This window comes from Diadema antillarum, unplaced genomic scaffold (assembly GCF_040938485.1).
Source record: "Diadema antillarum isolate AM-2024a unplaced genomic scaffold, OU_Dant_1.0 seq00001435_RagTag, whole genome shotgun sequence".
NCBI classification, from domain to species: domain Eukaryota; kingdom Metazoa; phylum Echinodermata; class Echinoidea; order Diadematoida; family Diadematidae; genus Diadema; species Diadema antillarum.
In genome coordinates, this window is record NW_027272185.1 from 443,192 (window position 1) to 587,370 (window position 144,179).

The 144,179-nt window shown below is 39.0% G+C and overlaps 9 protein-coding genes across 9 annotated transcripts in view; 3 read left to right on the top strand and 6 right to left on the bottom strand.

The window, feature by feature from the left end:
* Nucleotides 1-2,403: 2,403 nt before the first annotated feature.
* On the bottom strand, nucleotides 2,404-5,427 carry LOC139709434 (growth hormone secretagogue receptor type 1-like). The gene is made up of 2 exons (XM_071621401.1): nucleotides 4,385-5,427; nucleotides 2,404-2,617 (listed from the first exon to the last, which is right to left on the bottom strand). Exons 1-2 carry the CDS (start codon nucleotides 5,425-5,427, stop codon nucleotides 2,404-2,406), a joined length of 1,257 nt encoding a protein of 418 aa, XP_071477502.1.
* Nucleotides 5,428-16,811: 11,384 nt separating this feature from the next.
* Nucleotides 16,812-17,933, bottom strand: LOC139709435 (neuromedin-U receptor 2-like). Its single transcript, XM_071621402.1, has one exon. It carries the CDS (start codon nucleotides 17,931-17,933, stop codon nucleotides 16,812-16,814), a length of 1,122 nt encoding a protein of 373 aa, XP_071477503.1.
* A 7,813-nt stretch (nucleotides 17,934-25,746) lies between these two features.
* On the bottom strand, nucleotides 25,747-31,135 carry LOC139709437 (uncharacterized). The gene is made up of 3 exons (XM_071621403.1): nucleotides 31,037-31,135; nucleotides 27,508-27,695; nucleotides 25,747-26,383 (listed from the first exon to the last, which is right to left on the bottom strand). The coding sequence occupies exons 1-3, from the start codon at nucleotides 31,133-31,135 to the stop codon at nucleotides 25,747-25,749; spliced, it is 924 nt and encodes a 307-aa protein (XP_071477504.1).
* An 8,067-nt stretch (nucleotides 31,136-39,202) lies between these two features.
* LOC139709443 (small ribosomal subunit protein mS40-like) lies at nucleotides 39,203-52,742 on the bottom strand. The gene is made up of 8 exons (XM_071621409.1): nucleotides 52,663-52,742; nucleotides 50,132-50,288; nucleotides 49,643-49,719; nucleotides 48,586-48,606; nucleotides 48,006-48,086; nucleotides 45,194-45,260; nucleotides 43,453-43,512; nucleotides 39,203-39,601 (listed from the first exon to the last, which is right to left on the bottom strand). The coding sequence occupies exons 1-8, from the start codon at nucleotides 52,684-52,686 to the stop codon at nucleotides 39,492-39,494; spliced, it is 597 nt and encodes a 198-aa protein (XP_071477510.1). The 5' UTR covers nucleotides 52,687-52,742; the 3' UTR covers nucleotides 39,203-39,491.
* Nucleotides 52,743-53,083: 341 nt separating this feature from the next.
* LOC139709445 (serine/threonine-protein phosphatase 1 regulatory subunit 10-like) lies at nucleotides 53,084-88,683 on the top strand. Its single transcript, XM_071621410.1, has 20 exons — nucleotides 53,084-53,486; nucleotides 62,186-62,310; nucleotides 71,468-71,574; nucleotides 73,126-73,212; nucleotides 73,852-73,987; nucleotides 74,935-74,986; nucleotides 75,625-75,690; nucleotides 76,292-76,678; nucleotides 77,374-77,482; nucleotides 78,589-78,710; nucleotides 80,299-80,429; nucleotides 81,223-81,247; nucleotides 81,578-81,826; nucleotides 82,423-82,568; nucleotides 83,741-83,944; nucleotides 84,728-85,075; nucleotides 86,014-86,110; nucleotides 86,995-87,234; nucleotides 87,605-87,760; nucleotides 88,414-88,683. The coding sequence occupies exons 2-20, from the start codon at nucleotides 62,308-62,310 to the stop codon at nucleotides 88,527-88,529; spliced, it is 2,781 nt and encodes a 926-aa protein (XP_071477511.1). The 5' UTR covers nucleotides 53,084-53,486; nucleotides 62,186-62,307; the 3' UTR covers nucleotides 88,530-88,683.
* A 7,561-nt stretch (nucleotides 88,684-96,244) lies between these two features.
* On the bottom strand, nucleotides 96,245-96,620 carry LOC139709446 (late histone H2B.2.1-like). Its single transcript, XM_071621411.1, has one exon. The coding sequence runs from the start codon at nucleotides 96,611-96,613 to the stop codon at nucleotides 96,245-96,247; it is 369 nt and encodes a 122-aa protein (XP_071477512.1). The 5' UTR covers nucleotides 96,614-96,620.
* A 2,537-nt stretch (nucleotides 96,621-99,157) lies between these two features.
* On the top strand, nucleotides 99,158-99,520 carry LOC139709447 (late histone H2A.2.2-like). The gene has a single exon (XM_071621412.1). It carries the CDS (start codon nucleotides 99,158-99,160, stop codon nucleotides 99,518-99,520), a length of 363 nt encoding a protein of 120 aa, XP_071477513.1.
* A 7,731-nt stretch (nucleotides 99,521-107,251) lies between these two features.
* LOC139709438 (box C/D snoRNA protein 1-like) lies at nucleotides 107,252-124,544 on the bottom strand. The gene is made up of 9 exons (XM_071621404.1): nucleotides 124,441-124,544; nucleotides 120,026-120,094; nucleotides 119,071-119,177; nucleotides 118,369-118,454; nucleotides 117,571-117,674; nucleotides 117,021-117,089; nucleotides 114,620-114,700; nucleotides 108,153-108,233; nucleotides 107,252-107,477 (listed from the first exon to the last, which is right to left on the bottom strand). Exons 1-9 carry the CDS (start codon nucleotides 124,542-124,544, stop codon nucleotides 107,252-107,254), a joined length of 927 nt encoding a protein of 308 aa, XP_071477505.1.
* A 7,595-nt stretch (nucleotides 124,545-132,139) lies between these two features.
* The window catches only part of LOC139709422 (gamma-aminobutyric acid type B receptor subunit 1-like), a 318,845-nt gene continuing 306,805 nt past the window's right edge, over nucleotides 132,140-144,179 (top strand). Inside the window, exon 1 of the mRNA XM_071621390.1 lies at nucleotides 132,140-133,018. Coding sequence (XP_071477491.1) covers nucleotides 132,707-133,018 — 312 coding nt within the window. The 5' untranslated portion in view covers nucleotides 132,140-132,706. The remainder of the gene's footprint in view (nucleotides 133,019-144,179) is intronic.

A 144,179-nucleotide genomic window follows, 5' to 3' on the forward strand; every position in this document is an offset into this window, starting at 1 on the left:
CATCCGTCAAACTCGAGAGACCTACAAACAACCCCAACCATACTCAGACGCAGACAAGTATGAGTATAACACTTCTCATAGGCAAAACACAAATGCAGACAAACTAAAACACCAGGACAACACAGACACCAACACTCAGTACATTACACGGTATGGACGCCAAGTTCACAAACCAGAAAGATACCGTGACTCTGCGTGAAATGTACATAAGTACATACCTTAACACCGAAGTAGATTAAACAGTGTTAAGAAGTAGTTAGTGAACAGCAAGAAGTGTTCAGCGTATGATGAATATAGGTTGTTGTTTTCTTTTAAAGGATAAGATGGTATCAGATGAGTATACATGTGTGCACTGTATGGGTATGCTCAGTGTTCATTAATTTCGGATAAGAATACAAAAGAAGTCAAACATAAGATGACAGGAAACGTATTTTAAACGTATTTTGAATCAAGGTTTATGTCACAATATGTCTGTTTGGAAAGCATAGTCACACTTAAGCAAGTGTTGTCAGAATGAACATTCCTTTTTTTTTAGAAAGAAAGGGGGTTGTAGCATGATACCATTAGGTTCACTGGTGTTATATTTCATGCGCTCATGAGCATCATGAGTTATGTTGCAGTTCATCAACACAATAAAATAGCAGTAACCATGCTGCCTATTGTTCTCAAGATTCGCCTCCTAAAATGACTGATTTGTAATCTGGACTATCCGTAGAACATAACAGGTTAAAGGGCTAGAAAGACCTCTAACGTTAACATAGTAACGGTTATACGGTATAGCCTAACGTTAGGTTCTATAATATATTGTTCCACTTTTAGCGTTAGTTTTACTTAAACCAGCAAGACCGATGCACTTACGTAACGTTAGTATATTTACTATAATTTCAATTAGATCTAGATCTAGATCAAGCATGTTAGAGTCTAGAGAATAGATCTAACATTACCACTGGTTAGCAGTCCTTTAACGTTAGGCTTTATCTTTTTGATGTGAGCGCTCTTCATATTTTTCGATTGATGTGAAAAGAGAGACTCAGAAACAGAGAGTAACACTGCTAGATAATCTAAATCTATTTTGTTTGGGTCACTAAAAATTATGATATCAATACATAGGACCCTATGTATCGACATTGCAATTGCGATCGACTGTGCGACAACATGATGTGGTTACAGCCAGGTTTTAACGTTGATATAGAATCTAGCGTTACATTAGTTTAGAATTAGAGTCTAACGTTAACGATAGGTTTATTCTAAATCTAACGCTAAACGGCTAGCACTTAGCACATTTTGAGATAAATTTCAGATAATTTATAGATCTACGTAAAATACTTCCACAAAGGAGGCTGACAATCCAATATGACAATCCGAAACTAGGACCCCATAATAAAGACTAACAGAACGCACTCTAACGATTAGATGATAGATCTAAAGTTAGGCCTAACGTATTAGTCTAACTTAAATAATAGATTCTAGGCTACAGTCTATAGGCCTACATGATCGTGTTTATTGTAATGTTACTGCGATCAGCGCGCTCACTTCGTGAGCGGGAGGGTCGCGGGGCTACTAACATGTGTAATGTAACTTAGTTACAGTGGTTGTGCTGGTACAGCATTCATGCCATGGCACACGTTGAATTGAAAGTTTGACTTACGCATTCATGGTTCAAATGTGTTTGTTTTTTCTTGTAACCTTTAGATCGAGATCTACTTACCTTTCTTTTGGTTTTGAAGGGACAGGTTTAAAATGAACTGCCCTCTACTTGAACAGACAGGTGCAGAAACTGCAACTCTACATCTGTTAGTATAGGAATAACGCATTCCGCGGAGTTGTTAAGCGAGTATGCAGAGTGCATGTACGAGAGGTTTCTTCTGAGCATGCGCACTCCACACGAGCCGGAGGCGAGTGTGGAGTGTGCATGCGAAGAGGAAACCTCAGGTGCACTGCATACTCGCTTAACAATGACGGGAAAATGCGTTATTCCTTTTATAAGATGACTAAGTAATTTCAAACGCGAGGTGAATATACCTTGTATGAGAAAGAAATAATGAAATAAATCAAATATCAAAGATTTTGACATTGTACTTACCGTTGGAAAATGGTCCAGACTCCAGAGTAGGCTTTCTCCGAGATTATCCCAGCTTGTGCTGAATCTGTGATATGAGGTCTATTTCAAAGTTTCCAATCCAACACATGAAATTGAAAATGTTCCAACTCTCAAGAATTCAACATATTTACAGCTATTTACAGCAGATCTGACATCTTATACTGCCTAGATCTAGTTGTTGATAGTCACGTTACATCCGTGGAAGTGGAAAACGTTTCCACCGCTCTCCGAACGAACGTGACCGGTGTTCCTCCTGACCGTGATTGACGATCTCGACTGTGTACTAATAGTTTGGTTTTGGGTTAGAACGCTGTTATCCTGCCGGATATCGCACTCATACTCGTCGCCCAGCTCCTGGTTCTTATTGTCCTTGTTGACATCCGAGTATACGCAAGTGGCCAACGATTCAGACATTTTTTCAGTTTCGTTTGGCTTGTTTTGGAATAGTGCTTCAGCGAATCTGCCGATTTGTGCCCGCTGACACTCTGGATATCGCGAGCCTCGTATCCACAGGCATCGAGAGTTGTGATGCTGGTTGCCCTTAGACAGTGATTGGTGTACGTTTGCTTGCATCCGGCCTTTTGTGACAGATTTTTCAGTTTGTTGCCAGTCGTGTTAATGCCTAATGGGGCATTGTCGAACCATGGGGTATCTTGTGCCAGCTCCTTCTTCGAAACATCTTTTGGCCTTTGCCACATCCAAGGGTTTTTGGGGTTCAACTTCGCTACATATTTCTCAAACGTGGCTACCGGACACCTGAAGTTTCACCCAGTTCAGGCATTTCAAACATCAAGCCAGCATCGGCTTCTCGGATGACATTTTCGCGGTTTTTTGTTAGAAAGTCTCTCATTTGCACGTATTTCCGTCCGGAATCATCTGCTTTGATGGTAAAGTCTTCAGCTTTCATCCCACGAATGTTCTCCCGTCCTCGATTACAGTAAAAGGTGAGAACGTCCAAGAAAACCTTATCCTGCAGGCCTCTGGGGGTGGAGAGGTCTAGTGACTCTTGTATCTTGCTCATGTCGTCTGACGAAATCACGGGTTTGTGTACAACGGATCCTTTACCTTCTTTCTTTGCCTTCACTTTCATCGCTTTGAAAACGCGGTTTGCTCGAGGAAACTTGCTGCTATCACCAATATCTATTCCATAGTTCTCAACAAAGTATCTCTGAACACCGAACCTAATGTTTTGTAGCGACCTTGTTTTGTATGATTCTCCATTGTCCTTCCTTATTCCAGAGTAGAATTTGGTCAAAAACTTGTCCAAATCTGTGGTATCCTTGGCGATTTCTTCCAAATCAGTTCCAGTGAATTTGACAAAGTCCATGAGTTTACTTTTAGCAAATTTCAATACCTTCTTTGTCCCTTTGCTGTCCATGTCATTTAACAGTCGGTCAATCTCTTCATCTGTCATAACTTGGAAGGAGATGGAAAAGTCCTCCTCCTTTGTTTGATTCACAGACGCCATATCTAAAGGTTTCCGAATGAGTTGTGATTTCAAAACAGAGTGGACGCACAAAACAAGGCTGGCTACAGCGACGAAACTTAAGCCAATCAGTAATCTAGATCGTCGATCGTGAGATAGACTAGATCAAAGTCAGTAAAAACGAGGAGCCATAAAAAAATCTTATTCCAGCAGGAGTTAATTTTTGATAGCACAAGTTTTAAATCCTATAAAATAACATGAGTGGTGGCCTTGAAACTATCTGGGTAAATGAAGAAATGTTATTCTTACTGAGTTTCCGCTGAAAAATCGTCGGTACGTCCCTGGCGATCGATGAATTTGTGTCATAAATTCAATTTCTTTTTCAACATGATCTGGTGGATCAGGACGATTTGAGTGTTGTGCCTGTGTACGGCAGACTGTCGTGGACCGGACACGAGTCAATTTTCGGTTAAACACAACATTGAGTCTCTTTTTATATTACTAGTGCATGACTGAAATTAGTGTATGAAAAGTTCATTTTTCATTTTACGTGACCTCATTGAGCATAAGCTGGTACAAATCGAAATCTTGACTTTTGAGACACTGCGCATGCGCCAAAACCTTGAATTAGACAATTTGGGTGCGCGAAAATCCCACGGGCGTGCAGGGATAGAAACTTTTTCGCGAATGATCATGTGGTACGCTTTGACCAATCAGCAAGCTGGAAATTACTTAGCCATCTTATGATAGATCCTTTCATCATGGATGAACGCTACCTTGCCGTCTGCTCAAAGCTTGCTAGCTGCATGCATACTACACGTACGACTGTGTCCTCCCGTCTTGCGCGTTTGCGATAGAATGCTTTCTTCAGCGCCCGACGGTAACGGGCATTGGTGGCGCCGTAAATGTAGGGGTTGTTTGCAGAATTTATGTACATGAGAGTCTGAACGATGGGGAAAAAAGGATTGGCTTTGCGGCTGAAAGCGAAGTAAGTATCGTCACCGATCATCCCAGCAACCACGAGGGCGAGAATTACCACGTGGTATGGGAAGTACAGGAGGAAAAATAAAACACCTGTGATGACGAGCATTCGTGTCACGGCGTTTCGCTCCTTGGTATAGCGATAGCGATCTGTGTGGAGGGCCGCTTCGGTCTTGATGCGAGCCGTCAGGCTCCGGATGATGAGTGCGTAGAGGATCGAGTTGACGATCAGGGCAAGGAAAAACGGAATCAACTGGAGTGCATTAGCAATATCCACCCACGTGAGCGAAACGGCTTGACATATGCCAAACAAAGTCGGAAAATCTTCGTAGGCAGGCTCGTCGGGGTATACTAGGCAGAAAAACATCACTTCGAAGTTTCCTGGAATGAGCAAAGCCGCGAACACACAGCTTAGGAGCCAGGTAGCGAAAACAACTCTCCTTGTTCTACCCCAGGTTGCGATCCGTCGATGCCAGAACGGTTTGCAAATCGCATAATACCGCTCGATCGTCACCGCAGTAATAAGCAGGACTGAGGCGTTGCATGCGAAGTCGACGACGAAGGAGATCGTTGAACACCCAGAACCTGTAGGCGTAGGATCGTTTCTCAGCGGCGATGAGTGAAAACGCCAGAGCTTCTCGCCTACACCGACTGTCAGGTAGATCAAGTCCGCCACAGCGAGGTTGACAAGGTAAAAGTTTGTGATTGTCCGTATGGACGGGACACGCGCCACGACGATAAGAAAGAGAATGTTACCGAAAAGGCCGACGGCCAGCACGCAAGGGAGCACGTAGCCTTTGATGACCACTTCCACCTCATCCGGAAGGAGACTTTCGGCTTCCTCTTTCGATAGATTCACCATCATGTGTCCGTCTGCCAAACAGAGTTCATCGAGCTCTTGTGCCGTAGAGTACTCCATGATGGCAACTGATGAGAAACGCCGTTTTTACGTCAGCTATCAAAACAATGCAGGAAACCTTAGTGGTACCCCTTCAAAAATACAAAGAGCAGCATATTACTGTAATCTGTGGAATCTCCTGACGTAACACACACGTGCATGAAAACTATCGGTTTCTTGTGTCTTTCAAGAAGCTAGAGTAAAAATGCAGATTGACGGAAAGTATGAAACAGAGCTTAGTCATGGACGCACAATTCATTTTCTCAAAAACTCATTCTTAATCTAGCTCAGCTGGGTGGTACACTATCTACATAAACATTCAGCAAGCAAGGCAGATAATTACGCGATGCTGGCGTCATCGTTCTAATGTCCAATTACTGCACATCTCAGTCTGATTCGTTGTGTAGTTGATTTCGACCGCCAAAAGTTTTGACCGCCAAAAGTGATTCGATCCTATGCCGGAGCAGCGAGACCAATGGGGGTAGCAACGTTCTGCTCACGAATACGCAGCCAAGTGGGGGTATTTTGAGCTGGACTTGAGATTAAAGAAGTCGCTATGACAGCAGTTGACATCGATCTACGATGACGTCACGGTGAGGGAAGCTATTGATGCAGCGAAGACCCGTCACCGCATTTCAGCAAGTTTGACAATGTCACTTCGTGGCGCGATGAATAGCAAACAGAGAAATAGGTTAATTGAGAAACGGAAACTATTGAAACATTCAACTCGGAGAGATATAACAATAATTTCCTGTTATGCTGTTTGATCATGTAGGTCGATGTACCGGCCTCTCTCGAACTGGCCTATTTATACATTCGCCGAACACACACGCGCAAGTAAATTGTACCAATTTACACAACTGCTCGCACACGCGCACGCGCGAACACGCAGAAGGTCCTCTTTAATATTCTCTCGGTGTTTTTTTTTTAAGGAAAAACAAGAAACTTATATTGGCGGGAACGCGACTACACTCGACAAATTTAACACCCATGCTTCTAGTAAAGTGAATTGATCGAATACTGGACAGTAGCGGAAACGACACTATATATGAGGTCAATTAGAGAGAAGAAATATAATCTGACAAGGAGGAACTCTGCTTAGGTACATTGTTGAGTGCTAAATGGCGACTGCATGTCAAACTTCTTCTGCCCCCATACTCGCAAAACGATCGCCACACAAGTTTGAAGTTCTCAGTAAAAGCAGCATAGTCTGTTTAAAAGTAAGTTGTCTCTACTCGTTATTACACATACGGTGAAACTAAAAATAGGGGAGAAAACCTGATTGATGATATGCCACTAAGTTTATTGAAATACATTGAAATGCATCGATTTAGTGGCAGTGCTGATACTGAGAAAATTCTGCTAAGCGAAGATCATTTTGTCTATAATAATACAGCAACATATTATGAATATACCTGTACCTATGTATGTGTGTATAATGTATATGAAATAGTATTAGTTTTCTTCTATTCAAGTTCATCAGTCTTTTTGATGAAACATATTATGATATGGTTTAATCTCTACAACGTTTCAAAAGATCAAAGTAGAGCAAGATCTGAGTGATGGAAGTTTCTTCTCTCTCTCTCTCTCTCTCTTTCTCCTTCTCCCACTGTATACGGAAAACGGAGGTGTGTTGTTACTATGCACATATCTTGCCCGATGTGGGCAAAGCTATCAGTTACATCCATTAAAGGATGTTTACCTACGGTTTTCACTCAGCATTTTAGTAATATGACATTTTAGAAGAGGTTGAACGAACCTTAGCGCTTGAAATGAAAAGCAGGGTTTGGACACAATGGCGGTGACTTGTGTAAATCAATCCACAGGATGTATGGTTAGATATTTTCTTCATGATAAATAAAAACTGATACTTATGATAAAAGGTCTATCCTGAGGTGGTAATATAAGATTACACCACCTTTTCAAATTAATGTAAAAAGCCTGGATGAAAATATTAACCGCTGATTAAAGTAGAGTGTATCATTACATTTACCCCGCTATTAGCCTGTGATCTGCCATTCATTTTGATTTCATTTAATTATACTTCGTCCAATTTTATTTACTTGTCAAAATAGTCTGTTTTCTCATTTCTTCCTGTGCCTATAAGATCGCTGTACCTTTTGAACTCCCTCTGCTTCCTCTCTCAAATCCATTATCATGGTCGTTTTATGTGCATGTCCTGCTGCAAAGAACACAGTGTTTCACAGTGTGATGAACACAGCGTTTCACAGTGTGATAACCACAGTGTGAACAAAGTGTTAACACAGTATGAACACATTGTGAACACGTACACTGTGACATCTCCTCACATTGTTAAATTAGAGGGTCTTGACAGTGTGAACACAATGTGAGTCGTTAATTCACAGTGTGAAACAAAGCATTAGTATGTGAACACTCTGTGAAAACCACACCACAGTGTGAAATCATCTTCACACTGTTGAATTCGAGCATTTTCACAAAGTCGACTACATGAACACACTGTGAACACACTGTGAACTCAATGTGGGACACTGTGTTCTTTCCGCATGTTTCTGTCATATTAATAAGTATTATGACGGAGGGAGCGAAGACCTATTCTACATTATATATATAGTCGTTTTTCTCTCTCTCAAGCAATTTCGCATTTGTTCATGAATGATTTGTTCAGCTTAAATCGGAATAGTTGTGCAGTCCTGATTTAAACAATATTATGTTTCTCATCATCACCTGTAGAGTTTTGTCCTATTGACACAGTAATGAACAATTTTCGAAGTGATTCGTTTTTCCTTTTTTTACAATGGTAACTCTAGTGGCTATTCATGGACATGATTGTTTTTTTAACATTATGGCCTTTATAAGGACAAAATAAGTAATTTCGTAGCAACATATGTACATGCACGTTTTGACAATGCATATAAAGGAGAAACGATCCTTTGGCGAATATTTCGGTGTCTGTGTGGATAATGACGATTCCCTCATAGGCCCTTTTAATGGTGCATCTCTGCGTTCAATTAGTTGATTGATTTTGCAATGGATTGACGCTCAAGTTGGAAATCTCCTTCGTAATATAAATGGGACGAGCAAACCTCTTGTCTGTTCGTGGAATTATCTATGTTAGAGCAAAGGATGCGTGAAAAGATGTGGTCTATAGCAACGGCGTAAATCCGTACTGAGGAGTGGGGGGGGGGGGGGGGGAGATGATCGGATAGTCAACATCACCACGATTACAAGCCCATAAGCGGACCGGCGCAGCCTTGGGGGGGGGGGGGGGGGGCTTGGTAAAGCTTGGTGCCCCCCCCCCCCACACACACACTTTTTTTTAGTAAGAAGACTTATTTTTTTGAAATACCCGTGCGAGGAGCGGTGCATGTTTTTGCGCGTTTTGTCGACTTGAAACAGTCCCACTTGTTTAAGGTAGCAATATATTTTGATGTCGATTATTATTAAACAATTTGGCTATAAAAGGGTATCATAAACTTCTTGCATTAATTCTTACACTGATTATCATGAACGCGATTTAACCCAAGCGAGGGAGGGGGGGGGATGAGGGTGAGGGTGAGGATGCTGGACGGGGATGTTCCCCTCCTATATACCGGTGAGAACTGTTTGCATTGTGATGTTGTAAATGGTTGGGGGGGGGGGGGGGGGCGAGGGTGTGGGAGGGGTTGTTCCCGCTCCCACGGTGAGAACTTTTTGCATTTTAATGTTGTAAATGGTGCAATTTGATGCATGTTTTTGCGCGTTTTGTCGACTTGAAACGGTCCAAATTGTTTAAGGTAGCAATATATTCAAATGTCGATTATTATTAAACAATCTAGCTATAAAATTGCATCATAAATAAACTTCTTGTATTGATTCTTACACTGAATATCATGAACGCGACCTAACCCGAGCGAGGGAGGAGGGTGAGGGTGAGGGTGCCGGACGGGGATGTTCCCCCTGCAACTGCTGGCAATTACTGGCGGCAACATCAGGAGAATGGCATAACGATTAGATGCGAGCGAGCTTTAAAATTTTGACAGTTTGCAGTCCCAAAACTGCCATTTGTAGCTATATTTCTTCGCTTTGGAAATAAAGGGGGAGGGCGCACCGGGCGCAACTGCTGACAATTACTGGCAGCAACATCAGAAGAATGGCATAACGAATAGATGCGAGCGAGCGGAGCGAGCGAGCTTGAAAATTGTGACATTTTACAGTCCCAAAATTGCCGTTTGTAGCTATATTTTTTCGCTTTGGAAAGTAAGAGGGGTCGCACCTGGCGCAACTGCTGGCAATTACTGGCAGCAACATCAGGAGAATGGCATAACGATTAGATGCGAGCGAGCGGAGCGAGCTTGAAAACTTTGACATTTTACAGTCCCCAAACTGCCGTTTGTAGCTATATTTTTCGCTTTATAAATAAAGGGGGCGCACCGGGCGCAACTGCTGACAATTACTGGCAGCAACATCAGGAAAATGGCATAGCGATTAGATGCGATCGAGCGAGCTTGAAAATTTTGACATTTTACAGTCCAAAAACTGCCGTTTGTAGCTATACTTTTTCGCTTTGGAAATTAAGAGGGGGGGGGGTAGTCAAGGGTGTCGGTTTATGATTGTCATGTTTATGATTATGTCATGTTTATGTTCATGATTAGGGGAGGTATGACCTGAAACTGCAACTGGAAGTAGTAAATAAAATTAAGGCAGCCAATGTATTTATCGACATACATAAATACACATAAAAACAGGTGCTGTTGATAATTCAAAAGTACAATTGTATACCCAATTAACTTAACAATACTTTAACACCCGTTGTTCAGAAAACATTCATTCTTGAATTCATTCTTCATTTTAATTCATTTAAATAGAGTTCCTTTTTTGGTACTTTTCAAGCCACAAGCATCAATATGGCATTATCTACAAGGAGAGGATGCAACCAAATGACGGGTAAAATTATGTCACCATTCTTCATGAAATGCTTTTGGTAAGATTTGGCGCAAATTCAAGCAAAATCTCTGGGGTCGGGTTAACAATTGTCTGAAAATAGGTTGATTTGATGTGGATTAACCCTAATTGATTGATTTTAATCAATACCTTGATATGTTTGAAGAAAAATCCCTACTTCTTAAATTCCCGCAGCAGTGCTTGAATACTGCCATATATTTTGCTGGGGTTTTTTATTACAAATTTCGCAAGTCGCGATGCATGAATGCCACTTCTGCAAAAAATCATGTACGCAAAAAAATAGTGTTTACAGTATGGTTTCTTTCATAAGAGAGAAATCATACAAGTTTGCATGTTATTGTAGGCGTCATAAGGGTACATCCTTCAGAGCACATATTTAGCAGATATTTTTGAAATCTTGATTCTGTATGGATACGGAGGCCACACATAAATTTTCTTTACAAAATTCACAGCTTCAGATTGTGCATATTTCTTTCGGTTCTGAATTAATTTTTCTCAAATACTGTAAGCGCTGAAAGCAATCAGAATTCAATAAAAAGCATACATGCTGATAGTTCTCTTTGCTTGAAATTGCCAAATTTATTTAATTGTTATTCTAGAGTGCCCTCTATTCAACTATTGATCTTCCCCTTTAAAACAAAGCATGTTTTCCATCTGCATTAGGGAAGTTCAGACTATAGCTACATTAAGAACAATTGACGGTTGACCCAGCATTCAAGAATGATGTGATAAAGTCACCGCCATCTTCGCAACAAAGAGTGATGATGTGAGCTGTCAATTAACAGAGTAGGTCATGGATCATGATAATGGCTTCAGAGTTGTGCATTCATGTATGCATATGATCTTGTTGACATTTTAATTACCGGTATGTTTTTTTAATTTTTTCAGCCTAAATTGTGTTTAGGCGCAGCCAACCAGGAACAGCATGACAGATAAGAGCCTAACTGTGCAGAAACTCCAACTCTCCCGCTTTCGACGGGAGATCTCTCGCTGACAGCCCATTTTTTCAAAATCTCCTGTTCTTCCGCTTGAAATGATTTCCTACTTAGTGGCAGCGTATGTTGAAATATAAGCCTTAGATAGCATGACATAACATCTGGAACCCTCGAACTGGACCCCAGCCACAAGGAACTCCGCGCTTCGCGCACATCAAGTTGGAGTCTCCCGTTTGCCAGGGTTTCAGGCGGGAGAATCTCCAGATCAGAAGGTGCATGCTTGGGGTTGGAGTCTCTGACTGTGATACATTGTATGTTCATTAGCGTGTAGCTACAAGTAATGGTTATTCATGACTAAGTCATAAGTTGGCTGTCTCTCAATGTAATTCAGGTTGTTGACATTTTGCTCGCATATGCTCCAATGGCAATATAGTTGGAGGAGCCAGCCAGGATCTTGTGCACAGCCAAGCCGAAGCGAGACTGAATGTAACCTCAGCACATTTACGGTTTGCCCGAGATCGGCGCTATTCGGGCGCTGGAAACATAGCATTTGCATCTAAGCATTGATATGATCGGATAGCATGGGCGTCAATGGGTAACAACATGCAATATTTGCCAGTACACAACTTTCAAACAACACCCTCTTGAATGCCGTGTCTGAGTCCCTTTAATGACAGGTTTTTCATAATACAGTAGTAGATTCTACATGAGACTTGACTTGTGGATGCAGTGTCTGTCACACGGTGTAGATCTTGGGTAGATCTGAACTAACTTAATAGGTGGCCGCTCACTGAAGTGCCTTAAATAGCCTTTTACCCTTGTATACAGTACTACTAAAGTATAGTCATAAGCCCAAATATATCAATATCACTAGACTAACGTGCCCAAAACATCCACTGCATGCTAGTTTTGAAATATATGGAAACTTACCACATGAAATAAACTTACACCAGATTGTGAAGTGAATGTTGCTGATTAAGATGATTAAACTGCCTATACAAGTTTTTTTTTTCTCTTTTTCAGAAATAATGCCATGCATATATCATGTCATTTCAGTCACCTTTCAACATATTTAAGTATTGTTTGCATTAAATCTTGACCGTCACTATTTCAACTCCAGTATTTTTAGTAAAGCGCCAATAGTTGTGGTGCAATGAGTTTTGCCCAAACCAACCCCTCTTGCACTCTAGCAAAACTGAAGTTTTTTTTTTAATGCAAATTATAGAAAATAACATCAACTAATAACAGATTGTGGAATGATTGGCACAGATTCAAAACAATCTAGTATACAATCTATTTTCAGAAATATTGCTATGCATATCGCATCACCTAACTTCTGTACTTTCAAAAGTGCTCGGCATAGAATTCCCAATCCTCGATCACTATTCAATATTTTCACTGGAAAACTAAAAGCATTGTAAACAAAGTTACAAACCTAATAAAAAGGCTCTAAGTAGTAAAAGGGGTAATTGAAATTGCACTAAAGGTTCTATGGAAAAACTATGGCATTCAAAAGGGCGTTGTTTGATAGTTGTGTACTGGCAGAGAGTGCATGTTACCTACAAAATTGTATCAGTGACACAAATGTCATGCGAACACATCACCACTTTTATACGCAAATACCATGTTCCGGGCACCGGAATACAATTGTAAATGGTTCTCAGGGTACATTGTAAATGTGCCGAGGTTACATCAATCTCGCGTCAGCACAGCAGCCGATCTTGGCTGGCTCTGCCCACTTCACCCAAGTGTAATGTCAACAAATCTTATTACGTTGAAACACAGTTAGCTCGTGAATTATCATTAGCTAATGAACACAGACAACATATAATAATTCAATTCAATAGTTTATTTATTTCCATCATCACAAAGAAAAGAAAAGAAAAAGTTGACATAATCCAAAGTGATACAATTCTTTTTTTCAATTTCTCTTACACTCGTCCGATAGAGGATTTTTCAATACAATATAAAGTATATTATACACGAATGATGTCGTAAAAAAGAAACAATGCACTTTGTCATGGCAACAAAAAGAGTAAATAATCACAATGATGGAAAACAGTGTTCCACTAAAAAAGCCACGCTTGTAAAACGTGGAACACTGGAACAAAACAACAACAGCACCAATTTGATTATACCAATAAGACATATTCATTTTAAATTCTTCTATACACTATTGTACATTTTACTCATTAATATAATGATGTTGATACTATGAACAATACTTACTGGGATTTTAGGATGCAAACGTATAAACTATATAACATATCACATTTGTGGCACAGACACTATGGGGCCAGGTGTGCCAGGAAAATTGAATGGAAAGGAAGATATGCAATCGGCCACAAAATACATAATGGAGTGACATGGCTGGCCCCGCCTACTGTATTCAAAGAAAACATGATTGAAATGTAAAGAAGAACATGTTGCACATGGGCAACCGCAAACCCCTGATCATGATCGGGGGGGGGGGGGGCGTTCTCAAGTAGTAAGGTGAACGCGCAGGGATGTGCGGTGCAAATGGGTAAATCTTTCGCGACAATCCCTAAACATGGTTCGGGTTTGGACTTCAAAATCCTTAAACCTGCGCCTCTTTTTACTCAAATCTTTAAAAATGCCCCCACTTTTACTAAAAATGGGTCACATTTCACACACAAAAAAAAAATCCTTAATAATGGGTATGGTTTCTGGCTAAATAACACTTAAACATGGGTGGGTTTGGAGGCTTCGGCCGCACCCCCCCCCCCCTCCCGTCATAACGCAATCTAAGCACCCCCCTCCCGATCATGATCCTTGACCTCCAGTCTACACACTGTTGATTGACAGCTCACGTCGTCAATCTTCAAAACAAAGATGGCAGTGACTGTATCACATCATTCTTGAATGACATGAGTAGAAGACTGTGTAGGTTTTGCAGGAATTGCAGCAGCAGCACACTACATGCAGTACAGACTACAGTAATAGCACTGCGTACACATGGCACTGGGATTTATTAGAGTCTAGGGACTAGACTAGCCTAGGCCAGGCTAGGGTCTGGCCTAGCTAGCTCTCAGTCTCATTGAGTTTGATTCAAACTTACAGCTTAGACCTCTAGGCCCTATATTAATCTTAAATAATTTTCTTCTAATAACAGTCACCACTTCAATAGGGCCTACCATAGCCAATGGAGTTTGCTCTTGTAAGTCTTCGAATCATGATAAATTTTGGTACAAAAATGGTTGGTACTAAACTAAACAGTTCAGATGTGGTTCTACTGAGTACCGTACTTCATATTTCTAAGAGTAAGACCTAATAGTGGTGAAAAAGGCTTTTATAAAATCCAAAGTTTAGTGATGACATCCACACACTCATTGCACTGACGATTCTACAGGACATCAGTGTTACTTTAAATCATGAAAAATGTGGTAGGGCCTATGCAAGATGTACCTGTATGCCTAATGCAAATAGGTTCTAACGTTACCTCTAACTGTTATTGTTAACGTTAGTATTCTGAGAAATATTTTGGAAGCCTTTTTAGCCCTTTATAGGTGCCTACTTTGAAATTAGCTGAGACTCAGATCACAGACCACAGTCCTTTCTTGTTGTGTTAATGCAAGATATTTATTGACAACTGTGTTGACTTGAGCTGCCACCTATTCCTGTAACAGTTGGGCTGTAGCAGTTAGGGCTAACCCAGATCAGATGAGGCTGTTAATGAGTGTTATGTTAGGGCCTATACTTAGAACCTCTAAATAGGCCTACGGTAACATTTAGTGTTTTTTTTTTTAATTTCTTTATAACGGTTAGGGCTAGACCTCTAACGTTAACATAGTAACGGTTATGCGGTACAGCCTAACGTTAGGTTCTATAATTTATTGTTCCACTTTTAGCGTTAGTTTTACTTAAACCAGGAAGATCGATGCACCTAACGTTAGTATATTTACTATAATTTCAATTAGATCTAGCAAGTTAGATCTAGATCTTGCTAGTATTCTAGAGTCTAGAGAATAGATCTAACATTACCACTGGTTACCAGTCCTTTAACGTTAGGCTTTAGTTTATCTTTTTGATGTGAGCGCTCTTCATATTTTTGAATTGATGTGAAAAGAGAGACTCAGAAACAGAGAGTAACACTGCTAACACTGTTAGATCTATTTTGTTTGGGTCACTAAAAATAAGCCTTATCATTGATATCTAGGTTACATAGGGACCCTATGTATCGACATTGCAATTGCGATCGACTGTGCGACAACATGATGTGGTTACAGCCAGGTTTTTAAACGTTAATATAGAATCTAGCGTTACGTTAGTTTAGAATTAGAGTCTAACGTTAACGATAGGTTTATTCTAAATCTAATCGCTAACGCTAAACGGCGGTAGCACATTTTGTGATAAATTTCAGATAATTAATAGATCTACGTAAAATACCTCCACAAAGGAGGCTGACGATCACGATTTCCCCGAAACTAGGACCCCATAATAAAGACTAACACTAACAGAACACACTCTAACGGTTAGATGATAGATCTAAAGTTAGGCCTAACGTATTAGTCTAACTTAAATAATAGATTCTGATCTAGGCTACAGTGTAGGTCCACATGATCATGATACAAATTGTAGTGTTACTGCGATCAGCGCGCTCACTTCGTGAGCGGGAGGGTCGCGGGGCTACAACTTGTGTAATGTTATACAAATGATGCACAGGATAGAGTGTGTTAGTGAAGGTGCGGCGCGCTCGAGAGTATTGACTACAATGGTGCGACATGCACGAGGCGCAGCCGAGTGCATGTTTGCAACCGTTGTCAATACTCGAGAGTGAGCCGCACCTTCACTACCGCCACGAAATAATCCTGTGCATCATTTGTTTTATAAAATGGGTCGAAAACTAACAGCATTATTCACGTACCTTTGTGGGTCAATACCAGTCAGCTACATGTAGCACTCGCTCAAAAGTCAAGATGTCTGAAGATGTTCGTCCCAAACATTTACGCACGTCGCACTCGGAAATCCCGCACATAAGTACTTAACTGTACGTACGTATAAGAGTACATACGTACGCCACGTGTTATGCACAAGAAAGGCCGCCGGCTGTTGTGGCAGCCCGAACTAGAAGTTGTTTACAGGATTGACAGCGCGTATAGTAGCGCGTGACGCACTTGTAACAACTGATTGAGTGCGCACTGCTAGTGTAAACATTGTGACGTACGTCAGGCCCCGGCCGTGCATTTACTAAGAAATTAATGCACGCACACGTGACTCATTTCAGCGCTTCCAATTGGCTACATTCTTGAACCCATTTTATAAAACTTAGTTACACTGTACAGTGCCAGTGGTCGTGCTGGTACAGCATTCATGCCATGGCACACGTTGAATTGAAAGTTTGACTTACACATTCATGGTTCAAACGTGTTTGTTTTTTCTTGTAAGCTTTAGATCGAGATCTACTTACCTTTCTTTTGGTTTTGAAGTGACAGGCGAACTGCCCTCTACTTGAACAGACAGGTGCAGAAACTGCAACTCTACTTTATAGATCCTTTCATCATGGATGAACGCTACCGTGCCGTCTGCTCAAAGCTTGCTAGCTAGCTGCATGCACACTACACGTACGACTGTGTCCTCCCGTCTTGCGCGTTTGCGATAGAATGTTTTCTTCAGCGCCCGACGGTAACGGGCATTGGTGGCGCCGTAAATGTAGGGGTTGTTTGCAGAATTTATGTACATGAGAGTCTGAAAGATGGGGACAAAAGGAATGACTTTGTTGCTGAAAGCGTAGTAAGTATCGTCACCGATCATCCCAGTAACCACGAGGGCGAGCGTTACCGCGTGGTATGGGGAGTACAGGAGGAAAAATAAAACACCTGTGATGACGAGCATTCGTGTCACGGCGTTTCGCTCCTTGGTGTAGCGATAGCGATCTGTGTGGAGGGCCGCTTCGGTCTTGATGCGAGCCGTCAGGCTCCGGATGATGAGTGCGTAGAGGATCGAGTTGACGATCAGGGCAAGGAAAAACGGAATCAACTGGAGCGCATTAGCAATATCCACCCACGTGGGCGAAACGGCTCGACATCGGCCATACAAAGTAGGAAAATCTTCGTAGGCAGGCTCGTCGGGGTATACTAGGCAGTAAAACGTCATATCGGAGTGTCCTGGAATGAGCAAAGCCGCGAACACACAGCTTAGGAGCCAGGTAGCGAAAACAATTCTCCTTGTTCTACCCCAGGTTGCGATCCGTCGATGCCAGAACGGTTTGCAAATCGCATAATACCGCTCGATCGTCACCGCAGTAATAAGCAGGACTGAGGCGTTGTATGCGAAGTCGACGACGGAGGAGATCGTTGAACACCCAATAGAACCTTTATTAGGCGTATGATCGTTTCCCAGCGGCGATGAGTGAAAACGCCAGAGCTTCTCGCCTACACCGACTGTCAGGTAGATCAAGTCCGCCACAGCGAGGTTGACAAGGTAAAAGTTTGTGATTGTCCGTATGGACGGGACACGCGCCACGACGATAAGAAAGAGAATGTTACCGAAAAGACCGACGGCCAGCACGCAAGGGAGCACGTAGGCTTTGATGACCACTTCCACTTCATCCGGAAGGAGACCTTCGGCTTGCTCTTTCGATAGATTCACCATCGTGTGTCCGTCTGCCAAACAGAGTTCATCGAGCTCTTGTGCCGTAGAGTACTCCATGATGGCAACTGATGAGGAGAAACGCTGTTTTTACGTCAACTATCAAAACAATACAGGAAACCTTGGTCAAAGAGCTTTTTGATTAGGACTCTCTTTACCCTTTCAAAAATACAAAGAGCAGCATTTTACTGTAATCTGTGGAATCTCCTGACGTAACACACACGCGCATGAAAACTATCGGTTTCTTGTCGTGTCTTTCAAGAAGCTAGAGTAAAAATGCAGATTGACGGAAATATGAAACAGAGCTCAGTCATGGACGCACGATTCATTTTCTAAAAAACTCATTCTTATGTGGGTGGTACACTATCTACATAAACATTCAGCAAGCAAGGCAGTACGTGATGCTATGCTGGCGTCATCGTTCTAACGTCCAATTACTGCACATCTCAGTCTGATTCGTTGTGTAGTTGATTTTGACCGCCGAAAGTTTTGACCGCCAAAAGTGATTCGATCCTATGCCGGAGCAACGAGACCAATCGGGGTAGCAACGTTCTGCTCACGAATACGCAGCCAAGTGGGGGTATTTTGAGCTGGACTTGAGATTAAAGAAGTCGCTCTGACAGCGGTTGACATCGATTTAGGATGACGTCACGGTGAGGGAAGCTATTGATGCAGCAAAGACTCGTCACCGCATTTCAGCAAGTTTGACAATGTCACTTCGTGGTGCGATGAATAGCAAACAGAGAAATCGGTTAATTGAGAAACGGAAACTACTGAAATATTCCACTCGGAGAGATTTAACAATAATTTCCTGTTATGCTGTTTCATCATGTAGGTCGATGTACCAGCCTCTCTCGAACTGGCCTATATACCTTCGCCGAACACACGCGCGCAGGTATTTATTGTACCAATTTACACAACTGCTCGCACACGCGCACGCGCGAACACGCAGAAGGTCCTCTACATACAATATTATCTCGGTGTTTGTTTTTTTTTTAAGGAAAAACAAGAAACTTATATTGGCGGGAACGCGATTACACGCGACAAATTTAACACCCATGCTTCTAGCAAAGTGAATTGATCGAATACTGGACAATAGCGGAAACGACACTATATATGAAGTCAATTAGAGAGAAGAAATATGATCTGACAAGGAGGAACTCTGCTTAGGTACATTGTTGATTGCTAAATGGCAATTGCTTGTCAAACTTCTTCTGTCCCCATACTCGCAAAACGATAACCACACAAGTTTGATGTTCTCAGTAAAAGCGGCATATAGTCTGTTTAAAAGTGAGTTGTCTCTACTCGTTATTACACATATATTAACACGGTGAAACTAAAAATAGGGGAGAAAACCTGATTGATGATATGCCACTAAGTTTATTGAAATGCATTGAAATGCATCGATTTAGTGGCAGTGCTGATACTGAAAAAATGCTGCTAAACGAAGATCATTTTTGTCTATACCAACATAGCAACATTATGAATATACCTATGTATGTATATATATATATATATAATTTATATGAAATAGTATTAGTTTTCTTCTATTCAAGTTTATCAGTCTTGTAATTGATGAAACATAATAATATGGTTTAATACGGTAACGTTTCAAAAGATCAAAGTAGAGTAAGATATGGGTGATGGAAGTTTCTTCTCTTTCTCTCCCTCTCTCTTTCTCCCACTATATCCGGAAAACGGAGGTGTGTTTTTACTATGCACATATCTTGCCCGATGTGGGCAAAGCTATTAGTTACATACATTAAAGGATATGTTTACCTACGGTTTTCACTCAGCATTTTACTAATATGACCTTTTAGAAGAGGTTGAACGAACCTTAGCGCTTGAAATGAAAAGCAGGGTTTGGACACAATGGCGATGACTTGTGTAAATCAATCCACAGGATGTATGGTTAGATATTTTCTTCATGATAGATAGAAACTGATACTTATGATAAAAGGTCTATCCTGAGGTGGTAATATAGGATTACACCACCTTTTCAAATTAGTGTAAAAGGCGTGGATGAAAATATTAACCGCTGATTACAGTAATAGTGTATCATTACATTTACCCCGCTATTAGCCTGTGATCTGCCATTCATTTTGATTTCATTTAATTATACTTCGTCCAATTCTATTTACTTGTCAAAATAGTCTGTTTTCTCATTTCTTCCTGTGCCTATAAGATCGCTGTACCTTTTGAACTCCCTCTCCTTCCTCTCTCAAATCCATTATGGTCGTTTTATGTGCATGCCCTGCTGCAAAGAACACAGTGTTTCACAGTGTGATAACCACAGTGTGAACAAAGTGTTAACACAGTATGAACACATTGTGAACACGTACACTGTGACATCTCGTCACCTTGTTAAATTCGAGGGTCTTGACAGTGTGAACACAATGTGAGTCGTTAATTCACAGTGTGAAACAAAGCATTAGTATGTGAACACTCTGTGAAAACCACACCACAATGTGAAATCATATTCACACTGTTGATTTCGAGCATTTTCACATAGTCGACTATTATGAACACACTGTGAACTCAATGTGGGACACTGTGTTCTTTCCGCATGTTTCTATCATAGTTACTAATAAGTATCATGACGGAGGGAGCGAAGACCTATTCTACATTATGTACTGATGATAGTCATTTTTCTCTCTCAGGCAATTTCGCATTTGTTCATGAAATTACTATCTGCTTGTTAAGAAAGTGTGCGATTGCAATTACTGATAATGACTATTTCAAGAAGCATAATAATGATAAAGACTGTGATAATAACTCCCAGATATCTACAAAGACAACGTTATCAGGGTGGCAGTGGTTAAAAATGATAAAGGCGCACTCTTCCTTTACGTACTATGTACCCCACTCCTTTCTCTTGATGTTTGTATACATGGTGTATGAAGTAAAAATGGGGCACACTTCATATCTGAGAGAAAAGGCGAGAGTTAAGGCTGTTAAGTTATTCCTCCACTAGCGCTTAGGGTGCTATGACTATTTTCCATTTGCTAATTCATGAAGCTCCAATGTCTATAGATACGGCTCCGTTCCTACACGGCCGCAGCGATTGCATAACAGGTTATGCACAGTATTACTTTTCTACTTACCAAGCTTTCAGACTGGACTCTTTCCAGATTTAGTAATTTCTAAGCGTTTGAATCGAAGCCGGTTAAGTAAACAAAATGCAGCTGATATTTGTGATTCTTTTTATTTAACCCTCTTTCTCTCTCTTTATTTGTCTGAATGTTTTTGTGTCTGCATGTTTTCGTGTGTCTGTGTTATTGAGACGGGCCTTAGTATTGTTCGCAACCATAAATTCTCTTCGTTTCCCCAGTCCCCCTGAACAAACCGTCATAGCTTTTGATTACTCGTCACTATGATTTATAACAAGCAGAGCAAATATTATCAGAATCCAACATGGCCGAGGATTTGTGACGCATGTTTGTTTTGCCCGAGATTATACAGTAATATTCTATTGCTCCATGAATATACTTGCCTTTGTTCAGCTTAAATCGGAATAGTTGTGCAGTCCTGATTTAAATAATATCATCTTTCTCATCATCACCGGTATAGTTTTGTCCTATTGACACATTAACGAACAATTTTCGAAGTGATTCGTTTTTCCTTTTTTTCCAATGGTAACTCTAGTGGCTATTCATGCACATGTTTTTCTTTTGTAAAACATTATAGCCTTTATAAGGACAAAATAAGCAATTTCGTAGCAACATACATGCACGTTTTGACAATGCATATAAAGGAAAATGATCCTTTGGCGAATATTTTGGTGTCTGTGTGGATATAACGATTCCCTCGTAGGCCCTTTTAATGGTGCATCTCTGCGTTCAATTAGTTGATTGATTTTGCAATGGATTGACGCTCAGGTGGGAAATCTCCTTCGTAATATAAAGGGGACGAGCAAACCTCGTGTCTGTTTGTGGAATTATTCATGTTAGAGCAAAGGATGCGTGAAAAGATGTGGTCTATTAGGACACCACTGACTTATTTGATAGTCCTTCACACATCTGGATATTCCGGGCACGTTCCACAAACTTGGAGTATTTGTGCTCACACTGACCTTTCCTATCCTTGCACACGGCACGTAGCAATCATGTCAATGTCAAATTGTCGATCACGCTCTCCATCGGTCGCCGATGAATGTTGGCGCCATTTCTTGTGACGTCACGTACAATGATTTCGACGTGACAGAACAAAGATGCCTCTACACAATAGCAGGACGATGGAAACAGACACTGCATCAAACACTAATACATGTACCGTATACATCAGATACATTGTATGTGAATAGTCATGATAGTTTATATGATATTCTTATATAACAGACATTCCGGATTGAAAGGAACGTTCACATTGTTCGCTCTCTCGCTTAAGGCTGTTGAGTTCCTCACGCACACACCATGGTTAAGACAGCCAAGTTATCTTACAAGCCGACTAATTGTCGTCTTGAGGGAGGAGGGGTCTCGGGGCTCAGATTTATGAGTGCTTTCGGGTATGCCATCAAACGGAGCACAGAGTGTTAGAAGCCATAGGGAATCAGATTATTGTTAAAAGCCACAAGACTTGGCAGAAGTAGAAAGTCTTCAGGTGAGATCGGTACCCCATACGGGTTAAAATTATTCCGAAGGTTCACGATTCCGAAGGTTCACGATTCCAAAGATTCATAATTTAGGAAATGACATAAGGTTCGAATGATATCCCGAAGGTCCGTTAAAAACGGAAATGAAGTAGGGTTCTTTACTATACGGAGGTTCGCTAAACCGAAAATGAAAAGAGGTTCTCTATTCCGGAAGTTCCTTAACTCAAAGAGAGCTGAATTTCAACTTTAAAAAACGCAAAAGCTCCCTCGTCATGGTCGCTACATGAGGGTATCCCCCTCCCAAACCCTTGCACCGCTCGGTCGCTGCGCTTGCATATTACATTTTCAAATACATTGATCGGTAAATCAAAAAAAAAAAGATCATAAAACAATAACTCTATTTTGTTTGACGCCTTTTCTTGCAACATGAATACATGTACATTATAACCGAAGTATACCCCATCCCAGACATCCTCCCTTGTGCGTTTCCTCGAATATTGAACATATTGTTCTTGCACCACATGAACACATTACTGCGTATACGGCCATGAACTCGAGTAGCGTCTCTCGCACTCCATAACATTCATTACCAGGAAGTGATCAACTTGAAAGGGGGTAAATGACATCTTCAGTAGCACAAATCCAAGGATAATGCTGAACGTGGTATAGATAATAGGTTATATCAATTCAGTAGACACGAAGATGGTCAGAGGCTTTTCTTCATAGCTGATATTACGTCAAAACAAACGACATGTATTAAAGGGGCATATTTGTCTATTATAAGGATCTACTTCTTTGAACCCCACTCCCCGATTAGGAAAACAATCTTAATTACATACGGGACTGTAGTGGAATATATGGCTGCCTAATCTCTTGCTGGTCCCTTGCTGGTTCCTGAGAACAAAAGAAAGTTGATAGTCTTTCCTTTCAGACTCACTGATTTAGTTCTTATTTTCTATATCAAAATATACTTTTTCTTCATTCATATGTAACAATTTTTTCGGATTGTTGGTGCAACAGATTACTACAATACATCTCTTTCACATATCAAAATATATCTTTTGACCAAAGATACACTTTAATCATTCATACTCCATGTAGAGGATAAAGAACAATAGGCCTACGTGCTACAGAAAGTAAAACTCATAAGGCTATATACGTGATTTGCATCAAGCAAGGAGTATTACAATAATGAATGTCTGGTACAGCTTAAACGCAATCGAAGTGAACAATACTTGTAGGCCTACATCGAGAACTTGAAGTGAATCAAATCATCACAATATGTGAAACTGTACGCATGATTTGCACATTCATGTACGTTTATACAAAACTTATACCAGTCATGTATAGCATTTCCAATTGATACCATTGCTTTAAAAATGTGACAAGAAGATGACAGCGCAGAGTCACAAGGGCGAAATATGAAAGTGGAGCCGCGATATGCTACAAAGTACTTAGCACGAAATGTTATGTATTTTTTTGTGTGTTTGAGAGTATCGCGTGGCTCAACGTAAATAAGTTTAAACTAAGCTGCTTATGGTACCATTTGCTAGATTTTTTTCAACCAAAAGCAGTCATGCGAGGTACATGATGCAAGCTATAAATGGTCAAAAAGCCTACATTCTATTTCACTTTTCAATTATCTTTGAAACCTATCAATTCTTATAGTAACAGGGCCCACTGAATTCTCAGTCTTGAATTGACATTATGCTGTAGACTTCATCGTATCACTTCCAAATTTCGTGATGGGGTGTCCAACAGATTACATTCGACAAATATCACACCACTTCCCTGTACAACAACACGCACACGTGACATAGAGGCTGCAGTTACCATTCTGTAAAACACATTCATTTTAACAAGGCAGATAGTGATTACAATATGGTAATAACAGAATAAGCGGTAATAACATCGTGCAATAATATTGGTCACATGCAGTTCTTACGCTGACATGCTATCATCTATGATTGCGTTTATTTCTCTTGGTAAGCGCATGTCATGGAAATAATATTGTGTTTCACTGAAGTTTTGTACCAAAATCAAATAAAAAAAAATGAACAACATCAAATTACAGAGGTATGGTTTCTGAGGCTTGAAAAGGATGCAAACTTCATGTAGGCCTAGCTGTATTCTTGAAGCCTCTGTCCTTGCGAGTACAATCAGCGGACCAGGACGATTGGCTGGTGTCGTCAACACTGCGATCTGTTTGATGCTTTTCTTAAAAAAACGAATAAAGCATGATTATTTACCACACAATATATCAGACATTCCTACTTTGCATGTTATTGAATATAATAGCTATCGGTCTCCTTATTCTCTGACAGTGCTTCCTCCGAATACAAGTGCTCACTTGTTGCAACTGATTGACAAATTGCCCAACATCGACGTAAGTAAGCACTAAATTGATCAGTGTTTCAGTAGTAGCCATGATAAAAATCATGGGCGTACGTCGATGTTGGGCGATCTGTCAATCAGTTGCAATGAAAACATCTCGACGGAAGAATTTCCTAATTTGAATAAGTGCTAACTTGTGTTTCAGATAATGTTATGAATAGTATAACGTATAATATAGGCTCCTAAATCAGTATAATTTGTGCAGTTTGACATACAGTAAGCCCTACGCTTATACGCAGAGACAGACCCACAGTTTAATCGGACGCCATTAATAAGGCACTAAGATTCTCTGAGACAAGTTGAGCAAACACAATTTAATATTGTTCTATGATAAAAAAATGAACGTTGATACACCTTCAAAGGGATGTTTCCAAGGTACGAGATTAAAGCCGCCATGTCTCTGCCTGTAACTCGGAATTGTCCGCTCATCTGTAATGAAAAGACGATAAACGGGGACGTTACCCCCCCCCCTTCCCCACTGCAAGAATTCTCCCCTCCCCCACCTGGTTAGAAAATGTCAAATTTGATTAAAATGTTAATAACTTGCTCTATTAGTGGTTCACACGAATGACGTGCCGATATATGCCGATGCTGGCTAATACAACCACCGATATACTTGTTCATCATTGCCTTTTCATACAGAGTTGGGTTTTTTTACCATCAAATGAATGAGATAAGTACACAGCTTAGTCCTATCATAGGGTTCTAAAGCCTCTATTTCCTCTCCTTAGTAGTTTTCAAACACTAACTTGTGACTCATTATTAACCGTAACATCGCCAAAGATTGTCATACCCGTCCTGACACTGTCTTTAAAGGGTATAGTTACCGAGGAATACAAACTAGCAATTAAAGCAAGGATAGGTTGGGAATAGAAGAACCAAACGAGCTTAAAGCTTAAAGGCTGCCATCTCGTCATAATATTGTTGAGTGGCGTCGATGCATTTAATGGTATCCGGTTTCATCTCGCTCCGGGGTGGCGCCGGCTTCGGGGTCTGGAACCCGGTGCTTTTTAAGGTCATCTCGTGCATTTTCTCCTGTAAAGGAATCAAGCACCGCCACGTCTTGACAATATCCGCGCTCCCGTCCCACTCCAGAAGAGCATCGGTGTACGGCATACCGACAGCCTCGCACAACTTCGGCAGATACAGCGCCGGATTCGTGGCCAAATCGTCAGAATCGATCACAGTCGGGTTCGGATCGATGCTCTCTCGGACGTGCTTCCACAAATCGTACTGACACTTGTACGTATATCCAGGCATCATGAATGGAACGTCCGTTGTCATATCAAAGGTTTCCTCCTCCAGCGGTTTGCCTGCCGACATTCCCTCCGTCATTTGCTTGAAGAGCAGCCGACGCCAGGAGGGAAACATACGATCTGGGCGTCGGATAAGGAAAACGTGCTTGAAGTTAGCCTCCTTGCTGGGCAGCATGTCGTAGAAGTCTGTGACCGCATACGCCATGTCCTTGATGACGTATGACTTGTCTGCTGGTAACGAGTCTAGCTGCATTCTTGCACTGTCGCGTCTGATTGGCCAGAAAATAATGCACAAGAATGACCATGGTCATTAAACAAATAAAAACAATAGCATTTTTTTTAATCAATAAATTGTTATAGAGTCATTTTCGTTGTTGACAATAATTCAGACGAAACAATGACCTTGACAGTCTAAATTAGCGTAATTTTATCGGGACAAAATACTACCGCATGTACCTGAATGTCTAAGGTAACCCGGCTATCCCAGATATGACACTGACAGAATTTAATGAAGCCGAAACTATGAATAGTAACTCACAACAATATTGGGCATTTGCGGTTTGCCATTCGGTTAGATTCGCGTTCCTTTGAAATGGCATGGCCTTGAAATACAAAGAAATGTAAAGTACTTGGTGTCCATGTGTGTGTTATCAGTCTTGATCACATACAAATCTTTTCAGATCAGCAAATCTGTACGAAAATGTAGAGGTTGGATAACAGGTAGCGTATCAGATCAGTAACTCATTAAGGATAATAATATGGTGTATGAGAGCTCCTCATCACGACAATGATATCTGGTAAATGAAATGGATGAAGCGGATCACCAAATGCACCCAAAACGCCCAAGCAACCGCGACGCACATGCGTGTTGACGAATTAATGAATCAACAGGGAAAAGCTACTTGAAAATGCTCCTGTGAGCGAGCGGAGCGACCGATCACGGGCGGGGGCTGGGGGGACTTGGGGATGTGAGGAGGGGAGGTTGGTCGGGAACTTACGTTTAGGGGGCTGAAGTAGTGCGATTTTGTACATGCATGCCATGTACACTAGTCACTAACATTTTACGGTCAATGAGTGAAGATGGCCACAGACATCATTTTGGAGCCTGTTTGATCAACATTTTGACAGATCATAAGTGAGTCAGGAGTGAATGAGGTATACTATCTTAATTATTTCAGGGCATATTTTAATCATTCATTTACGTTGAAATTGAAATTAAAGCAATGCTTCAAGACGTAAACTAAACTACTAAACATGGGTTGTGGTGCAGGCGGCATAGAAAGTTCTCAGTGGTCTTTCGGGGACAATATTATGAATTTTCCAGAAAGTTGTGAAACAAAAAACAATTATGCTTCCTGTTTTTGTTTTTCTGGTCTTTTCCCTTTTCACTCACAGTATGAGCGATGCGTCCATTTCTCTTGGATGAAATTTATTTTCCAAGGGCGTTCCCTTAACTTTGGCCGCCATGTCGGCTTCGAAGGCTGTGAGGTTAAAGTCTTTCATCAGCCTCGGCATCTTAAAGCCCATCCTGGTGTACAGGAAGTCGACGAAGAAGGCGTGACAGTACGGCTCGCACCATGCCTGGCAGAAATAATCAAAATATAAGAACGGGAGGAAGAAATAAAAATTAAAAATCAAGAGAATAAGCAAAACTCAGAATGGGGAGGCTCTTCAAAGACCACGGAAATTTGTCAATTGCAAAAAGATACTTTGTTAAAGCAATATTCAATGCTCATTAAGAAAGATTGTCTCACTGAAACAAACACAGAGGAAATATTGCTAGGTAGGGCAAACTTCCGACAAGCTTTATGGTTTTTACGGGCAACTTTTGTGAATAATACATGCATAAAATTCTAATCATTAAAGAACCGGCCAACTGACCATAGTTATCTTAGCGAGGAAACTACATACGCCCCATGTCTTGCGAAATTTAACTTTCATTTTCGATAGAATACACACCATCAGAGCCGTGAAAGCAATGTTTTGACGAAACGATTATCCTAGATTCGAACATAATATTATAAGCAACTCAAATCCGGAAAGAAGCATCATCGATCAGAAAATCAATCCCTTGTTCTAACCAAGCTGAGAAAATCACGGTAGTCATGGTAGCTATACTTGTGTGTGTGAAATTACATATGAATAGGAAGCCTCTTCACTTGTTTACTATACACACAACCAATGTCACTCCTTGGTTAAAACATGAACCTACTAGATAAGTGAACTATCATCACCGCCGCCATCTAATTATGTGCTTCTTAAGGAGTACGTTGAGATATTTGGACAATTACGATTGTATGATCGTGTATCGTCACTGACAAAAGAACTGTTTCCCTCATTTCGATCTTATTTGGCTGAGGTCCCTTTTCAGGCCCAACTGCCTTTGAATAAACACTGAAAATGGGGATCAACACATTTTTTGTCCATCCATAGAACACTGGCAGCTGTCTGCAACGTTGCGCATGCGTGTCGAGTATATCAAAGGAATGTTACCACGGTTGCGTTCTAATAGAAGGGTTGTCGGGGTAATGTCGGTGTAAATACTCTAGCTACGGCTAGGGTAGAATTAGGCAAGAATCACCGCGACAACGTCCAAGCAACATTTTGCGAGGACCGGTTTAACAGGCAGGGCTGGGGGAAAAAGATTACCTGGACGCTACCCGGGGAATCGGGGAATCGATTCGGGGAAGCTTTCCAGTCTCCAGTTGGTAGCGACGACGTCTCCTTCTAGTAGCGGCCAAGTTGTGGAGATTATTTTATTCGCTATACACGTATGTAGGTCTCCGAGACGTCTCCGCGACTTATGCGGAGACCCATTAACTGGGACCTACGGGAGACGTCGCGGAGAAGTGTCCGCGACTCAGAAGACGTCCCGCAGATGTGGCGGCGACGTCTCCGCGACTCCCGGACGAATAAATTATCATCTTATTTGAAGACGTCTCTGAAATCGCCGTGGAGTTATAGTCGCCTTCTTGGTGAGAGCGCAAGCCATTTTTGGTCTGTCGAGTCGCACGAGTGGCGGCTGCAGTCGCGACGAAGTCTCCAGTGATCACCGAGATACGCCTTTTAATACACATGCATGTCAATACCTGGAAATCACCTATAATTTGCACGGCTAACTTGGTGCTACGTCGGGAAAAACTTGGAAGCACTTTGAGCAAAGATTCTGGCTGACAGGAGCAACCTTCGGTATTGCATGATATGCTGGTATACCATAGGGCCTATATCGTTCGTTACGTCATGGACCTACTACACATGGGCACTCATCATTTCCTAAAAATGCATGTCTTTGTCTACGTCAAAAGTGTCACAAAAACATTTTAAACATTCTTCCCTGCTTTGATCTCATGATCTCCGCCGCCGGCAAACCGGGGCAAAACACAACGCAGCTTTGAAAAATCTATAAACTGGAAATGCGCAGAAGATAACAACTTCCTTAAATCAAGGAAAATGTATGTGCAGTTGTGGTATGTATTGGTATGTCACCGCACAGACATTTTCATCAGCGAAATGCAGGTACTTTTGAAGAGAAAGCCAAGTTTTTTGCTAATTGATCATGTCATTTGTCATCTCATTTTCCACCTTTTCCGCACATTTTTCCAGAGTAAAAACAGATAGTAAGGGAAGAGGATATATGTCTGTCTTACTATTAGGCAAGGTCATAATGTGTGAGCGCTAGAGAGCAAATTGGTAATTTCCAATCCAATGAAAGGAGATAAGTCATGTTCTGAGGTTTGCTGCTTCTCATCATTAGCGTTTATTCTTCTTCTTCTTCTTCCTATACTGTGCAGAACCTCCTAAGAGTATAGACGTTTCAGACCGAAAAAGGCGCATCAGCCAAATAAGACCGGAATAAGGGAAACAATTCTATTGTCAGTGACGATGCATGGTTATGCAGTCACCATTTTTGAGACACCTGTATGTATACTCATTGAAATGCGCATAGTCAGGTGGCGGCGGATCTCGCACTTCGAAGTGTTAGGTTTCGTTGAAAGTACATGTACATTCGTTAATAGGTCTATGGTTACGTGCACAGAATTCATCAATTTTATGTTTAAACGAACGAGTCTTGATTATTGTATTCATGGTGTATATCCAATAGAGATTTCCCTGTCTTATCATACTCCTGGCCAAATATTTGAAGGAGACCTCCGGATGATTTTCAGATTTTTGCATTTGAACAACTATAAATTAGTTATACTGAAGACAGAGTTTCAGAATTTGTGATAATTGGGATGAAGAATAAGAATATTTTCAAAACTTAGAACAAATTGCAATGAACAAGGATGATGACATGGCAGAGTCACCATAAGAATGCATGAGTTGGGGCTAAAGGAACCAGCACAAAAGAAGAAGGCATGCATAGATTATACACAGGTGAACTCGCAAGCAAGCAGTATTGTAATGGAATTACACTGCTACATTTCTGAAATATGTGAACCTCCTATATGTCATCATCCTTGTTCAGTGTAATTTGTTTAAGGTTTTTCAAACTATTGTTTCTCTGCTCAAGAACCACAATAAATTCCACAAATCTATACATGGAGTTGTCGATTTATGTACTACATGATGTGAAATTATGAAAATCGTCTGGAATGTCCCTTTAATGATATTTCCCGCGATAATAGGTCAAACCTGCTATCTTTACAATTACTGTCTTCGTAAATAACGTGTCAAACATATTCCAATACTTGATAATTATTGTGTAGTTTGGATACCTTGGTTCCCACAATCATGTGGAGTGCAAGCACTTTGGTTGCCAGTATCGATTTTTGTTATACACGAAAATCTGGCATAAAGTTTAATTGTATATTGTTAACCGCATTGCCTGTCACTAATGATAGTTCGCAGGGTATTCGATGCGACAGACTATGTACTTAATACTATTGTCTGTGGAATATCTCCAGACCAATACTTCTTACCTGAGTGTTCGGTTGGAAACTTAAGCACTTGAGGATGCAAGTAGAGATTGATCGTGGTACGCCCCAGATGATCACACGAAAAGTCTTCTCGTCCGCCATGTTGGAGTCTAGTGTGTTCTTCGAGTCTACGCGTCTATAATTATAAGATAAGGAGGAAGACCGAAATTTAATTGTCAGCTAACCCTACGCAGGACTTCATCACTGGTAACAGACTAGCTGCCACAATGTCATTTTATTTCCAGACACGGACTTTTAGTTTTAGGCACGACACTGGTTTGCTTTGTACACGCCACTAGCTGCGTCCCATAAATACATGAAGTTATGTTCTCGGGAAGTATCTTATAGGCCTATAATAGATAGATTTTCGCGATCGACGCGGACGTTCAGAGGAAAAAAACCTGTTCTGCGCATGCGCAAATTTGCTTATCAAAATCGATCTCTCGTTGTCTGAGTTTTCACGGTCGGTGCTGGGCCATTTTTGCGTCCGCTCGAATTCACGACGCAGAGAGCTACTTGATGCACTGATCAATATGGTGGCGCCATTTTTACTTATTTGTATAGGTTACGTCTTTGCACAATCTAATGCCAGTACTTTGCAACACGACGCAGGGAGAGAGGACGGCCAGCGCAATCGTCGCCTAAACGTCCGCGTCGCAAATCTAAAGCTCGTAGGTTTACCGGATATTCTTTTCGGTGCAAATGTATTGTTTCCCCGCCTCCTTCATCTTATATCCAAAGGTAGTGTTGATTATCGGCGACGGGTTCAGGAGACAAGGAACTTTCGTGGTATATGCTACAGGCATCACACAGCATCCAGGTTTAAAATGCCATTTAGCAAATCTCAAAAAGACATACCAGATGTGTGTGACAACCCTTTAGTATTGCAGTGTCTAGAATCGAGACTACAAACATGCACATTATATCATCTACAATTTGCATGTCATCGACACTTGCATGTTATCTACACTTTGCATGTTGACAAGCACGTCATTGTGGGCCTTTTATCAGGGTCCTCTCGCTGTAACGGGCGAGCGAAGCGACAACATATAGCGCTCGATCGCGCAACCCCACTCGGGTATAGGCTCTCTTCACCATACAGCGAGAGGGCCTTGACAAAAGGCTACGTTAATATATTCATTACTACTCAGAAATTCAGAATGAGACCGTATGAGACTTGTAAGCAAAGTCTTCTGAACTGTAGGCCTGCAATCACTGACTCGACCCGAATCACTCAGTCGCGTGAAGTATGTGTGACTGTATGACTGATGAGATTGTTCTGTACGTGGTTTGAGAAAGCAGTAGAATCCAGGCGAGAAAGCGAAGCGATCGACCAATCAGGAGAATGGGGGGGGGGGGGGTGGTAGTTGCCTACTTCCCTGAGGGAAAATGTGAAATTTGATAAGTAAAATGACTCGGGCTACTTAGAGGTCCCATTTCATTTTCAATGATCATCAATTGATGAGACTGCTGGATGAATTCCGGACATCAGTCAGTTTTACTTAATTGTAACAATCATGCATAAGACCAGAAATAAATTAACATGTCCTCATTCAAGATGAAGGACAACAATAATGTTACAATTTGCATTAAGTTGCTTCAAGGGAAAATCATAACTGTTTGAAAAAGTAAACATAATTGTGTTTTTAGCGAAAACTGTTCAAGTACGTGAGAGGTGATAAAACCACTCCGCCGAGTGAGTACATTGTACATAGGCCTATGAGCCAAGATATGGTTTCTTTTGAACACGTATTGTGTTGAAATGTTTTTGGTAATTCATTCGCCGGCCGGTAAAAGGGGTACATGAAAATTCTACGTTAAAAGCTTCGTGAGGGGAGATGTTAACTGTGCGTTGGAATGCTTCAATGTTTCCCACTGAACTTTTCATTAGTTGGAAAAAAAGACAAGTCCCGCTTCCATGGGAAACGTTAAGGGTGACAATGGGGAGGGAAGATCTTGCTCTGTATCACAATGGATGTCTAAGGTGGAGGTGGGTGGGAGGTACAAAGACTCGCTCTCTAAGGAGTAGACAATCACATAATTATTTTCTATTATTTTCTTCATGCCATCGATATGTCTGAAAATAAGCACTTAATTCGTTTTTCATAAGACAACCATGCATTCGGTATTTACTTGCCAGTCTGGTGTACCTATATAGCTGCAGCTCGTTCAACCTACGTTGTCACTCCCACAGACTTTTCGATGTGGATATCATAACACGCAACCGGGGTAGAAAGTAGGCCTACCCGACCATCATCACAATCATTACATATCACGTCATTCCTTGGTGCTATTTTGGCTTTGCTCAGTGAGAAGATGGCAGAGGTAATTTTTCAAAACTGGAAGGCCTATATGGACACACTTCATTGTCTTTCTTTCTAAGTTTTGTGGTTTTTTTTTTTTTTTTTTTGTTCTTGCGTCCATGTTAACCAAACGAAACAAAATCCACCTCCAAACCCTAAGGGGTGCTGTTCGTTATTCCGAAGGTTCGCTATTCCGATGGTTCGTTATTCCGAAGGGTCGTTAATCCGAAACACACAAATTCCCTATACCTTGAGGTTCGTTAATCCGAAAATGAAACAGGGTTCGTTAATCCGAACATTATTGTGGCGTTATACCGAAGGTTCGTTATTCCGAAGATTCGTTAATCAGAAAATGAAATTCGGAACAATGAACCTTCGGAATAACGAGTCTTCGGACTAAAGAGCCTTCGGAATAACGAACCTTCGGAATAACGAGCTGTAACCAACCTAAGTACGTTGCAAGTTTTGCAACCCATATGATACACAAACGCGCATAATGTAACACACACACACACACACACACACACACACACCCTATGATATTTTACGATGACGCACTCAAACACCTGTTGTTTATTATTTCCACCGTTTGGGTTTCGATTCTCATTGTAGATGTATACTCGCGAATGGTGATTATGAACACATTGTCTGAGAATTTTCAATAGTGTAGGCTGCAGTCTGCAGTACTTTTGCCCTTTGCGTGCCGACAAATAAAAAAAATGAAATATAAGATGAGACATCGCCGAAAGTGTGACGTGTGGAATGTTAGGAGAAAGTCGGCATTCGTCTGTAATTATTCGTCCGTGTTGACGTCCTTCTGTGCCCATGGATTGTGCTGACCATTTGCTTGGGATTTGAAGAATTTGGCAGACTCGTTTCAACTCAAAATGTTTCCACACGTACAGTCAATAAAAAAACTACATATATATATATATATATAAATATATATATATATATATATATATATATATATATATATATATATATATATATATATATGTCGTACCCTTATGCGCCCAAAAGGTGTTTCCAATGTCCTTTTTTTTATAGCGATGGTTATGGCACAAATAGGCCTACTGACAATGACAGGATTGTTCAGGGACACATTATAATAACTTCCAACTTTTCAGCGGCTCTGAACCTTAACAAACAATCGCACGATAGGTCTCATCGGCATTCACATCTACATTAATTAGAAGTTTGAACATCTAAAGTTTGTTTGTTTGTGGTGCAACAGAGTTGTGAGGGACAGACCACTTAACAAAATACACGTACATTAAAGAATAAAAAAACAAACAAACATGTTGATTAAGCATCAGCATCCGTTATTCATAATCATGCAACTCATTAATCAGCTCTAGTCAAACATGTCACCACTTTAAAGTCTCCGTTTAGACTTTTCACAGAGTATTTCCTTCAAGAGATTACTTCAGGCACAAACACATGTTGATTTAAAGAGGTGCAGGTAAATCTGGCGTCTATAAGTTTTCTTTATTACCTCCTCAGTATTTCAAACACAAACACACAGTCATTCTTTAATACGCATACATTCATCTATAGACACATGCGGAGTCTTTCACACAAACAGAATGTTTATCAAATTGAATGAAATTGAGGAAGAACCGGTCGAGTTGATGGTGTAAGGACGAGGTCTGTTCATCGATCGGGATTGGGTTGTTAGGGAGGTGACCGCTATATAATGGGTCTATAATACAGCAATTTCATAGGGTGGCCGCTATAGACAGGTGGCTGTTATAAGCAGGTGGCCGCTATAGAAAGGTGGCCGCTAGCTTCTCATTTTGTATCCCGTAGTGAAAATCTACCTGCGTATTAGCGCGGCCACAAAAATTAAGCTGACCGTGAAATCAGACAAGAATACGTTGGCTTTTACGTTGATTGCGTGAATTGTACCCAGTTGTAGCTCAGCCACAATTGCACACAGATGATATTTTTATGATTTCCCTCGCCGTGAAAAGCCGTCTTACCACTAACTTGACTAGATCTAGGCTCCAGTAATGCCGCCCTGAATAGATATGCTACAAAGGCAAAGACAGCTCCTAATAACATCTTATAGAATTTTACCAAAATGCCGACTGATTAGTGATTAAAATCCCTTTGAATAAGGACAATAGGGTACTTGTTTGGGTATTGTTTCACATCAACTTCGCACAGCATCAATCCCCTCTAACTCACTCATTAACCCCATTCATGCAAACAGGTACCAACACGGTGCAGTTCTTTAAAAATTAACAAAGTAGAAGTAGGCATATATATATATACATGTATATATACATGTATATATAAATATATGCATATATATATGTATCATGTGTATATATATATATATATATATATATATATATATATATAGTGTACTTTATATAAATACAGATGTAAACAAAATGATGTAAATTGTACTAAAAAAATTGTTACAGCTTCACGTGCAAACTTATTAGCTGTTTTGTTGCTGTTGTTTTCTAAGAATAACATTGTGAAAATCATGTCCGGAATTATAATGTGATTTTATACACTATGCTAAAGGATATCTTTTTGCAGAGGGGTTAACTTGAAGTCAGTTTTCAAAAAAATGGAGTGAATAAATACGTACATAATTTTGCAAAATTCGTAATTTTCAGGACTTTGTGAATAGCTAGTGCTATTTCTGGCCGAAATTTAACCCTATTCTAACTGGGCTATTTGAGACCAAGTTTTTACTGACGGGGGTCAATTTGACCCCCCCTTCAGATCTTGGCCACCGATCGCGCGATCGCCGCGAAATTTTGCCTGAAGATAGAGCTGGATGTCAACTACAAGAATACATGGTCATACAATAGAAAAATATTGCCTTTCTACTTTTAATAAATTAATTATGCAAATTTGTGCATGAAATCATATTTTCACCTAAAACTCCATTAAAAAGACGAGAGGATTGCTAAATTTTTGTGTCAGAAATCCTCATGACACATCAAACAATTTTCGTGTAATAAAATAGCAAAATTGAAATCAATTTCTTTTGTTTTTTATTGTTTTGTTAATTTTTTATGTATTTTATTGTTTTTTCGACCTTTTGTTTTCTTTTCTTTTTTTCGCCAAAATATGTTGCAGGCACTTCTTCAGGCTTATCTACACCAGAATTGATTAATTTCAATGGTTAAAAGTTGAAATAATCTAAATTATATCAATTTAACCAAAAACACAATTTGCATTGGATTTGCATACGATATCATGAATTTGAGCTGTTTTTTGGTTGACATGCATATCCCAAACATTACGTAACTTCAAAACGGTGTACCCAGACATCGCAAATTTGGTCTCAAAATATGCGGGAGACTTCAATGAAAAAAGTCGTGAAACGACGCGGCAAAATCTTTGCCCGTTGCGAAATCCTGGCGCAAAACGTCGAGGGGGGGGGGGGTCAATTTGACCCCCTCCCAGTTAGAATAGGGTTAATCCTCCCAGTACGGCATTCAAAGCCACCAGAATAAAAAAGCCTCCGGTGATACCATCTACTCTCCTACGTGCACTACACTAAGTACATATTATATGTGTACATGCACTCATTTGAGAAAAGAAAATTATCACACAGACAGCCTATACAGTGTCAGCTATATCCTATTCGTGTGCTGCTATCATACCCAGATAATGACTGCATAGGATTATATGAATAATGCATATGACTTCTCCGTCTCTTTCTCTGTACACCTCTGCACGATGGTCACACTTGCATACCTGTACATAAACTAGATACGAGAACTCAATTCACCCATCTGTATATAGCTGTATATAAGTGTATGTGTACTTGATTTAGGAAACAAAACACATGGAAAATACATACAGTACAATATATAAATGCTATTCTGTAGCCATATGTGGTTTATTTCTGTAAGAGGTGCATGACGGGTCCATACAAGTTTTTATCCACGAATGACCTCTGTCATCAATCTGACGTACAGGCACACACACCAAAGAATGTGACAAATACAGCACATTGTACAGTATCAAAATTTCCTACCCAAGTTAAAAAACAAACAAACAACAACTTTAATAAATCCATCTACAGTTGAACCTGCCTTAGCGGCCACCTGTCTATAACGGCCACTGAAGAATCCCCCCGACAGAAAAGCCCTGTTTAAGACCCTGTGTATAGCGGCCACCTGTCTAACGCGGCCAGCGGCCACAACTTTTGTTTCCCGTGGTATACTTTAAATTGTCTAAAGCGGCCAAAGAAACGACGGAGCCGTAGCCGAGCAGATAATTCAGCGTGTTTTGCCGCTTTGTAGCCGTGCCACTTATTCCTGGGCAACGTTCAGTGATCACCCTCGCTTCAGTCATCACTCATTCAGTCATAACAATGCACTGCTTTCTTCAGAATTGTACACATGCTACTGTGCAACAATTTCATAATCACCATGCATTGTTCAATGCATGAAACACACGTGTGCATATGTACACACATGCATGTTCAATGTGCATGTACATGAAGGCTATGCACTTGGATAACCCGTCTATAGCGGCCACCTGTCTATAACAGCCACTTTTTTCGTCTCCCTTGGGTGGCCGCTATAGACAGGTTTGACTGTATTTAACACTGGGAGCAGTGATTTAAAAAAAATATTTTAATTACCTGTATCACAATTGATGCGTATGTATAATTCAGATGTATTACAAAACACCCTACTGTACAAAGATTTTGCAGTAAAGCCGTAAATACATTGTACTGTATAAGGAGACATCACTAATTTTCTCAATATCGGTGATGGTTTACTAGTACAAATGTATTCTAGAAACATTTTTTTTTTTATTAAACTACTGTTCATATTTTGAATATTTAACAATACTTAACATTGAATACAGTGATTTACATTTTCATGTTGATTATTTTTACCCCTAACTCACAATTTAGAACTACAGTGTATTTTGAAGCACTAAACCTGATGTTTTGTTTTGTTTTTGTTTTCATCTGCAAATATTAGCAAGGCAAACACTGATCATAGATGCTAATTGCAATCCTTGAGAAACTTTGGGGAACACTGGCAGGGCCACCAGAGGAGGCCACAGTGTGATAAAAGTTGTATGTGTACTAAACAATGACGGTGAGTCTTCAATGATACACAAGCATAAAATAGCCAGTTCTCCAAGGTGTGTGTGGGTGTGTGTGGGTGTGTTGGGGGGGGGGGGGACTGGATAGATACTGGTGAAATGTCTCATACATGAACGCCCTTTTTTCATTTTGCAGAAAAGTTTTCAAACTACATGTACATGTATATTAATCTGTGTAAGAAGATTTAATGATAAACTTGATTATCATAAACTGTTTTTGTGTAGACATGAATGGAAGCTCTGCGTGTGTGTGTGTATGTGCATTTGGGTATTTGCTTCTCTTTAGTGAAACACACCAGTGTTACACGCCACGGAATTGCACGCAATAGTATGTGTTTTGATAATACACTTTGAGGGCACTTTGCACGTTTTGTTTCTATTTTTTATTCATCAGGATTCAAGTTTCATTTCCTGGAAACCAGAAACATGTCGTGTGTGTATTGGACTGACATCTCAGGAATACACAAGATGTCTACAGCCCATATATCTGGACCAGGCAACAACTGGAATCCCTACAGACGCAGGAAAAAACAAACAAACACAACAGCACTTGCGACAATGGACCAGAGGGTCTTTGCGAGAAATTCATCATGTTCTCATTTGTCTCGTCATTGTCAATGCTCTGCCTGTGATGCCTCATACTTCTGGGGAACTTGTCTTAGCCCGTTGAGGATGGTTTGATTTTGCTTCAACACACATTTCTCATAGACACCTGCCCGAGTATACTCGGGACTCGTCCTCAACGGGTTAACATAGTCCTCACTAGCTCTGTGTCATCTGCTGCCAACCACCATCAAATGTGCAAGGTCTGGTAAACAGAAGAGAAGCTTTTGGTCCCTGTCTCAATGCGCAGTCTTGTATACAGTCCATGCAGGTCCACATTATGATGAAACTTAACTCTTCACCCACCCTTCACAACTTTGACACTGCTTCTCCCCATGCCCTGACCTCAGTCACCGCTGATTTGCATGTGAAACAAAGTGCTGCAAATCCGAGAGATGCCAGTTCATACAGGCTGTCAGTAGTTTTTCTTGGGAAATCCCAATCAGGGAGCATCATGCTTTAGCGGACCCTTCAATCCTCTCGTCCGGGGCATTCCCGTCACTGTTCTGGTAGTAGTTTTCATACTTGTACTCGGTGAATGGCACAGTATACGGGATCAGGCCTGAAAATAAAGAAATGTAAGACAACATGAAAGACAGCAAGGATTTTCCAGAGAAAGAAAGTCACTTTCTCATAGTGCAATAACACTTTACAAAAATCAAATGTTATGTACACGATGTACTTTTTCATCATTTTTATGAATTACATAGCATTTGCAACAATAAAACACAACCGCAATGGTTTACTGCACCTCACTTTTTGTAAAGTTCATAATTGTATAAGACGTTGGCAATCAGGGAACAAACAGTTTGCTTTAATATGTAAAGGAACTCGGCTGAGACCAAGTACAATGTACAACTAGAAATAGCGACTGGTATGCCTCCGCCATAATGCATGGTTCTCCTATTTTATAGTACAATGTTTTGACAATGTGTGATGACAGTTTCACATAATTGGCAAAATATTAAAATGACAGATTTGTCACAAATGTGTTGAATGTTCACTTTCCTGAACTACTGTAGGTTTAATTGGATGAACAGCTAAAGAGTGCAGATATTTGGGAATTTAAGGATTTTTACTTGACTTTTAACCCTTTTATAAGTTTATGCATTGAGTGATTTTCAAGATATGGAGAAAAAGTGTCATTTCAGTATTAAATGGTAAAATAATAGCATTTAGACCTGGCCTCTGACCCTTGACCTTTAACCTTATGACCCTAAAGTTCCCGAGAGAATCACTGTCAGGTAGAACATGCATAAATATGTACTAAGTGTCATGATGATACCCTACGTCACATTCGAGATATGGAGGAAGAAGGGAAATTTAGCATTTTCACTTGACCTTTGACCTTTTGGCAAGAAACTTCCGAGAGAATCTCTATTGATTAATACATGTATACATCTAGTTAAAAGAAAAATCCTGCAGGCATTGCATAAATATGAGGGAGGTAGTGACATTCTGAGGAATTGAACTTGACCTTTGACCCCTGACCTGTGACCCATGACCCCCAAATTGTCCCTAGATAATCACTGCCAGTCAGTACATGCATATACACTAATTTCCATGAAGATACCTTGAACCATTTTTTTGAGATATAATGGAGAAAAACGTGAAATTTCCCACATTTTTACGTGACCTTTGACCTCATGACCCGAAACTTATGTGGTAGTACATGTATACACCAGGTTTCAAGAAAATATCTTTGGGCATTGCATGGATATGGGGGAAATAGTGAAATTTTGAGCATTTGACCTTGGCCTTTTGACCTTTGACCTTGAGCATGTGGCCCCCCCCCCCCAAAAAAAAAAAAGTTGCTAGGCACAACTTTGCCCACTCGTACATATACATGCCAAGTTCCATTAGGATACCTCAAACGGTTCTTTAGTTACGCTCTCCACAAATTGATTACGGACGGAAGGATGGACGGACAGATGGACAAACCAAAAACATAATGCCTCCGTCACTACTTCGTGCGCGGAGGCATAGAAAAAAACAAGAGACCCGGGGGTCACACGCTCACCTGAGTATCACAAGTTCACCTTCCATGCATTCTTGCAGACTCTTACCTGAGAACATTGGAAACTTATGGTGGGGGTAGCTTGAAGAGTGGGGGCATGGTGTCCATTTACATATTCCATCACACTGGTAAAAAATACCTACCAAGTACACTGTACTTTATAGAATGTTGGATTATGCATCTTGGGGGGGGGGGGGGGGGGGAAGACTTAAAGCCCTATCACTTTTGATTAGAACTAGAGAAAAACATTATTGAATATTCATTAATTTAGGAGGTTTGGACCCCCTGGGGCCCCAAGGGAAAGCATGGAGCCAACTTAGTGAAATCTTATCCCAATGGGAATGCCACTTGCCAAGTTTGGTGAAAACTCATTATGTTGTTTTCAGTAAGATGAAAATTTAGGCACGCATTTGGACCCCCCCCCCAAATCCCATCAAGCTTCCTTGAGTCCCAAGGGGGGTGGAAAGGGGGGGGGGGGGGGTAGAAAGGGCACCCCTGATTTTCCCATGAACAAACTTGAAACAACAGTCATCAATATACTGACTCATTGTATCAACTTAGCTCAATCACTTCTGGTTCCGGAGAAAATCTGCAAAGATTCCTTACAGGAGGGGGGGGGGGGGGAACCCTTGGGGCCCCCAGGTGGAACATGGTGCCCATTTGATGGAATTGAGATTCTATCCCACTAGGGATGCTACCTGCCAATTTTGGTGAAAATTTGTGCTGGGTTTTTAAGAAAAAGATGAAAATTTACAATTTCGGTCCAAATTTAGGCCCCCTGGGGCCCCCCAGGTGGGGCATGGTGCCCATTTGATGGAATTGAGATTCTATCCCCCTAGGGATGTTACCTGACAAGTTTGGTGAAAATTTGTGATAGGGTTTTTAAGAAAAATATGAAAATTTACAATTTCGGTCCAAATTTAGGCCCCCTGGGGCCCCCCAGGTGGGGCATGGTGCCCATTTGATGAGAATGAGATTCTTTCCCCCTAGGGATGCTACCTGCCAACTTTGGTGAAAATTCATACTGGCATTTTCAAGAAAAAGATGAAAATGTACAATTTGGGCCCCATTAGGACCCCTCCCCACCCCCCCTCCCCTGGGTCCCAAGGGGGGCACCCCTGATTCCGCCATGAACAAACTTGAAACTGCAGTCATCAATGTACTAATTCATAGTATTAACTTGGCTCTATCACTTCTGGTTCTAGAGAAGAAGATTTTTTAAGATTCCTTCATTTTGGGGGGTTTGGGCCCCTCTAGGGGCCCCCAGGTGGGGTATGGTGCCCACTTGAACAAATTGAGATCCTATCCCCCTAGGGATGCTACCTGCCAAGTTTGGTGAAAATCGGTCAAGGGGTTCTCAAGAAGAAGATGAAAATGTAAAAAGTTTACGCACGACGCACGCCGGACACCGCACGCCGGACGCCGGACGAAGAGCGATCGCAATAGCTCACTTGAGCCTTCGGCTCAGGTGAGCTAATAAAAGACAAAAAATTAAAGTTCTGGCACACATGATGTGCAATATCATCATACTATAATGTGATTAACATTTGTCTGTCTGTCTGTCTGTCTGTTTGTTCCTCTACTCCTCCCAGGTCCTTGGTCTGATCTCCATCAAACTTAGTGGGTGGATGCAGGTTCACCGCAAAATTTCTCTTGAGGGGTTCATTTTTGGAAAGGTCAAGGTCACTGGGGTCAAAGGTCAAATAACTGCTTTTCGCTACTCCTTGGGATTCCCCAAGAAATATCCTCAATGGGGATTTCCAAGGTGTAGGCCTACTTATATGGGGACTCCCCCAGAAATATCCTCAATGGGGATTTCCCAGGTGTAGGCCTACTTATGCTTCCAGCAAGTTTGGCCAAGATCGGACCAAGGAGTAGCGCAAAACAGTTATTTGACCTCCGTTGACCCGTGACCTTGACCATTTCTGGGGGAGTTCTCACTTAAATTGTAAGTACATACCAAACTACTGCGATAACTTCATCATAGCCCCCCCTCCCCCCATGCCCCACTTCGGCTGATTCAGCACTCCACGAGTACATTGACTAGTTTAGATGAAGTCAAGTATTACCATCCAACATCTTCACTACATCAGGGGCGGATCCAGGAATTACGTAAAGGGGAGGCGCCTTTACAATATTAAAAGAGGGCGCAGGCGCCTCCCCCCCCCCCCCATTTTTTTTTTCTTTTTATTTCTTTTGTTGAACAAAAAAAAAGGGGGCACGCCAATGCGCCCCCCTCTGGATCCACCACTGCAACATTTTATGAAATGTTGACTCAGTCAAGCAAAAACATATGGAATGTATTTTATACAGGTTGGGCGTATATATGAATGCTAAGGCAACCAAAAACATGACCATTTAGGACTGATTTTAGCAATGTCCACTCGTACACTCACCATGCTGCTTTGCCTTCTCTATGGTTGCACACAGCTTTTTGTACTGTTGTTGACATACCCCTGGTGGGAAAGAAAAATCAAATGGCAACAATCATTAGGAAGCTACCATATTTGATTTGGAATACATATGCCTCATTGCAAATCACTGCAGGGGTGGAGGGGGGGGGCATGATGCATAAGCTTATAGGAGTTGAGGACCTGCTAGCGTGAGGATTCATGGGTAGCTCGATTCATTCGCTGCCAACTTGGGTAAATTTGAAACCACAAAAAGCACCAGTCAGTGAATAGTTGCATCGAGGCATTTGCTCGTCGGTTAATGGTCAACTCCAGTAGAGATTCTTAGGCTGTGTATGCACTTTGATACACATAGATCAGTAATAAAGCTGTATTGACCGATTCTGTGACGCGCTATGTGTATTTTTGGCATGGGCAGCGCCATTACTCGGTGTCTTAGCCGACCCCCCCTTCCCACTCCCCACCCCTCTCCCTACATTAGCACGCACGCAGAATGAAAAACTGCTTTAGCCAATGGGCGTCTCGTACTGAGTGCATGAATGCTTGCTTAGTGCGCGAACCTTTGTTACAAGTGCGTGATAAACATGTTGCCCGGGGTGGGGTCTTTTGAAATGTATGTGATTAGCTGAACACAAGATATGTTGTATTAGCTTTGCACATTACATAATCTTGTACAAGGCAAAGATATGTTCACTGCAATACAGTGGACTCCCATTATAACAAAGTCCTCGGGACCGGCAATTTTCTTTTGAAATTCCATAATAACCAAACAAATAAACAATAAAAAACATAAGAGTGGATCATTTTGCGGCCCAAATTCTTATTTTGTTGTAACTGGAATTTTGTTATAACCGTGTTCGTTATAACGGGAGTGCACTGTACATGTACACTGTGTTTTCGTCAATATCACTTTTTACAGCAAATGCACCATGCCCTAAGAATTCAAGACACAATACATAATTATCAATCATTACTTTCTTAACTCACTGATAAACTAACAAAATAAGGTGCATATGCACAATTTCATGCTTGCTATTCTGCTTTGATAAATATCTAACTGAACATAATACAAGCAAATTTGGGTGGAGAGCAGAAGGATTATCGGAAATGCTTTACATGTTAGGAAATTGGATCTAATCTTTCCAGATCTCACAGACATGTAAAGTTGATGAACTGCTGGTACTATGGTGTTCTAACACCATTTCATGGACACAGTTTTCATGTTTTAATTGAAATTGTGTGACAAAACAAACAAATACATCAAAAGTTTAAATATCTTAACATATTAATGGCAGTTATATCAAACTCCCCACAATTTCTATTCCTATAATTATTCAATTACCTGAATGGCTACTCTAAGAAATTCTCAGTGATATTTAATGGTAGTGGTTGCCTTGTTTTTTCCTTACTACATGTATTTCCTTTCACAGTGAACATTAATAGGATACATTTTGTTTCCAACTTTCAGAGAGTAACATATCCTGTTCAAAGCTGTAGGACTGCTCAACTTGACAAAGGCAAGTGGAATTACATTTCTCAGACTGTCATTTTTTTCTAAAAAGATATGCCTAAACAGGCACTGATGTGTACAAGTATCATATTTTCTCATGCTCAAGTAAAAAACAAATACAAAAGACAAAAACCAACAGACAAAATTTTATTGTTTCTTTCAGTGATGATTACTTGCAATCTCAACTACACATGAGTTATATGAGCATTAAAATACCTGTCCGGAAGGTGGAGTATATGTCCCATGAATGTGGACAGATGAACTGCTCCAACAGCTTCACATTCTGTGAGGAAACAGTTAAAACAAAAACAAAAAATTTGAGGCATAAATGATAATAAAATCAGTAACATACTGTTTTATAATACCTCAATTAACTCTGCCTGAGTGCTCAAAGGGCTTAACCCTAGGGCTATTTAGGTAGTTGATAGAGCCGGGGGGGGGGGGGGGGGGGGGGGGGGGGGGGGGGGGGGGGGGGGGGGCTCCGACGAAAATTGGCACACACATTGCCTATGATGTAATCTAAAATACCATGAAGTTAATTTTCAAAAGAATTGTCGTTTATGCTAAATTATGCTAATTTATGCATAATGATCCATGAAATCAGACTATTTTGTGTAAATCACTAAATAAAGCTCAAAACAGGCACATTTTTTGTGTAGACATTCTTTTTAGTGTCCTTAGCAAATGTAGTAAAAGAAATTGTGATATCAGAAAAAATTCGTAAGTATTTTATTGTTTTTTTGAATTTCTGGTAAATGTATTTCATTGTTTTTTCGACTTTATGTTTTTCATTGTTTTTTCGATGAAATTTGTCCGCGACATCACTCCGAACAAGAAAATATGTTATTCATTGATTTTAATCAATAAAACACCAAAATAATGCTTTTATGAAATTTGCCTGTAAGCACAGTTTGCATTGAAATTGTACACGAATTCACGTTTTTGAGCAATTTTTGGTCTGACATGCATGTACATATTTATGTGTAAATTCGGAACCGCGCGCCCAGGCGTCGCAAATTTGGTGTCAAAAGATGCAGGAGACTCGAAAGGAAAAAGTCACGAAACGTCGCGGCGATAGCTTTTTGCGATTGCGATACATCACGCGGAACGTCGAGGGGGGGGGGGCCTCAGAGGCCCCCCCCCGGCCTAGTTAGGGTTAAGTGCATGGATGACAAATATTGGCCACAACAAACTTGTAACTACATGTACCATATTATACATCAGCCTAGCGAGTAGATCTCTTTCTCTCTAAACAGCAATTCATTTGGAGTTTATAACTCTTTGGGTATAGCTGTAGTTGTGAACTGCAGGGATGTTGGCGCAACACCAAGTCAGGAAATGTAGGGTCTCTTGCAAAACATTGAAGTCAAATTTCTAATTACCTAATACTAGTATACAATCTCTCCTCGGGAATGCTTTCATTAGTGTCATAAGGAAACATGAGGTGACTCAGAGACATGATGTAGTCTGTAGAAGTGATGGATTTCAGGGGCAGATCCAGGAATTCTGTAAAGGGGGGGCGTGACTAATATTTCTGGTGCCACTTCCGGGTTTCATTTCATTTTTTCTTTTTATTTCTTCTGTTTTTCACGAAAGTTAAAGAGGGGGGGGGGGTGCGCCGGTTGCGCCCCCCTCCGGATCCGCCACTGGGTTCAATAATAGTGTACATGTATTCAAAGGCAGACTAGAAGCATGCTTCATAATGGAGGTACATTGTAAGGTCGTCTTAACGTTAACTCGATGACATACTAGACATCTGTCTCAGTAGATTGACTAAAAGTGATACACACCGAGTTGAATAACAATTCTTTGTACATAGCCAGAAGGAAAGTAATAAAATGCCCACATGCAACAGCACATCACAGGAATGGGAGCTACCACTTCCCAATGAAAGATTCAGAAATGAGAACAGAGTGCTTTGACTACAGTGCTGCTACCAAGGGACATGGAGTTTGAACCTGGAACCCTACAAATGAGAGCTTGCGGTCTTATCCACACAGCCGTACCAGCTCCCTGTTTTGCCACATCATGCTAATCACCTGACCAAGCAAGCTTTTAAAGGTGGCACACCCCATTCAAAAAGAAGAAACATTCCAGAGATTTCCTCTTGCAACAGAGTAATTTAAGTTTCATAAGGAAATATTTGTCTTAATCTGCAGCTGAGATACTTATTCATGCTTTGATTTCTTCTCGGTTGGATTTTTTGCATTCATTGTTGTGTAATCTTCCAAAAAAAGATGTCACAAAACTTAAACGGTTGCAAAATTCTGCCGCCCGATTGTTAACTTTTACTAATAAGTTTGATTCCATATCACCAGTTCTCCGTTCCTTACATTGGTTACCTGTAGAAAAAAGGATTATTTTCAAGATTCTGTTATTAGTACATCATTCAGTTCATTCTTTTTCCCCCATATACATAAGTAATTCTGTTCAAAAATATAATCTGACACGAAGGCTACGTTCATCATCACATACATTCTTACTCCAAACACCCAGAGTAAACCATGGGTATGGTGATCGTGCTTTTTCCGTTATGGGACCAAAATTGTGGAATCAGTTACCTCCTCAGTTAAGGGAACTATCATCGACAGAGTCATTCAAATCCAAACTTAAAACTTATCTGTTCCTTTCATACTGAGGACTGTAATTGCTGTATGTCATCAATGTTGGATCAATATTGGATTTTTAATTGGTATATGTTGTATTCTTTATTTGGTAGTATATATTTGTTTTTGTTTACCATTTTCTTCTTTGTTGAAATGCTTGAATATGTATATGAATGTAAATATATGATATCTTTTCATTTTTGAAGCCATGAGCACTGAAAAGTGGATCTGTGCGCTATACAAGTAGCCACTTTTATTACTATTATTATTATTAATAAAACAGACACACAAAAGCTACAACAATGCACATTTTCAGATTTAACTGAGCTAATCTTCTTAGCAAAAAGCCTGTCAAAGGCTAGGTACCCACAAAAGCCACAACAACTGGGAGGAAAAATAGAGGAGATAGTAAAAGGACTGACCTTGTAGTGCACAAGGAGATTTGAATCTCTGCAGATTGGGCAAGGGTTGCCACATACACTTTGCTTCTCACCGTGTCCTCTCTGGAGAAAAGATGGACAGAACACAGCATCATTAAATTGTACATGAAAACGAGGAGCTTCATTACACATATTCAGCATGCTTACTTGGATTTCATTAAAAAAACAAACAAACAAAAAACAAACAAAACTCATCTAAAGGGTGGTCCTTTAGGGGGTTAAACTGCTTTGAAAATATGGGCATAAAACATGACACAGAACATCGCACGTTAGCAGCACCATGGTAATGTTGAAGAAACTGGTGGCGCAAAGTGTATACACATTGCTCATGCCACTACTCAGAGATGCAGGCAACTCCTGTTGTAACAAAGTCATCTAGACCAACAGTTTTCCTTGGTTATAACAAAATTTCATCGTAACCGAAGAGAATTTTGAGCCTCAGATGTACGTGATAATACGTTTGGGACCTGAATCCTTACTTTGTTGTAAAGAAAATTTTGTTACAACTGTGTTCGTTCAAACAGAGCACCCTTATTAGAAATACCCAACACTTGTTACTTACTATGCACTTCTTCCTGGTTTTCTGCAAAGAAAAAGAGACAAGACAAATGTCAAGACTAGTAAACTGGTAATACAGAAAGATTACCGTATCACCTTTTTTCGGTAGCACAAATCAAGGACAGTATGTAATTAGACATGAACAGTTGCATCAAATCAAATTAGAAATGAAAAGTGGCATCATCTGCATAAAAGTTTTGTTGCAAAATACTCAACAAGGAGAAAGGGTGGCAGTTACTGAATTATCAACCAAATACATGAATTTCAAGACAATCTTGCACACTCATCGATGGCAGAGTTGTGAGATGATGACCTCACTTGGCCCAATTTTCTGCGTGTGGTTGCAACCAAAATCACTATATTTGGTGCAAAACATGAAATACAGTGCACTCCCGTTATAACGAAACGCTCGGGACCGGCAGTTTTCTTTCGTTATAACGAAATTTCGTTATAACCGAACAAATACAATATAACGAAAACAAGGAACCACGTATATACACTGTAGATCATATTATGTTTGCTGAATACTCATCATACACTGAAAAGCTATGTGAAATGTGATGGGATAACTGTATTACAATAATAAACGCAAGTTCCCCTCAGAAACTGTGCGTGACACAAGGAGCGAACACACAGTGGTGTGAAGCGTGCACCCATGCAGAGACGCTATAAATGCTTGTTCTGCTACGCATTTTCGAAAGCAATTCGCATTTCGTTATAACGGAGCACATTTCTTTTGTTTTTCTTTGTCTGTGGCGCTCGGAAAAGACTTCGTTATAACGGAAATTTTGCTATAACCGTGTTCATTATAAGCGAATTTTGTACCATAGACTTTAATGGTGATAATTTTGGGACCAGAAGATTTACTTCGTTATAACGAAATTTCGTTATAACCGTGTTCATTGTAACGGGAGTGCACTGTATTGAAATTCTGTACCTTTCTTATTTCATGTTCAAGTTTGATAACACTTCTGTTCTCCTCTACGGCCAATTTTTCTCCATTTATTAAGGTCACCTTTATTAAGGTCACCTTGATGACGGAGAATTGTAATTTTACCTACCGTTGGGGCAAGCCTTCCTTTATGGTTCCTCTTGTAGTTTGCCCAAACTGGTTTGTTGCCATACTTTTCAAAGTATTCTGCAAAAGAGATGATATGAAATACAAAATTCTACTTTAGAAATGTTTGAATATACATGCATATACAGGAAGAAATGGCTCTATTCTCTTTCCAAACTCATATTTATGCATCAAGATTTCCTGGGCTGACAGTTCCCCATTCTCCATGCCAGTCATTATTAACCAATCAAAACATTGAAGTTTAATTGTCACATGCTCACAAGTAATTTGTGTGATTATCTTCACAAGTGTCATCTACAACTCCTGAACACATTTCCAAGATAAAGCTAATATAATCCACTTAACATACACTGTATGTGTTCTTCATGATACACTGCAGCTGAAGTTCCTGAAGTGAAATGAATGAATGATATTCCAGAGTAGGATAGAAATCACAAAATATCAACCTAATTCTTGCATGGTCATTTCTTACCATCACTTTCAAGGTAATCTAGCGCTTGCATTAGCTCTGCTTCCGTAGCCTCCCCCGTAGAATCAGTTGCCTTCTTCTCTGGTTGGTCTGACACATCATCCCACCTCACTACTGACGTTGTAAACCTTTGCAAGCTCCCGATATCATGGGTCACATTCTGGAAAAAGAAAATAAAAGTGTGCATCTTATATACAGATATAGGTCGTACACACATGATACGTACACACACATATATGTGAGTTGCATGTGTGAGGTGTCAATTTCTACATGAAGTGAACATATAAATGCAGATATATGAATGAGAAATGATTGTATAAACATACAATATGTACTACAGTACATCACATTGAGCTTGAAATGTCTCATTGATCACTGGATTGCACCTGCGCACAGGTTCCAAACCCACAATTACACTTGAAGGATTTGGAACCTGTGCACAGCTTTGTGCACAGGTCAAAAATATTATGGATCAGTTGTCATACTAGTCTCCGGAAGGGTTTCAACTGTTTATGCTTGACCAAATCAAGAAAAATCATTGATTTGGGCAGTGAAAGGGACTACTATATTGGAGGAACCAAATTTGGCACAACACACTTGCGTACAGCGACAGGGCTATGTAAATACCGATCCCCTAACTGCAACTAACCTGAACGCAAAGCGTTTAATATGCTCCCACAGCCCAGCTAAAGGGATGGTATAGTACTGGTTGAGGTGAGGATTCAGCTTTTAATATTTAGCAAGATATTTAGAAACTACCATATGAAATGTTACCGAGCATACAATTCTAAGGGAAAATGAAAGTATATTTGATGAAAATCGGCTTTGAAATGACTGAGATATCCAAAAAAAAAAAACGGTAAATCAAAGAGATCCTGGATATTATTAGTGGTGGTCTGTCACAGTTTATTAGAATCGTTTGTTTGGATATCTCAGCCATTTCAAGACCAAATAAACTGTGAATTCCTCTAAGAATTACATTTGAGTTTGATTTATTTAAGTTTCAGTTTATAACAACATATATGTAAAAGAAAATTTGAATACATAATGGTCATTTAAACACTACACTTTTGTGTTAACAATCACCCAATAACATCAACATTAATAGATACACACAGTTTAAACAATCTATAAAAAACACATCAAATACATAATGAATAAATGTTAATACAATCTAAAATTATCAAAAAAAGAGCTTCATTGAACATACAATTGATGGTAATAATGTACATAATGAGGTTGCTAAAAGAACCAAGAGATGGCACAAGTGCTAGTAGTACTCGTAGTGGATGTTGGTCCCTTAATATGTGTTATAATTATAATGAACAAATAAATATGCATCAGAATGCTTTAATAATGCTATTGATTTGTTGTACCTTGTCTGGAACATTATCTAGGCCTACACAGATTTAATGTGTTTTGCTATTACAGTTACAGTAAGATCTAGTTTATTTCCGAAAGATTTCCTGCCAATCCTGGTATAAAATTACCTTACGATTTTTGGCAGAGTGTTCCACAATTCAGCTTAAGATGTTGGGGGACACATGTGTCGCAATAAAATATAAAAAGAATACTAACCTTCCTTCTTTATTTACAGCCTGTATGTGACTCTTCCAAGTCAGATGACAATACCATTTACCATGCATAAATATTTAAAAGAAAATATTATTATTTAAAAAAAACACACACACACACACACACACAAAAACCAAGATGCCTCAGCTCATTCACTTCACAAATGACATCATCTCATTCTGATACCAGTGATAATTTCATTAGGCGTTTTCACATCAGCCCGATGTTTCGAAATAGCGCGCTATTTTCTGACTTGGGAAATTGGAAAATATCTCGAGCTTGGATTTTTATCGGGCTGATGTGAAAACGCCTATTGTTCCTTTGACAGTAAATTTTCGTTTTTACTTTTAATTTTATAAACCTATTTGTCTATGCTACTCTTTTTCAAATTAACGGTGTTAGGGCCTCACAATACTAGGTAGACTAGTAGCATGGTGAAGTAACAGCATACATATAATTATTGATATTATTGTTACACCTTGCACCTCCTATTTTAATTAACGACAGGCTACTGTAATTCGTAATTGCCACTTTTATTCTATAAAATTTATTAAGATGCGATAAATCACTCACGAATTTTCCCTATCATGTTTGTTAATAGGTTGTTAATTCATAATATTTCATAAGACTAAGAGGTTTCTAATTTAAATCATGTCACAACAAACACACACACACACACACACAAAAGTTGGAAACCTGCAGCCCCAGGCCTATTCAAACCAAATCTGTATATGTATCACCCCTTCTTCGTTCTTCAGTAACAACTGTGATGTACAATAACCATATGCTGGAGGTCATGGCATGGAGCGCCCAGCCAATGCCATAAAACACCGGGCGCGCCCCGAGCGCGAGCGCGAGCGAACTGCAGTGCAACTGATGAGTGATGTCTGATGGTTTGGCCTATGATCCTAATAAATAATTTACATCATATCTGTCTAGCAAACATGGAGAAAAAGTACCTGGTAGGCCGAAAGCACTTGCATACATTTGGGTGTCACTGGAGCACAAAGCTTAACATTTGATAACACCCTGGAGGAAGCACAAATTCGGGCATTCCTTGCGAGGAGCACGAGACACTTTGACGAGTACATGGGAGCTGCCATTTTAACTTCAGTAAGAGGCAAGTTACTAGTTCTCATCTGACTATGGTATTTTGTAAATTATATAATAAGTTGGTCAAAAATATTAATCATTAGATATTTTGAAAATTGTTATATATTATTTCATGTCAATTTTGTTCCCGTTCTATTTTTGGTAAATTTTTATCCCTATTTATTTTAGATATAGCTCGTACAAATCTGCTAGTCACGTGTGACGACTGCGCATGCTCATACTATAGGGCGTTGCGTTCTGATGACGTCATTTAGAAGGACCTCGAAAGCGTGGAACTACAACGTATAAACCTCTCAAATTTGCTCTGAAATATTCCTTTCATAGACAAAGTAATAAAGTTTACTTAGAATCTGTGTTTGGATCTAGTTTTCAGCATTGTTTTGGCATCATATAAGAAGCCTTGGTCGCTTCAGAATTTCTATATAAACGGCCATTTAGTAAGCGGCCAGTTGCAGAATTGGATTGCTGTCGAGCGTATACCGACACTGAAGGCTGATAAGGCATCCCTTCTGAAATTTGGTTCAAAGAAACTGGGGTAAATTGGGTTGTTTTATCACGAAAATGATGCCGTGAGAGGTTTAAACTCCTCATTCAAGATTCATAGGACTGTAGAATGAACGATGGCTGGACAGGCGATCGAGATTTGTCAGTTCAGGGAGAAAAAGAAAGTGTAAGTTGATGGCGTAGTACAGTAGCCTGTCGACATGGTCGAACATGTTCTCTTCCTTTCCCATATGTTCAATACAGGATTACTTCTAACAGATAGCAACTTTTCTGCTCGATGTTTCTCGTCTTCGAAGTCAACTGGAGAAAATATGTCTACCTATCGGTCAGTAACAAATTCAACATGCTTTCAGCGGAAACATCTAGATGAGGAGCCCATGAACTGCGATATGACGTGACCATTTGTTCTTTGATAATGGTGAACGAAGCGGGTTAACCATGGCTCGGATTTCGTGCTTTTCGTGATTTGGTACTGGCTTGTCGCCATTTTGGAGGAGTGGCCGTCATATGCTAATGAGCTGTGTGGAAATGCAAATTGGGCTACTTCTTTCGCGCGCGCGGCCAGGGCAGTCGTCATCAGCATGAATCTCCACGGCCGGCCACCTGAGTGCTTTCAACTTGTACGAGCTGCAGTAGATGGATTGGCGGGTGGCCGTGGCTACTCGACTCTCTGATGCTGGGCGGCCGCCGCCCCGCTGTCTTTCCCTCGTGTTACTGTATTATTTATGTGCGAGCACTGTTGACATAGACCTTAAGACACCGTCCACGTGTAACCTAAATGACTAATGTTGTTTTTTTTTTTCCAGGTATATATTTTGACTTCTTGCTCCTTTTGTGCTTTGTTGAATTTGACATCCTGTGATTTCATTTTTTTTTTTTTTTTTAAATATTGATATGTTACTGGTTGGTAGATTAAGTATTGCTAAATCCATGGAGTTCCTAATCCTAGCTAGAGGGTCTACTCTGGGCAAAATTGCCCTGCTACACTGCATGATATTCTTCTCCACAGCACTAGCCACTGGGGCACTGGTATAGAAAAACTATAGATCTAGACCCTATAACTGTTATGCAGTATCTACTAGAAATTTTAGATTCTATGTGATGCTGCTGTCCCCTGTGAACTACAACTGTAAAATGATCAAACCTAGGCTAAGGACTATAATCTAGAAGATTTAGGAGATGCTATCCTCTCATATTGTTTTTCTACCAGTGTTTTAGACCCGTCTAGTTCTAATATATTGTCTAACGTTAGAGTATTTTTTCCTTGAAAAAAAGGGGGAGACCGAAGTGAAGAGGGCACCCTTTTTTTTTCTTTCTTTTTTCCTGATGGATAAGCTACTGCACAGTGATAGTTCCACTGCCAGTCATTTTTAAGTACCGGTACGGTAGCCGGTACAAATCTACAATATATAGGCTACCCATTTGTAGGTTTCAAGGGCTGGAAATGGTAAGAATCAATTGAAACTATCTTTCTTTAGAAGGAAAAAAAAAGATTTGTTGATGCAGCAACATAGTGTGGGGACAAGCTTTTTGGTTTAAAAAGTTTTTAGTAGGGCCTATAATGTCTATTCTCCCCCCAATTTTGTGCTGGGGGTGGGGGAGATGAGGATAGGGACTAAATTGATGTTAATTCCATTAATGCTTTGTCTTTAATTGTTTTTTACTGGCCTCGTTTGCTGTTTTAGATTACTGTATCAGAAATTTTATTGTGCGTGAAACTGGGTGACTTTGCGTAGAGCGAAGATTTGCGAAAAGGCTTTAGAAATACACAAAGCATTGAATGTCAGTGGCAATTCATGAAAGTTTCATGCAGTGAGAAAGGCTATTAGCTCCAATTCACAAAAAGATTCATGCTGTGAATGTGGTTCTACAGTACCATGTTTTCTTCCAGTCACCTTAAACATGACACCTACCGTGTTAAATTGTACTAAGTCTCAGTCTACACTTCAAATTTAATTATTTTTTGTCTGCATATCTAAGAATTTTTTATGCCTCCGCCACGGAGGGGTGCCGGAGGCATTATTTTATGTTTGTTTTATGCTCGGAAGAAATTCTTATGCATCTTAGTGCATGTGCTGCAAACAAACTTCCTTTTTTTTCTGGATATCGCAATAAATTGGCACCTACAATGTAGGCCTATAGCTGCCTGCCAAAAGTATGGGGAACCCTAGGCTTCCAATGTGCCCAGTTGAGCAAATGAGAGAAATTTCGTAAGTCATGCTAAATGCTGATTTTTTTTTTTTTCATTTAATCCCTTTTAGGTACGGTATTTCAGTCGTTCAAAAATAATGGAATGCTGACAATTTCCTCAAATGTTATGTTTGTGTGTGTGTTTGTTTCTTTTTCAAGGGTGGCAGCAAGCAATTTAGCAATCTTGTATATTATATAAATTCAATGAGGATTAAGATGTAGAAATGTTAAAGACAAACACAATTCATGTAATATTCAAAGATTACAACTGAATTTAATCAAGTCAGGCCAGTGTGCGAGTCTCAGAAATCACAGAAATTAACTGATTTGATGCCTTCCCCTATCCTTTGTAACGCAGTTATACACTGTAGTTAAAGCACTGAATTCATATTTCTTTATGTATAGCTACTGCACTAATTTCTACTAGTAATGGTATTTCTTGCATGCACATTACTGAAAATGATCTACACTGCATTGCTTGTAGGCCCTACTGTTTTGTATGCATGGTCCTAAAAAAAAAAAATTTGTCCCCCCCCCCCCCCCCCCCCCCCCATCCTCTAGTTTTGAAGACTGGGTCTATGGACATTCATGTGGTAAATAGCCGTTCCACACCTTGGACATGTTCTTTTTTTTCTCTCTCAATATTGCACTTCGAAGTGTAAATCTAAAAAATAATTGAGTTTCAGCAGAAACTGATAGGCCAAGTTGGTCACAACCATGCAAATAGCAGAGGTGCTGATGTCATTAATTCCCAACTTTCCCCCATTGAATTGTGCACAAAAAATTAAAAATGAATAAATGAATAAATAAATGTTTAAGGGATTGTGATTGAGCAACAAAAAAATCCCTTTCACATTGCCCTTTCAAGGTTGTATTTGGGAAAAAGTGGGTATAAATATGCAATTATGCATAATTTTAAAAGATTTCATTTAGAAAATAAACATACAGTGCACTCCAGTTAAAACGAACACGGTTATAACGAAGTAAAAATTTAGGCCACATCATTACCCACTCTTTGTTTTTTATTGTTTACCGGTATTTGTTTGGTTAAAACAAAATTTCGACATAACGAAAGAAAACTGCTGGTCCCAAGGACTTCGTTATAACGGGAGTCCACTGTAAAGGGAAGATTTCTGTGCAGATGAATTTCATTTGTAAAGTCTGGTGAGGTGATGGCACAAACGGTTACAGCTCGTTATTCCGAAGGCTCTTCAGTCCGAAGATTCATTATTCCGAATGTTCGTTATTCCGAATTTCATTTTTGTATCAACAAATCTTCGGAATAATGCCACAAATGTTTGGATTAACGAACCCTTTTTCATTTTCGGATTAGTGAACCACTAGGTATAGGGAATTTGTGTGTTTCGGATCAACAAACCTTCGGAATAGCGAACCTTCGGAATAACGAACAGCACCCGGCACAAACACCTCATCACTGCTTTTTATGCCTCCGCCCGAAGGGTGCCGGAGGCATTATGTTTTTGGGTCGTCCATCCGTACGTCTGTCCGCATTTGTTTAAACGCGATAACTTAACGCTATTTTAACCGGGGGGGGGGGGGGGGGGGTCAAATTGACCCCCCCCCCCCCCCTCGATGTTTCGCGCCACGATTTCGCAACGCGCAAAGATTTTGCCGTGTCGTTTCAGGACTTTTTTCATTGAAGTCTCCCGCATATTTTGAGACCAAATTTGTGACGTCCGGGTACACCATTTTGAAGTTACGTAATGTTTTGCATATGCATGTCAACCAAAAAACGGCTCAAATTCATGATATCATGTGCAAATCCAATGCAAATTGTTTTTTTTTGGTTAAATTGATATAAATTAGATTATTTCAACTTTCAACCATTGAAATTAATCAATTCTAGTGTAGATAAGCCTGAAAAAGTGCCTGCAACAAATTTTGGCTAAAAAACAATGGAAAACAAAAGGTCAAAAAAACACTAAAATACATAAGAAATTAACAAAACAATAAAAAAACAAAAGAAATTGAGTTCGATTGTGCTTTTTTTTACACGAAAATTGTTTGATGTGTCCTGAGGAATTCTGACACAAAAATTTAGCAATCCTTCAGTCTTTTTAATGGAGTTATAGGTGAAAATATGATTTCATGCACAAATTTGCATAATTAATTTATTAAAAATAGAAAGGCAATATTTTTCTATTGTATGACCATGTAATCTTGTAGTTGACATCCAGCTCTATCTTCAGGCAAAATTTTCGTGGCGATCGCGCGATCCGTGGCCAAGATCTGAAGGGGGGGGGGGGTCAAATTGACCCCCCCTCAGTAAAAACTTGGTCTCAAATGGCCCAGTTAGAATAGGGTTAAGTAATATTGAGTGGAATTGTACCAAACTTGACATAACAATGACTGAAAAAAAAATGAAAATATCTTTTTACTCTAAAAAGGAAGTCCACCTTAAAAATAGGTTTGTGTAAATAGAAGCACCAACTTGCTCTGTGCTGCTAGGTGCATCATATTCTGTCAAAATAATTTACAGTGTGTTAAGTAAATTGTATGGATTAATTTAGTAATTTCTTGTGAGAGCTCTGTGTGTTTCAAGTCCGTGCTATGTTTGTTCTTTCTGTTGTGCCGATATTTTTGTATGGAAAATGTGGCCAAAAAGTCAAGAGCAACAAAACCAGTCAACAATTTTAATTTTAATTGATGTGAGACATAAGCAATCCTCACTTACATTTGTACAAGTGATAGCTCTCATTTGCGATGAGAATGGACTGATGTGGTGGGCAAAAGATTTTATAAGATGGTGTCCCCTGTGGTTATTGTGCTGTGCAATATTATACTCATGGTTCAAATCATTTGTCTTGGAGCCTACCCAACACACCTGTTTTACTTGACAGAAATGAAACTGAAATGAAAATTCTAAAATCCCAATTGGTTTCTGTCTCTCAATCAACCTTGTGTTTGCTCATACATGTACCTGCTTGTAACATGGGTTGTTAACGCTTCAAACAAGTCGAGATATAATTGCATTGCCGTTTTGATACAAGCAGTAAACAAATTTGACAATACAAGTCAACCGCCTTGTGGGTAGACAGTCATTGCAGATTGTGCCCATTGCAGATGCACAATCTGTCCCTGGGCACTTACTTTCAGTCTACTTTACATCTTTATGGTCTTTCTATAATCAGAATTAAATGCAGGGATCATTTCTGATTTTTAAGTTGCTCATTCGTAGATTTTAAGTGTGCTGGTGCGTAGACATGTTTTAAACATGTCACCACTGGGATTACAAGGCCTCATATCTAAAAAGAAATAAATTTACAGGAGAGTGACAAACCTGTTCATTTTTGCAATGTTTTCCCAAAGTACCATCAACGTTGATGTCAAATAATGTCGAAACATTATTTTGGATTACATCAATGATTGTAATGCGTTAAAACTCCAGTCAGTACTTTTATTGTACAAAATTTAGTTGTTCGGTGGGTTTTTTAATACATGCCAATTGAGATACAGTGTACAAGGTTGTGTCACGCCAGGATGATGTGCTGTTCACTCATTTATGAAGTTATGACTGGTAGTTGGATTCATTTTCAGAAGTTGTTGAAACTTTTGCTGACCGAGTCATATTTAATATGATTAAATGCGTGGTGAAAACTGTTGAGCGCATAACAAATACTGAGAATTATGCCATCACAACCAAGATTTAATAACAAGTATCACCATGGCAATAAAGCCACTTACTGAATGATTTATTGTAGTACTTGTCCAAGGCAGGAGTATGGTAATCTGTCTACTTGTAGATCATAAAGTTCTCTTTTAAAGCATGTAACAGTAATTTCACCCTGATTTCTCTCCATATAGCTACAAGTTTACACTATGTCAGAGACTTTGGTTAGTTTGCAGGCACAAACCCTTGTTGGTTGTAACGGAGTCTGCACCAAGACTACATGCACCACCACTGACACTGTCCCATAGGCCCTTGCTGGGAGCATCACAGTGGACGGAATATGAAAGAGAAGCTTTGCATAGACTCCTTTATGACTGACAAGGGTCTGTGCCTGCAAACTAGACTTGGGTAGCATATAGGATGATGCAGCTCAGATTTTTGAAACTAGAAAACCTTGCTGAACAGTTCTTTTTATACAAGTTTGAATATACTTTCAGTTTGAAAGCTGAAAGTAACTGTATGGTCACCTTGCTTCAGTTGATCAACACGGATCAACAAAAACATACCAGGGTACTTTCTGCATTGATGCATTACATTGAAATTGTTCTACCAGGGTACATATTTTCAGTTTTTGACTAAAGATAACAGAAAATTTTCATGTTTGTTTCCATGATGATGATGAACAATGTATAGGGTGCTAGAATTGAAGCAAGATAGAGTAAAAGACAAAGACCCCCCCCCCCCCCCCCCCCCTCACTAAAATACAACTACAATGTATACAGGGTGGTACGAAAGATATTTCTCCCGCCTGCCATTCAACATGGCTTTTTATGCTTACAGCAGGTGGCTGCCCATGCGTTTTAATTGCCCAGCAAGTCGTTTCAGTTCACTTGCAGATGTGTAGCAGGTATACATGTAGGTGTTACTCGCACCTGAAAACTGAGAACTTGGCTCAACACAGTTTGAGACAAGTCTTTGCCATTGTATTCCTAACAAGATAACTGTTTTGTTCTTCCAGTATGAACACTGTGGTCATGTGTGTCTTATGTTTACTTTTCTCTTTGTGTCACATGATATCATTCACAACAGGATTAGAATGCAGTGCACTCCCATCATTATGAACATGTAAAATAACAAAATTCCTGTTACAGCAAAGTAATAATTCAGGTCCCAAAATTATCTACATGTCTTTATATACTTTTATCTGTTTGGTTGTAACAAAATTTCAAAATAACAGGAAAAATTCTCTGGTTCTGAGGACTTCATTATAATGGGAGCCACCTGTATATTATGATAAGAAAGGGAGAAAAAAGTATGTGCCTTCTAATGTAAAACAAGTATTGTTCATAAATTGCTGGAGATGGGCTCTGTACCACTTCAGTGGGATCGAACAGTATGCCCTTCAGATATTTACATGATGGTAGTAAATGGAGCTCACTTTTGCCAGATTTAGACTTGACAGATGTTTTGGCAGGTACATTAATTTCAGTTTGTAGGCAAAAGAACTACAATGTACATTGTATACCATGACAGTGGGAAACACTGCAAGCAAGCCCAAACATATTGATTCGCCAATGAGGACAAATAGGAAGAAAATAAAACAAAAATTGTACTCATTATTTGCTGAGCAAAATTGTTGCGCAGATTAAGGTAGTTATCTCTGTCCAAATTCTTATTTGCTGAGCAGAATTGTTACTCTGATTGAGGTAGTTATCTCCGTCCAAATTCTCACATTTGCTGAGCAGAATTGTTACGCTGGTTGAGTCAGTGATCCATCCAAATTTGTATTCGCAGAGCAGAATTGTTCTGCTGATTGAGCTTGTCATCTCTGTCCATATTCTTAAAAGTGTTAATTACCTCTGCCAAGGGAGGAGGTTACGTTTTCATTACCGTTTGTTTGTCTGCCCTGTGTGCAAAATAACTCAAAAAGTTGTGAAAGGATTTGGATGAAACTAGCAGGAAAGTTTGAGAATATCACAAGGAACAGATGATTAAATTTTGATAGTGATCCGGAAATTTTTATGGATTTTATGAAGGATTTTTGATATTTAGGCAGGTAGGGTCAATGAACTTGGGAGTTCAAGCTGCGCATTTTTGAGGTTTTTATACACACACTAAAGTGCATGCTCTACATGTAGTTGCTGCTAGGGCAAGGCGCGTCATGCAACTGAGGGTTGATGACGTAACAAAAGGCTTCTATGCTGGGAATTTGGGCCATTTTGAGCATGCATAGTATGCAAATGACTGGTCTCTATGGAAGAACAAGACCATTGGTGGAAATTAGCTTCTTGGCGGAGGTCTGAGCCCTCAGAGTGTTTCTCAAGTTCGAAAATGCTTCAGAAGGAAACTTGGAGATGTCTGCACATTCTCTGGGAAAATGTCCTTGCTTTGCATTGTCACATATCTTTATAACATGATTATTTTATCATGTCTTTTGTATTTTGTGTGTAACATTGTGTGATGTTCAGTTTTCAAACATATTCCTTTATCTCTGAACTGAAAAATGTATGAATGCACTGTGTCACTGTGATCAAATATAGGTAAAACAAGCCTTGTTTCATTTATCTATGAGAAAGTGAAGGTCTGATGAGAATATTCAGCTAAAGAAAAAACAACCATTGCTTCGCCAATATAGTTTCATTGTCCAACATTCTATAAGGCCAAGTAAAAAAGATTATTAGTTTCTTGTCCCACCCGCATTGGTTTTTTTTTCTCACTGCATCAACAACAACAAAAAGTTGACAAAAATAAAAAGGCAAAATTTTGATAGATAAAATGTATTTGCTGTTTCCAACCACAACCCTGCAAATGCCCAGCCTACATCAATATCATACTGTGCATTAAAAAAGGCTGGAGATTGGACTACCTGAATAGCACTAAGGCAAAGGAAAACAAAAAGAACATTGTCCTCATCCTCCTTTAAAAAGGTTAGGATGAGAAACTAACGTTTCTTTTTCTACTTGGCCTTTAATGTGTATCCAGTGTTTCAATTAGATGTAATTATTAACACATCTTTTTCTTTCTCTGTTTGTTCTTTTGTGCAGGTAACACAGTCACAGTTTACCAAACTCCTGTCCAAGGCGTGTCGGCCTCTCCAGAAAATCTGCTCGCACACAAAAATATATTCCTCATAAGAATATATTTTTTACTCTTCCATACAAACAAAATGGTAAATCAATGAAATCAAAATGCAAGGCAGGTTAGAAATGGACAAGGGGCAGGGCTAAAGGAGAAAGAAGCACCTACATTGGGGTGGGGCTAAATTAGGAGAAAGAGGTGAGAGGGTGAATGAGAGTGAAGAATCAGATAATCCGGAGGTGTCAGAAACAGAAATTTCAGGAAAGTGAAGTACACTTGTAATAATATTAATTCCACCTTCAAGCCAGCTTGTTTCTATTTGATAACATTCACGTATGTTAGTACATGTAGGTTCAAGACTGAAGAAGTAGAAAAAAGAAAGTAAGGCTAATTCAATAGCAACAATGCAGCAGGGGAATTTGATTTAGGAGTATCGAGCAGTTATTACTTTTCAGTGGAGGCTTTGAGAGAATGTGTGTAGAGCAGTCATAGAGACTGATTATTTTTACTCGGAAATCCTCCTTTCAAAACAGTGCTGGCAAATTGAAAAATACTTCCTGAAATTTCTATTCTGGTCATGTATGTGCGATGTGTGTGTACAGTACTAGTTGATGGCAAATACTTCTTGATACATCTATATGACCGAGAGATCCTGATAATGTAGACAAATGAAACAAAATTACAAGTTTCATTTTCATTCAAGAGTTTAGCAGCATATCAAATGGAAAAGGCACATTTAATTTTTTGAGACACTATATCTCTTTTTTTTTCTTATTACTACATTGCAATCATGCCATGTTATCAATATTGGTAGTAAAGGCTTTTAGTGTAGAGAGAAGTTTTGTGCTAGCAGTATCTGAAGATACAGGATGATTATTTTTCATTGTACTTTTTCTGTTATAATAGATTTGTGTAGATAACGGTGCTATTTAATTATTTAATAATTAGATGAATTTAGCATCTTATAAATCCCATATATCATTATCATTATACACATAAACTTTCTACTGAAAGGCATTACTGAAAAGCTTAATCAAGACTGAAAGGGGGAGTCATTCAAACTATACATACTATCAACCTAAATCCTTACTATGTAGTGACCTTGTATCATCGTCTTTTGAATGTGTTTGGGAATTCAATAGGTCCAGTCTTTTCGTTTTTGTGTTTTCCTGTGTGCTGCTTTCTTCTGTCATCCTATGCTTTTGCATTCAATCTTATTACAGTCAGCTCACACATGCACACACACACACACACACACACCCACACACACCAACCAAACAAACACTTTAAATGTGAAAAGAGAAGGCAATATGCTTAAAGGCATAATATACCATTTGCAGATGAAACAAAAACCCAGCATTAATGCTTTAAAATAGTTCTAAAATGTGAGTTAAGGATAGAAACAACCACTGTAAAAATTTGAATCGGTAAAATTGATGTCGAGTATTGGTAAATATACAAAATGTGAACAATAGTTATGATAAAAATGTTTCCAGTCTAAATAGTCTGCAGTTACAGTTTATTGAGAAAAAGACAGATACATCTCCTTACATTTTAGGCTTTATCGTGAAAATTTTATATGATAGGATGTTTTGTGGTACAAGAGACCTACACATAAGCATTAAATGTCATATCTTGAAAAATGTTTAAATCACTGTTCCCAAAGGTAAACAGGACCTTTAACATTGGTATGGGATTGGTATTGTCATGGAAAGGGTTGTAACAAGGGGCAAAGATTTAAGGACCTCTTCTCCTTTTGTAGAGGAGCTAAGTCTTATCGAAGGCTTATGAATCGCCTAAAATTTTACATCAAAGCAACTTGCAAATTTGTATGGTTTTTCACAGTCAAAAAATTTCATGTGCTTAGAAATTATTATTATTACTACTATTTCTCGGGTCTGTTCAAGCACATACTTTGAATGAAAAATGAGAGAAAACAAAATTTATGTCCTTCAAAAATGTGTATCAATCATCGATGGGAATTGTTCAACACACAATCACTGTCTGCACATCTCTCCTATCTTCACTTGAATGCAGTAGAAGGGGAATTTTGTGATACAAGCAGATCTAATGTCGGGTGAAGAGTGGGGGGGTTAAATGTCAAAACAAAGTATACTGCAGAGCCCAGACTATGAAGAGTCTCATGTTTCAAAACGGGCTTTGCGAGCAAATCTCATGTCTGGCAAGCTGAAAAGGAATTTCCAGTAAAAGAAGGGGAACTGAATACATTCTTTATTATATGTTGTGGAATATAAAGGTTTTTTTCATAAAGTAGCAAAGTAGAGCTCAGACAAGATATAAACATGCCCTTTCATTTCAAGTATTTAAACTCTGTATCAAAATGGGCTTTTCAAACAAACCTTTTGTCTGGCAAGCAGCTAAGGATTTTGCAGTGAAAAAAGAAAGGGGGGGGGGGGGAAGGGACTTGATACATCCTGACTATATATTATGTAGTATAACTGTTGTGAAATAATAAAATTAGAGCATGATTGATGAAGAAACGTATGCCCTTTCCTACTAGATATTAAAGGTACTATTTACCATGTGCAGATGAAACAGAAACCCAGCTTTAGTGCTTCAAAATAGTTCTAAAATGTGAGATATGGATAGACACAACCAATGTAGAAATGTTAATCAGTATATTCAGTGCTCAGTATTGTTAAACGTACAAAATTTGAACAATGGTTATAATGAGATTGTTACTGGAATAAACCGTCTACAGTTATGGTTTATGGAGAAAAATAGTGATATCTCCTACAGTTACAGCTTGTTGAAAAAAATAGTGGTATTTCCTTATATTTACACACAATTTTTATATGGTCGTTTCGTGGTACAACTGACCTACACATACGCATCAAATGTGATAATTCAAATATTTTTTAAATCACTGCTCCCAGTGGTAAAGAGTACCTGTAAAAAGAAAAATAAAAAAACAGCTTTTATGAAAGAAAAAAAAAAGTATGCGGGTGGTCAATTTGTTTCAAGGGTTTTAAAGCTGCACTTAATCAAATTCGGCCTGACATTCCACGCAAGCTCAAAATCAATGTATATGAAATTTAACAATTCATAAGGGCTGAAAAGAAGCCAGCAAAAAAAAAAGATTTAAAAAAAATAAAAAAACAGAACGAAGGTGTGAAAGCAAGCAACCCCTGGATGTGTGAAAGGGGGGGGGGGGGGGGGGCTTTCATTTTCTGTGTAAGTGTTAATGAGTTTGCCTTTTCCCCTTTTAAATGGCTTTGAACAGCAACTGAAGCATGACATGGTAGCCACACAGACTTTGTAATGATGCACACATACACACACACAAAAGAAAATAATGATAAAAAAAGAAAAATGAGAAAGATACTCCAAGAATTTGGAAAAAAAAAATGGCTGCTAAAACCAAATTAAATATGCAAGCATTAAAACAACAGACAGTACAGTGGCTTTTGAAATCTAATTGCCTGTTTAAATTTTGATCGCCATATGAATTTACTTTTAATACATCTAGCAGAAAGAAACAGAAGACAAGTTAATTTGGATTTAAAAAAAAAAAAAATTATCCTTGTGCATGTACAAGCATTATACCAGCATGCCACACAGAATTTGGTCATACGCCCTTCGCTATTTTTTCCAAATCAGAGCATTTCAAATAAAGGGACTATTGACATTACAAATCACACAGCATGAAAGTGTAATAGAATCTGTCCTTATTTTATTTTATTTTATTTTATTTATTATTTTTTTTTGGGGGGGGGCATGTCAGTTTGCTTGTTTGTTTGCCACTACATAAACGATGACATTAAAAAAGAAGAACAGTCTATTGAAGCAACAGGGTTAAGGAGGTCAACTTGATTTCTTGCCAGAAAGAAAGATTTTTTTTCATTTTTTTAAATCTAGAGTACAATGACCCTGATCTGTGAGATCGTATTGGAGCATACAACATTTAATCACATTAGTCACAGATGCAAAAACATGTGCAATACTGTTGTACCAAACTACCATGCAGAGTAATGGGGGTTTTTCCTGTGAATGCTGCCTCCAAAACCAGTCAAAGCAACAACAAAAAAGTTAAAGAATGGAAATATGATGATGATAATGATTAGATTCATTTTGGCCAGGGTAGCCTCTTCTGTGTGTTGATACTGTTCTACCAGAGGGCCCTGCCATTATTTATTTCCCTAGCTAGATGATATGATTCATTGATTAGTTTTGACATTCATAGTGCATGAGTTTAAAAATCCAATAATCAAGCCCTTTGACTATCATACAAGTTTTATTTTGAGTGGGTTTCAGGCAGAGAAGAAGTGACAGTAAAACCACTAGAGAAATAAATGCTTGTCTATCACATGCATGTAATTCGATGAACACAGGACACTGCAATATGCAATCTACCCTTTTCACCAATTCTTGCCATCTATATAAACACTATTACATTGTAATGCTAATCGCGACTCAAAATCTGCATCATTTAAAATTCTGATGTATATCCAAATTTTAGCTGTAGTACTTACATTATTATACAAAATGAATATATAAACCATAGTAAATCAAGCATGTAGTATTGTGAAATATATTGGAAATCAATGTCCATATCTTCACAGGAAGACTGTCTGCCACTGATAAAAGGCTGGACTTTCTGAACCACCAAGAAGCCAACAATATTTCAGACCTACATGCAGCATTATTATTATGCAAACTGTTCTGAAGGCTTAGACCTGTTTTGTTTTTTGTTTTCTTCTCACTTGCAAAGTGTTTGCTAGTCCATTAGGTTCCAAATTGAATATTAAATTTTAATCAGTGGTGTACAAGGTAGACAAAAATTTATGTAGACAAGAAGAAAAGCATAAAATGTGCATGATGTGATCAAAATCCATTTCGAACAAATTCCATGCATTATGTTTCATGTGCAAACAATGCTTTCCCCTACTTTGCTTTATTGTTTTGCTAATTAAACAGGGAAATGAAATGAAAATGAAATGAATGTTTGGATTAGTCTTGTACACCAGCCTGCAAGTCTAGTGCATGATTGGTTTTGGTGTGCTGTTAGTAATTACATGTGCTTATTCCAAGGTGAAAGAACTCTGTATGTTTCATGGAGAGATGGACGTAAATAAGATGATAAATGTAATAATAATAGCAGTGGTAGTTTTAGTACCAGTTACACTGATAACAATACTACTGATAATAAAGATAATGAGTAGTAATTTAGCGAAGTGATTTGCACTTAATTGTGATGTAATGGATAAGTACTCGACTTTGATGAAGTTTTGTTCTACTCAATAAATGCTGTTTATTTTATTTGTTTAACCTTTCAAATTGCATCACGAAATGCCGTGGCCCAAATACCATGCCACCGTGGAGAAATTCCCCACAGAGTTATCCTGTTTGATCCCGTAGGTTGTCCAAAGCAGATATGATTCATTTCCTGTTCAGGCAAAATGCCTACAAAATGTCTAAACTGATACCTTGTAATGGCACACCATACTGCAGAGGCTTCCACAACTGCTGCCCTCATGTTTGAAATTCTCTGAAGGGAGTTTCTGCAGTGTTCATCAGAAATTATTGCCCAAGTGGTTTTGTAATTTATGCCTTTTTCTTTTCTTTTTCTCTTTTCCACCCGTCCTTGAATTCATGTGTGCCATTACCTTCAAGAACTGAAGGAAAACTTTGAACCGAACATGATATCCATAGTATCACATACACGCATTGTCGTAAAGTGTAATGTTGGATTCTTCTCTCTTTTTTTTTCTCTCTTTTTTTAAAAGATGTGCCGTGACCTTCAAATTTGTCAGGTCAGAAAACCTTTTCCCCTATGCCCCACCTTTGCCTTTCTTTTTATGTTGTGGTTAAAGGACAAGTTCACCTTCATAAACATAAGGATTGAGAGAATGTAGCAATATTAGTAGAACACATCATTGAAAGTTTGAGGAAAATCAGACAATCCGTTCAAAAGTTATGAATTTTTGAAGTTTTTGTGCAGTAACCGCTGGATGAGAAGACTACTACAGCGTATGAATAACTTAGATGTCACATGCGTACAACAATATAAGGAAAATATAAAGAGAATTTCACAAAATGCCATCTTTTGAAAAAAGTACACATACCCCTGACTCGTTACCGACAAATGTTATGGGTAATATTATTCCCCCTGCCTTAGAAAAGAGGCAAGTCAAGAGCTCTTTTATTATGCGAAAAAAGTGAAAATATGTTGAATTTTCTTTTACATTTTCTTTACACTGTTGTACGCATATGACTCACAAGCTGTAGTAGTCTCCTCATCCAGCGGTTCCAACACAAAAATTTTAAAAATTCATAACTTTTGCATCGATTGTCCAATTTTCCTCAAACTTTCACTGATATGTTCTACTAATATTGTTGCATTCTCTCAATCCTTATGTTTATGAAGGTGAACTTGTCGCTTTAAGAAACATATTTGCAACTCAAAAACATTTTGGATATTCTTTACAAAATCTCCATATAAGATGGAAAGTGAGGAAGTGAGAAAAATGTAAAATTTTAATACTCTTAATGAAAACATTTATTTGCTGACAACATTTCATACAGGTGCATTTGATAAGAAATGTATAAGTACAGTGCACTCCCATCAAACGAACATAGATATAATTATAGAAAATCTCATTACAAAAAAGTAAGACGGTGGGTCCCAAAGTTGTTATCTGTAGATATGTTTGTATACTCAATTGTTTGACTATAACAAAATTTTGACGTAACGGGGGAAAAAATGCTGTTATTGAAGACTTTGGTATTATGGGAGTCGCCTTTTGTAACTTGACACAAATTACTATAAGTGATACATTTGTAGGCTTTTCTCATTTGACAATCAAAGTGCCTATTGACATAATGGTAGGATATTATCACTGCTTCTTGTTTACCTTATGTAATATATTTAATAGCATAGCAGTTTTGATAAATTGCACAACATGCTCTCATGAAAAAGTTTTTACGAGATCTTTTTGTTGATATAAGGAATTTTTTCTTAATCCAAATAAATGAAAGTGCCTTTTTGTTATTTAAAATCCTGTCCAAACTTTGTGTATCAAAGAAGCTTTTCTGATTCAGTAGTTCCAACCACGTGGTTGTCTCGTAATTGTAGGCTTTGTAGCGGTGGTATAAATTATCTCTTGAAATAAATTGATGACCTCTGGATGAGAAAAAATGTTACAAGTATTTCTTATTTTTAATGGCTGAAGCATTTAGCACAATGAAACACTCACCCCTATGCTTTTTGCTAATGTTGAGACTACTGAATTTGAAGAAAATGATGATAAGGGAGATTGGAGGTTGAGAGACGTACTGTAAAAGTGGATTTCTTTTGCACGAGTGATATTTCACGCTCAGTTGGTTTAGATGTATTTGTCATGTTTTTAATTTCATGGAATCGAAGACGTAATAGTTGTGTATATAAGAAGCAGACGTATTATGCGTCCTTTTAGTTTAGCACTAGTTGTGCACACCGTGAAAATTTCCACTTTTATGGTAACTGACAACAAATATATGATTGATGAAGATACAGTTGAACCTCTCGTATCCGGACAAGTCGGGATCGGGGCTCATCCGGATAAGGGATTTGGCCAGATACGGGAGACTCAATGCTTTATACATGTTCATATACATACACATGTACAGATGTAGCCCATTGTAGTACCACATGTAGTAATGTATATACTGCAAACTTTTCATTGTTACATTTGGGGATGTTTGGGGATGTTAAAATGTCTGAAGGTAAGCAATTTGGAAGGAAATTTGATGTAATGTTTGTTAATCATGTTGGAAGTAATATGTAATTCATATGTGTTTGTGTAGGAGTTCTCAAGGAGTTGGGAATCCCCCTTTCCTCCCGTAATTTGAAAAAAAATCATGGTGAGATTGCGTCCGTATAATAGAGACATCCGGATAAAGGGAGGCCGGATAAGAGAGGTTCAACTGTATGTTTTGGATATATTTTTGCCTGCTGGATAGCATGATTTTAAAGGAGAATATAGCCTCATATACCTGCTACATGTAGAAATAATTGGGCATAGCAAACCCATAGCTGTGTGACTGGTATAGCTGTAAACTATTTTCAGAATGAGTGTAAAAGTGTACGTGTCTGTGTGTTTTCTTCTATTTTTTTTTTTTTTGGGGGGGGGAGGGGGTGCCTTGGAAAGGAAAAGCTGTAGTTTTGTTATTCAGTCATCTTGAAACTTGCAGTTGTGTTTGCTGAATGTAGGTCTGTGGGAGAAAATGGAAGCTCGTACAGTTGTCATGTAATGAATTATGGTGCACATAAAATTCTAGCATCTGAGACTTTCAATGTACCCGTCTACTTTGTAATATGTTTACTATCTTTTTCTCCAATTTTAAATTTTATATCCTTACTGTTACCATAATTATCATTATGTAGGTAGGATTTATTTTTCTTCTTGTATGAAAGAAATCAGTATGGCCAAGTCAAAAATGTCAAAAAATGAGAATATAACTGAAAGTATGTATAACAAGTATATGATTATGTACATAGATAATGAGGGCAGTTCCAGAAAGTCCATAAAGGGGAGGTGCGTTACAAAATTGAAGGGGGTGCACATGCCCCCCTATTTTTCCTTTTTATTTCTTTTGTTTTAACAAAGAATAACGAGGGGACGCGCACCCGGTGCACCCCCCTTTGGAACCGCCACTGATAATACATGTACATATATTTAATGGTATAAAGTATACAGGTAGAGGAGACTGTAATCGATAAAGCAATTGGCTTGATTTGGAAAATGGCCTCGTATGATTACTTTTCCATCATTTCAACATCACTTTCAGCTCTCACTTCAAGGTCATATTTTTAATGGTGTATTTTCTCTCCCCTACCCTCATATTGCATAGTGGCATCAGCATGTAATTTGCTATCATTGTGGGTACAGGAAAAGTGACTCCATGCCTCTTTCAAACTTGCCAACCAATATCATGTTTTTACGACATTTTATACTTTTTTCCTTCATCAGGAAGGATAAATATGTTTGTAAAGGAGAAATATGTTCCAAAATGTATTCATTTAGCGTGCTTTATGTGGATAATTGTCCCATTTTTATCTGAAAGATGAGTTTTGCCTTTAATATTTTTTACTATGCATCAGCAATTTTTATTTTTTGTTGTGTTTTCCTCTTGTTTTTTTTATCTAATCTGCAGAAGTTGGCTGCCCATCTGTTGCAGAAAGACTTTAATGTGTTATGAATGTATGTGATATGATATACTCCACTTTTTTTGTCTTATTTTTTCAGTCTGGAAATAATCCTGTGGATCCAAACCAGCTCCTCAAAGCTCTCTCCACACTCCTGTCCAGAGAAGGCGGGATCAAGGGGGTGCCGGAGGTCTCCAAGATCATCGTGTGAGTACCAGCATGGTTATACTCATTAAAGTAAACTGCTTGAGGTTGGGGTGTGGTGGTGGGGGGGGGGGGGGGGGGGGGGGGGGTTGATGGTGCAGGTGCAGACTGAAAATGTTCTTTGTGTCTGTGACTAATGCTACCAGCTCTATTTACGACATGCATGCACAGATGGCAACTGTTCTTACTTTTTTCTTCTTTATTTATTTCTTTTCTCTCTCTTTTTTTATTTATTTTTTTTTTTTTTGCAGTATTTAGTACTAATTTTGTCCAAAATACAGCTGGCTTAAGGGAATATACTGTTTTTTCTTCTAAATGTCATTACTTAACATGTCTATTGTAGAAAAGGTAAGAATACTGTTTTTCCTCACAAAAAAAAAGAGATATACATGTATATATGATTATGCCCTATGCTTTTTCAGCCATCATGATACTGCAATGCCGATTGCAAGGTTGGCATCCCTGTGTATGTGAAGACAGTAAAAGGCATGTGGAATCGGTGTTTCTACTGAAGTTAAAGTTTTTGAAATCCATTCTCTAGCTTCATGTCCTAGCCTAAAACCATAGTTAAATGTAATGCTTGCCAGAAATATGTTCTACCGGAATTGGAAGAGACAGGAATTTTAATTTTGGTGGTATATGCATCGAGTGGAAGTAATGAACATAATGGAGTTTGATGTTCATGGATTTGAAACATATACAGTGTACCAGCATGTGGATATTGATGCACAAGCAATTATGTATTTTCCAAGTGCAGAATTTTTTTTTTTCTTCTTATTTTTCTGAGTGCAAAGTTGTGGGTATAATTACATTGCCATGCAGACTATCCATGGATGGTTTTGCTTCAGCAGCTTAATGTTCTGGGTGCTGCTGTAGAAAGTGCAATTTTGCATCTTAACAGTAACTGCAATCGTCTTTTTCAAAGTGCCGAGGGGCTGGTGCACTTTTAGAGCCAGGTTTGTGAAACAGATGGATAGGAAACCTACAGCCATGAGTTATGGATTGTTTACAGTTTGTATAGTGGAGCCCCCCCCCCCCCCCCCCTTTTTTTTTCATCTCCCTTCAATGGCCACTATAGACAGGTTTGGCTGTAGTGTTGTAGTCCTGATAGCTACTATAGAAATGTGCGAATTAAGTACAATGTATCTTTAGCTGTTAAGGTCCTGCACAGCTCACTTTCGTTGGCACGAAATTACTATTGCAACTGATTGAAAAATTACCCTTTATTGACATGAAATGAACTTTGTCACTATAATGCTTATTTTGTAGTTTCACTTCCTAGAAATATTTATAAACAGTGCATGATAATTTTACTACAATTTCAATTTCAATTCCAATTTCCCTCACAATCACTTTCTGTGCTAGTGAGTGTCTTATTTATGCACGATAGCTGGGTCTTTTCTCTTTTGCTTCCTAAATTTGTATTAAAAAATGTGTACATTCATGTATGAGTGGATTATTGTAAGTTCAAGTGCTGCACCAGTATGTCATCAAATTATGTATGTGCATCTCTCTGAATAATTCCTTCATTTTTCCCCTCGATTTGATCAACAGATTGATGAAAAATGCCCGGAAGATGGTGAGCCGCTGCATGTACATCAACATCCTCATCGCCACCAGGGAGAAAGAAGTACAGGAAAAGTAAGAAATGTTCACTAAATCTTGATTCAGATACTCTTGAGAACATTTTCGTGCAAGTAATTTTTTTTTTCCACCGGGCCTAGTATAATGACTTTTGTATGTTTTTTATTCTGCAAAATTTAAACATAATAGTGTTACTTAATAACAAGCAGAACAATTTTCATGCTTTTAGTTTTGTGCAAGTTTCTTGTTATGCAAAATGAGTGGTTGAGTGAAATGCTTCGTTGCCAGGCTATAGGAAAAGAAACATCTTAAAATTGCAATTCTGTACTGAAGCGGTCTATTATCTATTCAAGTGTCAAATCTCTTTCTGAAATCAATAGAAAGCATTGTTTTCAGAGTGACCGGCACAAATGCTTCTCCTATGATAGGACAAAACACAGTATCATTGGTCACAAAATTGTACCCATTACAAAACTTGTTATTAACATTGCTCTTGTTTTTAGAAGCCATACATAGCAGGAACTTTGTACTATAGTTACAAGCTTTCAAATGCAAAAAATTATTATGATATCAGAAGATAACATGACTCCCCACCAAAAAAAAAAAAAAAATTTCAACGTTTCCATGGTCAATGATACACTTGTCCCAACCATCGCCTCCCATGACATGCCCTTCTCTCTCTGCGTGCTGTTTCAGGTTTCTGGAAGAAGGTGGCTGGGAGTTGCTCAACAACTGGCTACAGGATGCCAAGAGTGGCGACCACAACCCGGTCATCGTAGAGCTGATCAAGGTCTTTAAGGAGCTTCCAGTCACCATCGACATCTTGAAGAAGGTGAGCTACAAATACCGGGAGGGAAATCCCCCCATTAGTACTGCCACTCATTGGCATACACTCCTCTCTGTATATTATGGCCTCTCTGTGCACACGTATGTAATCGTCTCACTGATAGCAATGTTCCCCTTTGTGAAACAAAACTGAGCAAAACATGTAAATGCATGTGAACCCCACTCTGCTAGTAGGACTTGTCTTAAAAAACAAACAAACAAAGACACAAATGAAAATACCAAAATCAAAACAAAGCACTGTCAAAATGCACTTTGTAAGCGTAACCCTCACAGTGGTATATAGGGCCTCACAGTAAGAACAAAGATATTTTTACGAAGTTATTGTGAAGTGAATGTAATGGCCACAGTGTCCTCTGTTGAAAACACCATAAAGATATGATTTTACAGAATGTCATGACTAAAAGATGTATCAGTTCGTACTTTTACACTTTTGGGTATTTTTACATTGGCAGTTAGGAATTAAAATTGTACTTACTGACAAGGGTTATAAGGTGTACAGAAACATTTTACATAATTTGTATGATCAAAGATCTTCCACACAGTGTTCTACATACACTGCTTAATCCTGTTTCTACTATCACTACTTTATAAATAGCACTGTCTAGGCAGCACTGAAGTGCATTGATTACATCGCTTGTATATGGTGATGTGACTCTAGAGACTGTTAGATTAAGATTAGACAAAGGCTTAATTTGTTCAAAGGTTTCATGCAGCAATTATAAAATGTTGCATGAGGTACACATTAATCCCCAAAGTATCATGCGCTATCTGAACTTAATCTATTCCCAGTAAAACTGTGAAGCATGTGTCGTAGCAAAGCGGGTAGACTTGTGATGATTTTACCGGACCGCATTGTCACTTCTATCTACATCATGGTACATGTACAAAACATTATTTCCATGTCTTTGTTCCTTTTCCCAATTCTCTATTCAGAATAACACTGCTAAGATCATCAAGTCATTTAGCAAAGCAGAGGGTGAAGACGGTATGTATAACTGTTCCCACTTTTTTGCTTATTGGAGGAGGGGCGGGGGAGGTACCATGGTATTCCAATTTCTTAAGATTTCTGCAAAGATAAGGCATTTCCATGAGAGCAATCAGTTTCTTTGTTGTTGTGTGTTTGTGTGTGTGTGTGTGTGTGTGTGTGTGTGTGTGTGTGTGTGTGTGTGTGTGTGCAGGATCCCATACCTGGAAGCATCATTTGAACTCGCAGATCATCATTTGACAAGTTTGAGCCCATTTATCGGAGGGAATACTTTGAAATGGATTCTTGAGATATGGTGTATCTACCAGCAATTTCTTGGTGTGGATTTTCTCAATGTTGTAGATGCTGCATCATGTGGCCAGCTGTATTATAGATCAAATAGAACACCCTTTGTCTGTGTCTGTGAGTAACCCTACTACTACTACTACTATTTCGAGGACATGTATTTGCCTCAGCAGATGCCAACTCGGGTTCCATAAACAAGGTTGCGCCTCCAAACCTCTCTATCGAACATGACTGAGTAACCCAGTGGATAATAAGGCATTCAAAATGGTGCCATAATTTGTTTGTGTGCAACAAGAATTTGGCACTAGATTCCAGTTACCATTGATATATCTTGGGTGTTTTTCCTTCCACAGCATTAGATTTGAAAGCCATGGCAGATGAGCTTGTCACAACGTGGATGGCTGTGATCAGAGGAATAGGTATGTACTGGCTTCTGTCTTCTTTGTTACTTTGTGATGATATAGCTGTAGGAAAGAGGCAGGTCTACAGAATGTCTGTATTATCTCATGTACTCTTTTTCTCAGTCGTACAGAATGGTCTGGAATTTGTTCTTTGTGAGTTTCCATTCTGAGACAAATATAACCGCTAGATCTGATCAAACTGATTTGAACTCTTCCTGAATGCAATACCAGTATTCAGGATTACTTTTGCTTTCCTTTCCCTTTTTAGTATCTCATTTTTCTTCCTCACTCCACACAAGCATGCAAATATTTCCTTGTCTGTCTTCTGCATATCAGCATTGTTTCTTGGTTATAAGTCCCATTTATGCAAAACCATGTCAGTCTGTTGCAAATAGCATAACAGGGACAAGGAGTTGCGTATGTCTGTCAATTGAATTGCTCCTAATGTATCTGGTTGTGTAGTATCTAAAAATTTCCACAGTCAAACTAAAATTATTTTTTTCCCTTTATCTAAAATTATTTCCTTTGTCTGAAATTATTTCCTTTATCTAAAATTATTTCCTTTATCTAAAATTATTTCCTTTATCTAAAATTATTTCCTCTTCACCTTTGTGAGCAGACAAGGAGAAGGAGAAGTCGCCAAGTTTAAAGAAGAAGTTGAAGAAAGTGAAAAAAGTGAGCAAGCCAGTTACGGGCAACAATGATCGGGATGCCGACGACGAAAGTGAGGAGCCGCTCTCCAAGCGCCTGAGGATGGGCTCTAACGATGACAGTGAGCCCATGGACACTAGCGAATCGGGCTCGACGGGAAAGATGGGCCGCCCGACCCGACTTGTTGCCGTGAAAGCGGCTGCCGCGGCGAGGAAATCCTCCACCGAGGATGCGACGAAAAAGGAAGGAGATGCAAAGAAGTGGAAGGTTGCAGAGAAGAAAGAAGAAACAGCCGCAAAGACAAAGAAGACGGCCAAAGTGGTCAGGCCTGCACACACCAAATTCAGATCAACAGGTAAATGGATGCTATCTATGTCTTGACTATCATACATTTATCTTGACATGAAAGGGCCTTTATTGTGCTTCCTTCATTAACTGTTGTGCGAAAACCCAACAACGATGATGATTGAAAATTTGTGTTCACAGCACAGCACTGTAGTTCTCAACATCTGTATTGGAATATGAGCCTAAACTTTGTATTGTATTTTATTTTAGTTAGTTTGTATGTTGTATGTTGATGGTATCCGTGAAAGAAATGTTATACAAGTTGTATGTGTTACTCCTACTATCTAGAGATTTCTTTTTCAGTCTGACCCCACGATTGGATTGCTGTATTGATGGATTTCATTTCAGTTTGTTGCTTTTTACTTTAATGAGCATTGCCAACAGGAGAATTGGAGAGTGTATGTCCAGCAGTGCCTCATTATAAGTAGATTGCTGGCTAAAGAAGCCTGTTTTATGTACATGTATATGTCTGCAGGAGAAACTTTAAAAAAATGTGATGTCTCTTTACAATGCATCAACCTTGCAAAAGATTGCACAAACCTTATGCTTTTTATGAAATCAATATGAAATTTTGAGATGGAAATATTTGTGAGGTATGTTTATGAGCAGTGTATGTGTCGTGCTGCAAAAAAACAACAACAACAACAACAAAAAGTCCTTGCCCCAAGGTGACCTCTGAAGTGAATCCACTTCTTTGCCTCACAGGACTGGAAAAAGAAGCAGACCTTCCTCCACCGAAGATGAAGAAGAAGGTTCCCGTCCAGCCCTTGAAGACGGAGAAACCCATCCCAACGATAACCATCAGGAGAGATGGGTAAGAGACGTCTTTTCTTTGCCTGCCCAATTATTAAGAATTTTGCAGTGTGATGGTTTTACAGATGCCCTCTATTTGTTGTTGTTTTTGTGTTTTTTGTGACCTCTATATCATATTCTTGACTGTGTTTAAGCTCACATTGATTTATAATATGTACTGAACAACTATGTTGTCATTTTTGGCAGGTTACAAGGATTTACTAGTATTATGTTGTTAGGGAAATTGAGAAATTAATGCTCAGGTAGCCTCTGACTGGTCACTGTTATGGATGTTACAATTAGTGGGAGGAAGTTAAAAGGAGTTGGAAGTTAAAAGTGGTTGACATCTCTGCACTTTGTTTTCCATTCCTTTCCTGCAAGAAGGAGAAATTATCTCTATATACATGAGGTTCACTTTCTTGAGACTTACTCTTTTAGTTGTTATCATTCATCCTGAATGAACAATTATGAGAAGTATGGGATAGATTACTTACACCTTGAATTCAAACTGAATGTGACGTCATTAGAACAGGTTATGTTGGTATTGGTACAATGTGTAGACAAATATATCTAATTTTTACTCTGCTTTTAGCAATACTCTTTTTCTTTTTTAAATAGTGTTAACAGTACAGGTGGATAAGTCGCTGAAATGCATGTGTCTGTATTTTCTACTAAACAAGTAAACGAGATTAAGATTGTATGTGTTAAAGGGATAGTACAGTATTGGTGGAGATGAGAATTGGGCTTTAAACTTTTTGCGAGATACCAAGAAAACACTTATGATATAGTACAGAGCATACCATTTTAAGAGGAATTCAAAGTTTATTTGATGAAAATCGGGTTTGGAATGACTGAAACATCCAAAAACAAAGTAAAACAAAGCGATCGTAATAAAGTGTGGGTCCCACACTTTATCAGAATCGCTCTTTTTTGGATATCTCAGCCATTTCAAAACCAATTTTCATCAAATAAACATTGAATTCCTCATAGAATTACATGCTCTGTCATATTTCATAAGAGGTTTCTCATTTCACCAGAAAATGTTAGAAACCTGAAATTAGGTCTCAACCAAAACTATACGATCCCTTTAATATTACTTCCCCCCTGTACTGTGTTTCTGGCCATCAGGCCCCTGTTTAGTAAATCCCTGTCTCCTACTGAGAAGAAGCCTCGAACCACCGATGACCAGGCCAAGCCTGGAGTGACGGCAGCACACCCCAAGATCAAGATCATTCCTCCGAGACCGAAACGTGAGTGTGCACCTCATTATGTCACCTTGCATCACAAAACCAACAAAAAAAGTTGCCAGACATGGATTTGTAGTTGAGGGTAGATTCTGAAAGAGCAGACTTCTAAGCTTCAAAATGATGTGTAACTCAATTTAAATGGACTCTCCTAACCTATCTAAATACTAGAGAGAAAGCACACACTTAAATGGAAAAGTCTAAAATGAGAAAAGAGGCCCCCGAAGTATGGGGTCTATTCTAGTGTTTAATCTTGCCAAGCCGTGCTAGCTGTGCAGTGAATGGGACAAAAGGCAGGATGTACACCGCCAAAGCAACAACAATGAAGAGATTATCAGATTTTGTTGAAATTGAGCATGCTCCATTAGCACATTTGGTCCATGACTAGTACATGTACAAAGTTTCAAAGCAGTAGCATCATCCTTTCAAATGTTATTAGAGTTGAAAGTGAAGTGTATGAAGGATTTTTAAGAATTGAAAAGGGGCCTTCGTAAGACATACTGAATCACACTATCTGAAAAAAGTGTTCCAGAAAAACTGCTAGATACACAATTATCCATTTGTTTTATGGTCCCAAACTTTAGAATAATGTAGAAGAAGAATTGCTCTTCCAGAAAATATGAATAACTCAAGATTGACCAGATTGACCCGTTTCATCTTTTTGAGTCCTCACATAAAATCAAGTCGCGCGACTTTTTGTTGGTTTTGTGATGCACGGTCACATCCGTGTTCCACAGTGGTCTTCCATACTTGAGTGTGCTTGGCTGCAGGAGCAGCAGGCATAGTAATTGTGATTTTTCTGGTGGGAAGTAAAGTGCTCATAACGTGAAAAACAGCAATGAAAAGAAAAATGTTGAAAATATTTGAAAGATAGCACCCAAAATTTTATTTCAAGACCGTCTTGTCTGTGTTTGGAGAATCAATGCGAACTCTTGCACAAGACTTTGGTTTTAGGAAGGTGGCAGAGGAACCTATATTGTATCATCCCAGCCGGTCTTTCTCTGGAGGGTCATGCTTTCCTTCTTGTAGATAAACTGTTGTAGTCACTATATATATTTCAAGGTTGTTGATTTTTTATTTTTACAAATCTTGCAGGTCAGGTGATTTTTATGAATCATAGATCATCATAAAATGCTGTCTCTGATCTTGATGTGATGCGATGCGCATGCATAACATGTACTGGTAGGCAACATACAGTACATGAACAAGGTGTGTGATAATACTGTACTCTCTGGTAGGGAATCTGAACACTTGCAGAGTTGTCAGAAGTCCCAATTTGCTAAAAATTTGACTTGCTAAATATGTGGCATGTGCAGTAGTAGCGTAAGGTTTTATGTTTTTTGTGCTGGTATCTGAGAGGATAGTGAAGTTGAAGAGAATTGCCATGTGTTGATTATCATAACATGATGTAAACGATATGTACATTGGAATGTGATCGGAGCTTTTGTGTATTACTTTTGTGTATTACTACAATTGTATCCCCCCCCCCCCCATATTTTATGTACTGCTTGTTTTTGGATGACATTTTTAAATTCATTCAACTCATTACAGACAGATCTTTCAAATGTAGGCATCTTAAATTTTCTTCCGGCAGTGCAAGAGAGTTCAGGTTTCTTGGATGCCCTCAATGCACCGAGCTTAGCCTTGAAGAAGAAGATTCCGAAGAAGGTAGTCCGAACCAACTCAACAGGCAGCAACAAAGCCAAGAGCCCCACCCCGCCAGAGGTAGGGCCTATGCCAGTAAATCAGAGAACACGTATAACTTTGCTCCATGCCTTGGGCTTACGAAAGTAAGATTCGGGCAAGAATGTTGAAAGCCAAGCATCAGATACTAGGCTTATAAGGTCTCCCATGTGTATTTTAAAATTAATGTCATGTTTCACTTTCATATTTTTTTTCTGTGTGTGCATTGCTCAAATTTTGGCATGAGGAGATATCTTTTCCAAGTATGGATGAAATTTCTTTGATTAACAGCATTAATAGTGGAAACAAATTTTAATGCATGACACTCTTTTTGGTGTTTCATTCTGATTATCATGGCTTTAAGCAGGGTTTCTGTTGTGTGTTTTTCTTGACATTCTTATGATTTCTTTGCTCTTTCTTATTTCTTTTTTTTACTAGTGTCATATTTCATTAGACGTTCCTACATTATCTTCACAAAAAAGTTGAAAACCTGATACCCCATCACAACCAAAACTATACCATCCCTTCAATGTAGTTGTAACAATGTTCTGTCGTATGTGCAAAATGTGCTTGATATGTAGAATTATTCTGCTTTTTATAAAGTCTGTACTTTAGAAAAAGAAAAGAAAAGAAGAAGAAAAAAAGAAAGAAGTAACAGCCACTTCAAAATGTCATGAATGTGCTTCATGAAATGCTGTTCATTCACAAACGAAGCGGACTCTAAAAAAATCATAGCATCCATGCGATATAATTATCTTGCACCCATACCCATCATGGTAATGTAGAATGTGTTGGCATGTAATAATGGTCTGCGTCTTTTGTCGATTGCTTTCAGGAAGTAAAGGTGGAGCCTCCAAAATGTGAGTATTTGTATTGTCTTTTTGATACCAACAAAAAGAAAAGCATACAATTTCATGACAGCTGAATGATTTAAGTTCTGTGCACCAGCTGATTCTGACTAACATCCATTTAGCACAGAACTACAATATCATATATTTCTTTCTGGAAGTTCCTTGTGTGTTAAATACAGCAGAGTCATAAACCCTATCTGATTGGAATGAATCAAAGCTCATGTAAACGATGTCATCTCATTTCATGACACAGACAAGTTCCTATAAATTTGAATAATCGAGTAGATATCCATAATTCAAATCTCTTTTTGTTAATTCTCCATCACCTCGGCATGGCAGTCTCCTTCTACTCGTCGAATCAGCCAGAGGAGGAGAAGAAGGAGGAGGAGGCGGAGAAGCAGGATGCGGGGAAGGAGGAGGGGAGGGAGGAAGGTGACATGGGGGAAGACTGGAACGAGGAGAGAGTCGTCTCGGTGGGAAAGAGCAACCTCAAGTTTGGTCCGTCCAAGAGCAAGAAGAAAGTCTGCTGGAAGGAGGAGACAGACCTTGTGGACGTCTACTACTTTGTGCTGGACGAGACCGAGAGGGGTGAGTGTTCCCCCCTCCCCCCACCCCCTTGGGTGTCTGAATGTGCCCCAAAGAAGGCAGAAAATTCATAAGATCTCATTTTATCAGTCAATCATTGCAAAACTTGTATAATTGTGTCATTACATTTCTCCATGAAAGTTTGATATAGGTGCATCTTTTCAATTGTATGTGACACTTCATTTCATTTCAACCGGGGGGATGGGGGTTCTTGGAGGCCCTCAAAGCGTAAGGTGTATGGCCCTCCTTGGTTATGATTAGAGAGGAGTTTATTATTAGAAATACTAGCATTACATTCCCCTTGGTCTCTGTGTCTGGTTGTCTGTGTAGTTGGCTGTCTGTCTAATGTGTTTGTGTTCTTATATTCAAAAGGCGAACTTTCATTTCAGCCTAGAGATATACGTCATTGCTGCATCTATACGTGTAAGGCTTTCACAAGATAAATTTAGGCACAGTTTGACGGCGACCATTTTGAAAAACAAATATAACAACAAGGTGTGTAGTTCCATGTGTGCAAGATGATGATTATGCTCCTTCCAACTTCCTGCATGACTTCTGATTGGCCTCTCTTGTATTGCGTTCCCTCCCTTTGGCTGCAGTGAACGTGAACCGTGTGAAGGACTTCCAGGACGCCATGCAGAACGAGAAGCTGATGGAGAAACAGGCGGTGCTCAACGCCATGAAGCAGGGCAAGGACGCAGAGGACGAGAAAACCAATGGAAACAGCACGCTAGAGTTCTTCCAGGTAGGCACCAGTGAGGGCAGCGTGGTGTCCTGTCTGTCAGGGCACAAAAGCCATCATTCCACAGAGAGCTGGGCCCCGTTTCATAAAGAGCGACTGGTGATCAGTTCTTGTGGTGAATTATTGAAATTCTAGTAAGTATAGCACATTGCAACTGATCACAAGTCGCTCGTAAGTTGTTCGTAACTTTACGAACAGCTTTATGAAACACCCTCCTGGTCCTCTTCTACAGAACTGCTCATGCTGTAACTGATTACTGTGAAACCAGAAATTTTCGCGTGCATGAAACTTCCCAAATTTTGTGAGGAGCCAGGATTCACGCAAGTGAAGTGCTAGTGAAAGTTTTCATGTACACAATTAAGTGAATGCTAGTGGCAACAGTTCGCGAAAATTTCATGCCGCAAATGTTTTTGATTTTACATTGTGTTCAATGCACTATGTATGACATGATATTTGTTGGTATTCAGTTGATTCCTCCTCCCCCCCCCAAAAAAAAAGAAAACATGAACACAAGATAAAATAACAAATCCACTCCATTGCAACCACCTCATATGAAGGCTGTTTTGTTTTAATAGGGTGTAGAGGAGATTACTTAATCCACATTCATTAGTTATTAAAGAATATTGGTGTCCAGCCAGCAAACAAACTACCTTAACCCGTTGAGGACGAGTCCCGAGTATACTCGGGCACGTGTCTATTGGAAATGCGTGTTGTAGCAAAATCAGTCCGTCCTCAACGGGTTAAGGGTCAAAGGTGATAATGGACTTGAATCCCTGGGTACATCTCATGATCAAGATAGTGTACTACATCAGAAAAGTAAAGCTCCCAAGAATAGGGATGGCCAATATACTTGTGATCACATCCTACCAAATTATTATTTGAAGGGTATTTTTTCTTTTTTTTTTCAATTCAGCCCATTCTTTATAAAATTTTGAAATCTTCAAAAACTTACTTCAGGACCTCCATCTTCTTGTAGGCAGTGGAATCATTGTTATTATGAAATTGAAAAATGTAATATTTATCAGAAATGTTCTCTTTTATTGGTGGTCTGTGACGCATTAAAGCCAGATTGATAACACCTTCTTTAAGGATTGATGTTTGTCAAGAAAATGCGGCCTGTGGTGATCAAGGTCATGTCGGCACATGTCTGCTCTACTCCTTTCTCCCTACCACAGTGGCGTAGACCCTACCCCATCGACCTTTCGGGAGTTGTAGTGAAGTTTGGCACCAACAGCACGGAGCGGGAGGTGCAGGCCAAACGGGAGCAGACTGTCCTTCAAGAGATCTTCTTCGACATGGCCAACCTGCCGCTGACCCCCAAGGAGCCCGACCCGGAACCCAAGCGGGCGGAGCAGTTCAAGATCATCCCCCTGGAGGATGTGAGTGGAAGAGCAATTCAAACAATCAAACAATTCAAACAATCCAAACAATTCAGATAGTGGTGGATCGTGTCTCGTTCTTATTTCTTAATAAATATATGTATGCCGTATATTGTGCCATATCCACTCTGTAGAATTCTCAAGAAGGGAGTGGCATATTTTGTTGGTACGGATACTAGTGAACGCTTTCTTGAGCATGAATTATTGGAGCACTGTGGCAATGATACAGTATGATGGAGAAGATTTTGGACTGGCCATAAGTCCCGAGTCTGCAAGATGTATCCATTGTGGGGCAAGACGTTTGTACTACGCAATGCTGGGGTAATGATGATATTGGCAGTGTTTTCTGGGAGAACATTGCCTACAAGGAAGGGGTTACCATGGTTACATGAGTCATCTTTGTCATCATCCTCATTCTCCTCATCATCATCGGAGTTCTTACTATGATTGTATGGATAAGTATTATGCTGTGTTGAAAACAACCTGACCCTTTTGAGCGTGACTCATATCAAAAAGGTGTGATTCTGTCGGGATATTATAAGTCAAATTTACATAATCGTTTTATCATTCTAAAGTTCAATGTATTGGTGAGTCAAAAAGTGACGCAAGTATAGCATATTGTTTAAGTGCATCAGTATTTGGCTCAAAATTTTGCTTATGTTGTGCATGTCATCAGCTCTCAGTGATTTTAGCTTTGAGAGGCCAAAGGTGTTCCACTGAGCGACTGAAAATTTGAGACCCTTCTGAAATTTGAAATAATATTGTGTCATATCACACTTGCAGGAAGCTAGTATGGAAGCCAATATGGAAGCCAATATGGAGACTGGTGGACCTGAGCACATGTACCCTCCCGATCAGACCCAATTCCAGGGCTACAGCGGTTTCAACCTGCCCGGGCCGGGAGGCCCAGGTCCTGGACCTGGACCTGGACCGGGGCCTGGACCAGGACCGGGGCCCAGAGGAATGAGGCCCCCGGGGCCGCCACCTGTTCCCCACATGGGTGGTCCCCCAGGTGTGGGGTCCATGCACCGGCCTCCTCACCCTCAGCAGCACGGCCCCCCGCAGGGCAACACCCCTCCCTCACCCAACACTACCATCAAGAATGTGCAGAATCTGCTGGCATCGTTGTCGGTTAGTTTGCTGTACCTTCCATTTCGTATGGCAGTGCTTTAATACCATTCAAGTTAAATGCTTTGTTGATGATTTCATGATCTTGGTAAAATTGTCATACCCAGGGTGGTCCACAACTTGAAATTTTAGCATGTTGCAAGTTCAGAATCTGAGAATATTGCAGAAATTGAATATGCGCGGAGTGCACACAATGAGTATGTAGTACGCAATGTTTTGCTGCTTATCTCTCTTTGTGCTGCTTACATTCAATGTTCTCTCTCATGTTTTGCACACAAATATCTAAAGTACCTGGTAGTTTGATGTTTCTTATGTTATGCACATGTTTTGCACATTATTGAATACTTTTACTTTGAGCTTGTTGCAAATTCTTGAGGATGTTGCATAGCATGTTGCTGGCTTTTTAGGATGTTGCACAAGAATTTTAGCATGTTGCAGCGACATGCTAAAACCCCTTGTGGACCACCCTGCATACCCTTCTTGCAATGAAAATTTGGTCTGGTGTCCAGTCGTAGTAGGGAAATGAAACTCAGTTCCTCACACTTCCTTCTCCCTTCTGTGGGTAAACAAGGAGCTAAATCAAAAGAAAGTGAATTGTCAAGTGCAAGATTGCACTCTCCTGCTGAAAATTGGTCTGTGTGAGAGCAATTCCTCCAGACTGATGTTAAATGAGATCAGTCAGTCTTCAAAGAATTACAGTAATCAGGGCACTCTTTGCAATGAGAACAGACATTTTCCTTTCATTTATATATGACAATGTAAATTATGCAATGTCCCCCGTCCCCCCCCCCCCCCCAAGAAAATAGAGTCAGAAAATGTCATGTTGCCCTTCTGCATTGCTGAAAATATTACAAATGCGAAACATTGATATCCATTTATTTCCCTGTGAAAGTTCCACTTAAGTCATTGCATATTTTGTTTTATTCTCAATATTTTTGAAGGAGGGTGAAGCGAACAAGCCTGGCAGCGATTTGCTTAACAAGGAGAATCTTGACAAACTGAAAGAGATGTTGGAGCCATTCAAAAATCAAATGCCTGGTGAGTTTTACGGATAGTGGCTTCAGTTTAGAGGCAAATCCAAACCCAATTTTTTTTTCTTTTCTCACATTGGGTTTGCTTCTAATTTTCACTCACCATAAGATTAGTGTGTCACTAACTTTGCTTCAAAGACATGTTCATTTGTCCAAAGGCCAATCCCTACAGTTCCCAGTAGTTCACTCCTTGATATCTTTTTGTAGTTACTTATCAAATGAATGTCTGAAATAAGGTTTAACTTGTCATTTTGTAAAATATTGAATATACTGTAAAGCTGTGCAAAAATATCTTGCTACTTCTTGTAGTATGTTGTCATAGGTTCATGGCCTCTGTGTGCTCCAAATATTGTTATTTCGATGCATAAGGTAAGAAAAAAACATCGGACAAAATGAATAGTGTATAAGCTGTTATTTTTGCGTACAGATATTTTCGTGAATTAGGAGAAACAAGGTTTAATCCCAACATTATTAATTATTTCTAGGAATTTAAATGTAGAGGTTGATCCTGTTAATAAAATTTCTTCTCATAATAGGAAACTATTTTAAGATTGATTACAGTTAATGTTCATAACATTAAGGGTTATACAAGTCAATTGGCAACATGATTTCAATGCTTGTTCATGGTACTAAGTGTAAGCGTTGTCCATTGTTTTGAAATCAACATTGAGTTACTCTGTGAAGATATTGGTCACTATCCCCTGTGTGTGTCAGGGACTTTGGACGAAGTGTACAATGCTATGGGATTTCTGGGCCAACCAGTACTCAAAGCATACAAGCGGTTGAATGGTCCGTGCTTGGGATCATGTAGCATCTAGTGAAGTTTTTGGTGACTCCTTTCTCATGATGTAGTAGGATGCCCGTTGAACTTCATCACTTTTTCCACTCCAGACAACCAGCACAGGGACAACAGTGGAATGGGACCTTACCCACCGGGACCAGGTAACTTTGGCCCGGGGGACTTTGGCCCTGGCGATTTTGGTCCTGGCTTCAGACCAGGTGGACCCCACCACGAGCCGAGAGGACCGTTCCCCATGGGACCCAATGGCCCAATGGTCAGGGGGCCTGGTCCTGGTCCGGGTCCTGGCCCCGGTCCTGGTCCTGGTCCGGGCCCAAGGCCACGTTTTGATGGTGAGTACTTGCTATTAATGCCTATTATCAACATCCACACAGCAATAATGGAGGAAACTTTTGGGGTCAGTGAGTGGGTATCATAACTTGCAATGTGCATTGAACAAAATCATACTGTTTCTCCCGTGGCAGACTTTGAAATAACATACGCTTACATTGTGTTAAATATATAATGTATGAAGAGCTAGAAAGGCATTTCTTCAGTGAAATTTGTGTGTATATCGAACTGCATTCCAATTCTTCACCAACAGCCATTATATAACAAAATTACAAAAGTAGTGCAAAAAAAAGTGAAAGTATAGTTCCTTGAATTGTGAATCAAGTTACCACTTTGCCAATGTCTAAACTTATCAATCACTCTCAAATGCAGGACCAAGCTTCAATGGCCCATTTGGACCAGGGTTCGGACCGCGCCCGAACTTCTCCGGCCCGGGAAGAGGCGGAATGGGTCCACCAGGAAGGGGTGGAGGATTCCCAGACCGAGGGATGGGCCCGAGGGGGCCGTGGAGAGGTGGCCGTGGAGGAAGAGGTGAGATAATGAACCCTGCTTCTTAGAGCTGTGCCCCTTTATCCATCAAAAGGGTGTATCGGTAGCCACCTCTTGGAGGGTGTAGCCAGTATTTTTATAGACATTGTAATGGAGAATTTCACTTTCTCTCTTTTGATGCCTGTTACCACTTCAAGTGCAAGTCTGTTTCACGTGTAAGGTAGCTTTAATGCAACGCTGCACACTGGCACTGGTCCGACGGTCCTGGACCAGTCAAAATCACTGTCGGACCAGTAAAAATCACTGACTGACCAGTAACTTTTGCAGGAATGGACCAGTAAAAACTGGAATAACTGGGCACATACTTGTGCGACATACAGGTCAGACCAGTTAAAAAAAAAAAATGGGTTAGTGTGCAGCCCTGTTAAATTAACGGTTTTGTTGTTTCTTGACAAATACAGAGTATAATCACACATAATCACAATATGGCTTGGTGTAAAAGTGTATGTCAGGGAGGAGTGTGTGATTTATAATAACCATATTTAATCAGAAAGCAATTACATTCTATTTTTTGGTCAGAAATGAGGTCATAGTGAAGTAACGTAAGCAATTTATCAACAGAACAACACTTGTTAATGAAATTAATTAGTGACATCTTAGCTAAGTTTGATGTGTTTCATTTTGTTTTGTTTATCGTACAGGTCGAGGAAGGCAAGTTTGCATTCACTTCAAATCGGAGAGGGGCTGCCTGAGGGGTAACAAATGCCACTTCCTCCATCCAGGTGTCAATGGACCCCCACTGTCATGACAGCAGTGCCCAACCTAGCTGTCCTCCCTACCCCCCATCCGTCCACACCTTGGAGCGTAGCGTGAACAATGCGATCCCCAATCCCTGCGGCTTTTGTGAGGGCTAAATGGACTGAGTTACATCATCAGTGACTAAGAAGCAACTGTTAAGTTGATCAATGTGCCATGCCAGCTGAGAAAACTTAATCAGACTAAAAATGGGGACTGCGTGAACAAAAAATCGCTGAATTTCAGCAAATCATTGATGTTACGTGAAAAAAAAAAAATGCCACCGATGTTGATCTCAAGTGAACCTGTGGGATCAACAATTCTGTGTTGTGACTCTCCTACCAGGAACTGGCTGCCAGCATGAATAATACAGAGAAAAGAAAACTGCCTCATTGATACATGGCAGTTGGATGTGCAAGCGAATGAACTTGATGGTTACATGCTGTGGAGATTTAGATGCAACTGCGAAAGGTTGTCTGACATGGTGCTTCGTTTCTTTGATTTCGTGCTTGTCATTTATCTCAAAGGCATAGCGGCCGTCATTTTCCAAACATCCACGGAGACTTTGAAGAGAGATCAATTAGTAGCGGTCGGAAATTGATGAGTCATTTTGTAGGCACATCGCGGAATTTCTCGACGGGCACAACTATTCACAGATAGGACCATTAGATGAAAAGTCGACTGGTTGTTCACAAAGAAGGCAACGGCAAAAGAAAGGAAGTTCCATGAACCATTGATGTGAACTTCCATTTGCAGAAGCAGTTTATCAGTTGTTGTTTTTTTCAGAATATTTGGCCCTTTTTGCTAAATGTAGCAGATTATACCAAATGCTGACCTTGATATGATGACAACAACAGCAACAACAACGAAACATGGCGACGTGGAGGTTTGGCAAATGATGGCTGATACCTTAAAAGGGAATTTTTCGTTCTGTCTGCATTGAATTTAGTATAACTTTGCGATATTAGGCTTGTTCTGCATGTTGGTTGGTATCATGGAAACAAGAAAAAACTGTTTTCTTGTTCCTTTTTTTGTGTGTGTCTTGATGGCGATGAGAAGCGAATCAAATCCAGGCAAGTGTGACTTCTGCTGTCTTCAGCAGATCAGGAACTATTCGTCGCGGCACGACTTCCCTGCATCTTGCTTGTAACCGATTTAGTGTCATAGGGAAAGTGGTGCCAAACTGAGAATCATGTGTAACCCATTGGCAGTTTCTGTCCAAAGAAATTATTGTCCAGCACGGGGTGGGAGAGTGTTGCGCAACATGTTATTTTTCAGAGCATCCATGCACATGCTCTCACAGAAAAAAATAATGATGATAATCTCAATTGCTGAGTGAGTAGACGTGTGATTGGCGTTCAGCAATTAATGACTTGATTACTTGATAACATTGTTTTAAATCTTTCTTGCCATGTACATCCATATGCCATCCATTTTCATACTGTGTGTACATCGATGAGTGGCCAAGGTTAACTTCTGGTTTTCTCTGTGTTTTTTCTCTTTTTCCAACATCATTACGTCTGTTTTGTTGCTGTTTAAGTTCTTTATAATTTCTTGTGAGATTCCTTTTACTTTCATTTGTATTTTGTACTTGTTCCAACTTAACCTCTCTTTTTTGTAGGGAGTGGGGGGAGGGAGGGTTAATTGGAATCCTCTTGCATTTGATCATTACATCAATACTTGAGCACTTAACGAAGGTTTACTTCTAACCTGCGTGGCATATAACAGTCTTGCCACTGCCAATAATTCCTCTTGATTTATGCACAAAGAGAGAAAACAGGAATATCTAGTCGCTATAATGTCTTTACCAAGACTCACAAGCACAAGTGCCATTTGATGTGAGAACCAAGTACTGGAAGGTGAATGCAAACTCTTGAAGTTCTCCTGATTGGCTGGTCTTTCTTTCTGAAGACTGCTCTGGAATAAATATTCACAATTTATTGTCAGTCGTAATTTACGCTTTGAAATTAAACTAGCAAAAACTAGGAATTCATTGATTTGGACTTTCAAATATTCTATTTGACAATGAATTTCAAATGTTTGATTTTCCAATATCCAAAACGTGATTGTCAAATGAATTGTCATCTCCTATATGATGGGGATACACGATGAACATTTCCTAATATCTGACAGAACTTTGCTATCCTCGGGAGTTATGTGAATGTAACATCCAAAGCAAGTAGAACACAATGTGTTGATCCCTCAGTATAAGGTACCTCATCTTCCCTTTTTTTCCTTCTTTCAAGATATCAACAAGGCATTTTAAAGATTCACAACATACAGAGGAAGATGTGTGGCTAGTTTTTGGTTTGTTCGCTTGCTTTTTATTCTCCCTCAGAAGTGTACCAAGAAAAAAAAAAGATGATTTTGAATGTACAAACCCCCGCTTCTTGCTGCTTTGGAAGTGACCATGGTAGCACGTGATTTCAATACTGCCCGCTGGAATTGAGGTGCACAAGACATCTGGTAGGAGAATGTGTAATGATTTTAAACTTGTCACACTCTTGTCCCACATGCTAAGATATGACATGCAGTTGCATAATATTTGCTTAGATGTGCTTTGCCCCCTGTGCATACAGATACCCAAGTACCCAGGTAAGTCCACATGAAACAATGTGGCCAGAATTTAAATTGTGAAGATAGTGATAGTGATAGCCCAAAGTATTCGATAAAGAGAAAATCAAAACTTGTAACTGTATTTGGTGGTATGATGCGTAACTGTCCACCTTCCTGATATACAAAACATGTCACATGGCCATAGATTTACCCCCTTTCAATCTTGAGATGAAATGCCGTGTAGTTAATTTCTTGTATTGAAAAGGAAATACCTGGGGGGGGGGGGGGGGGGAGGGGGGAGGAGGAGAAGTGCTAATGCACACGGCTCCAAAAAAAGAAGAAGATCTGACCAGTCAGTCATGGTTCATATATGTGCTATTGTCAATCACAGCCCAAGACTGCCAGCATATGACACTACGTGGGAATGCCACAAATTTCCATGTGTTATCTTGACACAGTGTTTGTGTGGCATGATGACAGATTATTTGTGAATGTCTAGGGGAAAATGTAAATTCTATTTCATGTCATTTTTTTTTTTAATTATTGTACTGAGGCAGATGTGAGAGGATTATATTTTTGTACCATCATATCATGATGTGAGTTGTCTCTTTATTCGGCGTTTATGGAGTGTACGCGCTACAGAGTAAGTGTCTGGTATCCCAGCTAGTAGCTGATACATGAAGTCATTTAATCAATTAGCAAAGGGAAAAAGAATGATATTATATGCCCCACAGATCATAGGATATATATCTATAAAAACGGAAACTAGTAGGTCCTATATAACTTCCCGTGATAAAGAAATGAAATTAAACAGAAAACACTTGCACATATGCATACACACAGATCCACACACATGCAGCCAGTGACTGTACATGGGTAAATGATAATGTGCATATTTAAACGAAATGAACAAGTATTATGTATATAATTATTAGTTTTCCATCAGACAAAAACAAACAAAGTGGGGAGGGGTAAGCAAGATAAAAAGACGTCCATATACTTTCATAGTGCTCCAAACGGTGTGTAATGAGTTGAGAGAAGTTGGGGATTAATACACAGAGCGTTAAAATCACTTTTAAAAGCGTAGAACATGCACATCACGGATACAACTCGACACTTTTTACCCCACTCCTTCGTATCTTCATTTCTTTTTTGAAATAATAGTTGTACATAGAGAAATAAAAGCAGTGAACACAAGCTTTGAAATCGTCAAAAGCTTCAAAATTCACCCATTGAACATATTTCAAGAACATACTGGAGGGTGCATTATTCCCGGTTTGTATGAGTCAATATATATATATTTATTTTTTTGACAACGGAGGACGGAAGAAAAGAAAATGGGCATACCCAATTACCGAAAAATATATAACTTATATATTTGAATAAAACAAGGTAGAGAAAGGAACACGTGGAATAGATGGGGATATAATGTTATCAGATAAGGGGTTTCATTCATTAAGAAAAGATAAATCAATGATCTAAAAGAAAAATGCTCATTAGCAATATGAGACGCCACGATATTTGTTCCCGTCACATTGTTCATGCATACATCCGTGTAGCATTTGCCGAGGACGGAATCGCTAAGCCCCAAAGCCGGGAAGATTATAACTGATAGATTATATAACGGGGCTACAGTAATAAGTTTAGTTCCATCTACTACTACTAGGCATGCTGGTGGGTGCTATTTACCCACATAAGTTATTGTAGATTACCGGTACTCTTTTTGGACGGCGATGAAGTTGGTTGAAGATATAAATGCCAAATGTATTTTATAAGTATTTTTGTAGATTATCGACGAGAATTAGAAACGCGTCGTGTCCTATTATTCCTCCTAAAGGACCGACAAAAATAACGTCATTAGCATTATTTTCCAGCTGTTCATAATATATTCCTTTATTTGCGTGCTTCTGAGCTAACTACTGTGTCGATTGTGAAATAGTGGGTATCGGAACTACACGCACGCGTCTAGCTTCCAATTCCATTACCTCGCAGATAACACCACGCAGACAAAATCACCCCACAATAAGCCAGTTCGTAGTTCCATTTTACGCGTGACCGGCGAAAATGCATTTTTGGCAACAGGCGTGTTGGTTTTTAAAGTCATTGAGAGAAACATCAGTCATGTAATAATTATCCATGTATCCTTACGGTGCTTGCCAGCACATCCAGCCGACAGCGGGAAATTGTTCACTTAAGTTATAGCCTGTTTTTGGCAGTGACAATAAAGAGAAAAAAAGTTTTTTTTTATGTATTAAATGCAAGCCAATGAAATGGCTGCTTTCCCAAAAGTCAATTGCTGGCCGTTCTGGTCACCTGACTGTTGTTACGCAAGTTCATTCTTTGTTTGAACGTCGTCACAAACTCGCATAAATGTTTTGTCGGGCAATTTCATGCATCATGTGGCTTTGAAAAACGAATGACGTGCCACAAGCATGTAATTGAGAGGGAGAGAGAGAAAAGAAAGAAGCGTTGATGATGGGCAATGCGCATACAAGGTCATTACGAACGGGCTTATTCAACCCAACCGGAGTATTACAATACAGTTGTTACGTAAGATGTCTTGTTAAGTAGGAATGTCTGCTTGCTTGCTCGCTCGAGTAGCCATGTTCATTGTGATACTGTGCACTATGGACTAAAATCGTCTGTTCTGGCCAGGAACCTGTAGACTCGTGATTTGTGTACGTAAATGCATTCATTGGAACTCGGTATTCAATTGTATGAACGTCGAGTAAAAGGCTTGCAAGCGAAGTTTATGCCCTCAACGACAGGGAACGCACATTCAGCTTCGTGTGTTAAAAACAGTTGCGTTGAGGCAGCACTAGCAGAACAGTGTGTACGTTAGAAATTGTATGTTCATTCGCAAATGCGAGATGCTTAAAAGCATTTGCTTCAAAATTCGTACTTCATTGTTTATGAGATATATGTATACATGTAATGTCTGTTGCGTTTGTACGTAGATCATTTTTATATTAGCGAAGATGGAATACATGTCATATAATTTTCTATGTCAGTTTTGTAAAGTAATTGTTTAAAAGAGAATGGAGGTACCGCTTATTGTGAAAATGACTGCAGAGATCTTGATGCAAACAAATAAATACTAGTATTGTTTGTTATATCGCTGTATTGCTATGAGAGGTGTTTTCATTGTGCATTCTATACTTTAGTCTGTGAAAAGAGGTGACTTGCTTATTTCTTTCTCTGTTCGTATACACTATATTGTCTTACTTTTACATAATACAAACAGGCATACATACATACATACAGACACACACACACTCACTCACACACACACACACACACACACATACATACATACACACACACACACACACACACACACACACACACACACACACACACACACAATGTTTGCATAGATCTTGATGAAGGCCTACATGTCCAAAAGCTCGAGTATACAAAATAAAGGAAATAGGAAGAAGCTACGTCTCCCATGGAATACTATCCTGTCTTACGCCAATAATGTCTCCACCACCTGGAAGTTTAAAACGTTGGCCTAACATTTGTTACATATATATTGTATATGTGTATATATATATATATATATATATATATATATATATATATATATATATATATATATATGTATGATATATATACCGGGTGTCCCAAAAAAAGCGGAACGGTGGATTTTTCAGTACCTTGCGGTCTAAAAGTTGCATATTTTTTGACATCATTGGAAAGAGCATTTTCCGCAAAAGACTGTGATACCAAAATCATTAAATTTGGTTCAGTAGTTTTTATTCTACGCCAATTTCTGAAAATGCAGTCATTGTCAAATTTCGCCGGATTTTTGCGACTTATGAGATAATAATTTGAGTGCGACACGCGATCCATACGGTGAATATTGTGTAAGCTCGGTGATCCATGTCAACAAAAGATACAACTTTCACATTGGGCACGGACCAGGAAAAAAAAACAGTGTGTGTGTGTGTGTGTGTGTGTGTGTGTGCGCGCGCGCTCCCAATATGAAAGCGTTATCTTTTGTTGACATGGATCAACGAGCTTACACAATTCACCGTATGGAACGCGTGTCGCACCCAAATTATTATCTCATAAGTCGCAAAAAATTGAAAATGACTGCATTTACAGAAATTGGCGTAGAATAAAAAGTACTGAACAAAATTTAATGATTTTGGTATCATGGTCTTCTGCGGAAAATGCTCTTTCTAATAATGTCAAAAAATATATCACTTTTAGAAAGCAAGGTTCTGAAAATCCACCGTTCCGCTTTTTTTGGGACACCCGGAATATATATATATACACCACTGGATCCAGCTTTAGGGAAAGATTGCTGCGAAATGTGACTTTCAGAGATATTTTCTATATATCACACTATTACTTTTTCAAAAAACAAACTATAATCATTTTTCACGAAAATAGACACTAAAACAATTATCTTTGCTTTATTGTGTTATATTGCTCATTCTCATGTGTTTTGCATGTGTCTGTGTGTGTGTGTGTGTTTGATAAATATATATACATCTTTTATTCGTACATTTTTATTTTCACCTTTGCAGCGAAAGGGAGGCATTTTTCTCTGCACACAATCTTAAGCGCTCTTCCTAATTAATGCACATTTTTTCTCCTCGTCATGTGCTTGGCATATACAAATTATATATTATTGAAATATAGCGTTTGCGATGCTTTTTCAATATTTTGGTAACACACGCCTACATTTCATATTTCAGCATTGTGATAAGTCTATTAGCGAAGACCAAATTTGTGTAGTTTCATATATCTTGTTATGTATATGAAATTTGCGATAATCTCTGTAGGCTAAATAGCAGACTGAGTGGTATATCACACACATAATATATGTGTGTATAATATATATATATATATATATATATATATATATATATATATATATATATAACACAAATCAAGTTCATGTTGTCATTACCAAGTTTATTTAGTATAGACAGCATGAACTTGATTCTGTTTTATTTTTTATATTATTGCACCAACACGTGGACTATACATATATATATATATGTACTCGTATATGTGTATATTACTTTCTATTAATTACTTTCTGGCATATCTTCAACTCTAAGAATTAACAACGTGGGAGCATCTTTACATTCTTTCTTGCGTGTTTGGTGGCTCTAAAAAGAGCCGTTTGTTTCCAATAAACTGACAAGAGTCAATTTACTTGGAGGTGGTGTACTTGGTGACGGCCTTGGTGCCCTCAGACACGGCGTGCTTGGCCAGCTCTCCGGGGAGGAGGAGGCGGACGGCGGTCTGGACCTCACGGCTGCTGATGGTCGACTTCTTGTTGTAGTGGGCCAGGCGGGAAGCCTCACCAGCGATGCGCTCGAAGACATCGTTGACGAAGCTGTTCATGATGGACATGGCCTTGGAGGAGATGCCAGTGTCGGGGTGGACCTGCTTCAGCACCTTGTAGATGTAGATGCCGTAGCTCTCCTTTCGCCTCCTGCGCCTCTTTCCGGCAGAGGCAGCGCGTGCCTTGGCCTTACCGGCCTTCTTGGCTCCCTTTCCGCTAGTCTTGGCAGGCATGTTGATAGATTCTAGTCGTAGTGAGTAGATCAACTGAAATAACCAATGCAGCTATGGCTGTATTTATACCAAACGGGCTGCTCCGGTGCTTCTATTGACAGGCCTAGCAGGAGGTGCAACGGACTATGAATTTGGCGCCCTATGCAAATGAAGGATCGCCTTGCAGAAATAATGGATCGATATGCAAATAATGGCGTCCGAACGAGAGCGAAACCTTTCACTGTCGACGAGAAGTATTGTTGGGTTAAACCTGTCCGACTTTTACTTTAGCTCATCCTGCCCTGTATAGACAGAAATATAAACTTGCACTTTAACCAGTTTTTGACGTAAGATCGTCCTTTAAACAAATAAATCAGCTTTCTTACCTGGTGTTAGGCAGAGGGCACAACAGAGAGAGGGTAAAACAACCTGTCAGAGTTATTGTAGAACTCTCCTTCCCGATAACTGATGCTACTGAAGACTATTATAATCCTACGTTTGAAATTTCGTATTGAGTACGACAATACTTTCCTGTACACATATTGTATAAATTGCCTACCAACGCGATTATTGTACATACATACATAACTTGTTTGACTGATGCTTTCGTAGAATTCTAGCTTACTGGCATGATAATCTAATTGTAAGATGATGGTTGCTTTGGAATAGTTTGAAAGGAATATATCAACGTGTTTTCATGGATTGTAGAGTTTAATTTCAAAGTGAAGTCTTATAAACATTTACGGACAACTCCTATATTATACTAAATAAACAACAACCTGATTTCCAAAAAGCAAACAACTGTAACGGAAACATGTCGATCAACCGCGGTTCCGAATGAATCTGTATAGATGAAAATTCTTGGTTTCAAAAAGCATTAGATATTACAAATATTTGGCATTAGATATTACAAATATTTGGTTAAATCGATGCGTTTCATGATACTTCCGTGGTTTCATGTTTTGATATTCCTCTTCTTAATAATCTTTGCGCATTGTACCAATGTGACTTCAAATGTTCTGCGAGACACTCTATACATCATGAAGTGTGTGAGATATTCAAACTTTTGAATACTGCCAATATTCCACTTTATACGCCATCCTCTCTCTCTCAATAAGTTGAAAGTGAATGCTGGCCTCCGTGTATTACGGAATATGATGAAAGTCAAGAAAGAATGTACAGTTCAGTTCCTAAGCAAATATCCAGGTTGACTGTATATAGAGAACAGGAAACCAAATGCTTAGAAGGGTAATAGTTCTATCAAAATCGGACATATGAAAAAGTTGTGGAATTTTAAAGTCTTGCATTTTTTCGCTCAATAGGTAGTAACGACGTATGAAAGTGAGAAGAGTTCATGCCATGTCACCTCACAATACAATTCCACCAACTCTCTCATTGGTTTAAACACAAAAATGTTATAAAAATATTAGTTGGTAACTTGGCAACAATAACCCACTTCCCCCTATGTATTATCATCGTTGTGAGTTTATTACAAGATCACAATAAATTGATACAAATCAAGATGTAAGTGAAATCAAACCGACCCCCCCCCCCCCAAAAAAAAAAATGAAGCTTGTCAGGTAATGACTTCATCACCTCCTTCCTTTGAAATATTGTGACCAATGTTTCCTTGAGAATATTAATGGACAAAGCAAAATTCCATGTACTTCTCATGTCAGCTCTGATTTTTTAATGAAACCCCCATAACTGTGTTCGTTTGATTTACATATAGATTATATAGAGTTTAAATGCAAAAACCAATATATCTATTTTCATCAACTTGAGATAATTGAGACTAAGTCTGCAGAAAGCAAAGAAAATAATGAAAATGTGTTGATTTTTACAACATCTTGAAAAAATTCTTGTTATGTAAAGAGTGAGGTATCATTGAAACTGTAACTATTTCTTTGTTTGATAACCTTGCTGGAGAAAAGAAAAAAGTTGAACATTATCTGTTAACATAGGAGTTCTTCCTTGAAGAGAGGTAACGACGATTCAATGCATAAGAGACAGGCTTTAAAAGTTTATTTCCAAGCGTATTGCCTGGTGTTAGGACGCAGATTTTTTTTTTCGCTCTTGATATGGTTCAAGTATATGAAAATTGCATATAATAAACGTGAATCATCTTAATCATGATTCCATTATTCTCACAAACTCTTGCTTGAAAAAGCATCCTGATCATCGCGTTTGCAGATGCCTAAATGCTTCGGGAAAAGGTAATTATCAATTCCAATAACGGACTCTCAATATGTTACCATCACGAACGATGTACATGTAGTTTCTATGCGAAAAAGGGAAGTCTTCTTCTCATATGCTAATATCTATTTTCGGTCTGTTTGTGAAGACGGGTTCCTGTTCAGGCGTACCAGTGACCGAGTTATCCTTCGCGGCATTATGCAAATTAGCTGTCTGTTGAATGGGCGACCCGTCATGGTCAAGGAACCTATTGATTGATAGGCGAAGGCAGCCGATCGCCAGGGATGGGTATAAATACCGAGGCGCGCTGTTCAAATGGCTTTAAGTTTGTTTCTCTCAACGACGTAACAACAACTAAACTCAGCAATCATGTCTGGACGTGGAAAGGGCGCTAAGTCTAAGAGCAAGGCCAAGAGCCGTTCATCCCGCGCGGGACTTCAGTTCCCCGTCGGCCGTGTGCACCGCTTCTTGAAGAAGGGCAACTACGGTAGTCGTGTTGGCGCTGGTGCCCCCGTGTACCTCGCCGCCGTCCTCGAGTACCTGACCGCCGAGATCCTCGAGCTCGCTGGCAACGCCGCCCGCGACAACAAGAAGAGCAGAATCATCCCCCGCCATGTGCAGCTCGCTGTCCGCAACGACGAGGAGCTGAACAGGCTTCTTGGTGGAGTCACCATCGCCCAGGGCGGTGTCCTCCCCAACATCCAGGCTGTCCTCCTCCCCAAGAAGAAGTAAATTGTCCCTCTCTCGGGAACACTACTTCACAAACGGCTCTTTTTAGAGCCACCACACACCCAAGAAAGAAATCTGAATCGTTTACCTCTCCGCTGCTACCTTTTATTTCGTATAAACCTGACATAACAACGACCAGATACTCTAATGGGGAAAAGTTGCTGTTCTCTAACTCAATATTGTATCGCGTGAAAATAACATTGACGAATTGACATAGAGGCTCAGTCACATTCTACTCTGAAACATTTTCTTTAACACTACGGCCTAACAAAAATCATTTTTAAAGATAGGGCCCTACTACATACATTGTATTTAAGGGAAAAGTTGCTGTTTTTCTAACTCAATATACATATGTACTGTGTCACATGAAAATAGCATTGACGAATTGACATAGAAGTTAATTCAGTCTACTCTGAAACCCTTTGAACACAATAGCCTAACAAGAATAATTCTTAAAGATGCTATTTGATTATTACATATAGAATACTTAAATTAGATAATCTCAAATGTCTCAAGTTTATACAAGCACATGGATTTTATCCCTTTTCGAATTTGTTCTCTTCATATTATGTTTCAGCAAGTATCCCATAAAATTCTGAACACTTAACCTCGTAAAAGAAGTTTTTCAATTGACCTGTCAGCGATTGATAAGAAGTTAGAATTCCTCGAATCCAAGTCACATCGCTCATAACTTGTTGCTGTGTACGGCAGACGTGGTTAGCTTTCCAAGTACTTGGTATAATCACCGTAAAGGTTAAATACATACATATGATGCAGAATTTGAAATCGTTACTGAAGCCGATAAACAACAATATATTGATATCACTGCTTTACACTAAGCGTCTACAGTATTCGGCTCCTCGAGGAACAAATCCACATCATAGTTTCACCCTCACATGAATAAACACCCAAATCAGCAGATCACACGAGACTCTATTTTTCTTTTTTCTTTGTTTACACCCTGATAAAATGTAGTCCCGTGATCAGGCGTTGGATTACTCAGCATTGTGGTCGTTCCTTGATGCGGTTCAATTTTGTCATCATTATACAAAACTGACCAACTGTCTGTCATACCCACACAGTAAGATTTGCACGGTTTGAGAGAGAGAAAAAAAAAATGAATATACAATCATAACATACAGACATTACCTAGTAATCTCGAAAATCACACTTGTTTTACAATCGTTCAATTTCACCCTCAATCTTCGCTATAATTAAAATCTAGTACATGTGGAGAAATGTGGTTTCGCGGGTGTCTTCGCTACAATTCCATATAATCACGAAAACTGGACAACTCACACTTATTATGAAAAATCAAACTTCCTGTGAATTTGATAACATGCACGGAGAGACTGCGAAATGAAACATCCATCTCAAGTGACCATTTCTACATCGCCGCTTTGCATATCTGGCGCCGATGTGACGATTATACCTCTTTATCTTTTGCAGCTCATTGGGTTTCACGTCTGTAGCTCCTCATGACTCCACAACGCTTTGATAGCAACTTGTACATCATATCGATGCTGAAAAGTGATGTGTTACACGACCTCTTTTCCCTCGGTCCCCCAACCCATTTATTTTTTCCTCCTCCACGCATTAAAAACCCAGGATTGTGTTATTCGTGTTTGCGCGCTGTAATTTGTGAAAGCGATACGCCGATGAGAGCCTTTCTCGTGAAACAGGCCTAGTTCTCAAACCCACGCAGCGTGACATCTTGTGCCGCCGCATTCCGCTTTAGATGGCGTAGGCTACCCCTCTTGAGCTCATATCACGTGCGTTTTACGGGATACGATTAGTATCATCCCGAGCTCTACCACAAGGACCATTAGGATTCCGAGCGACGAAGCCAGCCCGGTCAAAGATGCGTTTCCATGACAACGCGTTCCGCATCAACGCCAATGCGGCGAGGCCTCGCGGGAGTAGAACCCAGGAATGAAGAAGGGGTGAAAACGAAAAGAAGAAGAAGAAGAAGAAGAAGAAGAAGAAGAAGAAGAAGAAGAAGCTGAAATAGATTGAGATGGAGAGAAAGGGGGAGAGTCACCATTGCGACTGTAGCTTTGCGTCCGAGGAGTGGGTATTTTGGGGAAAATGCACAGCGTATACATGAGTGATATGAATAATTACAATAGTGACAGCCGTCAGCAAGGAGGACCAAGACGCCAAGAAGAAATAGGAGAATAGACGAAAAAGAAAGGGATGATAGTAAAACGTTCCAAGATTGAGAAAGTGATAAAAAAATAATGCACACGCTGTAGAAACAAATTCTTTCTTCAACTGTCAAAACAAAACAATACACACACCTACACACTCCCATGGGGCTACCATGCACTCACCGACACACACACTCATTATACATGACGTATCAGTATACGTACTTTCCTACATCTAGAAAAAGACACTTAGAAGGAAAGGAATGTAGGATAAGGCAGCGAGGAGATATTGACTTTCATATACAGCGGGAATCGACAGCCACCTGACCTACTTTTTCCCCGAGCCAGAGAAGAAGTTCTCTTTTTTCCAATCATTCTTCTACTTAATTCTCATCAATACAGCTTCACACTCAGCTTCCAGTGATACTCTAGCCTAATTCCACGGTGCATTAACTTCCAGGGACAGCAAGAGTGATCCTTTTGTGTGTTTGTTTTCTACCAGGTTTTCTAGTGAAAGGGAGAGTTCACTCGAGTGAAGGGCCGAGGTGTGACGTCATCGTCATGGATACCGCTCCCACAACAACTCTGTGCCTAACTGAATGAGATCTGGGAGCAAATATCAACGGTTTATAGATGGTAGCCATCAATGTCGGTGTCCACTCCAGTTAATTATACTTGAACGACAAATACATCAGAGGCTGCAAAACCCATACCAAGGGTACAAGCCATCTAGACCACATTCATAGCCATGTTATTTAGCCAATGGTTACTTACAACATCGCTCCCACACTCCATGAAATATGGTGGATGTACGTCGTGAAAAGGGGCATTCAGAAATATACAAATTTTAAATTAACAATTCTTCAACATTACATTCAGTAGGGAGCATAGATACTTAACAAATACAGTATATACCGGTACCACAGACTCCAACCCCAAGCACCTTCTGATCTGGAGATTCTCCCGCCTGAAACCCCTATAAACGGGAGACTCCAAGTCGATGTGCGCGAAGCACAAAATTCCTTGCGGCCGGGGTCCAGGGCCCGCTTAAGGGCCCTGGAAGCTCTAAGGTTCTTACAGATGCTCTCTCGTGCTCTCTCGTCTCTGCGGTACTTTTGTTTCAGCTGTCACACCCTCATCACCACAATACCTCGCACCTATTCCCCCTCCACTTGTTGAATTGCGCAAAACTGTAAAAGTTATATGTATGTGTGTATGTATGTGTGTATGTTTGTGTGTATGTATGTGTGTGCATTCAAGAGCATTTGTATGTGTAAGCACACTTAAAACCAGGATTTAGACACACTATGATGCATAGTTTGTCTTTCCTCTCTCCTTGACTTACATCCTTATCTTTCTATCTCTATCTTCCTAACATCTATTCATATCCCCCCCCCCTCTCTCTCTCTCTCGCTGTATGCATCCCCTTTGCTTCTACAAAGAGTAACACTCCTCGTTTTTTTTTTCAATACACAGTGACCAATAAAAATTGTATCATAGAGAGACTGATACTGCAAGAGGAGATAATCAATATTTTATTAACTGTATAAAATAAATTTGTGAAACAGATTTTGTCTCATCTTTTACTTGTGTCATGCTGGACTAAACATACAGTGCACTCCCGTTACAACGAACATGGTTATAACGAGATTTCATTATAACGAAGTAAATCTTCTGGTCCCAAAATTATCACCATTAAAGTCTATGGTGCAAAATTCGCTTGTAACGAACACGGTTATAGCAAATTTCCGTTATAATGAAGTCTTTTCCGAGCGCCACAGACAAAGAAAAACAAAAGAAATGTGCTCCATTATAACGAAATACGAACTGCTTTCGAAAATATGTAGCGGAACAAGCATTTATAGCATCTTTGCATGGGTGAACGCTTCACACCACTGTGTGTTCGCTCCTTGTGTCACGCACAGTTTCTGACGGGAACTCGCGTTTGTTATTGTAATACAGTTATCCCATCACATTTCACATAGCTTTCCAGTGTATGATGAGTATTCAGCAAACAGAATATGATATATATACGTGGTTCCTTGTTTTCGTTATATATTGTATTTGTTCGGTTATAACGAAATTTCGTTATAACGAAAGAAAACTGCCGGTCCCAAGCATTTCGTTATAACGCGAGTGCACTGTATACATGTACAAATGTATGTATGTACATATGAATGTAGATGTATTCATGTACGCATTAATTTATACATGCACACATATAAATTATACATACATTGTATCTACACACATAACAGATGTATGCAAGAAATGTAGATTATCTCCGTGTCGCTCTTCATGACACTCACATCTATGCCATTTGTCATTGGTTAAATATTTTGGTATAATTTCGGAATGATCACGCTGTCTTAAATACAAGAAGTAGAGTTAAAAAGGAGAATGGACATTTCTTTTAAGTCTGACTAAATTACATGTACAGAATTAAATCACTTATATATGTGTGTTTTCTTATAACAAAAGGTTTTGTACATGTTGTTTTGTGGTAATGTGGATGCTGTCAGAAGCAGTGTTGTGTGTGTTGTTTTGTAGTACTGTGGATGTTTTGGTTTTCTGCTTGTGGTCCTTTCTTACATCATGATTACTGCTCGTAGAGAATACATGTGTACATGTATAGACCTTGGAAACGTCAAGGGGCATGACTTCCTAACTGCTAAGAAAATTCACTTTCTGTGGCTTCTGATTTCATTTCTTACCATCTTATACATGACCACGTATCAGATATTGATTATTAAAAGATGATGGAGCAGATCATAATCAAATGATTGGTAGAGGGCATACACATGACCAGGCACTTATTTTGCATGACATGTAAATTTGCTTACAACCAGTCATTAGTATACAAATAATGACTGCTATGAGGGGCACAGTTAAAATTATGGGCCCAAGGCGATGTGAAAACCATAACTATGCCCGAAGCGAAGCTGAGGGCATAGTTATGGTTTTCACATCACCGAGGGCCTACATGATTTTAACTGTGCCCCGAATATCAAGCTGTTATTATTTGTTTTATATACCAAAAATATAGATTCCGAAATATAGATACCGAAAATATAGATTCTAGTCTCTTTTACAGCACTCGTAATCAACGCTGACGACAGCGCGGCGGTTGTATCATTGGTGCGTACATATGAGTGATCTACGTGTACGGGGTTGCGACTGTCTCCAAACCTATTTACAGGGCACAGTTGATTCTATGCCCCGGGCACAGTAAATCATGACATCATTTTGATCAAAAATGGGGCACAGCTATTTTCATGACTCCACTATTAACCAATCAGATGAAAGGAATCTATATATGAGGTATATAATACAGAATAATGACCGGTCATTAGCACTTCCATGTCCCGATGGTGACAGGGCCAGATTTGTTGTTTTATTTACTTGCAATGAGGGAGATTTATCAAATGACAAGGATTTGCTTCATCATGTTACAAAGCAAATAATACTGTACACATCATTTTGCTCGGGCATTAGTACATGTATGAAACTCACACTCAGACCCTTCAAAACAGTCCAAATGTTTGGCTGTTCCAAAGATACCTGGGTAATTCTTTCAAGCGTCCTCATTGACATGCATCATTTGTATAAGCCCCTATTCATGGAAGTCTTTGTGATGCTACTGGGGAGGCAACATCACTTAACGCCTTCAAGTCTAAAGTCATCGAGCACTGGAAACAGAAGTGTAATAAATCTAATCAAGATTGTATAAATTGATCGCCCTGTGGATACATCACATTGAACTTTGCAGGTTCAGGATTGGATCCGTTGAATGGCTCTCTACAAGTCTTTGACTCAATGGGCATCATCATAGGTAATTCAGGTAATTCAGGTTATCAGCTGGTCTTGCAGATCTTGAGCATGGTGTCATCACAAAATCCCTAATTCAAGTGAACAAACAATGTCAGAGACTCCAACCCCAGGCACCTTCTGATCTGGAGATTCTCCCGCTTGAAACCTCTAGCAAACGGGAGACTCCAACATTGATGTGCGCGAAGCGCAAAGTTCCTTACGGCTGGGGTCCACGGGAGCGTTTCATCAAAGTTGTCAGTGCTGACAAGTTGTCAGTCTCTTACAATCACCATAGTAACAGTCAGTGACCAAAGCTTCTCAGCCAGTCAAAACCAAGGATTTTACTGAAATTGTCAGGGACTGACAGCTTGTCAGCGCTGACTAAATTGATGAAACACCCCCTGGTCTAGGGTTCTAGATGCTCTCTCGTGCTATCTAAGGCTTATTTTTCAACATACGATGACAATACTAGTAAGCAAGATATCATTTCAAGACACAGAGCCAGGGCGGGAGATCTCCCGTCGAAAGCGGGGGAGTTGGAGTCTCTGTAATGTGAAGTGAGCTTATAAATAAATGACACAAACAAAGTGTAGGGTGATGAATGTAATGTTTCACGGTCGATTTGTATCATGTGACATGCGGGATGTCATGTGACACTGCCGGCTGAGTTGTTTGAGTATGTTCTCCTTCTTCTGCCTCCTTCTCCTTCTTCTCCTCCTCCACCTCTCCCTCTTCCTTTTCCTCAACAGTTTGACTCAAGCCCTGCCCACAGCCAGCTACTGAAATCCCTGCAAAATGAAACAGTATAAATAGCACACAGAAACGTAAAAAAAGATGAACATTTAAAACTCAATGTATTCAGTAGGGAAAGCAATTAAAACTACAAGCAAATATCAACTCTATCAGCTTCATCAACCTATTTTTTAATAGTGACTATCTACGGATATCTGTGAGCAAAAGGCTAATTAGACTACTAGAAAAGGGGGCTAATTTCATGTTTTGCTATTAAAAAATAGGAAGTTTGCTGTGCTTGCATTGTATCTCATGGGGGGGGGGGGGGTGGTCACTAGTCTTCCTTCAAGCCCAGATGATCACTATTATCTCTTCTATGCATAAATTACAAAAAGAAAGAAGAAACCTTCTGATAACTGATGCATGAGACCTGCACAAAAGTTGAGATCAAACATAAGTCAGAAAATCAAACATAAGTCTCTGAATACTCAGTTCTGATTGGCTGATACCTGACTTAAATTTGATTTTCTAACTTATGTTTTATTGCATCTATTTATGCAACACAGCCCTGGATTATGTCACACAAGTACATGTACCTTGGTATATTATGTTTCACTCCTGGTCGACACTGGTGAGTGACTGACCATAACACTTATCAATTCTGTGTTCAGAATAAACTCCTAGCATCCTTGTCAATGAGACGTAAACAGAGAACATTCATGAGGGGATTGCCTCTTCCCACAATGTGGGGAGATTCAATGTAGGAGACAAATTGTGAGTTCTCCTAAGAAGATGGCAAACTCATGCAAACACACAGCTATTTCCAGATGACCAAATGGGACACCACATAAGGTGATGTGCTGATATGGCAACGATCACAATAGCCCTACATTTTGCTCAAGTTTTCTTAAAATGACGGTAAACTCATGCAAACACACAGCTGCTGTATTTTCGGATGCCCAAATGGGACACCATGTTTGGGGATGTGTTGACGCTTCTATAGCCTTGATTGTCTTGACAGACTGCATTTAAGAATTCTCTTCTAAACCTTGAAGCACTTTGGCTCTCTGCTTCCCTGCCTTTGTTTAAATGCGATATTCTCCAGGGTCTCTCTATTCATCCTTGAATCAAGTGCGTACTTGCCTGCGGTTAGCAACGGATACTGGGCAGCATTCTCAGGAAGCACCACGTGCATTGTGGGATACTCCACCAGACACTTTTCGACCAGGTTGTCCTTCAACGTCCTATTCAGGGAGAGCTGGTGATACCTGATGAGATATGGAGCATTGAGAAAGTGTTTGCTCTGCATGTCAGAGAAATGTGGTACTACAATGTATGCCCTGTTTTGGTCTGCTTTTCATAGCCAAACATTATCATATCCCTTTATCCCAGTTTATAATCGTCACTGTATCACAGATTGCCAAACCCTGTATCCCTTGTGCAGTAATCACAACAAATTCTAAAGATCAATGTAATTTCAAGGCATGAATAATAAAAACTTGTATCATTAAGAATATTCAACACATATGACATGACGTACTGACTTTTAGCACCAGACATATGTAGGCTGGACTCTGCTTGTAGCATCTACAAGCACAAGAAGTCTACTCAAAATTATAAATCTATAATCTATGTGACAAGTAGCTGACAACAATATTTGGCTTACTGTGTTCAGAGCATTGGCTAATAGGTTCAAACAAATCTACCTGCATTCCACACATTGAATTCATCACAAGAACTTCACAATTTGAATGTATTTTGGACAAGATGTGTCTGTTAACATAAATACAATGTAGACTGTCCCTATACACCTGTTACACTGTATGTGAAATCACTTATTTAGTTGAACTTATCCTTGAATACATTGCTTTACTACCCTAGTTGAAAGAGATACCAATCACATTCACAGATAGAGAAAGAGAGAGAGAGAAAAGATAACACACCTCAAGACATTGGCTGGCTGGTTCTCCACCTTCATAAACACCTGTACATTGTCAACTCCACACGAGCAGTATCTCTTTAGCCTGTACACAAGAGAGGAGAGCATGGCCTAAAGAGAATAAGATGACATACAATAGCCGGGTTCACACGTACAAAATAGCGGGATGATGATCGCGATCCATATCTCAAGTTTTTTTGTGAGCGTCCACATGTACCAAATTAGCAGGATAGGGATAGCGCTCAGTATTCCGCTACTTTGGCGAGCGTCCACACGTACCGAATTATCCCGCTAATTCCCGATAGAGATAACAGCAAAGCCTGCAAACTGGGTCACGCAGCGCCCTTTTCTATCACTGCCTGTGCGCACTTCCCTTTGCCCATTGTTTTTTACGCGTCAGTGGTGTGGTTCGCGTGCCGTTGTTTTGTTGCGCCAAAGAGGTGAAGGACCTCTTCGCAGAGGCCTCGCTGTAGTGATGTGCGCAATGCATGATGGGATATAAAAACTCGAGATTCTAATCCTGACCGTTCACACGTACCAGCGCGGGGCCAATTATCCCGCTAATTGATGAACCAGTGCAAGATTTCTTGGGATTAGCATCGCGATGCTTATCCCGCTAATTTTCGGGTTTTTTCTGTCCACACATGAAAAAAACTCGGGATGACGATCGCGATGCAAATCTCGAGATTTGTATCCCGCTAATTGGTGTATGTGTGAACCCGGCTAATGATAACTCAGGAACAATACATGTGTATGCAACATGTCAACATTACCAGAGCTGCCAAAATTTACACATCAAAATCAGGATTTGTTTGTTTGCTTGTTTGTTCATTTCCATCTGAGAAGATGGCTGGATAGCCCATATTCAGCTGCACTAGCTGGTCTTCTATGGGGTCTAGTTAAGTGGGAGGCGGGACCACTTCACCGGATTATGCTGCTTGCGGTGAATGAATAAAGCGGGATCATAACGTGCATGAGTTGTTACTCTCTAAGGACCTCAATTTTTTGTCCTATCCGAGGGACAGAGTGTTTGCCTCTCACTAGAGGGGACGGTATGATTACACACAACATTGCTCAGTTAGACTCGAGAATTGAACCCGGGTCCTTTGGATCTGGAGGCAGACGGCGCTACCGACCAACCCAACACACTGTGACACCAATGAAAGACATGATGTCGCCCATTATACTCCAGGATACCATCAGACATAGGGTTACGGAGATCTTGTCTTCACAAGATGTACAGTTACACATTGCTATCATGGTGGCCAAAGTTTGGCAATTGGCGTTAACTATTCCAATTCACCACTGTTAAGCTGTGTTCAACGTATCTATAGTCAGGTGTACTATAATAATGATAATACTTTTTTTTCCCAATAATCATTGAGGGAATAATAGGGAAAGAAGTTCTGATGGCTCATTTGATCTGTACAAGAAGTGGTAGGTGATTTCTGATCTTTTCCTATGAAGATATCATCGATTAAAATCATGGCAAAAATGCTTGTCACAGTTACATGGTTTCGAGGGAATGCAAAGAAAGTGCACACACTTTAACCATAGGCCCTGTTGCATTAAATGTACTGTATTTAATAAACGAAAGAAACCGACACTTGGAATTCCAGTTTTGATAACAAACAAAATTCAATTCTCAATTTACATTGGGACACCTAAGATCCATAATTAATAGGAATACATAGATATTTTTTCTTTTTTTCTTCTTTTTTTTTTTACATCAGTGCTACAAAATCTTTGTGCATATAAGGCAGTTATGGTTGTTTTCCCCCTTTTTCAGTAACCCAGGATACAGCAACTGGGGAAAAAAAATAGTGATGATTCAGCAAACTGCTGGATTTGTATTTTGCACCCCTGGGCACCACAACCGAGTCGTATAGATCTGTGTGTAATAACCAACACAATGGGCAAATGGGCAATTTCCCTCATCAGGAAAATGAAGAAAGATTGAACATTTCAGAGAAATTATGGAGGATAATTTGAGATATCATCATATTTCTTCTTAGCCATCAAGGCAGTGATATCAGCTGTAAAAAAGACTACAGTACGACCAGTTGACTATAACTAAAGATAACATACATACGGCCAATGAAAGACACTAAAAAAATCAGGTGGTTCTTATCTACATATTGTAAAACTACAAGTGAATATCTATTGAATGTGTGTAATAAAGAAAATAAGAGCATATTACAGATCCTCTGTAATTGTTTTCATTCCAATAGACCTTGAAATATTTCAGATTGAAATATTCAGAGCATGAGTTTTGGTTCGACATACAGAAAATAATATGTGTGTATATATCTGTATTCCCCTACTAATTCAATCTGCAGGTGCATACTATTTGAAAGAAATTATGAGTTAAACATATATATCCACATCAGAAATATGAAAAGTAAAATATTTCAGACTTCCTTGTATGGAAAAGTAAAAGCAAATCAAGGACAAAATATATCTGATCATCCTTCCAGCATACATGCTCTAACTTTACGCACCATCTATAGGCATACTAAAATATCCGTGAAAATATATGTCTGTTTAGGTGTACATAGCACTGGCTGCATCAACCCATATCCTGGAGTAAATCAATACACCTTCTATTCAATTACCTAGATGGGCACAGTCTGGGAGGAAGAGACGAAATCAAGTACAAAAATAACAGATATCACGATGACTGAAATGAGCTGAGAGATTTGATCATGTGACAGAGAAAGAGGGAGGGAAGGAAGGGAAGAGAAAGAGGAAGAGAGAGAGAAGAAAGAGACAAGGAGATGGAGATGAGGATGAAAAAATGTAAAACGAATGAGAATATGTCAGAGAGAAAGATAGACAGGAGAAATGGGCGAGAAACGGATGATATGAGAAAGGAAATCAAAGATATCAATAATGAAGCTATATAAAGATTGCCGGGAATGAAAATAGAGCTGGGAATGCAAGTATTAGGAAGAAAGAAAGAGAGAGAGAGAGGGGGGAAGAGAGAGAGAAAAAGAAAGAATAATATTATGCTATGAATACATCTGTTTGTATATTAAAGGGATCATAGTTTTGGTTATGACATAATTTCAGGTTTCTAACATTTTTGATAAGATAATGAGAAACCTCTTATGCAATATGAGAGAGTATGTAATTCCAAGAGGAATTCAATGCTAATTTGATGAAAATTGGCTTTGAAATGGCTGAGATATCCAAAACAAAGCAATCCTAGAAAAAGTATGATCTACTTTTTATTAGGATCGCTTTGTTTTACTTTGTCTTTGGATGTCTCACCCATTCCAAAACCAATTTTCATCCAATAAACTTTGAATTCCCCTTAGAATGGTATGCTTTGTGTTATTTCAGAAGTAGTCTCCTGCTATCTCACACAAAGTTAAAAGCCCAATCCTCACCTCCACCAATACTATACCATCCCTTTAACTCCTGTGACAACTTTGATTCCTAGTCCATGGGACATCCAGTGATTACGCATAAATTATGCTGCAGTTACGCTGATGCACTTTTCTCAGCACCTTATCCCCTGGTATCTTAGGGGCAAATATGTACACTCACTCCTATATATTTATACCTACAAACATGTACATATCTGGGTCAAGCCAGGATATCTAGGGTGGGGGAATTCTATGACAGCCCTCTGGCCAGGAATCCGGATCACTCAATTTATTCAGTCAGAAAGGGCGTGACACGTGAAATATCAAATCGCTAAGGCGCGGGGGGGGGCGGGGGGGGGGACTTGGTCTAGATGTCAGAGTATGGAATGATGACAATATAATCTCAGCTATCAGCTTTTTAAAAAAGGGGGAGGGAAGAAAAAACATGTTGAGAAATAATATTCACTGCCCTGAGGGGCGGGGTGAAAGGTGAGCACACTGACCCAAAGCTTGTGGCAGGATATGATGACATAACTTGAGGGTGGGGCACTGATGATGATGATGATGATGACACTATACTGATAATGTTTGTTTATTCCCAAACAATCAATACTGTCACTGTTCAATGCATCACTTAGTATATCTGCTCATGAGTCATACTCAATAAAATGATCACTGTGAGTATTGGTAAGCAGGCTAAATATCCCTCTTCCATAGCATCCGCCACCTTCCTGCTTGTCTTAGCTGATGCTTTTTTTTTTTGGGGGGGGGGGGGGGGGGGGGAGAAAGGGGGAAGCTGCAGAAATATGTAGGAATATATTCTATGCCTTGAGGAATATCTCCATACATTGACCAACATCCATATGTCTGAAGTATATACAGCGTAACTTCACAATACAACTGTATACAACTTTGGTTATTTGCAACAAACATAAAGAACAGCATGTAGTACTTTGTACAAATGATATGCAATTAAATGTTTTATAAGATTCCTTCACTGTGTATGTATGTTTGTGTGTGTGTGTGTGTGTGTGTGTGTGTGTGTGTGTGTGTGGTCATACCTGTAGCAGAATATATCTCACCAACTCTACAATTATTTCAGAATCTACTGATATCTATAATCTCACAAATGCCAGTTTTAAACATAAAAATCTAACCTGTTCAAATGTAAAAATGTAATAACTTTTTCTTATGAAGTATGGTTCTACAGCATTTTGAATTGACCTACTGTAAATTTTGATATTTTCACGCAATTAAATTTTGGCGCTGAGCAGCTCAGAAACATATTTGCAGGTCCTTGAATTCGCCCTGCACAATTGCCAACTCATTCACAATGTGCAGAGAAAACTGAAGATATTATCACAGGTTTTAGAATTCGCACTAGCCAAAAATAACGCGAAATGCATGAAAATCAATTTACCATGACAATTTTTGCATCTACAACATTGTGTTTGAATGCATGCACACACAATTACTTTCTTTTTTAAAGTGTGTTATGGCAGTTTCCTTTAAAAATGTTTCACTAATAAGGATTTTTCTTTGTGGGGGGGGGGGGGTAAGCTGTTGTCTTCTATGGGTTATCTTTTACACTTAGACAGGCAAATTCTATATTACATAAAAGCTGGATTCTGACAAATTTATAGATCAGCAGTATACAAGTGATGCACAGGTCTGAGTGTGTCAGTAAGAATTGAGTGTGTAAGGTAATTATTGAATGTTTAACACATGAGGCAAAGCTGAGTGACATAGGCTGGAGTCCATAGTAACCATATCCACATTATTCCTACTGTTTTAGAGAATTGGGGACAAATTTTTGCTAGAAATCAATTTCTTGATCATGTAAGCTGATGGCAAATCTACTGGATGCATTTCCCTTTGGCTTGCCATAGATGCCATGCTTCCTTGGAAGTAGTGGACCAATTTACTGGATGTACATTGTAGGCTTGGCTGTACTAGGTAAATTTACTGATGCATGGTTAGCTACAATGTAGCCATATATGCAAAGGTACACAATGACATGTTTACAGGGGCTACACTGTGCCACAGAGTAAGTGAGGCAAAACAGTGTTAGTAAAAATCAACACATAGCTCTCAACCACTGAGACCGAAGAATTTTCTCAACCCATTCTATAAGATCAGAAAATCAATATACAGGGACTTAACTAAGCTATCATAAGGCGTTTTCACATCAGCCCGATAAAAAACCAAGCTCGAGATATTTTTCGTGATCGCAAATTAGCGCACTATTTCATTTCCTATTCACACCAGCCCGAAGAGATTTAGCCCGTAATTTTTTTCGAGCCAATTCGACAGCTGAGCATGCGCAAACAGTGTCGGGTACATACCAGTAGAGCGTGCACTTTCCGGTCACACATGCTAGGCATGATGGGATTATGGGATGCGTCGCATTAATTTCTTGAGGCGATTTCACATTATCAAATAGCGCGCTAGTTCGCTATGTTATCCTGCTATTTCAGAAATTTCCCGAGTTGGACTCGAGAAATTTTCTCGATCAGAGCGAATTAATTAGCGCGCTAATTTGTGTTCACATTATCAAATAGCGCGCTATTTCGTGATTGGGTTAATTTCCCAAGTCAAAAATAAAAACAGTTAATGGAAAACATCTGAAATCACAATATGAGTGTTGGAAACATTACCAAAATCTGAATAAACACCAAAAAATTTCAATGAATATATTTCAGCAAAGTTGTATTTTGAAAATGCTTCTCAAAGTAGATGGTTTACAAAGGCCAACATGAATCATATCAAAAATGAATAATTTGGCGTACGCATCTGAAATATAATATACCTTGCATCTGAGCCTCCTTTACAGAAATCAATCCTTGTACATTCAAAAGTTCGTAGCAACCCTACATGTTAATAAGACTGAATTTCACGATGCCATATTCACTTCCCAAATCAACACAGATAACAATTTTGACTTCTGAATGATAAAACATCTGTTAAAGGCACTTGTGGTTTAGTTTAAGTACCTGAAGAGTGTTTACTAATGCATAGTGTGACTAAGCATGTCAATATTCAAGCAAGAACAAAAACATATAAATGCAATTGGAAAATAGCAATGTTTTCTTTTTCTTACCTCTGTCTAATGACTGGATCCGCAGTCTCTGGATGAATGTATTTGCACAGTGCTTCTTTTAATGTAACTGTCTCTTGAAGTCTGTTTTGTGAAAGACAGAGTAGAGGAGACCATTGCTAGTTTCAGAAATCTTCCCGAAATATGTTGGGGAGTTCAGATTCATGGCCTCACCTTCACATACTGTAAAAGTGGACATTTTTACAATGTGGATATTTTTTTGCACATTATGCGCGAGCAGAAACTAGTATGAAAATAAACACATGCAGATTTTGCTTCTTATATGTAATGTCTTGATTCTGCGGAATCAAAAAGACACGAGAGTCATCTTACTCGGCAGAATGCGAAAAATTACTCGCTCAGAAAATACCCACTTTTACAGCAATCCATCTAGAATTAAAAATAGTGACTACGTTGCATGTCGCTCATATGCTCTACAGCTTGCAATGGAAATTTGAACATGGAGAAGCTGGTAAAAAAATCAGCCGCTGCACATCTTCACCCCTCTGCATTATTGATCTCTTTCCTCATTTGAGATGTAGTTCATTATGATGACTATTCTTTCCACTCATCCAACTTATTCAGGAAGAAATTGACTTGAGATGTTTATTTGATTCAACCAAAATCAGAGGAGCAGTTGATGGAAGCATAGAATTTGACCACAAAGTTGGCAGGAGGCATTACAGTCAGACCGCAACGCTGCTGTTAATGAGCTCAAATCAAAAATTTATCATACGCGAAGGCTTTCGCGCATGTCCTTTTCAGCACCCGAGATTTTGCGAGATAATTCAGAGACAAAGTGCATGGTCTACGAGATTCACTTATTGACGACATGAAGATCTACTATCCATGACTAATTGACATGGTTTGTGAATATTTGAAATAAATCACACCTTTTAATGCTTACATTATATAAAATGAGCTTATGATACCATTATTCATATCTCTGCATTATATCGATATTTTCCAAACGACCCTGAGACAAATTAGAACAAGGCTTTGTATTTATTGCCAACCCGACCCGTTCATAGGTTGAATCACCATATGAATGATAGCCAACGTTTTAGATATACTTGTTATGATAGCACAGTAAGAACTGAATTGGTCCCTCGCTTAGAAAACAATAAAAATTGAAAGTCTCGTCGAGTAAAAATAATAGTGTGGCAATTTGAGATACATGAATGATCATGCGCTCCCAGGGTATCATTAGATAAATTACTCAGCGATGGGGACAGTGGATTAATAAGGAATAATTATTCTAATACCAAATAGAGAGCCCCAAAGAACTCATGTGCGCAAACTTAATGCTAGATCCTTTATTATTGATTTGTATGCTATTTATTAATGCACGCTACTCTATCTAGTTGTGCAAACAAAGTTCAAGCCAAAGTTGAGATTTCGATCAGAGTGGAGTGTTGTTCTTGTTGTTTACGTGGAGATCTTAGCTGCAGTTGCCTGAACCTGAGCGCGTATTGTGCGCGCGAACACACACACACCATAGGGTCCTACACTGTCATCTACACACAGTGTATTAAGAGTACACGTTTACTGTCATTCCGCGAGGTTCGTTCAACTCTCCACTCAGAGGGAATTAACCAATCAGAAGCGCGTATTCGCGGCAAACTGACATCTCGTCAAAAATTAACTGTACAACGCAATGATTTATTCGCCAACCTGACCCGTTCATAGGATCAGTCCACATAAAGTCATTATGTTTTCATAGAATGATATTTCCGAGCTTTCATTTTATACCTCTTCTATTTTGGTCCACCTTAATTTCGTTGGTCTAGTGTACCCCTTAAGAAAAATGAAAAATATGCAAATTTTGTGTTTTCTAATTTCCTTGTTCAGTATATTTAATATGTCATAACCTTTTAAGTGGTCAAATTTCATCAAAGTACAACTTTTCAGCTTTTTATCAATGTATAAATCATGAAGATTGATAATGTCGTTTAGATTTACAGACTCTCTAAAAATGTGGTCTCCCAGCTCATTATGTATTCATGTCCGCGAGGTCCATGCATACGCGTACGATAAATGCGAAGGCTTTTCAGGACGTTGCGGTCTGACTGATTATGTATTAAGCCTACATGATAACCATTAAATTCTGTGCTGGAAGTTGTGTGTTTCAATAGATGGTCTGAGACAAAAACATGTGACTGGCATGTGACTAACACGTGACTAACACATGACTAACACATGTAGAAAATGAGGTGAGCCCACGCCAGGTCCTGAGGTTTCAGTAACACTTGGGGATTATCTAATCATAACTACTTTGTGAGCAGGGTATACATACACATTCAATTTCTCCAATAAATAGTAAGCATGTATTATAATAAAATGGGGATTAAAATCAAATTGACCTGTCAGTCATGGTATGTCGGTTAATCTGTCTGTTTGTTACCTGATGTTGATGTACTCAGCTTCTGCCTGAGGGAAGATCCATTTTACATGCCACATCATCAGTTTAGTCCTGCAGGTAAGCAAGGATTACACACTGATTCTTCAATTAATGAATTAATGAGTTGCAATAATAAAAACAATTTGATGTATTAAAGAATACATTAACTTGAATAAACATGCAGTACAAACTATTATGAGGGATCAGAACCAGCAATGGCTGGTGGGTGGAAGCTCAGCAGTCAAGTAGATACAAGGGTCCAACCCGAGTATGTATGCCTATTATTTTTTTTTTACAACAGCAACACTAAAAACACTGGATATTCTGTGTTTATCTACACTGATCAAGGCCAATGTGTCAATTAGATGCAATGATCATAAATTTGTATGAGTGAATAATACTATCAATCTCTGGCCAGCCTGTGACAGCTTTAAGACAATCTGTCATCTGTGTATTAGCAAATCCCTCTCATCTTTTTTTTTTCTCACACTATGAAGTCGACCTCTTTGTAATGTAACAGATAAACACCCTATAGACGGACCGTGGCACTCACTTTTTGTTGAAGCTGGTAGAATTTTCCCGATGCTTGGTGAAATGATGGGGTAGAAGTCTGAGTCTGATGTGTCTCTTGTATGCCTCTTTGCTCACAAGTTTCCACTGTCAGGGCATAAAAAATGCAAACTTACAAACTAGTTGGCCATTGCCTGCTGTATTTTCAGTTTAAGAGAGATCAGACACTACAGACCTAGTAATGGTCTATCTGATACTGCCGTTTCTACCAAATATACCCCAATACCTGGAATCAGTTTGCATGCGGAAGTAAAAGTTTTGCAATGTTGGGAAAACCTCAAGTAAATGTGTTGTTTGCTTTTTTTCCAGGAACAACCTGTGATGAGAAAGAGTGCTCAGACTTGTAATATATTTGGAGATTTGAAGGCTATTTGCACACAGGAATGTGAAAAGCATTCTGTGAGTTTCATGGATACTGCTCCTTATCTCAATGACATTGTTCTTGCACAAAATGGATATTTGGATACATACAATTGATGCAGACCAGGAAATTTTGAGCTATTGTAGTAATTTGAGCTCTAAACAGAAAGGTGTAACAGGTTACACACACACATGCATCAACTGGAAAAATGTCATCCTTTCAGAATACAATCTACGTTTATTTATTATCTTTTTTTTTTTTTTGGTTGCATAATTGGCACAGAATCACATAAATCAACATAATAATCCCCTCATAGCTTTACAGTAAAAATGAAAATGCTACCACGGCCACTCAGCTGATAAGTTAATGGTCTAAATACTTGAAATGACTCAGATGCATGTCATTAGACATTTTACTCACTCTGAAATTGAGGAAGCCTGGTTTATTCTTGATGTCACCGACTGCACTGTAGCACTTCCTGTCTGCATCTTCTAGAAACCTGTAGTCTGAGAAAGGGAATCACTTCGTTATAAGCACAAAATCATGATAACATCATCTATGGTTAAGCTTTAATTTAAAAACTCCACACTATATGGAATGCATCCTCTGGGGGAAACTATCAATTAAAAAAGATATTGAAATTCGAACTGTTATTTCATAAACTTCTCAAGAAAATAACATGTGTGTATACTTTGGCATATATTGATATATTATAGCATATGTGGGAAATGCTTGCACTAAAATGCTACCGTAAACATCTTGAAAATCCCTCCCCCCCCCCCCAAACAAAAACCAAAAAAAAAAATGAAATAAAAAAAAAAATAAGTACAAGTTAATAAGTCTCTTCTCCAGAATGCAAAAACATCTTAATTTGTCCACATATCATTCTTGAAAATAATATACAGCGGTAAATGGTGTAAATTGACAACACCGTACAAAATGGACTACTCAGCAAAGAAAAAAGAAGGAAGTAGATTGCATTAGAATGTGAGAGCAGCTTCATCTTACATAGAACTACCAAAATTAGAGTTATACAACTATCTTCATCATTTTAATGACAAACCAAAACATCTTAATTTTTTCTAAATTCAAAGCTTCCATTTGGGCTGAAATTAGGCATACCACTCAGAAGATGATTTTCACTGAAGTCTTTCACAGCTACAAAGGCTGTCTTGTCCCTGACGCCTGAACAACCAGACTGGGATTTGTGCTGCTTTACACAAGCTAAACTGAGAGTTGTGAAGGATAAACACAAACAAGGCAGGAAATGAATTATCACAGATTAACTAGTGAAATATAAAATGCATGTTACTCAATCAGCAAATATTTTTTTTTTTGACAACATGAGATATGTAATGCATGAAATTACATTCACCACATCTGCGGTAAGAATACTGACCTTACTTCATGATACAGTATGTTTGCTTAATTAAATGTACACTTAATCTGCCAAATGGTGTTGACACTTCATTACAAATATTCTATGTCTTTTGAAAAACTGAGAAACAACAGAACAATATGATTACACTCTATCTTTATCATTGAAAAGACACCACTGCACTTGAACAGCGTGTACATGATTATTCATTAATACCAACTGGAATGCTTATTATTATCTATGATAGGAAATGAACTGTTTTTCTGAGCCACCCCAGTGGCCAGCAACTGAACGTCCATTCAATTGGACCAAAAGCTTCACACGACCAGATCTTTAATATCCTCTTGTCAGGACATGGTGGGATACTTTGCTCAGTTTTCGGGGAGCCTACGACAGATTCAGAAAAACTAGGGAGCTCTGCTAATATGCGTAATACATATATATACATGTATATATATATATATTTTTTTTTTTTTGGGGGGGGGGGGAGGGAGTCCACAATTATTACAATAGATCATCTTGAACACAGCTATTCCCAAAACTACAATGGTAATTTACTGGTTTGAAAAATGGATGTGTAATGTTCAACATACTTTTCTCTGAAACATAATGAAAAAATCATAGTAGGCCTAAAGAAGGAAAGGCCTTTTTGACACACAGGAAAAGCAATTTATGTTTGTCAAAAGACTGGGTTCTTACCAACAGGTAGTTGTCCGACATCTTGGACAGGTATACTTTGCATTTTCAGAGACACAGACCATGCACTTCCTGTTTTGGGTGCAAGCATGCAGGACAAAAATATGACAGAAATGGAGAAGACTGTCAGAAATTGAAGAAGTATGCACAAATGCATTTCCTCCCGTTTAAAAAAAGACTGACAAATCTACAACTTCAAGCACTAATGAATTAAATGAAGGTCATTTAAGTTTGAAACATATACATGTAGGTCTACCCTCTTAAATGATGATTCTGAAATTATATAAATTCTTATAATACTATTGTTCTTTTGAATGAACATGGATATACTGTCTGTACATATAGGTAGATGTACAAAATACTACAAGATCAAACTAAAGTAAACAGATCAACCACTGCAGCGCCATAGTTGTATATGGTCATCCTTATTGACCAGTTTAAATACACTGTATATACTTTGAGTATGTGTCAGTCTAGGCCATTATGTTTGTACATTAATGGCAGTATTCTGGGTCTGGATCTGGTTGGTTTGTCAGGAATTAATGTCCTCAGCAGACACTATCTACAATAACTTGATGACATGAGAAATGCATTCCATGTGGAACAACTTAAGGGTATTATGATTTTAACAATTAGATCCCGAAAGATACACTACAGATGGAAGAAGAAAAATTATTCGTAATAAAGTCTAGTATTATTTGTTGCAGTGTGGTCCACACAAAATAATGTAAAATATTCTGTGGGTAAACACATCAGGGTTCGAAATTGGCGATGGTCCGCTGGCCATTGGCCACCCAAAATCACATCGGACTAGCCAAAAATCATAAAATTCTGAAGTTACTAGTCCGTCTGGCTAGCCAAAATATTGCTTCAGTGTCAAAATTGATTCTAAGTAGTCCGCCTGGCTAGTTCAAAAAAAAGTTAAGTGCGACCCCTGATGTGTATATGTGGAGGCGATTTCTGCACTGTAAAATCAGAAGCCAAACTGACTAGGCTTGAAGAGCAAAGTGTGGCGTTAATGTACCTTCGTATCCATGTTGATATCTCAAATTCCGGAAACCCAAATCGCACCAAAATCACACTCTTCAGAGGATAGTTTAGCTTATCTCCAACCACTCGCATAAATTTGAACCAAATTGGTCATCGGGGAGCTACGATATCGACGTTGACTTTCATGTTAATATTGCTCAGGACCACTCACTCTTCGTTAACATTGGCAATCGCAGTGTACACAGCCTGCAAAATCTGAAACTGAAGTAAGCTATCTAATAATTAAGCAACTATTGTGTCAACTTAAGTTTAATTCAAGTAAACTGGGAGTGGGAACAAAAAATCAACATAGCGTCGTAGGGGTCTGGAAAATACACCAATCAATGGCAATGTAAAAATGATTTAAAGGACAAGTTCACCTTCATAGACATGTGGGTTGAGTGAATGCAGCAATATTAGTAGAACACATCAATGAGAGTTTGAGGAAAATCGGACAATCTGTTCAAAAGTTATGATTTTTTTGAAGTTTCTGCTCAGTCACGGCAAGATGAGAAGACTACTATAGCTTGTGATGTCATATGAGTACAACTATATAAAGAAAGTATAAAGAAAATTCAAGATATTCTCACTTTTCTCACATAATAAAAGGACACTCAACTTCTCTCTTTCAGAAGTCATGGGAAATAATATTACCCCTAACATAAGTCAGTAACATGTCGAAGAAATGTGCACTTTATTAAAAAAGTCAAGTTTTGTGAAATTCTCTTTTTATTTTCCTTATATTGTTGTATGCATGTGACATCATACACTGTAGTAGTCTTCTCCTCCAGCAGTGATTGCACAGATACTTTAAAAATTCATAACTTTTGAACGGATTGTCGGATTTCCCCAAACTTTCACTGATGTGTTCTACTACAAATATTGTTGCCTTTACTCAAACCACATGTAAATTTATATGAAGGTGAACTTGTCCTTTAAATTTATGGCTAAGTTGAATGAAGTCAGGTGCGAAATGCAGTTCCTAGAATGCACATGACCACACACAGACTGAGATAGACATGCAGACAGACAAACATACACTCTCTATCCAGAGTTTTTCAGTGTAATTTGCAGAGTATCCAATCCGGTTCCAGATCCAGAGACACGCTTTCGGAAAAATTACTACCAACACCATTTGGTATATATGGGACTGTAATTTTCAACGTCTCGACAGCTACAAAGCGCAAGCATTTCAAGCATTTGCACGAGAGATACCAGTCTAGACCTTCTAACTTTCACCAAACTTAATTTTTACAACTAACAGTTATGCAGTCGTTAAATATGTAACATTTGTCTTAGTCTACTTGCCTCTGTCTCTCTGATAATACTGGAAAAGCAGTTTCTTCGTCGACATTCATCGTTATTCACGTGTGCTGGAGTGGAGCTGCAGCATTCATACCGTATACGATAACGGTAACACGTGCGCTCGATGTTTGTGTTTACACTGGATTGGACTACAAAACGCGACGCGGGCGGACGACGCAATAAATGAAAGGATGTTCACCGGACCAATTGGCTGTGCACTGTTTGCAGGTTGATTGATTGATTGATTGAATGAATGAATGAATGAATGAATAAATGAATGAATGAATGAATGAATGAATGAATGAATGAATGAATGAATGAATGAATGAATGAATGAATGAATGAATGAATGAATGAATGAATGAATGGATGAATGAAAGAAAGAATGAATGAATGAATGAATGAATGATTGATTGATTGATTGATTGATTTCCTTTACTTCATTGTCCATCTTGGAAATTCTTCGTACATTACACTACAACACTATACATAAACGAACACCAAAAGTACCTATAGGTAATTCAGGTGGTTACAGTTCGTTATTCCGAAGGTTCGTTATTCCGAAGGTTCTTTAGTCCGAAGGTTCGTTATTCCGAAGGTTCGTTATTCCGAAGATTCGTTATTCCGAAGGTTCGTTACGGACCCTATTTCATTGTCGGATCAACGAACCTTCGGAATAAAGAACCCTATTTCATTTTCGGATTAACGAACCTTCGGAATAACGAACCTTCGGAATAACGCCACAAATGTTCGGATTAACGAATTCAACCCTTTTTCATTTTCGGATTAACGAAACTCTAGGTATAGGGAATTTGTGTGTTTCGGATCAACGAACCTTCGGAATAACGAAACTTCGGAATAACGAACAGCATCCATTCAGGTAGGGCCCAAAGACGCTTAACAAATCTATTATCTTATCTATTATCTTTGGTAGGGCCTAACTCAAAGAAATTTCACAAACTGCAAATGAAACATATTGACATACATCCCACTAGCCTATTGAACCAACATTTACAACGGTTGAACAAAAGGACCATTAACCTTCATGGTCTTAGTGAGGAAAAAAAACTTAACACAATGCATGTCATTTAGATCTGTTCTTTTAAAATACTTTTCTTCCATGGTAATACTGTTAAAATAATAGAAAATTAAATTTGAAGTTCATTTAAACTGCTAAGTGATACCGATCACGTACGAGCCCGTTTCCGCTTTTACTTGAGGCTTGCGGCAATTTGATTGCAAAATTGTTAGTAAATTTGCTTCTTTAATGCGATAGGCATGTCCATTAGTAAATTTAAAGCGCGATGCCTATATGATTCGGTTTTATCGCTTTTCTATTTTAGCGTTCTCAAACCGAGTATTGTTTACCACTCGTGGTAGTCCTCTGCATCGCATGGGCGTTCTCGATTTTTCGGGAAAAGAACATCAAGAGCTCAATTTGGGGAAAAATCCCGAATAATCGTCCAAATAGGGGTTCTATTAGTGTTGTCCCGAAATATCTCTAAAACTAGGTGTACTTGGGGGTAGTTGTCAAATTTTTTCCCAGCAATCCTGAAGGGTTCCGAATAGGGTTAGTTTCAACTCCCCGAACAATTCCGAAATAGGGGTAAACTTTAGTGCAGCTTTATGGTGTTTGTCCCAATTCTCCCAAATGTAATTTCCCTACTTTACTGTGCATGTTTTGCTGCACAGAATGCCGAGCCGGCCTCCTTTTCGCAGGACATTTCTTCACTTGCACTGCGTATGTCTCACTTCTTTGATAGTTTCCCTTCCAGAAACCTATGATTGGGGAGTAATGTTTCTGGCTTCCCTTCCAAATGCCCGTAACAGCTAGGCGTAATGCTTTTTTTTTTCTTTAGTGGCACCCCTTCCAAAAGCCCGTGAGATAAGATAGGGGTCAAATCCCAACCCATTTCCATGTTAAGGGTGTCTATAAGAATCTGGAACAGACATGTGTGTATGGTTGACAGCAGGGGGGGGGAGGAAGGGTAAACAGCTTCTGTGACAATTTGTATGGAAAGTATGCTAACTGGTTGCTCATACTTTTATGCCTCTCATGTCAAAGGTGATTGCTAGTCGACAACCCCACCAAGCCGAATCGCCCAATGGCCTTTGTGGGGCGTGTAGCCAGCATAGCCAGCGAGACCAATCCATGCGCAGACACCTGCTGGACCGACCACGGAGCCATCCTCGACAGCAGACACCAACCAGCACACCTAGCTGGGTCATTTCATTTGCCTTTAGGCTGTGCCTGCTATTAAATCTACACTTGCAGTATGAAATTGTGATACTTGTCTTGCGGTATAGGGCGTGGCCAAATTATCTCGTTTTGATATCTTTATCGCTAAAGCTAAGGTTCCGTAAACCGTTTGTAAAATATTTATTACGCAATAAACTTACCTTGATAACATAGGACTATTGTTTCTAGCGGTACCTTAATGTATTGACTAGGCGCTCATTGCTTTTGGGGTTTTTGAGCTTGATATTTGGGACAAAATTAATATCAGAATCTATCGTGCTATCGTATGCCATGCGCCAAGATTTCATCCGGTTCCCCAACATCCGTTTATCTTTTCATACGGAAAAATGAACAAAACAAGTGAAAAGGTAATTGATTCTGATCATCGTAGTATCTATATGTTCAATAAGTATTTTTTGTCTCTTAGATAGATCTCTAGCTTATTCATCCAGTCTACGACCCAGAATGCGGAGCACCCGATTGCAGACTAACCCACGCGCAGACACCGACCACAGAGCTATCTCCGGCGGCAGGGACCTTCCCCTCCGCACTCCTTATTGGTCAATAGCACAGTGCAGACGACTTTTACATCCTGTGTAATGCATCTAAACGTTATAGAGTGAAGTCTAAACTCTTTTCCAGTTATTTCAGTAGCCTCCCCTTGCTCTGTCCAACATAACTTTATGCCTTATGATGATGTATTTAATACTAAAACTAAAAAAGAAAAAACTTGCCATGTGAACTATAGTTTTGCTCACTACATTCAGGTAGAGATGCGTGGAAACCAATTTTCATAACTGTTGTATAGGTAATAATTAGATTACAGTTCCTCGATTTTGGCATTTAATTGACAAAATTATGTAAATCTACAATTTTGAAGCGTAAGACTGATTGAAAGAAGGCTCTCCGATACATGTATTAAGACCCATCTCTTGGTTTAATTCTCTTTCCGAGCAACAAACAAAATAAATGAAGATGTGTTGTGTGATACAAATCACTGTGCAGTTAGTCTTGATAATTTTCTGACATATTCCACCCGCATGAATCCCTGTTGCCATGAGACGTTTAGCTGAACAGAACATGATGTACCCACCTATGACGGCTTTATCTTAAATGACTTGAAATTGCCCAACATCTGCACACCAGTACAAACTTGAGATGTTATTAAGCATAGAATTGTAGTGGCAACAGGATTGCTTCACGGACTTCTTGTAGATATCTTGTACATTAAGCCGATTGCCAATAAAGAAGAGATGAATAATTATATCGCTACGAAATGAAAATAAAGTTCAGTCTTAGAATCTCTGTTCAGTCCTGTTCTGTCAGTCTTGTAAAGTATACAAAGTGAAATGTGCAACTTTCATTCATTCTATACAGACTATACAAAATGAAATGGAAATGCAGATCTGTGCGGACCCAGGGGGTGTGGTGTCACAGTACACCTGTGTACTGTGACACCACATCTCCTGGGGTCTCCACACTCGCACTCGCATTTCATTTTCTACACAGAGTACATGAAATGAAAATAGAAGTTACATGAAATGAAAATGGAAGTTCATTTTGTCAAGTCTTCTAATTTCAATGGTGTTGTGTGACAGTGCGACCCATTTCATTTTCTATACAGTGTATACAAATTGAAACGGGTGTTGGGTGTAAGAGTGCAGAAGGAGCAGATTGTAGAGGAATGTCGAATTCCATGAAGTAACATTTTATACAAAATAAAATGGGCATAAAGCTCATTTTGCTCACATTATTCTTGTAACACAAAATTTGAAAGAATATAAATACAATTAATATATAATACAACTTTGTCGGACAAATTTGCTCTCAGCCAATCAGATGCAAGAATTCCAGTAGCTTTTAACAGTTTGTCAGACAAAATATCCGACAAAACGCTTCATGAAATGCCCCCAGGAATACAAAACCCTGAAGGGCAATTCCGCAATTAGGTGGACATGACATGTATAAAAGAAATGTGCCTCTTTATCTTACTCTTTAATCTAGGTATCAACTAATGCCATGGATGTTCACCAATCATTAAGGTCTTTCAAATTCAGTAGATTTTATCTTTCGTATTTATTGATTTCGCGAGATCTAAAACCATCATTTAAAATGTACATGTGGGACTGGGGATGCTGAAATTCACTTAAATGCAAATTACAGTGGGTTCCTTAGAAATTTTTTCCTCAAAGTTTTGCTAAAGGGTAAAAGATAAATACATTTAAATACTCTAGAAGTCATGTGACATTTTGTCAATTACAAAAGGGTGAAATGACCTGCGGAATTACTCCGGACAAATGTAACGTTACTAACCGTAACGTTACTAACCATGCTTTTGGGGGTCTAGTTAAGAAATTATTGGTCGAACTGCTAAAAAACATTGTGTGAACATTTGTCATGATGCAATAATTGAAATTAATGCAACACTTTGTTTGAAGTAACTTGAATTTTTGCACACTTTTTATTACAAGACCTTGATTTTTTTGTCATGTCCTTTTTTCGTAACGTTACTAACCAGCCCTTTAAGTTGCCATAGCAATGCTATTATTTCTTGGATTGTATTCATTCTTTTCTGTATCATAAACCTGGGAATGATGAACATGTTTTTGACATAATTTTGGCTTGAAATGAATAAATGGTAATTTAGTAGTAAAAACAAATATCTAAATTTGTTCAAATGTAACGTTACTAACCGCGGAATTGCCCTGAAGTTCCTCGTCTCCTACCGTCTGTAACTACAGAGGGCGCATTTCCTTTTATGGCGATTCGACGTTTCACGTGCACGCGGAGAGAAAACGAAAGCAAGAGAGGGAGAGAGGGAGGGATATCTAATAATCATTCGGGGTGTTTTGGCAAGTTATTTTCCTCACTGGAATTACAGTGGTATTCAGAACAATATAACATAGTTTTCAATACAGTTCTGAATCAAGCAATCGATTATGAAAGAAAATTATTCATACCAAATTTGGCAAACTTTTCACCAAATAATGCTTCGTTTGTGATCATCTTAATGGTTGACTTCGGTGTCAAAATACTTGAAAATTTGTATTGACAGGCCTAACCTGCAGACTAGTGTTTTTTTTTTTTTGTGTGGGGGGGGGGGGGTGTGTGTGTGTGTGTGTGTGTGTGTGTGTGTGTGTGTGTTATCGTAAGACTGAAGATGGTGTTTATAAATTTTGGAAGAAAAGCTAACTCTGCTTTTCGCTTTGCGCACCAAATACTACAACGTTGAATTAGAGTTTTTGAAATATATGCTTTGCTTTGCTGAACGAAATAGAAGAAAAGAAGAATAAAAGAAAAACTGGGACATCATCCAAAAGATTGAACATCCATTTCCCATACAGACATTTCGACTTTTTTCAGTAATATTGTGAGCAGATATGATTTGATTTGTCATTGTCAATTTGTTTTAATCCATTAATAGGGTGAAAGGCCAGTAACTGCACGATTTTCTTCCATGAGAACACACAAAAAACCTTGTCATTTTCATAATTATTACATTCCAATACTCTTATGCTACCTGAGTATGACCATGTTAATTACTAGTAATTAATATTAATCAATTAAGTAATTAAGTAATGAGACCCGGATGAAATAATCACGCAGCAGAGTTTGACAAGAGTAGGCCTATTTCTCTATTCATAGTACCTCAAAAAAAATATATGCGCAAGTTGTTTATTTTTTATCTTATTTATGAGATACTTGCACTTCTTTTTTCAGTCTGGGGTACTAATAACAAAGAGATTTGAAAAACAAACAACAACTTAAAGTAATTATTCCGTACAAGATTACCACCAAGTTCCATAAAGGATTTCAACATTTCCTTTAAAATGCAGTTTAAAATTGTTGAGATCTAGAACCTCTTCTTTGGTCACCATATCCAAACTTTATGGAAGAGAGGCTTGAGGCACCATGGAACATCAAAGCTAGTTAAATAAAAAGCATTCAATTGTCATGGTATAGAACCTACGCATAAATTTGCACAAATTGCAAAGAGATTCCACTCTTTCCCTGGGCGAACCAATACGGTCTTTCTACCACCCTGTTTCTTTCTTTGTACAGAGAAAGAACCGCGCGCGCACACACACACACACACACACACACACACACACACTCACAACCGCACACACGCCCACACGCAAAGTATAAGAACGGCTAACAGCTATTGCAACTGATTGATAACTTGCCCTATATCGACGTAAGTAAGCACTGAATTGATCAGTGTTTTAGTAGTAGCCATGATAAAAAATCATGGGCGTACATACTCGAGCAGGATTCGAACCTACGACCTCCTGATCACCGGACAGGCGTCATCTCCATTAGACCATATAGCTTTCGCCCGACAGCAAGTGTTGGTTCCAATTCTTATAGCATGCAGCGGGTACTGCTTGTCGACGGAAGAATTTCATGAATTTGAATAGCTAACAGCTAATTGTTTAAAGGCAGGAGCGATTACGATTAATTAAACCCACGTCCAAGCGAAGAATACATTTTAGTTTAACTATCCATAAATTTTAGTTATCTTTCTTCTTGCTGCTCTGAAACAAATCACATGAAATCCATGGCAGATCTTTTAATGCCTTTGGCAAATGACAAGAGAAGAAAACATAATTCGAGAATGAAAATGAGAAACGAATGAAAATGAATATGAAAACGTTATCAATGCTAAATAAATCTAACCTTTAATCAGGAAAACTCTCAATCAAGCGAACTGTTGCACAGACAGGAACTCTAAGTTTGCCAGTAAGAGACATACACTTATTCTTTGACAATCGTTCAGTTGTGTCTGCATAAATATTGTAGATATTATTATGTTCCATTATCAGCACGTCATTAAGCACGGTTGGAGGGAAATTGTGTAGAACTCGTATTGAATTCAAATTGTAAATATTATTTTGTGGTCTATGAAAAATGGCTGTTGGTGAAGAATGTTGAATTATACAGACGTTCGTTGTCTATTTCATGTGACAATGATTTTGTAATTTATTCAAAACGTTCATATGTTGGTCAGGTAAATCTGTCATACTCTATGGTAACATTGAAAGGACGTACCATATTACTTACTATTAACTGAAACTCTACGTAAAATAGATCGATAACCTAGCAGAAATAGATCCCTAACAACGAAGTAGTCACTGCAGTGATAAACACCATTTAATCGTTTCTTGTATGTAGTGTATTCAGAAAAAAAAAACACCCAAAAGCGAAACACAACAAAACTATCAAACAAACAAACAAATTGCAGCATACACCTATAGCAACCTTTCAAGCCTTCGACAACAAACGCCTGACAATACAACCACTAGGCATATATATATGGGGGTCAATTATGGCTAAATTTTGGATAGATAGGATTTTATCCTCCGGGTAATTGTATTCAATCGGGAGATATCATTTACGTTATAGAATACGGATTCCTGCGGATGGGGGTGGGGAGGGTCTCGGATCATATTTATTTCTCGGTATGTTTATTGCTAGGGAATTCACGTGTTGAACAGAAATTCAGGGGTGAAAGATTAATGCCAACGTTTACGGAGGACGATACGACTGCATGATATTGAGGATATTGGCTTTGGCAAACAACTAGGTCGTTGTTCTGTTATCAACAATGTCGTAGGTACATTTGCTTAGAACGCCTCTACCCTAACGGAATAATCTACATTAGAAGTTAAGACAAATCACTGATAATAATAGATTTAAGTTTGCTTTGAAAACGCATTTTTTTACAGTGTAGGCAAACATGAAGGTCAGCACTCTCATTGTAATTGGAGTTACATGTTTTTGTATAATCTTTCCATTTTTGAGCGCATATAGGGACATATGTGTTATGCGTTATTATAAGTACCGTTTATCATTATTAATATCATTGTATGCACCCTCCTCATGATAGAGTAAGCACAACACGGATGCCTATACATGATGATACACTTACGAAGTATGACTGATATGTTTGCCACAAATCAGGCGTTGATACATGATGATATACACTTACGAAGTATGACTGATATGTTTGCCACAAATCATGCGTTGATAGGCATTATAGTACCATGCATCATATTCCTTCTCATCATCCATTGACACATAGGGAAGAAGACTATATAATAAGACATGGAAAAAACGTTTAAATTCATAGTTGGTATTCTTTGAGTGTAAGCGTTAAAGGGATGATATGGTTTTGATTGACATGGGGTTTCAAGTAGCTTTTTGTGAGATAATGAAAAACCTCTTGTGAAATATCAAAGAGCATACAATTCTAAGATAAATTGAAAATTTATTTGATGAAAATCGGGTTTGAAATGGCTGTGATATCAAATAAAAATGGAAAACAAAGTGGTCCTAATAAAAGGTGGGTCCCATTTTTAATAGAACCTCCTTGTTTTTGGATATCTCAGCCATTTCATAAACAATTTTTATCAAATAAAATTTGAATTCTTCTTAGAATGGTATGCTCTTAACCTCATGGTATGAGGTTTCTCATTATCTCACAAAAAAGGTTGAAAACGTGATGCCCCATCTCAACCAAAGCTACACTATCCCTTTAACCCCTATTCAGTGTTATATGAGATCAAAACGTCAAAGGACCAGTCTTAATTTGCATTACGACCATGAATGGTATCTTATGACGTGCTAGATGGAATCATTTACAATTCAAAGCTACAATCACTGTATAAAATAGATTTAGATATTGTCCTTCACGGTAACATTTTTCAAATCAGGAAACCATAATAATATGACATCCCTGGCAACGCTTCCCCACCCCACCATCCAAGTGACACATTTCTAAGGTTTCTCCAACGTAGCAGCAATTAAGGAACGTAATTCGTGTAAGCTCAACAAATCAATGCTCGGGAACTCAGTGATAATGGAATAACAGCTAGGAATAATTCAAAATTTCGACATCATTAAACTATACCCGATCCATTTATACATGCATCAAAATACGCGTTTAAGTCTCGTAAACGCGCTCTCTCTCGCTCTGATAATGACCAATGCTGTATTGACTGCGTTCTTCCGACCGCATTGCCCCCCCTCTCCCTCCTTATGATTAAGCATGCACGTGTAATGAAGTTGCATAACCTTTGATTAATAATGTTAACTTCTTTTTAAAGTCGTGAAATAAGGGTAGACACATGTCGACTAAAATATAAAGTGATCGTAATATCGGTCATATATTTTACGCATTGTCGACCGTAGCAGGGTGTGCAAACCGCAGCGCGAGCGCGTATAAGTGCACTGGTGCAATAACCGAATTCTGGTAATTGAGTTGGCTGCGTGTGGTTTGCACTGCAGCCAAGCGCGATATCACAATCCCCGCCCCTTCGATACCGCAAACGACGGAGCCGGTGCGCTGTTTTATCACCCGTACCGAGGCACGCGTAATGTGAATAACTGGAACGGGTTGTCCGTTTTTTTCGCGAGCCACCGACGCACTTGTGATGGTTACCACGTCTCAATGGATCGTATCTCCTCCTCCTTTCTCACACTGTCATCGTAGGACACCTTAAACACAGGATCTGAATCCGCGCGTGACGGAAGGGATTGCTTCAGTCGTGTTTTATGGGGGGACAAAACACAGGCTCGCTACCACCATCAGCGTGGTACCAATGCACCTGTTATACTGTCACTACCACAGCGGGAACATTTATTCGCTGAGCCATCGAACGCGACAGACGACGGTAATCACCGGGCGGACTCGCACTCACGTGTATTTCTAGCTGTTATCATGACAAGGATCTGCCTAGATCTCTACGGCAATAATGAGCTTTATTCGTACCACAAACCCGACTCGCTTGCTTTTATCAAATGAATCGGAATTTAATATTTGAGTGAGCAACGTCGCAGTTGGTCCATCAAGCAAAGGAACTCAATTTACATGACTTTCCACCAACCAGATTTTCATCTTCAGAAGATACGAAACAAGTAACTTGCTTTCCGCGTACATACAGTAATTCTCTGGTGTCGTTTTCCCATAGGCCATATCTGACGCTACAAACAAGTTACCATATCTTCGAATTTTATGGTCTACCTACATTTTCTGTAGAAGTTAATGATAATCTCTTTACTCTTTCGAAAATTTACTGAAATTTGTTTCCATTATTGACGTAAACATCATGGGGAGAATGAAAACGTTGTCCACCCGGAAGCTGTCCACTCTGCTAACGGTTGTAGCTGCCTGCCTGAGCGGCTCCAGCGGTTTGGCCACGTCCTCGTATGCCTCACAGACCCACCCGAACATGTCGGCTTTGAAATCAGACGACGGGGTGACGGATCTTTATTTCGGCGGGATATTTCCCATGAGGGGCACAACATGGAATGGAGGACAAGGCTGCCTTCCAGCAACCATGCTGGGCCTCGAGGACGTGAATAACAGGACCGATATCTTGCCGGGATATCGCCTTAACATGCTCTGGAATGACAGCATGGTAAGTACACACTATAGACTACTAGTCGTACTACAGCCTCTGTCTGTGTGTGTTTGTATGTGTGTGTGTTTATGTGTGTGTGTGTGGTTTTTTTTTTTACATAGAAAGAATGGAAAAATGTGTGAAGTAATATGATGTCAAGACCAAGTTAAAGCCAGCCAACACTCTCTTACTTTGGAAGAGCATATGGAAGAAAAGAGCATTATTCATTATTATAAAGACTCAATAATAAGTATTAGACTTCAATGTCAATGACAATGGTTTTTTTCAATACGCAAGTGATATAATGTCACTATTATCAATTTAGGGTTTGTTTTTTTTTTCTCTCTCTCTCTCTCTGTCTTTGCTAAAAGCTGATTTGCCATTGAGCATGGTCTCAGGACAATTGATGTGTCCTAAATCTTGATTTGAAAAACATAGTTTCCAACACGGACAATGTGTTAGTAAGAATTGCGTGTAATACCAGGGCCCTTTGCACCCAAATATAATGAAGGAAGAGGATATACTGGTAGATCTGAATGGCTTAGTGCCTCATTTGGTTGTGCTTTTTTTCTTCTTAGTTTAGCAGTGGCAATTGATGGCATGAAAATGATTCATTAACATTTCCTCCCTTATACTAGTCGTAGGCTTTTAGAGTATAGTTGGTATTATCAGAAAAAGACTGCGGTGTGAAGATTATTAAAATAATTCTCACATAATGTTCCTCTCAAAGTTCAATATGAATACAGGAATATCATGTTATGTAATTACACCTTTTTTATGGTAGCACCTACCATGGAAGTAAACAAAACCCTTAATTCTGAGTGGCATGTGTAGATTGTCACCCCAATAGCTATACAATATTAATGTAAATGGAGCTCTCTCAGAGATTCATCAACAATTTTGTGATAATGTGTAGAATCATTATCTTACACAAACTTTTGTAAATTTAGTTATTGTTCATATCAGGTATATGAGAATCAGCCAGCAATTATAGTGTAGATAGATCCTATAGGTGATCTAAACAGACCATACCTGATGCAGTGCAGGAAACATATTCTTATCTCCTTGACCATTCTGTTCTTACCATCTGTGCTACAGTATGATTGATGTCTGATTTGCATAATACAATTTCTGACATTTTGAGGCAGACTGGACATATAAAACCCACAGCAACAGCAATCCCTCTCGCAGAAAAGAGATGGACATAGAGCCGTGGGTATACATGCAAGATAAGCCTGAGCTCCTTTTTCACCCAACTCCGTTCCACCCTCCCATTTTTTCCTCTACCGATGGATGTCCTTGTCGGTAGAGCTAGTTTCAAAATAGCCAGGGAACCGGAGACATTTGGCAGGGAGTGACAGAGAAACTTGTGACTGTCAGTGGTATCGTGTCTCTGAATGTAAACTGTATTCCAAGAACGTGCCACAAGACTCGCCCACAGACACATCGACTCGAACATAATTATGTCCTGCGTTCGTGTGCCGGCATGTGTAGACAATTGCGCTAATCCCGTCCGGAGCACCACGCATTTGTCACAGTCTTGTCACCGGAGTTCTGCCTCGCTCAAATTCATGTCTTCTACTGAACAGTTCTCCTGCTGAACAAGTCTCCCCTGAGAAAGAAATCGATAGAACTGCCAAAAATTCCAGTGTTACTGCTAAAAAGAGGAAATGAAAAAGAGGAAATGACAAGCTGTGCTCATATGAAGTATTTTCTTTCACTTTTGATTTATTGTCTTGCTCTATTTGAGTTATAAAGTTTTGTTGTGTTTGTTTCTGACGAAAATTTAGATATCAATGTTTTAATTTCTTTGCATGATAAACTGGATTTCATTGAGAAGGTGGATCTATTCATTTGAAAGTTCTGAGCAAAGTTTGTTTACACTAATGCTAAGGATCAACTTACAAGCCATTCCAGTAAGAACAAGATTTTTAGAATCATTTCCATATTGGCATTGAATTTTGTTTCTTTAAATGAGAGAGATATAATCCCATTAATCAACAAAGGCGTCTGTTGTGTACCGTAAGAATGACCTTTTAAGACAAGGGCCCTCTGAGAGTTATATGGAGTTTATACTTAGAGCTAGATTATGATCAGGAAAAGATCTAACATGGAACCTAACAGTTCAATATGAATAAACGGTTAAGAGCAATAAAAAACGATGAATGTATACAAAATATAGCGGTATAATATAAAGACTTGAAATCTGATATAAGGACTTGAATGGTGTTATATTCTGTAATATGGGTCTCTTTTGTAAAAATCAAAATTTTCATTGAATTTGTGAGTGTCTTTTTTTGAAGGAAACTCATCCTAATCGTGCTAAAATTTCAATCCATTTGCTTACTGCTGGTCTGATGTATCGAAGCTGTTTTTACATTGACCACGTGCAGCATGACTTGCGGATTTAAACTTAATAGGAGTTATTAGATTTGAAGGAAATATTGGCAATTATTCTATGATGATTGCCCCGATATTTCAGACCTACATGTACTTAATGACTTGAAACCATCAATTTGTGCAATTTACCTCAGCGTGTGAGAGGTTTAGTCTAGGCGCTTTGCTCCGGTGACCCTATGTCTTCCCTCTAGCAGACAGAGCTCTTCCATTTTCTCTGCCAGGCCATTCAATATTCCTCCCGACGACGCTGACGACATCTCGGAGAGACTGCTCACATCAACAACCACCTGACATGATTTAGGGCCTACTGTTTGCGTAGTATATACATCAACAGAGCCTGATAGGGAGCTTGGGTTTTTTGGCGGCCAGAATCTCAACCTCCCCCCACCACGTCGGTCACCATATAGACTCCGATGCACTTCTGAAAATGGAACTGACCCCACCGCAATAAATTGCTTTTATTTCTGCATGATGGCATACTCATGGGTGACCTGGTAACATTGCCACTCATATGTACGGTTGGGATAGGATCAGGGTAGGATGGGGGGGGGGGGGCTGGGGAGAGGCAGTCCATACACTGGCTTTATACGGAAAGTAACAGATAAGGGTAAAAACCTGAAACGTTATGATGTGGACTACGACCAGTTATATAGCCTGCGGCTTGCCCTTCACCATAGGTTACGTCTCATAAATGTGGTTTGTTGTGATCAAAAGTTCTTTAACCCATCAGCCATCTCAAAGCATAGGACAGGGTAGTTGTGGATGCCAGCTAATGGAATGTGTGCCTCACAGTTGTAGCAATGAATGGCTCAGCAAGAGATGTTGAGAAGTTGAAGGAGAACTCCAGATGATTTTCATACTTTTGCATTTGAACATCTATAACTTGGTTTTATTGGGTACAGAGTTAAGAGAATTTATAGTGATTGGGATAAGGAATAAGAATAATTTAAAAATTTGTTATAAATCACAGCGAAAAAGCATGATGACATATCAGGTTCATATACGAATGCAGGATTAGGTACTCATTGAAGCAGAACAAAAGAAGAAAGCATGCATGAATTCTACACAGGTGAGGTTGTTAAGCAAATCGTATTGTAGTGGAATGATCATGGACCTACTACAGATGGATTAGTAACGAAGGTCTTTCTTTGATCCCATCATCACCACCGCCACCTGATTATGTGCATCTTAATTAGTATATTCAGGTGCTTGGATAATGACGATTGTGACATCGTGCATCGACACTGACAAAGAACCATTTCCCTCATTGCGGCCTTATTTTGCTGAGGTGCCTTTTCAGACTCAACTGCCTTTGAATAAACATTGATGAAAGGGAGCAGCAAACCTGAAAGCATGACAGTTTTCCTATCACAAAATTGAAAATTACTGAAGTGGACACTTGTGGACAAGCATGTAACATGACTTAATGATAAGACATATATGTCATCTACGGTTAATGTCCATGTTAACTCTGGAACAATGTGCAAAAAAATGAGAAAAATTAGATTACAAATCACAACCAACCTGCCATTGCTTTCTCTTGTAAAGTATAATTTAGAATAAGAAAGAGATAATTTCCCAATGTACACTACAACTGCCACGCATTTTTCTTGATTTAAGAGAGTAATTAGGTTTTGCACATGTAGTTTTTAGATTTCTCAAAGCTCTGTCTTGTTTTTATCCAGGCTGGCTGTCGGCGGTAATGATAAGATCAAAGCAGGAAAGCATGTTTGAAATGCTTTTGTGCCACTTTTGACAGAAACAGGTGCATGAATTAATTAACAAGTGATGAAAGTCCATGTGTAGTAGGTCCATGGAATGACATTTTGCACTATTTTCCTTGAATATGTTAGTCTCCTATGTCATCAACCTTGTTCAGTGTGATTTGCTTTGGGTTTTTCAGAGTATTTGTTTATTTGCTCATGGACCACAATAAATTCCACAAATCTATACATGGCGCTTGATTAATGTACTACATGATGTGAAATTATGAAAATCATCTGGGATTTCCCCTTTGAGTGATTCATTTAAAGGCACAATACCATTTGCAGATGAAACAAATACCCAGCTTTAGTGCTTCAAAACAGATCTAAAATGTGAGTTAGGGATAAAAACAAGCAATGTAAAGGTTTGAATCAGTATGATGAATGTTAAGTAACTATCGTTAAATATACAAAATGTTAGCAATAGTTATAGTAAAAATGTTTCTAGACTAAACTGGCTACAGCTATGGTTTATTGAGAAAAATACTGATATCTCTTCAGATTTTAGGCTTTATTGCAAAATTTTCACATGATAGGATATTTTGTGATACAACTGACCTACACATATGCATCAAATGTGATATCTCAAACATTTTTCAAATCACTGCTCCCAATGGTAAACTTTACCTTTAAAGGCATGGCTGGCCTCTCGCCCATTTAGGACAAAAGCTGAGAGTTTATTTGAATAGGCCGATGTCTATAATACATGTAATAAGGCATGGGCTGCTGTCGAAATTCCTTAACATACTTTAACTCCTGTGTCCTAGTCTTGGCTAAAATGATGGATAAATTAATACCAAGTCCATAATATTCATTTCTAGTATGTTATGAGCTACTTTTGAAGTAAAACATGTAATAGGTACTCATGGCATGTGAGGGTTAATAATTATGAAAGCCAAATTATCCTACAGTTGTTGATTTTATTTACCTTGATGTTGTAGATGTCATGTGTCTCATGCAAGAAAGCAGCAATGAAAATATTGACGCTTAAATATTGGTGTTAAACTCAAAGAGTAATGTGCTACTGAATATCACTGCTATAGCATATTTGATTGTCATTGTGACAATAGTGCCATAAAAAGATAAATGTAGACTTTGATCTACTTGAAAACAATTTAGGGCCACTGTCTATCACAATAGAATCTCGAATATGACAAAATTATGACTTGTATTGCTTTGATCTCAGACTCGTATGTAGCATCATATAAAGCATGTGCTATGGAAGGGGGTGCTAGGGTTAGGGTTGAACAAAAACCTAAAACAAAACAAACTCTCCTTAAAAGACATCAGATATTTGACATTGCCAATAGCAGTGCCCCTTGAGCTGTTCAGCACCACCCTGACTCTTTAAAAACATTTCATGGCCCATGTAGAGTTTTATAGGGCCTATGGTGTTTGAACAAAAAGGAACAAAACTGGATTTGTGACTGTGGGTGCATTTATCAACTCTTTTCCTCGGCAGAAACAGGTTTCCCAAACAGCTTTCAAAGAATTTTTACGAGTTGATAAATGCAAAGCTGTTTTGAAAGCCCTTTCGGAAAGCCTTTTCGAAAGCCGCAAATTTGTGGCTTTCCAAACAAGTTTCCTAAACAGGTTTTCAGAAACCTGTTTGTAAAAGCCTTTTGAAGTTGATAAACGCAAAGCTGTTTTGAGATGGCTTTGTAGTATTGTACTGCAGTTACGAACAATGCACGCCTTAGAAGACCTCTTCTCCTTGGGTCGAATTGCGCATTGCAGCTGTGCAGTGACAGGCCAGTTATCGTGTTCGCGAAGAGTTGATAAACGCAACTCTTTAGGAAGCCGTTTCTAAAGGGCTTTGGAAAGGGCTTTGGAAAGCCGTTTCAAACAGGGGAAAGTTGATTAATGCGGCCTGTGACATGACTATACCCTTTGTATGTCAATGGTTTCATTAAACATTAAAATTTTTCTTTTTGCCCCATATTACATTTAGGAGCACATGTGCTGTAAGTTGATAATTTACTTACAACTATGGGCACAATATAAAACAGTCATACTGGCGCTACCAATACCTGAAAGATAAAAGGGAAGAATGATATGTCTTATCTGACAAGGAAGGTAAGCAACTTTGAGTGCACAAAATTGCAAAAAAAAAAATATATGTATATATATAAAGTGTATGCATGTATGCAGCATTCAAGCTGCAGACTTGTCCATTGAGGACAGATAATGTTACAAATTGCTGTATTAAACATGTTGTCCATGTAGCCATACTGTAAAACCCAAAATTTTCATGTGCAAAAATTTTGTGAGGAGCCAAGATTCACATAAGTGAAATGCACACAAAATTGTTTGTCTTCACAATGCATTGAATGCTAGTGGTGATTTGCGAACGTTTCATGCCACACAAAAGTCCGTCTGTTCTAATGTGCGAAAGTTTCATGCGGCAAATATCTGTGGTTTTGCAGTAATTCTTAGGATCAGCAATCTATGAAGTGAGCGACTGTTTTATCACCAAATGTATCCCAACTGCTCCTAAACTTGTTTGCAAATTCATCCCCCCATCTCTTGATCCAGCCATTGTAAATCATTCCACAATTTTATGGGGCTTAGTTCTGGATTTGTGATATATTATGAAGATGATAAGAAAGGTTTGAGTAACATCCATTGACTGAGATGAATGTACTTAAGGGAGTATTTAGCTAAAACACCCCCTACAAAAACAATACTCTTCATGGCATGCAACTGAAATTCATGCTTTGTTTCTCTCCAGCATTCGAGCCTGGTATGGAATATGACTTTAACATGCACATTGCATCCACTGCTCTGGTTTTCCAGAGAAGTCCCACTGTGAACTCCGTCTTGGCATGGGAGAGTCAATGTTTACAAAGTTGCTGCTCATCAGGGTTTCTGTTTATAGATGCAAATGGAGATTTGATGATTTACAGTCTGGGGAAATGTTCCGCAGCAGTCCAGGCATCCCATGTGTTCAGTCATGGTATAGTGGTGTGGATTAAGGAGAGGATAAGGTAGAAGGATGACAAGAGAGTTGCAGAGCCGCTTGGAAAGAATGGACAGGATATTGGAGAAAGGCAAGTAGAAAATGGGAGAACAGGATGGGATTGGAGGAGGAATTTAAAGAAGAAGATATGAGGTTTACGAAGCAGGGAGAGAAAAAGAATATGTAAAAAGAGAAATGACATATAAAGAAAGAGAAAGAAATGGCATGACTAAAAGAGGAGTGTGATCGTAGAAGAGGAAGGGGGAATAGGATTGGATGGGAGAGTGGAATAACGAAGGTGATCAGCATTGTGCGGCAAGGCAGAGGAAGAAGAGGAGGAAATGGGGAAAGAGGACAAGAATTGGTGGAGCAGATGAGTGCCCAAGGATACTGTGAGGGAGGGATGGATAATGAGCATGTAGTAATGGATATACCTCTCCAAAAAATCCAGTTAGAGTCCGAGAATCGCATAAACAGGTCAGATCTATCACATGGCTGTGTGGTTTTTTGGTGGGCACCCAGGCCGGGCCGGACACCCAGTGGATAAATCTTTTTATAGGCCTCTTTGTCGGCTCACTTGAAGTGTGATTGCGAGAGGGGATTGATGACACCTAATCAGATTTTGGCATGCGAGATTAAGCTCTCACCCATTTTCCATCTCCATCAAAAGAATGATAGGGAAAAGGACAGAGAGAAAAGGACACACAAATAAAGTAGGAAAGACATAAAGAAAGACATTCAGGAAGAGAAAGAGGATGTAAAGAGACACAAATAAAGCAGGGAAGACATATAGAAAGATATTTAGGAAGAGAAAGAGGATGTAAAGAGATGGAGAAGGAGAGGGAAAGACAAATGTAGAAGAGGATGTTGCCTCATGACCCCTCAAACCTCATGAATTATGTATAAGGAGGGCTGGGTAAGGGCACGGAGGTGTGAACAGCGTTGAACTCCTTGTGGAGAAAATTGATTCCCCAAGTTCTTCCCCTCGGGTAGTTTGTAGCCAAGATTTCAGTGGGCAGTGACACCTTTCTTCAGGATGTCGTCCTCTCGATCTGTCCGTCGAGAAAGAGACGACGGCCAGTCACCTGCAGATACGCCGGATATCGGTTGATGTATTCCAGACAAGCAGACAACAGCCTCTATCCACCATCACGTTTACCTTTCCTGACACTTTGTTATCGATGTGGTACGTTCTCACCCCCTCTGTGGTAGAATCTGATAGGAGAGCGATATGATATGTAACGCTACATCCGTCCGACTCGCGTGCCATCAACCATCTCCTCTATTGCGTCTTACATGATTACTTGGAAGTACTGTCACTTTGTACAGACTGTTTGAGAGATGGAGGCATCACTCAAATCCTATGGCATTTCTGTTCCTCCTAGCATTTCTTGTTCAATGACAAAAGAAAAATATGGTGAATGTAAAAAAAAAATAGAGAGGAGACAGACATCAGTCTAAATTTACCAACATTTGACTTGCCAGTTTCATATCATGTTCGCAGTACGGCGAGAACACATCTATAGGTAACATATTCTGCCGTTTTTTTCTTTCAGTGAAGGGAAATATGACTGATGTTTAGGAAGAGGGATATGACTTGTCCATTATCAGAGCAAAGCTAGATAAAGAAGGAATTATATGTGTACTTGTATGAGTGTCAGCAACAGCCACAAAAAAAAGAACTTTCATCTCTCATCATCTTCAAAAAAACATCTGAAAACTCACTTGTTTCATTAACCCATTGAGGACGGACTGATTTTGATATAACATGCATTTCCTATAGACACCTGCCCGAGTATACACGGTATTCGTCCTCAACGGTTTAATGTTAATTATCCAATGGTAAAGCGCATTTGAACATGAACATTTATGGAAAATGTGCTATATAAATATATTATTGATTATTATTTTTATTATAAATTATTATTATTATTACTAAGTTGTGTTATAATAATAATAATTATTATTATTATCATTATTGTTATTATTATTATCATTATTATCATTATTATTACTATAACTATTATGATCATTATTATTACTATTACTATTATGTGTCATACAGGTACAGTCATCCTACTATCTATGTACAGTTTCTTTAATGTCAAAAAATCTCCTTTCTGGTGTTAAAATTAAAATCAAGAATTATCAATTTCATGTCTGCTGTAAAATCTCTCTTTTTTTTTAATGCATGTTTATAAGAAAAGAATGATACCGGTCATTCTTGTTGGTACTTGTAGACATCTACCTCTGAGAAGTAAGGATATTGATGCACTGGTATGTACCATTAAAATAAATATTGAATATAGACGGATTGAGGAATTGTACATAAATACAATGAAATACAGAGCTACTGTGGGAAGCATAATTGGCATAAAATGAAGTGGTTTTCATACTTCAGAGACAAAAGGATAATGATAGAGACCTAGCTAGAAAACTAATAATTTATCTGTATATAGTTTGCGGTAATTGTCACGTGTTCTTCCTACGTATACCACATACATTGAAGAAAAGAATCACTGAAACATGAAATAATGTCATCATGTGTTATATTTTGTCTGTCAATTTCAAGTGAGGTAGATAGAGATAAAGAGATAGAAAGCATGAGAGAGAGAGAGAGAGAGACAAAGATGGAGGGAAAGAGAGAGAGAGAGAGAGAGAGAAATATGATCCTTTGCAACATATATGTACACGTATCTTGTTGCAAAATATCCACTGTACCTATATCTCTTTGGAACATTTCCCCTACAATTCCTGTACCATGAGGATGGTTTCAGATCGGTTTAATGCATACACCTGAAGGTCCATGACCTGGAATGCAATTTGATGACTGAATTTTGTCGGTAGCATAAAGAAATAAAAACTCAATTATACCCACGGCAGGGACCCCATGTTAAAAAAAAAGAAGCCAAACAAACATTCATATGTGGGGAAATTATGGTCTAAAGTTTGAATAAATTAGAATCAATGCTTGCCGATCCCACGTCCTGTTTATGGAAATTGCATAATTGCTGCTGTTCGATATAAGAAAGTACATATGTGTGTCCAAGGATTACCTGGATATTGAGCCTACCCAATCTAGACCTGTCATGATAAGATTTAGTTCCCAGAAATAAACTGCAGCCACAACAACAGGCATATCCATGATTTATGTAGTAAAAGGAAAATCCATGGAATATATAAAATGAATCAAAACTGTTGGTGACAAATACAAACGACATTAATGTTGACTAAATTACAATGATGTATATACAAAAGAAGGCAGAGTTTTGAGAGATGGAAAGAAGGACCATTTAGGAAATGGAAATACTATTGTTCTGGTTTGTTTTTGTTTTGTTTTTTGTGGGGGGGGGGCAAAACTAAATGGATGAAAATGAAAGTATGCAGTTCACATTATCTTTCAGTGAAGGTGGATATTGGTAAGCATATGAACAGAAATGACAGAATATACAGAAATGGAATTTTGGTTAGCCTGTAATCTAGCAAAATTGCGGAAAAATTGGAGCAGATATGAGAGGAATGTGCAGAAATGTTTCTGTGTTTTTGGTGAAATTATAATCCAACATGAGACCAGTATAAATCAAAGTTGATGCACAGTTGGCCATTGATGTAGAGATAGCATTGTTATATCAACAGTTTGTATCACAAATGGTCTCTGCACAAGCTTAACAATAGATGACAAAAGACACTATTGATCAAGACAAATCAGATATTGCAACTGATTGACACAAGTATGTACGCCTATGATTTTTTATCATGGCTACTACTAAAATTCTGATCAATTCAGTGCTCATTTACGTCGATGCAGGGCAATTTGTCAATCAGTTGCAATGAAAGCATCTCGACGGAAGAATTTCATGAATTTGAAAATCAGATATTGTTTGACATGATGTCATACCATCATTATAATCTGAACATCAGAAACATCTACATGTAGGGTCCACTGAGAGAGGTCTCCCATTAAAACTAAACAATAATTAGCCTTCAGGAAATACATTATCATTACTAGTGTTACTAAACTGAAAAAGTGCATAATATGTGTAATCATGATGTATGA

Coding starts and splice junctions, on each gene's coding strand:
- LOC139709434 (XM_071621401.1), bottom strand. CDS start 5,427: ATGGAGTACTCTACGGCACAAGAGCTCGATGAACTCTGTTTGGCAGAC. Junction 2,618..4,384: donor CGGGCGCTGAAGAAAGCATT/CTATCGCAAACG, acceptor CACAACTCTCGA/TGCCTGTGGATACGAGGCTC.
- LOC139709435 (XM_071621402.1), bottom strand. CDS start 17,933: ATGGAGTACTCTACGGCACAAGAGCTCGATGAACTCTGTTTGGCAGAC.
- LOC139709437 (XM_071621403.1), bottom strand. CDS start 31,135: ATGGCGGACGAGAAGACTTTTCGTGTGATCATCTGGGGCGTACCACGA. Junction 27,696..31,036: donor GTTTCCAACCGAACACTCAG/GTAAGAAGTATT, acceptor TATTTCTGCCAG/GCATGGTGCGAGCCGTACTG. Junction 26,384..27,507: donor ATGGACGCATCGCTCATACT/GTGAGTGAAAAG, acceptor CTGGCCAATCAG/ACGCGACAGTGCAAGAATGC.
- LOC139709443 (XM_071621409.1), bottom strand. CDS start 52,686: ATGCAAGTGCTTTCGGCCTACCAG. Junction 50,289..52,662: donor AAGTGCTTTCGGCCTACCAG/GTACTTTTTCTC, acceptor TTCTTTTTCCAG/AATGTGACCCATGATATCGG. Junction 43,513..45,193: donor ATACTCCACCTTCCGGACAG/GTATTTTAATGC, acceptor CTTTCCCACCAG/GGGTATGTCAACAACAGTAC.
- LOC139709445 (XM_071621410.1), top strand. Junction 73,213..73,851: donor GAGAAAGAAGTACAGGAAAA/GTAAGAAATGTT, acceptor GTGCTGTTTCAG/GTTTCTGGAAGAAGGTGGCT. Junction 78,711..80,298: donor CATTCCTCCGAGACCGAAAC/GTGAGTGTGCAC, acceptor TTCTTCCGGCAG/TGCAAGAGAGTTCAGGTTTC.
- LOC139709446 (XM_071621411.1), bottom strand. CDS start 96,613: ATGCCTGCCAAGACTAGCGGAAAGGGAGCCAAGAAGGCCGGTAAGGCC.
- LOC139709447 (XM_071621412.1), top strand. CDS start 99,158: ATGTCTGGACGTGGAAAGGGCGCTAAGTCTAAGAGCAAGGCCAAGAGC.
- LOC139709438 (XM_071621404.1), bottom strand. CDS start 124,544: ATGGCTCCGTGGTCGGTCCAGCAGGTGTCTGCGCATGGATTGGTCTCG. Junction 117,675..118,368: donor CAGGCTTCCTCAATTTCAGA/GTGAGTAAAATG, acceptor ATGCCCTGACAG/TGGAAACTTGTGAGCAAAGA. Junction 108,234..114,619: donor GATCCAGTCATTAGACAGAG/GTAAGAAAAAGA, acceptor TCTTGTGTACAG/GCTAAAGAGATACTGCTCGT.